This window comes from Mugil cephalus, chromosome 15 (assembly GCF_022458985.1).
Source record: "Mugil cephalus isolate CIBA_MC_2020 chromosome 15, CIBA_Mcephalus_1.1, whole genome shotgun sequence".
NCBI lineage: Eukaryota > Metazoa > Chordata > Actinopteri > Mugiliformes > Mugilidae > Mugil > Mugil cephalus.
Window position 1 is genome coordinate 23,697,620 of NC_061784.1, and position 138,425 is coordinate 23,836,044.

General features: G+C 41.1%; 2 protein-coding genes across 4 annotated transcripts; both read right to left on the bottom strand.

The window, feature by feature from the left end:
• Positions 1 to 46,187: 46,187 nt before the first annotated feature.
• nsg2 (neuronal vesicle trafficking associated 2) lies at positions 46,188 to 82,132 on the bottom strand. Its single transcript, XM_047607799.1, has 5 exons — positions 81,802 to 82,132; positions 81,271 to 81,487; positions 71,598 to 71,708; positions 51,619 to 51,729; positions 46,188 to 47,395 (listed from the first exon to the last, which is right to left on the bottom strand). Exons 2-5 carry the CDS (start codon positions 81,397 to 81,399, stop codon positions 47,204 to 47,206), a joined length of 543 nt encoding a protein of 180 aa, XP_047463755.1. The 5' UTR covers positions 81,400 to 81,487; positions 81,802 to 82,132; the 3' UTR covers positions 46,188 to 47,203.
• Positions 82,133 to 84,017: 1,885 nt separating this feature from the next.
• Positions 84,018 to 112,139, bottom strand: cpeb4b (cytoplasmic polyadenylation element binding protein 4b). Of its 3 annotated transcripts, XM_047606695.1 has the most exons (11): positions 111,610 to 112,139; positions 109,581 to 110,823; positions 100,927 to 101,017; positions 97,270 to 97,320; positions 94,663 to 94,686; positions 92,610 to 92,780; positions 92,409 to 92,498; positions 91,824 to 91,942; positions 91,622 to 91,736; positions 90,475 to 90,656; positions 84,018 to 88,633 (listed from the first exon to the last, which is right to left on the bottom strand). In XM_047606695.1, exons 2-11 carry the CDS (start codon positions 110,808 to 110,810, stop codon positions 88,406 to 88,408), a joined length of 2,301 nt encoding a protein of 766 aa, XP_047462651.1. In that variant the 5' UTR covers positions 110,811 to 110,823; positions 111,610 to 112,139; the 3' UTR covers positions 84,018 to 88,405. The 3 variants fall into 3 exon arrangements, with proteins under 3 accessions (XP_047462651.1, XP_047462652.1, XP_047462653.1); XM_047606696.1 differs by lacking the exon at positions 94,663 to 94,686; XM_047606697.1 differs by lacking the exons at positions 94,663 to 94,686; positions 97,270 to 97,320.
• Between the last annotated feature and the right edge of the window lie 26,286 nt (positions 112,140 to 138,425).

The following is a 138,425-nucleotide window of genomic DNA, read 5'->3' on the forward strand; positions in this document are numbered from 1 at the left end:
CTTCATTTTATCCCTTAACTCACTGGACAATTAGCGATTAGTCGTGATCCCTCAGTCCTCGAGTGCCACTTAAATCTAAATTTGCCTATAATTTCCCGGTGGCTGTGTTCTAATGCCACATCTGCCGGCTTGACCCACACCCGTTTGGTGAAGTGAGTGTTTGCCTATGGAGTAATGGCTGTCATTATAGTGAATTACTACTCTACCCAAACACAACTGATTCGCCCTGTCTCTATCTTCCTCTCGGTCCCGGTGCCTCGTTACAATCAATTAAGCTGATTACAAGCACTATCTTCACCACTTCAAAGGAGGGTCATTAAAGTGGGTGAGACCAACTGTCTCTTTACTCCCCTGCCCTCTAGTTTGTCTCAGAGCCTCAGATACTTCCAGCATTTGAGGTGCTGAAATCTGTTGATACAGAAACAAAACATTTTCTTCATGGCCAGATTAAAGGCTAAATGACATGAGCAGAGAGCTGGAGACGATCTGTTGAAGTTAAAGTCTGGCCCGTCGTCAGGTCAGACAACAGGTCGCACAATAAATGGAGGGACGCGGATGGAGAGAAGGAGCGAGACACCAAGTCTAGACGGCGCATTTAAGGACCCTCCCTGATTGCTTTGTTCTGCGCCATGTCCGCAGGTAATTACCTCGACAAAGTACCGGGAATCCTGTCAAATCTGAGACAAGTGACGGGTGAAATGCATGAAAAATAAATGAAGTAAGAGAATAAATTAATCAAAGCTTGTGTGTGTGTGTGTGTGTGTTGCCTGTCAGCGAGCTGTCACGCACGGATGTGTGTGAGAAACCCACTTCTAAAAATATCTGCAGCCATAAACACAAGAGGATGTACAGTAACATGTTACAGTGCAAAGCAACACATTTTATTTATGAACCATACGGAACCACGAATAAAACAAAAATATTTAGTAAAAATACAAACTAGAACTCTTATTAAAACTAGAGCATCAATCACTGTGTTTTCATGCACAGATTAATGGAGCTGTGGTTGAAATTCAACTTTCTGACTACAGTCCTTGTCCCAGTTTACATGCAAAGGAGAAAACTGAATTACTGACGGGAACACGTCCTCCTCCTCCTCCACACTAGGTGGCGATATGTGTCTTTTCAGTGGGCTAATACGGCCCCCTTTCTGTTTGACCTATTACATCATATAATAAACAAGAGTCGCTCATGTGTCAGACCAACATTTAAACAACAACCAGAAGATAATAGTTCAGCTCTTTTAATCTCATACATAATGTGGAGCTACATCTGGTGCAGATAGATGGCGCTATGCTTCTTGTACCGGCTCTGTTTACCTTCTTCTTCTTCTTCTTCTGCGACCGGCTTTCTTGGATGTTTTTGTTCCGGGTCACACACCAGTGCAGTGGATGTGGAGCATTCACACACACAGGTGTTTTCCGATTGTTGTCCGATTAAAATTAAATAAAGAGAACTCTGGTTTTAGTCAGAGTAACGTGTCCAGCTAGAGTCCGATTAAGGCAATAATTGTTTTTGTTTTTTTCACGTACATGTAAACGCACTGAATGTGTGCAACAGTCTGTTTTACTTAAATTGCACTGATTATTACATTAACTTTTTATCATTCCAGGACGCAGTCAAAGTAACTGAATGCTGTTGATGAACATCTGGGAGCTCATTCATGGTCTTGGTCTCTTCTGAAAGCCATGACTCTTGGAAGTTTCTATCACAAAAGTCAAAAAGACAACTGTAAGTGTTTTGTTCTTGAGGAATCAAAGTTTGCACAAAAATAAGAAGAAGTTGTTGGGTTCGCCTGAAAAAAAAAGTGTTGCTTGGATCCTATAATGACTTTTATCAATGAAACCAGAAAGAAATTACATATTGTATCATTCAAGATTGTTTTGTCCAAGAGTCTCAAGATAACAGAGAAAATAAATGTGACCAGACATAGACATAAGAAAACAAGTCAAGGAAAACAAAAATAGAATAAGATAAAAATAAAACAATCTTAAAAATAGTCTAAGAATGAGGTAGTGTAGTTACAAAACAATATACTGAAAAAATACTGAAAATCATGCAGCATTTACACAACTGGTGTCCAGAGCTCTGATTGGTTAAAAAAGACACTGCTGCCCCATAAACCACCAGAGGAACGATGAAGGGTTAAAGCTGCTCTAGAAATATATTGTGAATGCTTTAAAGTCCTGTGCATAATGATAAAAGACCATTGATTTGGTTTCTAAAGAACAGCGTTGCAGTTTTTTTCTTTCCGGCATCAGTGAAAATAGGAATAATTAGCGATATTATATTTTCAGACAAAAAGTCCAGATTTTTCCAGTGAAAAAAGTGAAAAGACGTGTCAGCAATTAGCTGCATCAACAGAACCAAAAATAACACGAGTACACCTGAGTTGCTGAGAACCTCTAACTGCATGCGGGCTTGTGTAAATACGTGCAACTCTTTTATGACACATTTGTCACACACCACTTACATTGTCAAGCACTCTCCAGACACTTCCGTTAATTTAAGTCATAGTTGACTCATCCCAACCTTGTTGTCGCCATTTGTTTTTCTCACCATTGTTGTGTTTGTTGTTCTGGCACACAAAGATCAGGATCCTTAATCCTTCTTGCAAAGCTCTGGTTTGGTTGTTTTTGTTGCGGTAAATGTCTGTCAATGAGAACCAGACCAGTACAAATCTCTTAATTATCCAAATACTAGACATACCGTATCACTATTGTGCTTTCTCTGACGACAATCATTACTGCGTTACAGGAATATTATTACAGTGGTGTTTATAGGACTACACCTTACTGACACGACTGACTTAACAGCTTTGTGTGGGATGATTAGTGTTGTATTACACATTAGTGTTGCCAGTCAACGCAGACCAGTCAGGTGTTACTGTAGTAGTAGAGAGTAGCAGAACAGATGATGGTTGATGTGGTTTTAGGATCTGAATAGTTCTTCTACAGTGGACACTTTCACTCTACATGATCACGTATAAATAACATTTCACACGCATTTTGTTTTAGCGTTTGAAGCTAAGGACGGGGTTGGGCGGCTGTTTTCTTTTTCTTTTTCAGGTGGCGGGGGTAACTTTTGAAGAGCTCTCTGTGTTTTGTACAGAAAGAAGGAGACGAGGAAAGTCCAAACTATTCTGTCTGACCCCACTCACTTCCTTTACCTCCCAATCTAGGCTTCTGCCTCTTGGTCGCTGGTGGCTTACGACAAACAGACGTAAAAGTTCTTTCGTGCCAACAAACCATTGGCCTCGTAAATAATCTGCTGTAATGACCTGTCCCTGAAACACTGTTTCTGTGTGTGTCTGTAAATCGAAGCAGAAGACTTCCTTTTTTAAACTGGCGTTTAATTACGACCGTCTTGTCTTTAGTTGTATTTTATTGTTCTTATCTTTTCTGTTTTATGTACTTCTGGCAGGCTTTCAATGCCCTGCAGCACTGGAGCACTTTCCCAATTCTGTTACTACGTATTGTTTTTATGTTTTTATGCATTGATTTTTATGTGTTATTTTATGACTTTGTTGTAAAGCAGCTTTTTGGTTATTGTAAAGGGCTACACAAATAAAAGTTGATTGTTTGATTGTCTGTATTTTTGTGTTGTTTCTCTACTGGCTGCAAAACAAATTGCCCCCCTGGGGGATTAGAAAGTGTTTGAGTAAATGCGCATTTGGTACTCTTCTATTGTTGGCATTGAATGTGTATTGAGATGAAAGAGCTAAGGTAGGCAGGTCAAGGCCTACACACCTGTGCTTGTAAAGCAGTGCCATCTTTAACTATGCAAAAACCGAACTTTAATCATATTTATTTCTGCTGTAAAGTTGTTGTTGTTGTTGTTTTTAACAGGGAGTTCTGTGGGGATCATCTTGTTTTGTGTATTTGAGGTCGACTGTTAGATCACACCAGCCCTGTCCTTTTCTCACCTCTCAGAAATTGCTGTGTTCACCCTATCATTCATACGGAAATCCCATTGGCCCGCGCATCTGTCATCGCTCGATGGTCAACGTGTGCACAAAGTGTAGAGAAACACACATCTGGAAATAACCTTGAATAAAACACTAGGCGCCAGTTGGTGTTTTATCTTAATTGCATGGAAAACAGCCATGCACCGTTTCATCCCATAACAATGGATTGATAACAGCAGGCTATCAGATCACTACAGACGAGCCATGAATATGACTTTGACTGTTGCCAGTGCAGTTAAGTCACTCATCCCAACACACACATAAAATCATGTTTAAGTAGATTTATTGATTGAAGTCGGTTGGGAGAAGTTACCTACACAAGGAACAGTCAGTCACACCTGGAAAGAGCTGATTTACTTTTATAGACCTCCCTTTCTTTGGGCCTCTCTAATTATATCTTTGCTCCATTCTTTCACACTTAGAGGGTGAACTTGTGTCATGTTCAAGTGTACTCTTCATGGCATGTGTACATCTAATGCTTATCCATTATGAGACTCGCTGTTCCGATTATAGAGGGCTTTCATCTAACCTAACATTTTCATCTGGTCCACTCTTGGGCAACAAATATGTGTTGCCAAGCTATGACAGTTTGTCAGATAAGATTTGCTGCTGTTTGTGTGACGTAGAAAATCATCCAACTATAACACAAACTCATCATCCTTAAACTGCCGGCTTTATTCTCTCTCTCAGAGTGACTTCCTACAAATCACTCACTCCCTTCAGAACTAGCCAAGTGTCGTGTCTCAACTTCAACCCCTCTTTGTTAAATTTGCAAAGATCCTGTCATTGCATCTCCGCGGGCACGTATTGAACACTTGACATAGTAAGGCCATAAATCAGCAAAGTTAATTAAAATCAAAGAGCATCAAACATTTTATCTTTATTTACCAGCTGATAAACATCTTGGAGTGTGTATCGTGGCTTGGCTAAATTCGCACTCGGTTAGTGTCTGGGCTTATGTTGAAGAAGAAAGTCAGTACCTACTTATCTAAAACCAAAGCTCAAAGCAAAAGGGGGAAGAAAAGGAGCAGTTTGATTCTCATTCTACCTTCAACAGTTTCTTTGTTTGAAAGAAAAGGGTTTAGTCTAACCCTAACCCTAGGGTTAAGCCCTAGGGCTAGGGTTAGATTTAGGCCCTAGGGTTAAGGCTAAATGACTCAATGCGCACTCAGTTATGTTGTAATGAATGTCAGTACCTACTTATGTAACTCCAAAACAAAGGGGCGAGAAATGTGCAGTTTTATCTTCTACCTTCAACAGTTTCCTTGTTTGAAAGAAAAGGGGTTAGTTTTAGTTTAACCCTAGTCCTAGGTTTAAGCCCTAGGGTTAGACCCTAGGGTTAGGGCTAGGTTTAAGCCCTAGGGTTTAGGCCCTAGGGTTAAGGTTAAATGGCTCAGAAAAATAGGCACTCGGTTATGTTGTAGAGAACGTCAGTACCTACTTATCTAAATCCAAAGCTCAAAGCAAAAGGGGGAAGAAAAGGAGCAGTTTGGTTCTTATTCTACCTTCAACAGTTTCTTTGTTTGAAAGAAAAGGGTTTAGTCTAACCCTAACCCTAGGTTTAAGCCCTAGGGCTAGGGCTAGATTTAGGCCCTAGGGTTAAGGCTAAATGACTCAATACGCACTCAGTTATGTTGTAATGAATGTCAGTACCTACTTATGTAACTCCAAAACAAAGGGGCGAGAAATGTGCAGTTTTATCTTCTACCTTCAACAGTTTCCTTGTTTGAAAGAAAAGGGGTTAGGTTTAGTTTAACCCTAGTCCTAGGTTTAAGCCCTAGGGTTAAGGCTAGGTTTAAGCCTTAGGGTTTAGGCCTTTGGGTTAAGGCTAAATGGCTCAGAAAAATAGGCACTTGGTGATGTTGTAGAGAAAGTCAGTACCTACTTATCTCAACCCAAAGATCCAAGCTTAAAGGGGAAAAAATGTGCAATTTTGTCCTCATTCTACTTTTAACATCTTCCTTGTTTGAGAGAAAACTGTTTAGGGTTAGGATAACCCTAGCTCTAGGGATAGGTCTAAACGGCTTGGCTAAATACACACTTGGTTGGAGTTGGGGCTTATGTTGTAGAGAATGTCACTACCTACTTATCTAAATCCAAAGCTCAAAGCAAAAGGGGAAGAAATGTGTAGTTTTGCACTCATTCTATCTTAAATAGTTTTCTGTTTAGAAGAGAAAGTTTTAGGGTTAAGCTAACGGCTAACCCTAGCCTAAACCTAACCCCAGGGTTAGGTTACCCTAGGTTTAGGCTAACCTTAACTAAATTCAAACTTTGCACCAAACTCTGTGACTTGTAGTAGCTCCTTCTGTCTCTCTCATTCGTTTTGCCGTGTTATAAACCCCAGTCACCACCGGTCTTTGCACGCACACTCACACAGAGCAATATTGCTTTGTCAGCCGACGTTTAGAAGATTAACCTCTAAATTGCCTGAGGGCATCCCAGCTCACTCTCTCCAACCCCCACTTCTCAGTGTTTCCCTCCCTGTAGCTCACTCTCTGTGAATGCTTGCGCAACAAGTGGCGCCGCTGTAGAGCCCCCTGGGTATTAGAGGGTTGAGTGGCGTCCCAGAGAGCCGTAATTACACCAACGCTCAGGTGATTTAAGAGTCCGGGAACATGCTGACCCATGCATGGCACCAAAATCCTACATTACACCGACACATACCCATGTTCTGTGTCTGGGGATGCATTATTTATCCTCCCAGCTCACACGTAATTATTTATCTGGAGTAATAACCCCCCTTTTTGACCCCTTTTTACTCCGCATGAATAAATCATTTCCCACATTTTGATGGAACTGAAGTCAGCCTTGCCCACAAACAGACGTCTGCAAACATTTCTTGTTTAGTGGAGACTAATAATCACACAGAGGCACTTGTCACAAGAACTTGGACTTGAGAGAAAAGGCTGATAATTGAGTTGACTCTCCGGCCCCTGCAGACATTGTGGTGACAACGGGGAATGTTTCTCTTTTAACGAGGTCTGGTCTAATAAAGCTTAATGGGAAGGGGATGTTCCTGTGCCCTGTACTCTTCAACTCTCACCTCTCTTATCTTCTCCGAGTTGCTGAGCAGACCCAGTGATGCATGGCTTTCTGTCCCAGGAATCGTTAAAGTTGCACCGACTCTCTGCATTTGATGAAGCTTTTATCAGCGTGCAGCTCGCACCACACTAAAAGTGGTCCCACATTTTTGCTTCACAAACATATTGACAAATCATCCTGAACTAAGTCACCTTTTGTGGATTATAAAACTCGAGCATTATAGGGAAACGTGTATGTTCTTATGCAGGAGACGGTAATTATTCCCTTCATTTCAGCATAAATCCTTGCCTCATAGTCTTATACACACGGCATTAGTAGGGGTGCTGCTTCATTTAAAGGGATATAAGGTGACTAAAAGAAGGAGATGGGGAGACAAAGCTTGAAAGACGAGCATTAGCACAAAGAGAGATTATAAATAGTTTCCCTTCACTCAAGGTTTTTTCTCAGCTTTAGCAAATTAGGTATTAAAGTTTCCTTTCTTCCTGTTAAGATTTTGTTTCTGACAGGACTGGTTAAAGAAATTGTGCCTTTTCACTTGTAATCCCTGCAATTAAGGCCTGTAGGTGCAGCTCCATTACCTCAGCAGGATTAGTAATGACCCAGGAGAGAATATAATTGCTTCTTAATTTGAAGTTGTGAAGTGCATGAAATACCTGAGGCTCAGTCTTACGTCTCAGCTGTGGTTGGTTCGTGGATTAGCTCCCCTCTTCTTTTTTTTTTTTCTTTTTTTTTTTACAAACCAGGAGCTTTATTAGCTTCGTCTTTTTATTACACAGTTTGAACGCGTCCTACGCAGAGAGACAGGTTATCCACGAAGACTAAAAAAGGTGATTATGGTAATCTGATTAGAGTTTTAGGGATTTGTCTTTTCCATTATTCTTTTTCTCCGATTATTATTTCTTTTAATAGTGTTGTCTGTAGGAGCAGCTGATAAGGGTGAACTCCCCGTAGTGTATGACTTATATAATGAATAATACTTTGTTTTTTACTTGTCTGGATTTGAGTTTTCTTAAAGGTGTACCCTTAATAATGAAATATGAGTAAATAAGTAATTGCCTACAGAATTACATCAGGTTATTGTTGTGTCCGTCTGCCAGGGAGACTCCAGTGTCTCCTCAGTCTGTTACAGAAGACAAAGCATGACAAACCTCTCTGTGTGCAGAAATGACACTGTGGCCGCTCAGGCCAGCAGTTGAAAAACTAACACCTTTCATTATTCCGGCCTGACATCTGTCCTGGCTGACTGGTAATATAATATAATTACAAGGCCTTTGACCAGGCATAATGGTCTTTTAAGTCCTGTCTTTTGTCCTCCCCAGTGAGACATTCCCCAAGTGTCCATTAGCAACAATAAAACAACCGCCAGCTCGGCACCAGCTCATTATTATTGTTATTATTAGCATTATTTTTATTATTATTACTGTCATTATTATTGTTATCATTGTTCATTGCCGTACACCGATCAGGCACAACATTATGACCACCTTCCTAATATTAGATCTCAGTTCAGAATGTGATTCATCAAAGAATGGACACAGGCCTCCTGAGGGTGTTGAATTTTGTCTGTGGGGCGTTGATACTTGATCAGTTTGGGATCTAGTGTATTTGGAGGCCAGGTCAAGACCTTGTGCTGTTATTTGAGGGTTTTTTGAGTTGTTTCTAAAGTATTTAAATTTTGTTTATTTTTATTTATCAATAATCAATAAGTTCAGAGTATATTTTATTAAACTCAGGACGAAGACAGGGTTCGCCTCAAACATTCACTTATTCCCTTATCAATTAAGCTCATTAATAAGCAGCTAGTGGAGGAGGAGGAACTGAAACAGAAGTGGCAAAGGAGGCCGCAGTGATTGTGTTTGTGGGATGAATGTGGTGTGTATCATGAGTTAACCTCTTGAGACCTGAGCTAGTTAGTTTTCTACACATTTTTAATTTCACCAAGGTATTTGGGCTTAGTAGGACCTAAGAAGTATAAAAACTAAGCATTGTCTTTCAACCGAAAGTACTAGTTTTTGAAAGAAAACAATGTCCTCATGTGTGGACACTGGGATTATTTCATTATTTATATTATAATAAAGTCACCAATGTGTGACAAAATATAAAACTGCTTATTTTAATACCTGAACTTGGCCGAGCAACGACAGACCAATTAAGTCTCAACGTCCTCAAACGAGTACTTGCTAATTAGCAATGTTGTAGCTTGTTGCTATTGATACAATTTGTTAAATTTGTGAGTCATATTGAAGTACAAAACGTTATAAGAATAAATTAATAAGTTTTAACCGTACAATTTGATGGGGTTTTGTTCCTTGTCCACTTTTGTCCCGTTATCATGTTCTTACCACTACAGGGCAGACTAAAGTGTCCACTAACGAGGACAATAGGTTCAAATGAAGCAAAATAAGCTGCAATAAAACCTAAAACTTAATGTCCCCATATGAGGACGCAGGGTCCCAGGAGGTTAAACTATGTCTCTATGTTCTCCACCAGCGTCCGTACGTTCTGCAGCAGCTCGTAGCCGATGGTGCAGGTTTCATCACTGTCATGCTTCACATAAACAATCTCGTTAAGTATCAGTGGCTCTGATTACTGTTCCCTATGATAACACGATATCAGGAGCTGGATTAAATTACTGCCGATGCAAACTGAACATTTCCTGCTGCCGCTGCCTCTGATTAACAACTTTGAACTTTACCAAAACACGTGGAGGCGATGGAGTCACGTGTTGTTGTGAATCAGCCACAGGAAGCGTAATGAATGTGTCGCTGCTAATTGTTCATTAAAACTGCATCAACAACACTTTCCTTTCTTTCGTTTAATAAACACGCAGAGAGTTTTACCAACTCACTTTATTTTAACAAAGTGGCTCAAAAGCTTCTGTTTTATTAGCTCCGTATGCTTTGGCGACTGGAACTTTTAATTTAAAAAAATCACTGCGAAGCATAAAACCGAGAAGGACATCTGAGCAGATGTGTGTGGGAAGCAGAAGAAGGAACAATCTCTGTGCTTGTCTGGTGTTAGAGACTCGAACGAGGAAATAGATTTCAGGTCTGTCACAGCTGTTTATGTTCTGTGTCCTCAGTTCTTGGGAAGGTGCATGTCAGGCTGCTGCGTTCAGGCAGTAACTGTTGTTATAGATCATCATCGGTTTAAGTTAAAATAGAAGTTTTACCACCTTCTTTAGCTCAGATTCCCTCAAGCCAACTCCACAGTAGTGATGTGCGGATCGATACTGAAATATCGATACTTCCAATACCAGGTCTCTATGCTCTAAAGTCGATTCTCAAATCAAAATCGATACTTGCGATACTTCATAGGTACTAAGAGACAGAAGAGGAGAGCACAGTCAGAATTAAGATGCAAGATTTGATTTTATAGTAGTTCTTAATAGTTTTATTTTTATGGTCTTATTAATTATTTTTTTTTTAGTGTTTCAAACTAAATTTTCACATATTTTGTATGATTGTGTCTCTGTTTGATTTTTGTGTTGTCGTATTAACTCGGCTACATAGTAAATGAGGCCTCTACCTCAATATACTTAAAATAAGTAAATAAATTACTCCTAATGTGTTGTATTCGTTATGAAGCAATGATATGAAACACAGGTTTACCAGACACATTAGGGTGTATTTACACAAAGTATCGGTATCGGATCGGTATCGCCGATACCAGCCTGAATTTTACTTGTTATCGGATCAGAAAGGAAAACGGTGCCATTGAACATCTCTGCACAGTAGAGATTTCTAAATGTCTTTATATCATCTTTCTACCTGCAATCAACGACGTACTGATCGTCCTGTCCAGGTCACGTGACCGTCAAACCTTTTCCACTTCAGGTGCACAATAAAAACACAAAGATAAACATTTGCATTCAAAACACAACAGCGCAATTTTCCCAGGCGTTTCTTATCTGACTTCCATTGTTAGTGTGAGAATGAAGCACCAGTGTTCTGATTGGAGGAGCAGTAAAAAAAAAAAAAAAAAAAAAGAAAGAAAGAAAGAAAGAAAAGAGGCTGACAAGCAACAGGATGTCAATTACACGGCGGCAGTGAAATCCACACTTCATGTGGGCTTAAAGCTGTCAACTGTCAATAGAGAGGAATGCCAGACAGCCACGCTGGAGTCTGCTGGGGAGGCACTGTGTGCGTGAGTGTGTGTGTGTGTGTGTGTGTGTGTGCATGCCTACGAGTGCGTATGTGCAAATATACGCTTTGTAACTGTAATTGGAAACATTCATTCACCCATGGACAAGTGTGCTGCACAAACAAACTCTCTCGCGATCACACACGCACGCACGCACGGTCGACTTCTCTGACAGCAAATTAAAAGAATACGAAGTCGTGTTCACATTCGCCCAGATGCAATTATCACTGTAGTCATTTTCTCCTTATCCTGCCCTGTTTGCACGCTGGTGTGTGTTTGCATTCGCTCTGGGCAAAATTCTAAAAACTAAAAACATTAGCGGGGAATAATAAGGTGCTGCAGCTTGTCTAGGCTGAACTGATTCCCTTGTCAGTCCCGTCAGTCACATTAAGCTACAAAAAAAAACAGTTAGGAGGGTAGAATATGAGCCGACTGAGATATTTGTGGAGCTTTGCCTCAGATCTAAAGCTACTTAGTTGAACATTTAGTTTGTCAGATTGTCATATCACAACTATCATCGGTTTATTTTGGCAAACAGTATGTTTACCAACCCCGCCTCTCGTCCAGTGACACCTCACAGCCCTTCAGAGGAGAAGCAGTTTCAGAAAATGAATGAATGAAAGACGGAAATACTTATATAAATTAGATTTTCATCGTCTTTTTAAGATGTTGATAATTCTTTTAACTCTCGTAACCGTACTTGTTTCCCACTCTGCCTCGACTACATGTTTCTTTGCCGTCTACGCAGATGTCGATGATGTTGAGGAAAGAGAAGATGGAGGTTTTCACATGTTTAACATGCGTATTAACAAGTGGTCGGCCCTGAGAACATCTGGGAACAAAGTGTGTGACCAGATCTGTAAATCCTACATTGAGAACATCGTGCAAACGTCTGCTGTCTCAAACCAACACATTAACTTTACTTATGTTTTAGCTTAAACCTTTAACAGCTCTCTATTAAATAATACATGACACTTAATTACTTCTTTATTCTTTAAGCACCTTTTTTGCCACTGTCTCCTCTTGTAATTTATTATTATACATTATCTATGCCACATCTGCAATAACATATATATATAATCCCTGTAACTCCCGTCTGCACTTTATTCACACAGCCATGTTTACATCCGTCCAGGGGCGTTGCTAGGAATTCTGGGGCCCCTGAAACAATATGGGCGTGGGGCCCCTCTACCCCAGGATTTATCATTGCCACTTTTTCTTTTTTTTTTACAACTGTGTATTATTGTAGCTGCCTAATGTAATTTCTTTTCTTTTTTTAGGATTAATCATCCAACAAAGAGTATTATTATGTAAATTATGTATTATTCACATTTCTCTGATTGCTGCATGCTATAGTATCCATATCTGCTGGGTCAAACTCAGACAAAGCAGCCAGAGCATAAAGATATTATATATTTCATTTTATTAACAATAAATATTATGTTTCATGGAAAAGCTGATGAAGAACTAACCTAGTCTATCTTCTTTTTTTTTTGTATTTTGTATGTAATTGTACGAGCAACAATTGTACAAGGCTACATTTGAACATATCATGATAAAATAACTGACAAAGTAAATCAGAGTAATTTATTTATTTATTTTATTATTATAAGTCTGAAGTATATTGAGGTAGTGGCCTCATTTACTGAATAGCCAAGCTAATACAACAACAGAAAAACCAAACAGATGTTGTTTCAAACACTAAAAATAAATAGATAAAATAATAATTGTTATAGTACTATAAAATTAAGCCTTTCATCTTAATTAATTTCATATCATAAATGCCTCGTATTCTGTGTTTTTCTGTGTTCCTACATCACCTCCAATGACTGAAGTATCGAAAGTATTGATATTTTAATTTGAGAATTGATTTTAGGTCATAAAGACCCTGGTATCGGAAGTATCGATATTTCAGTATCAATCTGCACATCACTAGTCTCTGCTCTGCTGCTCCTACTCCTGGCCTCTTTCCTGGTGCCAGATATTTATGTTTTTTTTTCCAATAACCGAAAGATCCCTAGTCTGTACGTTGTGTCCTTGGGCAAGACACTTAACCCACCTTACTCTCAGTGTGAACTGGTGTATAATTGCGAGTGACTGATGTTTGGTGGTAGTTGTTGCCCCAGGGCAGCTGTAACTAGCGAGGTACCAGGGTGTGACTGTGTGAACGAATGAATAATGTATCCAATGCAAAACGTCTTTGAGTGTCTATGATGAAGCGCTAAATAAAGCTGATGCATTATTAACTCACGTCATGAGGAATAATGAACCGTGGACCAAACCATTTTTTAAGAAGGGGCTTTGTTTTAGCTCGGGTTCATTGGCATGAATACATATTAGTTAAATTTATGTGTAATAATTTAGTCATAGATGCTACTGGAGGCTGTGCGTGGGTCGTACATGATGGTGCTGCATCCCATATAGAAGATTTCACCGTTTTTGTACAAATCGTGTGTTGTTCTGTTTTTTGTTTCTTTAAAAGTGTCTTTTTTTTTCACGTCATGCTGCCCACATACGCCTGAAATAAATCAGGTTTTCTGAATCTGAATCTTCTCTTCCAGTGCTGCTACAAGTGCACAAATACAATACACAAATATGCACATGCAAATAATATAACACATGCAACCATGCACATATATCGCAGTGTATGCGCATGTGTAAACATAATATGCATAGTGGAATCCACTTAGGGCAGAAAACAGACGTTTATAGGTTAAGATTCTTGACTATCAGGTTCTAATTTTGTCGTCTTGCATTGAGGAGGTTTCATACTTTAATTAGAATTAGAAAAGCTTCATTTGTCCCACAGTGGGGAAATAGATTGGTGATCTAATAATCTAATGAGACAGTAGTGTTGTGCTCACTGCTTCATCAATTTTTATTTGAGTTTTTATTTGAAGTTCCTAATTTTCAAATATTTACACCAGTTGATTTCCCTTAAAATCAGGATATATGTGGGTTTGTGGCGACTGCTGCTCCTCTTCTCAATCAGCCGTCGATCCATCTGCCACTGCTTGCCAGTGTGTAATCAACAGCGAGCTGTTCTGATTAATGACGGAGGCCCGCTGGTCTCCACATGCTCTAATTAACTAACCTCAGTATGGTTTAAAGCTTCCCTCTGAGTTGACACCCAAAACCGGCGTAAAAAAAGGACGAATAAAGTAGCATAATGAGCGATTATCAGTACATTAAATTCAATTTAAGACCTTTATGGATGACTTGCTCGGACGATCGCGGCTTAAATCGCATCCACATGTCGCTGCTTTTTCACTGACAGTAACTTTGTTGTTTTTATGACCTTTCGCTGAAATCCCTTGAAACTGGACCCCGTAATGTGTCAAGCAAGTAAGGACACAAACACACCGAAGCGTAATTAAGTGGCGGAGAAAGTCGACCGTGATGGGACGCTGCTGTTGACCTCGTGTGTGTGTGTTTGTGTGCGTGGCCTCTGTGGTGTGTTTCCACTAAATTAAGAACTTATTAGGACTTAAGAACCCGATCCTATTTCACGCAGGGAACCAGGATTACTCTTCAAAGCCTGCGGTTTGGCTCTTTTTATGTTCCAACACTTTGTATTTTACGTCGGTGTGACAGTCGGAGCATTTAGGAGAGGTCACATGTCAAGGTTGGATGTTAACGCCGCATATATGGCCCTTGCCAGTAGCTAATTATATGTGTTATGGATTTAATAAATCCCAACAAAGAAGAAACACATTACTCCCGGAGCTGGAAAACATTTTTGATGTCTTCACCTTAAAAGGCATTCTGTTTGGGCATGCAGCGACAACATTTCTGCTTATTCTGTCAGTTTGAAATGGATAGACTCATTAGAGCTCATTCATTTTAAGTGGAGAATTAATATTCTAGTCAATTTAAACTTCATTCAAGTGTATAGAACAAGTTATTGTCTGCAGAAGTTTTGAGACCATTCCTCCTTTATTTCCCCTCCAGTAAATACATCTACACATAAAGCAGGGACGTGCTTCACATCAAAAAAAAAAAAAAAAAAAAACCTTCAGCACTTCAAGTCTATAACAATGAAAAGACCACAGCCATGATTAAACAGCCTTTCAGTAGTTCTAGGCACTGACAGTATTAAAAATGTTTACACATATGCCGTTAGAAGGAGGCTTGTAGTTAGAAAGTCATTCGACTGCAAAGATCGCAGTTAGATAAATATACACGTCTGTAATTACTGGTGAAGCTATTAGGCACATAATGAGACATGAAAGTGATGTACGTGGAGTAGAAATAGGAAATAAAGATGGGTAAATTAGCGCGCTGATGAAAGCCGCGCCACTTGATGAGAACAGATAACGTATGAATCATCGTGTTTTGCTTTCCTGCCGCGTCATGTTTTATTCAGTGGCCTCCTTTATTATGAGCGAACCTTTGTGGAAATGTGTCTCCACCTCGTTCCGTCCGTCATCGCGTTGCATTAGCTTTCTGGGGCTAAAAGCATCGAGGGAGGAGGATATCGGATGTCTTGCAGAGATGACACGGGAGGATGGACGGTGAATCAAAAAGAGACAAGGGACAGACCACTGGTGGAGACGGTCCTCATGTTCCTCTGCACAGCTGCTGCCAACAGCAGGCCGCTCCGCTCTCATTGTCTTATTTAGAAAGCTCTGACACAACAAGGAAACTCTAGCTGTCTCCATTATGATGGATCCCCTAATAAATGTCGTGGCTCGGGTTCAAACGGGAGAAGCCGTTTTGTGATTTTGTAAGCCTGTCACTTAGCCTGCTGACTACTTATCTCCATTAAAACCGTCTCCACGGGCAGAAACTGAGGAGGGTGTGTGTGTGTCCACTCATGTGACTGCGAGAACTGAAACCAACTATCATCTACATACTTTACGTGCAGCTGTTTTTCGTTTTTCTCTGTTCCCAAATAAGCAGTCTATGTAAAATCACTTTGTTTTCATTGTCTATATTTGTAGGTTTCTCTGTGTCAGAGGCATCGTAGCTGAAACCGAGTTAATATTTAATGCTCTGGAGCTTTTACATAGACAGTACAAGTTGATGGCAAACTGGGATCATTTCTTTCTTTCTTTCTTTTTTTATTTATGTCAGATATGTCAGAGAGCTCTAAAAATACCCGGGGCCAGCAGCTTTTAACAGGACGTCTTCTGTCATGACAGGCCTCGGGCAGTATGTGAGTTATAAATGAGAATTTTCACGGATTCTTTTCCTTATTCATAAATCGCTTGTTTATTTTCATCCCGTGAGAAACACACACCAGTAAATAATAAATGAACAGTTTGAAGGAACCCTCTCATATCTTTGCTGGATCTGGTGTCAACTGTTAGAAAAACTCAGCTGTATCCAGTGTAGGTACCAGATCGGCTCAGGTGAGGATTTGGCGCTTTCAGATGACGTCACGTAGCCGTTGGGGTAGAAGCGGAAGTGGAAGGGAGGTTAGCCGTATTAGCGGTTAGCGGTGGTTGTCGAAGCAGAGCAGTTTACGGTTTTGTTTTGTCCTTTTATTCTTTGGATATATTGATAAAAGCTGTATTTTTATTTAATCTTTTTCAGGATAAAACTTCTTAAATCCTTTTGTGCCTACTATACAAATTAATGGATTGAACTCGAATTATTTTGTCATTTTATTACTTTTTTTTTATGAATAATGTCCTGTCATCATATTTTTTTTGTGTGTTTTGTGAAAAATTATGTAGAAAAAAATTTATCGGGCCATTTCTACCAAACATATCGTGAAACACAATTTAAACTCGCAGTCGGAGCCGAATGGAGCCGAATATATAGATGACGTCATCTAAAAGCCGAATGTAGCCGAATGTAATCATACGATTTACTCACTCCTGATCAATGTTTCCTCTTATTATTATTATTATTATTTATATTGTTTTCATCGAGTATAATCTGCAGGGTCCTCGTCAGCTTCATATCTTGTTATATTTAATAATGAAGTTATTTAAATAAGAATGCTTGTTCTCAATTATCTTCATGTTCACTCATATACATGCTCTCACGTGTCTATAACATGGTAGTTTACTAGTTAGGCCAGTTAAACCAACCTGTTGCATACCTGTTATATACCACACTATTTATGCTACGTGCACTTCCTGCTCATTGCTGCTCTGGTTAGATAATAAACTGCATTTCGTTGCTCGGTACCTGCACGTGTGGAATGACAATCCAGTAAAGATTAATCCAAACCACAAATATGTGAATAAAACATCTTAAATATTTACACACACACACACAGACACACACACATACACACACACATATATATATATATATATATATATATATATATATATATATATATATATATACATACATATTATATACACACATAATATAATATAATAAATATATACACATATATATATATATATATATATATATATATATATATATATATATACTTATTAGTAGGACCCATAAAACAAGAATAGGAACTATAAAATCTAAGCATCACCTCTGAACAGGAAGTAGATTTTGGAGGAAAAAAGTGATAATTTCATTCAATACTGTTATTTCTCATGTCTGAATGTTGCTGTACAAAGACAAAACTGCAAATAATGATGATAATAATCCTCAAACGAGTACTTGCTAATTAGTGAAGTTACAGCTTCTTACTATTGATAAAAGTTGTGTCATATTAAACTAGAAAAGTAAATAATCATAAATAAACAAGTTTCAAATGTAAAATTTAAAGAGATTTTGTATCTTGTTCACTTTTGTTACGTGATCATCTGTAGAATGAATCATCTGAAATGACGCTGTCGTGTTTTTATCTAGTGAAGAGGATAAAAGTTTAAATGAAGCAGAATAAACTGAACAAACCTACAACTTAACGTCCCCGTACGAGGACGCAGGGTCTCGGGAGGTTAAACAGTTCATGTGCCACCTGTGTTAGTCACACCCCTGTACGCTATACGCTTATGAAACACTGAACTGTCGTTTGCACTCACTTGTCAAAACATTAGGTACACGAGTGCAAACAAAGACATTCTAATAAAAGAGTCCTGCTCTAAATCCTCCTTCACCAACATCAATGTTCAGTTTGTACTGAAAAGTTGAGCACAGACTCTGTGGTTTTATTAAACCGGGTTAAATTAAAAGATGAATAATAGAAAGAGGGAAACAGAATTCAGTGACGCTACAAAGCACTGCCTCCAAAATTAAAACACAGTCGAATCAACTTTTATTTTAGTCAAGTCAAAGTTTATTTCTAAAGCACTTATTTAAAAACAACCTCGGTTCAGTACAGAAGTACAAAATAATGACACATACACTGCAATGAATAAAAGAGTAAAAACAAAGAAAAAAGATGGATTTTAAACTAATGCTGCGCAACATAACCTTCAAGAAGCAAAGATTTAGTGCAGGACTGATGCTGAAGTAGTGAGTGTGTTGTTCTGTGCGTGAGCGCCCTCTTGTGACAATATCAGGTCATTACAACAACAATCAGAATCAGAATCAGCTTTAGATGATAGATAGATTGATAATAAATAATATAAATAAGCATAAAAATAAAAGTATTAAAGCTTAAAAAAGAAACAACATAAATTATACTATCACAATAAAGAATTTAGAGAAAATGAAACCTTTATTCCTGAGTGAAGAGTCTTTTTTTATAAGAAAACAAAACTTTATTCTCAAAATGGAACCATATGGTTGAAAGAAATGATTTCAATATTCACATCATATTGACACAAACATGCTCCACATTTGGAGAAAGAAAAAGAAAAGCAAAAGAGCTAAATATTCAGAAAGTGATGAAAATGAGAGAACTAGGTGGATGTACATGACCTCACAGGACTTGTTTCCTGAAACATAAGTGTTAAAATCTAAAAATGTTTTCTTCCACCCAGTGTGTTTTCCTTCAAAGGCTTGACGGCCAGTGGCTCAGAGGTAATCTGATGGGATTTTTGTTATCAGATTGAATCAACTTCTTGAAAATGTGTTGTTCAAAGGGGAAATAAGGAATCTGAAATCGGATTAGATCACGTAATCCAATCCTAGTTTTAATCTGGATCAAACCTTCAGTTTGTGTTGTTCAAAACTTTTCAGCTGGATTTGGAAAACTTTGATCCAAACAAAACAGGATTATCCTGATTCCAACGGGGACTTCAAGGTGGATTCCAGCGAGAAAATGTAGTAAAACTTATAAACTGGTCAAATAACATTTGTATCATTTAGTGTTTATACTTTTATTCATGTTCTGCACTAGACTCGTTTAACTGTTACAGTGATAAAGTAGATAAAGTAAACATAGGCTACATAGGCTACCAATTAAGCCTTTGGGGACTTAACATTATTAGGTATTGGATATTTAGCCTTTAAAAAAATAAATAAATAAGACGTGAATGTTTTAGTTGATGTACATTTGTTGTTTTTTATTTGTTGTGGCTCAGCTGAGGGGTCATAAAATAGATCATTTTAATTCAGATTTAATTTTTTCAAACAACTGCACATCGTTATAAAATAATAATAATAAATAATCATTCATTCATAAAGGAACGAGAGGATGTGTTGTTGTTGCTCTTAGGAGCCAGCAGGAGTCACTGTGCGTCCTCTGAAAATAACTAGAGCGGGAGAGAGAGAGAGTTCTGACTCATGCTACTAAACTGACATCACTCTTTATCCTTACAAACATCTATATTTAAAGGGGAGACTGTCTGCAAACAGGAACTAAATCTCCTGGTTATTATCTTCACTAGAATTTTATATTTCTGTATGTATACTTTTAAAATTAGAAGCATGAATAGTCTTGGTGTGTTAGCAGATTCCCAGTTTATTAGCTTCAGTTATTCAGGGATGTTTTGATTCATTTATTTTTTCTACGTTGTGAGATGTGCTGCAGACGTCTGTGAACCACTGCACCAGAGCCGCGGCCTCCGTACAGTCCAGTGGTTATTCACACCCCGACCACGTACGCCAGCGTTTCCTCCTCTGGCTGCACAATGCGCCCGTGTTCCTCCTGTGATAATTGCTGCAGATGCTCGGTGGAACATTACAGCGGCGTGTATGACCAAACTAACACGGGAACAGAACGACTGATCCGTCCCTGCTGGAATAAAACACGTGTTTTATCCCTCAGCAAGTCTGCACCGTGCATCACAAAGAAAAGGATCATCTGGTAGATTGTGGGAGTGACGCTTTGGTACAAAGCCTGTATTGATTTAACTCTCTCTTAATACCTTTGCTGATTCCCTCAACAACTATTAGTGTGAAACATACGGTAGCATTTTGTGGTCGATGCAGATCTGTGCTCCTGCAGAACTTCAGCCCAATGCACAAAGTATCTATCTGTTCCATTAGTGTAGGTCAGCGTAGGCCTACCTTAAGTCAGCCTAGATGGATGTTAAAATGTGCAGTGAAGTGTGAGAGTCATTTTCCAGACGCAGGCACGGTCCAAGTTGCCCGAGCTTGTTTATCAGGACTGAGGTTGCCATGCACGCCTGTCAGAGCTGTCAGCTGCTGTTTGGAGATGAGCCGTCACCGCGCGCACTGCAGATGCTTTTCAAGTGGTCTGAAGACTTCCAGCTAATTGGCTGCTTGATGAAGAAGTGCGCAGGAGTGTGCGCTGGTGTTTTCTCACCCTTTGGCTCAACAGTGGCTCCAGCATCGATCGGGAGTTTAAGCCCTGAAGGAGGATTAATTGTTGTTTGTTTGCTTCTCCTGAATCAGACTTTTAATGCCTTTCAAATATTTGGGACATTAAGGCAGCGGCCTCTTTCACAGAAACACATTTTTACAGGAAAACACTTTAAGTAATGAGCATCGATGGCGGCTCTGCTCTGGTGTCAGCCGGCAGGCACAACATTAGGAGCCTGAAACTGAGGCAGATAAATGGAAGTGGTTAATTTAATAACTCGTGCTTCGTGGCTGTGTCATGTCGAAGCTCTGCAAACGCTGCTTTCACGCCACTCTGCAGGATTTTCACGGGTGTGGATGTAGAGATTTCTTCAAGAAGGTCCCACTGGATTCAAAGGTCAGGAGTAGGTGTACAGATCCACAGCACAAAGCACACGCTGCTGGTCGAAGAGCAACGTTTATGCTAAACTCACATGGAAGCGGTGAAATGTAAACTGTCCTCAATCAGGAGGTAAAAGCAGCTGAGGTGGACGTATGATGTGGAGGCGTGAGGCTCCAGCAGGAACAGGATAAACTGCATGAGTTCAGTCTCATGTCATGTGTTGCTCCAGTTCTAGAAGGTGATACCAGGAGAACTGCTCGTTGGATTAATTGCAGTAAATTAATTCATTAATATGCATCGATCAGCCACAACATTAAGGACCCAGACCGATGGAGAGAATCAGCAGGAACCTCCTACCTGCTACATGTGTTCTATATTAAACTCTACTAGTGCTATTTATAGATATACATCATTATTTTGCATTTAAATATCAAACTATTCAAATAACATATAGGTTCAAATATTTTTAATTTTTTTTATTGCAAACATGTGTAACAGTAAAGTGGCCGTGTAACCGCTGGAAACACAAACACCTGGAGACTGAATAGAGTGCAGCCTCCTGATTGGCTCAGCAGCGACGGGGGCGGGGCCTACGGTGTGCAGGAGGCTTTGATTGACAGGTCTAGTGTGGTGTCACACTGTGTGTGAAACTGAGCTTCTGTATCTCTGAATGAATGAAGTGGTGACTGAAAGACAACGTCCTCTGCTTCCATTTATCCCTTCACTAAAATATGTTGGACTCATGTTAATGTGAATTTAATATATATATGAAAAAAATGTCTAATCAACCAAAGACCATAAGCACCTGTTGAAGACCTATGGTCTAGATAGATGACAAATTGAAATTGTGAAACTTTGATTTTGCTGTTTTTGGTTTGTGTGACTGAAAATAAATCACATGATATCAGTCAGTGTTCTGCTGGGAAACGTTTGGACCTGGATGTTACCTGGACACGTAGCAGTGACCCGTGTCTCTGTTTCAGCCCTGCGATAGACTGGAGTCCTGTCCAGGGTCTCCTGTAAAAAGCCGGGTTATTCTCCAGCCTCACATTTAAGACGCTGAGCTGAAAAGACGTGGAAACTTTTGTCGATGCTCATGTTACGCGGCCGTTTGTCAGTAGCCATTTGATCCCTGTTGAAGCTGTTACTAGTGCAGAGCAGCTCTTTCCATTTCCCCTTCTTGTTGTTGCCATGGTGATTACAATATGAAGCGAGTGCCGAGGACTGTGTTTCATAATTCTTTTTTTTTTTTTTATTCATCACTCCTTTGCCCTCTCCTTCTGTCTCCCTCATCCCTCTCACCATCTATCTTTCGGGATGAAAGGCAGAGTATCAGCCTCTCCTCCAAAGCCAGTCGGCTGCAGACCCAAGCAGCGAGAGGGATTATCCCTCTATTTCTATTAGTCACACAGTCATAAGCCATGTATCACTCTGAAGCTTTGTGTCAGCAACTCCACATCCAGAGTGGAGAGACTTCTCATTATGGGCGGATTGAGAGGTTTTTTAGCTCATAGGCAGAGAGGCAGAAATATTCTGGACGTGGTGTTTGAAGCTTTCCACAGATTACCACACGGCGTAATATGTTCTAACGTTCCCTGCTGCTGCCGCGCCTCTTTAATTGGTCTATTAGTTAAGACTTGGAGAGTGGCCCTACTGGAAATGTTCCTTAATTGGACGCATTAGGAGCGAGATGTTGGAAAGGCCTTTGGAAAGCGTGTTGTCGTGCACGCATTGGTTCCGTGTGGTTTTATTGGCACATCAGTCATGGTGCTGTTTGGTACAGTTAGCGGAGGGGAGGTGGCGTATTGACGAGCTGATGGTCTGATCGGTCATTCGTCCACAGCCCTGTTTAAAACCACCAGCCATTCTTCTTCTTCTCCTGTGGTTTCCCTCATCACTCAGTCACACCGGACACTTCACCTTGACTGAGGACAAATCCTCTCGCAGGACATTTTCTTTATCCTGTCACATGGATCCGCTCCATGGACACCGATGAGCCACAACATTGCAACAGTCCAATATAATATATCAGCGATATAACAGAGAAAATAATCACAATACAGTTTTTAAATTCTTAATATTAATTATTAATTAGGCCCCAATAGTCTTCCATGGAGTATCAGTGGTACAAAGGTCTACTTTATTCTCCACATGGTGTTTTGACTTTTTCCTGTAAATTTTGACTTTTTTCTCCAAATTCAATTTTTTTCCCGGAAATTTTTACTTTTTTTTTCCTGGAGATTTTAGCTTTTTTCTAGAAATTGTAGTAGAATGTTTTCTGGAAATTTCGACCTTTTTCTTGAAATTTAAATTTTTTATGGAAATTTTGACTTTTTTGGACTTTTTTACTTTTTTCCTGGAAATTTCTGTTTTTTTTTTTCTCGACCTTTTGACCTTTTTCTCAAAATTTCAATTGTATTCTGGAAATTTTTACTTTTTTTCTGGGAATTCTGACTTTTTTCGGGAAATTTTGACATTTTTCTCAAAAATTTGACTTTTTCTGGAAACTGTATTTAGACTTTTCTCTCAAAATGCATGACGGAAAAAAATCTACCTCTTTTCATGTTTTTTTTAATCTCATGAGTCCTAATACTCTTCTGTAAGATGTTACTTAGACATGTATCCTACCTAGACCAGACCAGGGACCCCCAGTAGGATGCAGTCTGACGCAGACACACAAAAACCCTTTAGGAACAACTCATGAAAAAACATGAACAAATTCACTAGATCCCACCTGAGTTCCCTCCCCTTAAAGGCCCCCACTAACAACATTCAACACCCACAGAAGGCCCATATCCATTCTCTGATGAGTCACCTGCTCATGTAGTAGAGTTCTGTTTTGTTCTGAAAACACATCTGTGGCCAAAGCAAATGCATATTACACCCTAGCAACCGTCCAGAATCACCATGGCAACTACAACAACCAGAGAGGACCATAGTCAAGTGCATCATCCAGTTCACCTGTTTGGTTCTGAGTCTAAAACTATTAGCTAACTTATTATGATAAGAAGCCAACTATATATTTAGTGGTTTTAAATAGGTCTCTGTCCCTGAAGAGGTATTATTATTATTATTATTGTTCCCTCTCTTTATATTTATATTTATGAGTATTATTTCCTGTGTTTACAGTAGACATCTGCTCAGAGATGTGATAATTAGATGTTGATGATGCCCTACTTATACACACACACTGAAAACCTCTTCCTACGTCCTTTTGTCTCAAACGTCTCCTCTGTGCGTCAGATTTTAAAGCAGTCAGGAGATGGTGATGACAGACAGTTTGGGCAATAGAGTGTGAAAGAAGCAGAGGATGGTTTGATATGTAAAGGATAAACAGGAAGTCATTGTAGCCTGCTGGGAAGAATCATCTTCACGATGCTTCAGGCTCAGTTTTTAGAGTGTGTTAAAAGCTAATCTTTATTATCTTCTTTATCTTTGGTTTCATTTAATCCGCTCCGTCTTTGTGGTGCATTTGACATGTGTGTTAATCTTAAGCCTCTTTAAGCAGGAGCAGTATCTTCGCATTGATTTAGTCAGCTGCAAATATTTTAGCATCATGTCAGCGTCCAGCTCTAACCGGCACAGTCCTGGGCATAGAAACGTCCTGCGAGTGTTTTCCTGTTTTCAGCCGGGTATCAGTGATGTGACATGACATTCTGCAGCGTAATATCTACTGAAGTCTTTTGGAAGGAAAGGAAAAATTCCTTCAAATTACTAACAATAGTAACAATAGTAATAGCAGCAGAGAGTTTTCATTCAATATATACACGTGTGCATGTAGTCAGAGGTTTCAGAGTTCAGAGTGTTATTAATTGTTTGGTCACAGTAGCTCAGTTGCAAATAAACATAAATTGATAAAATAAATAAATAAATGTCATAAAACAGCATAAGTAACATGTACACATTTGCAAATCTTGTAGATTTTGCTTCTAATGTCCCTGTAAGACAGGACAGTGTGACAGTCATCATAAATAACTTGTTTTTCTGCCTCACAACATCTGGATAGATTCACTAAACCCTTTAAACCGTGTCAGCTGTGTCAGATGGAGACAGGTCAAGCTTCAGGATGAGCGGTGAGACAGAGACGTCTTCGAGAAACAGGTCCTGTTGTTCTTTGTTTAGGCTTTGATTTAGAAAAACAGGGAGGACGAGAGGAAAGGACGGGGATATCAGTCAGTCTGACTCCATTAGCTGAAGTCTAATAGAGTCCGGTGTATTCAGTTTCCTGATGTCCTTCCTTCCTCAGCTCACTGGCCCTTGATCTAGGACGACAAACCGAGCACACTCATGTCTCCCATGTCCCAGCTGCATGCATGTCTCAGAAGGTCCATGTCCATCTCTGATGAGACACCACAAGGGAGACCTGTACAATATTATTATTAAGGTGGTCATAATGTTATGGCTGATGGATGTAAATACTCAGGCACATGACGCAGCTCATTTTTGATTCTGCTTGCATCTTATTTTCTTTCTTTCTTTTTAATTAATGGGATCAAAACTGTTTCCATGCTCCGCTGAGCGTGTATGAGGCTTCAGGTTTAGACCCTTTACTTTCTGCCACCTAACGTCAGTCTCTTCCTCAATAACAGACTGGATTTAATTAGAGTAATCAGTCTAGACGTAGACCACCGTCCTGGATATGGACCCACCACAGTGTCCTTTCAGTCTGACCACAGTCCAGATTCCTCCTCCTCCTCCTCCTCTGTGGGTTTATTTATATATATATATATAAATCTTGAAGATTCTCTTTTTGTGTTGAGGAATCTGTGTGTTGAGGAGTCATTATCTCAGAGTCTCTGGGTCAGACTGGATCTGTCCTGCTGTGTGGTCGGCAGGAAGCAGGTATCAAACAGTACGACATGGAAACCCACTGTGTACGTGATCAGTATCGAGTGTGAAATAGAGGTCACGCCTTCATCTGAAACACAGAAACCACCTCATATTCACTGCACAGACTGAGAGGGGAAAAAATTCTCCACCTGATTTAAATACTCAAATAGTCCAGAGGTGGATCATTAGTTCAACAAGTTATTCAAGACCAACTGATGCAATGAGGAGCTTCTCGTTTCCTCCACATCCCGTGGTGGTGGAGAAGATGTTAGTCTGGTGGAGGAGATGTTAGTCTGGTGGAGGAGGAGATGTTAGTCTGGTGGAGGAGGAGATGTTAGTCTGGAGGAGGAGGAGATGTTAGTCTGGAGGAGGAGATGTTAGTCTGGTGGAGGAGGAGATGTTAGTCTGGTGGAGGAGGAGATGTTAGTCTGGTGGAGGAGATGTTAGTCTGGAGGAGAAGGTAAAATCATTGGCTGCATCAAGCAGAGGAAACATCTAGAAACTACTGAAACTGGCTTAAGACCTTTATTCAGACTGGAAGGATAGTGAGAACCATGTTCTACCAGAAGAATAAATCTGATTGATGGAGAAACGTTTGGAAGAAAAGCAGCAGTAGAACTCAGGGTGTGTTTATAGTGGAAGGAAGACATTTCACACAGGGACAATGTGAAGGGAACTCAAGGACTGACAGAAAACCACTGATCAGGGAGGACAACCGGGAAAAAAGGCTCCAGTCTGATAGGGAGCAGCACAAAGACTCTGGAGACATGGGGGGAGGTCATGAGGTCTGAGGAGTCCAGACTGGACCTGGTCCAGAGTGATGGGGCATCAGGGAAAGAGGTCAGCTGATTATCTGAATACACTGAATGAGCAAGTTCTTCCATACGTGGAGTTTTTTTTCCATATTCCAAGATGATAACACCAGGATTCATGGGGCTCAGATAGTGAAAAAGTGGTTCAGTGGTTCAGGAAGCATGAGACCAGATCATTTCAGACCCCACAGAGAATCTTACAGATGAGCTGGAGAAGACTTTGTGGACTGGTCACACTCTAACATCATCAATACAAGTAATAATGGAAATAAATCTGATGACATTGCAGAATCAAAACAATGAATTCTGCTGGAATCAAAAGTAAAGACGTCCAACTAAATATTAGATATTAAATACAACAGCATCCTGATTCTGTGCTGCGTCTCTGTTGCATCTTCCCGTCGGACCAGGGAGTCGGAAATATCGTCTGGGATTGAGACAGAGCGGCGGATGATACGTCATTTAGAAGATAGACTGCAGAGGAGCATCGTGCATCACGCCCTTCACAAATCTGACACAGCGCTGCTCCCACCCAGAGCACAGACTGTGAAGAATCTCAGTCGCTGACCCTCCTCAGACTGAAACGACGTGAAGACCCCAGGATGAGTCTGAGTCTGCAGGTGGTCGGATCATTCTCTATGTGACGTGATGATGCAGCAACATTCTAGATTCTGGAGTCCACTTTACGCTGTATCACTGTGCATGTTAAAATATGCAGTATTCAGGACACACATACAGGGACACATTCACCGATCAGCCACAACATTATGACCACTGACAGGAGAAGTAAATAACATCGATCATCTTGTGACAAGTCAGTGTTCTGCTGGGAAACGTTTGGACCTGGTGATCATTCATGTGCACCCACCTACACCAGAACAGGCAACATCAGGAAGGCGGTCATAATGTTATGCCTGAGTGGTGTATATTTGAAATGTAGATTATATTAAGTTTCATAATTAATGGTGCACATCCTGACTGTGAGTGACTGTTTGAACAGCTATGCATCCATTTTTGTTCTTTAGTAATGAAGACTGTCTGTGATGTTTTAAATTCTTTGGTCTTCTGTTCTTGTTATCAGTGTTTTTATTTATCCTCTCAGCTGCAATGACCTCATATTCCAGGAGTCATTAAAGTTGCATCTTCTTATCCCCGCTAATCTCCTCTCGGTGAGTCAGATAAAACGCAAAACGAAGGTTAAATTCGGTCCACGTCATCTGATCGTAATCAAAGAGCGAGAAGAACATCAGCCTCAGGAGTACAAAGACAGAAAACACGGCGTCAGGGAATGAAAGCGCGTCCTTTTATTTGGGAATTTTCATCACTTCTTTCATGTCTGTTTGTCATACTGATGAGAGTTACTGTTTTTATACATCTGGCTCCAGCAGAGTGGTAATTACTGAGGGAGGAGAGGCAGGCGAAGTTGGAGGATGAGGATGAGGAAGAGGAGACGTGAGGGAAGTGAAGAGAGAGGAACAAAAAGTTAGGAAGAGAGGGATGGAGGGAGGTGTCCTTGAAGGTTTTTAATGTGTGGCTTTGGTATGAAACAGCAGGAATGTAACAGGCAATTTAAGCTGTTGTCCATGTTCGGTAAGAGTCTCGGTTCGGCAGCTTGTAATTATCACACCCACACTTTTCACAAATAAAATAGCAGCGCTGGGTGTCTCCGAGGGCACGTTGCAATCCAGTAAAACACTGCTCATGGCTCCATAAATTGCTCCGAAGCCTCACACACTAAAATACCCTGGAAAATAAGTGTTTTCTACAGTGATGAACACGTCTTAAACTCCCGTCCCGATCGATACGTCCGTTCCAAAACTGGTCTCGGAGGTTTCTTTTATATCTTTTCACAGACTGTTAAAAAAAGTTTTATGAGAAGAGTAAATTGTCGGCTTTCAAAGTGAGGCTGCGACTGCATATACGTAACAAACACATGCCTCCTCTCCCAGAGGACGACCTCAGCGACCTCCTGTGAACAAAAAGAAATTAAGTGGAGTCGCAATTTGGAGCATTTTTTTTTTTTTTTTTTTTTTTGGTTTTCTCTTAATTAGGACGAGATCAAACGAGCTAAACGTGCCCTGATGTGCTGCTCACTCTCTCACGGCTGAGCCGGTGCAGAGAAGTCAGAAGTTTAATGGAACATTAGAGACATAGAGGGCAAACGGAGGTTAAGTCCACCCTGTAGCACAGATGTCACAGAGCAGTGTGTGTTATTATATGAAACACGTTCCATTTAAACTCAGTTTCCAGTCCATTAGGTAGAGGCAGCTGATACTGATACAGGCTAATACCTGCGATAAAAGCTACCTTCATAATGGTTATAGCTTTTATTAAAAAAGGGTCTGTCCTGACAAGAAGGGAATATATACTTCCTGCAAATGCATAAATACTACATCCCATTCAGTAATAATAACCAAAGTCCCTGTAACTTCTTGTGTGTGCATTGTGTTATTATTATGTGGAAGTCTAACGTCCATTTAGTAAAATGTTAAATGACACCTTGTACTCCAGCCTCCAAAATGACCAGAGAACTGAATCCTCATTGACAATGTGAAATCATGTATTTTATTTCATATCAGCCACTGAGGTCCAAGACTAAAACGAAACATCCTCCAGACACATCATAAAAAAAACAAAGGTGACCAAGAACTGGTCAAAAGATGACGTATGTGCTGCGCGCTAACATGCTACTAATATTTCTTCTTTAATCCAAATTACAGAAGAATTTTACTGCCGTCACTGAGCAAAGGTGACATCATCTGTGTTTTGAACAAACTGCAAACACTGCAGCCCAAAATGCATGAATGGAAAGAGCACTCCATGCCAGCAGGTGGCAGTAGTCTGAAGTTCTCTCTTAAAGGGATACGCCACCCCGATGTGAAATTTAGTCGTTCATTGTTTTCCTCAGGGTTGGATGAGTGAGAAAATTTTTTTTTTAAATCGATTGAGACATTGTCCTAATCTGACAACGCAGCTGTTAGCGTTAGCTTAGCATAGGCGCTCTAATGTAGTGTTGCCAATTGGCCAGTCGTTTGCAAAAGTGATAAATAAACACAAGACTTTTCCTAATTATTTCTTGTGACTTGTACATTCACATCGAGTACAAACATCAATGCAATTAACACGAAAGGTCAACGACCGGTTAATTGGCAATGCTACATTACAGCACCTATGCTAAGCTAAAGCTAACAGGTGTGCTGCCGGAGGAAAACACCTTTTCTCACTTATCCAACTCTGGAGAATACGGTGAGTGGCTACGTTTCACCTTTAAAAAGAGGCCCTGGATTAGCTACTGCTAGCTAGGGAAGTAGCCAGGAAGAGCTAAAAACTCTTCTGTAGTTTTTTCATTCATTTAGGATCCCTGGTAAATTCTTGGTGTATTTGAATGTTCAGACTAGATGTCGACGTTGTGCGTCCACGTCACGTCCATCACATCTGAAAAAACTGAGCAGCAAACTGAACAAATTCATCACAGTGACCGTCTCGTTTCAACAAACTGAAGTTATTTTTGTGCTTTGGGTAAAAATACAAAACAAAACGTGTATTCCTACAATAAACCCGTGTCTGTGTGTCCTGACATTAGTGGAAGGTTTCAGGACTCTGCTGGAGGATCTACATGGACGGGGGGCAAAGTCAGGGGACAACAAACAGATCGAACAAGAGTCTCTGCTGGTACGAAAAGTACGTTTTTCAACTCACTTTGACATCATGTTTAAAAGTAAATTAACTTTACTTCCAGAATTAATGTCATACCAATCAACATGGCAACATATCACGATACTTGTCTTCCAATATGAAGCAGTGGAAGAAGGACAGAAGAGACTTGACAAAGCTGATGTTTGGAGGAAGAAGGAATTAAAAGCTGGACAAAGAGTACGTAGTCTGAAAACTGTGTTTTGACATTTAAGTGGCAAGAAACCAAAGAAACCCACTTTTTCTAAACAAGTGAATAAAATGGATAATTTGAATTAATATTGTTTTTTGACACAATGTGTCCAGTGAATTATCTCTGTCATCTGATGTACAAATATACAACTTACATTTTAAACTGCATTTAAAAAAGTGGAATATATTGCACATATACATGGACACATATATGATGAAACACAGCTCAGAAACAGAATGTCTCAATCCTGGACTATAGATATAAACCACAGATTCATCTCATGAACTTGTGACCAATAGATTTCCACTCTGCACATTATAACAGTAAGTTATTAACGTTTGTGCCTCTGATAAAAGTCAGGACTTAGTTTTTGTCTGAGAGAGAAGCTGGGAGGTTTTCACCACTTCACCCTAATTACGTCTTTTTACAACTGCAGCTTTAGATAATTACACTGTGTTCGTGTGGTGACACGGAGTCGCTGCTTCTTCCATCACTGACCTTCCACCACCTTCATCAGATCTGAGGAGCTCAAGTCAAACTCCAGAAGAAACGTTGACCTTTCTCACAGCTTTATTAGCGCATTAATAAAAACATGTTTACTCCTCCTGAAATTAAACGTCAGGAACATTTGTCACATGGTGAAGGAATATTTAAAATCGTGATTATATATATGAGACAGAAGTAAAGAAGTGCAGCGCCAGGACGGAGCTGCTTTGTGTTTCAGGTCCCGGCTTCAAACGACGCTGATCAATGACTCGCTGATAAATTGCTGTCAGGCTCAATCCTGCAAAGTTCTCTGACGACGGTTATTGAATGTGTGATGAGTTCTACTTCCCGTCGGCGTGACTCTGCACCACATCACAGACAAGAAAGAGACTCGACGGGTCTCTGTGGACTCGGTGTCTGGACGGGCTTTACTGTATGTGACAGGCTGCATTTATTAAAGCCTATTAAACACACACTCTCTGCTCGGTAACACAGAATTTAAATGGCTTCACGTTTATTTGTTGTTTAGCCTCTCGTTTACCTCAGAGTCTGACGTGTGTTGGTGATTGGTGACAACATCAATTCAGTTTAAAATATTCTTGGCACAGAAAAATAAAAGTAGAAGCTCTGGCTATGAAGTTCTGAATGTTATCAGCCTTTCAAATGTATAGATATAGTATATTATTAGTATATTATAGTAATATATATATATATATATATATATATATATATATATAGTATAGTATATAAGTATGTGACCAATCTAAACAATAAGAATCACATAGACTTTATTGATTCACAAGGTTAAGTTATATATGCTTAGTTGCATATATAATAATAATAATAATAATAATAGTAATAATAATTCCAAAAAATACATCATAAGATAAATAAGAAGAAAATAGATGTATGAGAGTTAAAAAATAATTTGAATAAAATAAAACTAATAAAACAACAATCATCATATAATTAATAATATTAACTGTTGTTATTATTATTATTATAATGATAGTAAAAAGAAAAATAGGTGTATGATGATTAAAAATAAATTTAATAAAATAAAAATAAAATAATAAAAAATAAAAAGAAACAATAAAACAATAATCATATAATTAATAATATCAACTGCTGTCGTTTATGATTATTATTATAAATAATACAATAATTGAATAAAATAAAATAATACAAATCCATAATCATATTTATAATATAACTGTGTGTTATTTATTATTATTATTATCATTATGGTGTTGATGCTCATATAATAATATTTGTTAATATTGTTTTTGTTGTTATTATTAGTAGTAGTTGTATGAATAAATAGATAAATACATTAATTATTGCATAAAATAAAGTACAGATGCAGAAACAAAATTTGCAAATGTACACATCTACATATAGTAATCTACAGTATACAAATATATACAGTATATATACACACACAGTACACAGCATGATGTTTTTTTGTTTTCAGACAGAAGCTATATGCATGAACATGAACTGAGAACATCACATCCAGCCTCCACAGTCTGTGTTATCAGACTCTGTATTTCCTCTCTGCAAACAGTGAGCAGTGCGCGGTGCAGTGATCGTATCTTCGTGTGGGAAACTCCCAGATGAGCAGATGAGTCACACACTTGATCCTGTTGCCTGGTCGACTTCCTGAAGGTCTGTTCACATCCACCCGTTATTCTTCTATTCTTCTCCCATCGTTTCCACCTCATACGTTACCTCACACCTCTGCTTCTCCCCGTAACCAAAGAGCTCTCAAACACCTCGCTGCACCGTTCACCTCCCCCTTACGTCCATTTCCTCACCCTCTGTGTGTGAGTCTTTCACTGTGGGTTTGTATAATTTCCTCTTTCATGTGGTAATTATTCATGTGGCCATTGTTCAGGAGAATTGTTTTGACGTATAGAAGCAGGCAGACCTGATATGATGCCTCCTCTGAATATAAACCCCTAGAGATTCACAGCTAATACGTAGACCTGCGTTCTCTAATAAAGGATAATTCAACATTTTCTGAAGATTAACTTTCATCTTTTATCCGTCCAAACATTAGATAAAGACAATATGAGCTTCACAGCACAGATGGACAATGACGATATTAAGGATGAACATTATATTTATCATTATTTAGAGTAATTTGTCCCAACACTTCTTGAAGCCTTTACCTCCAAATGAATGATTGAATGAATAAAATGTAATTAAAGCTGAGAGTCTGCACTTTAACCCAAACGTATGCACCGATCAGCCACAACATTATGACCACCAACAGGAGAAGTGAATAACATTAAAAATCGTCTTCAGTTCAGTTTTCTGCAGGGAAACTTTAGGACGTGGCACTTATTTATGTGGATGTTACTTAGATATAATGCATTTCCTTATATTTATTCATATATTCAGTATGTATCCGTTTTATTTAAATGTTTGAATGATGTATCACGAGCAAACTAACGTTGATTTCTCCTCACTACCTTCACACCGTCACCTCAAAGACAGCTCCTCAGATTCCTATTGTCACATTCAGCTCGGTTGTTCAAGGCAGATTAGGTTCATCAGCGGCACAATTACGGTTCCTGAAAAGAGCCTTTAAATGTTGACGTGAGAGACAATGCTTCGTGTCCTTCTCCTCCAGAAGAGTAAACAGATTAGAGGGATTTAAAAATAAAAAAAGAAGCTCTTCTCTGCTCCTTGGCACAGAGACGTGACATAATCACTGCGCTCTAATGTATTGTCTGGAGATGTGCCACCGTGTCTCACTCATTTCTGAGTTTTTAAGCTGAATTCCTGACAGGTTGGTGAATGGAGGCTGCGGCTGTGGACGGGTGAAGTGTTGCAAAGCGCTGGATAACTCGGCCCGTTGGAAACCAGCAGCAGCACTTTGATACGTGGCAGCGAGCCTGGAGCTGAACTCAATAACTCCACCACAACATTAATTATTATTGCACAAGGTCCCTGGAAAATAATACTCAGTTTAATTGAGAAAGTCAATATTAATTCATGGATATTTATTGGCTGGCGTTTGCAGAGGGAGTCTGCAGCCTTTCTCTCCGTAGATGTTCCTCTTGTTCATTATTTAATCAGCTCTCGCTATATTATTCCTTACAAATTCCTTGTATTCCGTGTGTGCGCATACAGGGAAAGTCTAACATCCTTTAATGTATTAAACCTTGGGCTGCAGCCTCCAGAGAACTGAATCCCATTAACAACGTTTTTATTTGAAATGTGGAGCAGAGGTCAGAGACTAAAGAGAAACCTCTCTGAGATACAGCGTAAAAGAAGAAGAAGAAGAAGAAACACAAAAAACTGGTCTAAAGATGACGTGGGGTGGATACTATGTACCAGATATCATGATAATATTTATTCTATTAAACCAGTTAGTTAGTTGTATGTTTATTTCATTTCATGGAAACGTAATTTTTCTCTTTTTGTATCTATTTTTATTGTATTTTTTTGTTTGTTGTCTCGTCTGTCCTTGTGGTGCATCTCCAGTGGGCGTGTCCTCCCGTCCCCAGAGCAGATCCCCTGCAGCTGATTGGTACAAAAAGTCCTCTTCTTGTTGTATTTCTTTACTGAAGGCCCATTTCTGTTATCATACACATCGTCTTTTAGATAAATATGCATCTTTATCGCCATCTTTCCATCAGATTGTGTGTGTGTTACTTCCCTTTACCTGTAACGAGCTGGGGTTTGTAATAGTTTGCGTTATCTATATATCTATGAATGGAAATACCACCCCACACCAGCAGGTGGCGGTAGTCTGACTTTACAGATAGTCTGAACCAGGCTAAGTCTTTAGACTCACGTTCTACGGTCAGTGAACGCCACAAGGTGCAAACATGCTGATCTTAAAAAAGAACCATTCAAAAATATTCTGAAATAAGTAGAATTCATTGTTTTTACCAGAGAAACGTGAACATCTCAGGTTTTACGTGCGTGTGTGTGTATCTTCCAGTTTCTTGACATTTTCAGAGGAATGAAAAGAGATTTTCCTCTAGTTTCACAAGGAGTGATAGAAAGTATTCGTTTCTAAAAATGTCTCGACCTCTGTGAGATTCTGTCCTCAATTCTGTGACATTTCATGTAACAAGAAAAAAGGGCCCACGTAGCATTTGTGGACGGGTGATATTTGTGCAGAGCACTGCGGGCATGTGTTTATGTGTTTGTGTGTTTATGAAACCAGAATCAGGATTAATCCCTCACTAAACGAAGCAGAATAATTCATTAAACTGTCCTCAGACGCAGTCATCCAGCCAGTCACGTCACACCGAGTGTCCCTGTGTGTGCGCTCGGTGCACAGATCAGAACGTGTCTATGCTGCTTGTTGTTGTGTTTGCAGAACGTTGCAGATCTTGACTCATTTGAGGAAGAACCACCACACGTCTCTTATGTCTGGATCCACATCTGGTGGCAGATTGATGCTGAAATATCGATACTTTACCAGGACTTCATGCTCAAATCTAAGTATCGACACTTTCAATACTTCAGTCACTGCAATGTAGGAACACAGTGGAAAAAAAACTATTGAGTTGTGGCAACACAAGAGACCTTATGAAACACCTCAGGTTAAACCACAACCTCTTGTTCCTGAAGAGTTTGTGTGTCTGTGTCAGGCTGCATCCATCAAGGAGTGGGGGGGTCATAATGTTGTGGCTGATTGTTGTGTGCCATGATATTACACTTGAAACCAAAAATGAACAATAAAAGGCCTCTGTTATAACATAGAGAACTAATTATGTGTGTATATCAGTTATGATATGTATTTAATGTTATTCATGTCTCCTGTCAGTGGTCATAATGTTGTGGCTGATCGGTGCACAGAGTTTCTACACGCTGATAAATAATCATTTAATTCCAACTTTTCCAGTTGAGTTGACGCTGACATTTGCGACGCTGCGCAGACCTTTTCAAATAAACACACTTGGTTTAGACTTTAACAAACAGCAAATAGAAGAAACTAATAAATAAATAAAGCAGAAACAAAGCTCCCAGAGGCAGATGTGATTAAATGTCACAAGTTTCTTTAATACGTTACGAAACGCTCAGAACAACAGCAGCCGCAGCAGCAGCAGGAGAAACGTTTGTCGCTGATTCGAATCATTTCCACAAAGATAAAAACAAACTGAAAGTCTGAGAATAATAGTTGTAGTAAAGAATAAGAACCATCACGTCTAGACGTGTTCTCTGGTTTAGTTCTAGTTGTTTTACAGTGCAGACACACTCCAGTGCATTCAGGAGGTTAATTATGCGTCGGCTCCATCATTTGTCTTAATTCTCTGCACAAAGTGTCTTTGCAAAAATCTTCTAAAGTTACAAAGTTTTTTGTGTTTAAACTATTTTTTAACAAAGCAGAAATGGACACATACTGCACCACAGTGTAAAATATATGGGAAGGACGTATGAAATAGGACATTTCAGGGTCCAACACACAACAACAATGACATAGACATCTATTCATTTAACAATTAATCACAGAATTAATACATTTCAACAAGTAAATAAAGAATACGATCAGTTAAAATTAAAATACTCTTAGATTTACTGCAGGCTTGTTTGCATTAAACGTTGTTTTAGCTTTTTCTGTGTTCGTGTTCTTTACGTTAAGTGTTTCTGTTCTCGGTATCGGTCGGTCATTAAATATAACCCCTTAGTCCAGACTGAGCCTGGTTTAAATGCCACATAATAATAATAATGCACCATGTCACAAAGCTCATATCATCTCAAACTGGTTTCTGGAACATGACGATGAGTTCACTGTTCTCCAATGGCCTCCACAGTCACCAGATCTCAGTCCAATATTTCACCTTTGGGATGTGGTGGAACGGGAGATTCTCATCATAGATGTGATCAGATATAAACTGTGTGATGTTATCATGTCAACATGGACCAAAACCTCTGAGGAATGTTTCCAACACCTTGTTGAAAGTATTAAGGCATCATTTGGTGAGAGATGTACAATAAAACCTGCTGTTCTCTGTGATATAAAACATTGATTAAAGTAACTGTTAGATTCACACAGTCACATGTTTAGTTCAAACACTCCAACACATTCTCAGTCCTCAGGGACAGATGCACTTTCACACGTTTATCCTCATCATTAAGTGAAGCCATCTCCTGTTTCCTTTTCCGTGGTTAGAACCAGAGCATCTTCACACTTTTTAATTATTCCCCTTTCGGTTCCGTGTCTGTGACTCACCAGCGTCTCCTCCTGTAGCTGGTTTTACTCCTCGTTTCTTCTGGAATCGTCTTTTTAACTGAATTCAGCTCCTGTGTTCAACAGTGGGAGGAGAAATGACGGGAGTCTGGTCCCCCCCAAGTTCTCGATGCAGAATCCGTCGTATTTTTTGCAACAAAAGAAAGTTAAATCTGAGCAAATTGGACGGGGAAGAGATAGCAGGCATTTCTCTGGCGCTCACACTCTGGTGATTAGGTTTCATTGCCAGGTGACGATGTGATGAGGCTGATATGTTGGTGAGTAAAGACCCAATTTCAGGATAATTAGGGACGGAAGCGCAGAGAAAGAAGAAGAAGAAGAGGAGGAGGAGGGATGTTCACGTTCTGCTCATTCTGACTTTTAATGAGACGCCAGCCTGAAGCTACAGTTTATTAACATGTTTCATCATTAAAACCAGGAGACGGCAGCTTTGTTTGGAGCCGCGTAAGAAATGAAGCAGAGGCAAAGGTTAGGTTTTAATTTTTTAAGAATGAGTCCAGTGAAGTCAGAGTAGAATCAGAGGGAATGAAATAAGAAATTCATTCTCTGACAGTGGCAGTTTTCTGGGGATTAGGTTTATTTTCATGATGCAAAAAGATGCGTTTTCCTTTCACTTCATTTATTCATGCAGCACTTTTAAAAGACGAAGGTTTCGTTAGATAAAAGAAGCACCGAGAACTAATGAAAACACAATGAAGGAGAAAACAATGAACAGACGAAACATGAAAGAGCAATAAAACGTCTCATAAATCCACAAACTGGTGATCGATACGAGCACGTTAATCCAAGAGAAGTCACAACGTTATTAGTGATGGTGCAAAGGCACCGTCACCTTCAGTTTCATAATTAGAGTGGGGATTTGAAAGAAGGCCACGACGAGAAGGTGGGAAGGAGCGGAGCCAACGAGTTCCAGTAAATGATCCGAATGTAGACGGATGTAGAGAAACAGTGAACAAACAGACGCTGCTGCTGCGCATTAATATAAAAACTGTGCAAAAACAAATAGTTGTGCAAAATAAAGTCGGTCTCAGTTGAAAGCAGCTTGTGCACATGTGTTGATGTTCCACCTTCTTTCTGAAATCTCGTCATAAACTCTTTTTCCCGCTGAGACTTAATTCAGTCCTAGTTTTCTAAAGAGTTGCTGCTGCACAAAGCACAGAGTGTATGTTTCTAATCTGCTCCACTGAGTAGATACTTTCTGCTGGAATGTGAGAGCCGTGAATCAAAGTGCTTTAGCTCCATTACAACAATTAAACAGCGTCTCACACAGGAAAATTAGCACATTTGTAGACAGCGAGTGCACATGAAATGCATCCAGCCTCGGTATTTAACATCATCTCTGGGTAATCCCTGCTCTCTGTCTCTTTCTCTTGTGGAGCACAGTTTGCTGCCTGCAGCTCGCAGTGTGTTGGCATCCGTTTTCTCAATATGACTGACATCTGACCAGGGATTATCCCATCGCCCCAGTTTCACCGGGACAGACGAGCACAGAGTGTTGTGTTGTGTTGTGAATAAGCTGCACAGGCTGCACAAAGATCAGCGTGGAAGTCTAAATCAATTCAGATTTTATTTTGTGTGTTTGTGTGTCTGCACTCAAGGATTCAAGGATTTTTATTTGTCATTCGCAGCCACAAAGAAGCATGAGATGGAACGAAATTCTGCTCCCAGGTCCTGGCTTATTACCCACAGTGACTATAATATGTAAAGCAGATAAATAAAAACAGTATTGAGGCCAAAATAGTTTTGTACCAGGTTGTAAACACGTTTAATATGCTGTAAAGTTTGGCTTTTTAACATGGAGGTTTATGGGGATTTGCAGTCGTATATTAGAGAGAGTCTGTCCAACTCTAATCATGGCGCCATGTTTGCTACATCAGAGGTTAGATTCTACAGTGTAACTCTATGTTGAAATAAATGTCTTATTTCCACCATTAACGTTCCTATAAATGTTATTGTCACTTAAATATCCCAGTGTCTACTTCCTTTAAATATCTTAAATGAGCTGTAAAATGCTTTGTAGCTTAATCACCTCATCAGTCATGGAGCTGTGTTTACCTTCTCCTCAGTCTCCGTGTTCATCCATCACCGTTAAAAGATTCAAATTACTCAGAAAAGTTAGAAATACTATTAAACTAGTCTCACTGTTATTTAGTGTTAGCATTATAGCATTAGCATGCTAGCCATAATAACTTAGCAGTAACTGAGGTAAAGCTACGTGTCAGTTAAATGTGTTTATCTACATGGACATAAATTACATGAACACATGGGTTTCACAGTATATATGACGCTAGCTGCTATTTTTCTAAGCCTTTAGTCTAGATAACTAGCTAGCATAAGGTTAGCATAATCAAATTCTCTCTAACATACGACTCTGGGGCCTTTTGGAGCCTCTAGTGGCCACTTGATGAACTGCATTTTTTTGTATTTCCACATTCATGGCTCAGACCTGGAGGTTATTGGTCCACAATCACCTCCTTCATCTTCACGTTGATGCAAAGGTTGTTTTCTCTGCATGAAAGGTTGTTGTGTTTTTTCTTATGATTTCATACGTTATATATATTTATATATGACCTAATAAGTTCCTTAATAATATGTAAGCAACTAAAATGCAGGGTGTGAACAGCCATAAATTCTGTTTTGTGCATTACCATCGTGTACAGACCCAGACATTATTATGCTTCGTCTGTAGCTGCTCCCTGAGGGAGAGTCGAGTCCTACATCCTTTAACCCAGACGTTTCTGTCTAAATAATTGAACCACGCTCAGTATTTTGAATATTATATGTAGTAAGCTCTGCAGGAGCTCCCCAGCGACAGCAGGAGAGTTCATGACATCCTTCTGAATCAGGGGGAGGAATCTAGGCTGGAACAAAGTGCTCCAACACACACACACACGAGGGCACAAATGTAAATGCATTGGTTTAATTTCACTCCTCACGCTTTTATTGCAACAACAACACATGGCTCAGCCACCACACGGTCACTACTCGGCTTTTTCTTCTTTTTTTTCAGGATTAAGAGAGAAAGCAGGAGACTGAAGGATAATTTAGAAAGCCCCCTGAATCCTGTAATGTGTTAAAATGAGGCATGATTTTGTAATGTGTAATTTACTAAATGGCTCCTCTGAGACTTTGTGTACTTTAAAACACATTATTAATACATCCGTGTTAGTGCGTGTGCTGCTGTTTGGTTAAACTCCACATTTATGATGGAAGATGCAAAGTACGGAAAATGGAAAATCTCGTATCTGGCTTCCTCTTCAGAACATAAGAACATACGTCTTTTATTTCTAAACTAAACTAAACCTCTCACTAACGTCTGTGGTTCTGCTTAGAGAGATCGATCAGGCATAACATTATGACCACCTTCCTAATACTGTGCAGGTGACTCATCAGAGAATGGACATGGGTTTTCTGAGATGTGTTGGATGTTGTTAGTGGGGGGGTCTTTGAGGGGAGGGGCCTCTGTGGATCATCCCATAGATACTTGATCAGTTTGGGATCTAGTGAATTTAGAGACCAGGTCAACACCTCGTGCTGTTCTTCATGTTTTTTTTGTTTGAGTTGTTCCTAAAGCGTTTGTGTGTGAGTATCAGTGTCATTGCTATGACTTACTTTTTTTGTTTTCACATGATTTTGACAGTAAAAGTCAAATATCTGCTCATCATAAGATAAATAATATTGACCATCCAACGCCTGTGATTCTGCATGAAAAGGTTTGGTCCTGCCTCCGGACGCAGGCACAAGCAGCTGCCCATTAGCAACAGGAAATCTGGTTTTAAATAAAAGTTAAGAGAGAAAGAGGACAACTGACAACACTGTCCTCCTAACTTGTCCCCTCTTGGTCTCCTGAATGACATAAAGACGCAGCTGCAAAGCATTTTTGGAGAAGTCTGCAAAGCTTTATGCATATTTTGTACATTTTCTGTGACTGTCACCAGGGGGAGAGAGCTCAGAATTCCTGACAGCGCCCCGTCCCATCATGCATCTCTCTCCAAACGCTTAACCATCAGAGAGAGGTGCATGATGGGTATCCAAGATGCCGTTTTCTGTATTTTCATTCGTCTGAAGAAGGACCTGCTGGTCCTAAACGTCATGACAACAGAAGTCTAAATGGGAGCTTCTGCAGGAGTGTGGATTCTTTCTACAGTTTTTCATTAAAAAACTTGTTTTAAAAATGACTATGGGGTCTGGTCTGGTCTAGGTGGGTGCTACATATCCAAGTAACATCCACATGAATGAATGCCAGTACAACACTGAACTGTCACGAGATGGTTTTTAATATTAGTTACGTCTCCTGTCAGTGGTCATAATATTGTGGCTGATCGGTGTAGCTGGACAACACCCAGCACAGATCAGAGAAATAAAAAGAAGATACTGAAGGACAGAGCTGATGGACGTCTCCTAACTCTCGTCCAGCTCGTCTGGAAAATGTCGAACACAAAACAAAGATAAATTCAGCACAAAGTTATTTTCAACATTTCTCTTCGTTGCAGGAGCAGATCAATGTTTCTGTTGTAGAAAACGATCAGCAACACAGAACAATGAAGCCCATAATTATACTACAGCTAAACCAAAAAGAATTTGATTTCATTGGTCTGGAAAATGGGCGAATGTTTTCCTTCATGATACTTTAATGATTTATAACTTTACTATTTAGAACTTTTCTCAACAAGGAAACACGTCTGTTAGCTGCTGTTACAGCCCAGGATCATCTCTGTGTGGTGTCTACGGATCCTACAAAGACAAACTGATGGCTTTTGTGTTTCCCGTCAGAAGATCAGATGAAACAGACGTCACAGAATCAAACAGTCGATTAATATCAAAGCCGACGTGGAATCAAACAGAACAGTTTGTAATTCAAACTAATGGATTTTGAACATTAAAGTCAGATATTTGTCTCAGAGCGACACCTTCTCTGTGTCAGATCCTCAAAGCTGTGGAAGTAGCAGAGTCTCCAAGAATGAAACATAATTCATTTGTTTATCTCATGTGTTCATTTAATTTCATGTGACATGCAAAAAATAAATAATTAAAAAAAGAAAGGATTGCAGCTCTGTGTTCTGCAGCTCCACCACCGTTCACCAGACAGATGCACATATATTTATATATGTGTGTGTTTAGGAAATTAATTTTAAGGTAAAACTATATTTTAAAACAAGTTGATGCATAACAGAGAATCTCAGGAGGTAAATAAGTGCAGCTGAGAAAATAAAGTCATATTATATTAACGTCTAATAATCCCAGAAGTGATCCTCTATTTAATATGTATTTTACCTCATATCCACCTCTTCATCTTTATTGTTTTATCTGCACATTTATTACAGATAGAGGTGAAAATACCAGAGGAAATAATTGGATGTGGAGGATCTGACTGGTCTGAACTTAAACTGGTGACAACAATTAAACCACTTTAGTTGGAAGGTGTAGATTATGTTTTAAACAACAGGCAGGATAAACCATCAGAGATTAAAATCTAATTTAATATTTATTCAGTCTGGTTCCAACTTAAATATGGACGCTGAATAAAATAATCATGACATATAAACGCCCCAAACAATTAATCAAAACTAAAACATGCAAACTCTGAACAGAAAGGTCCCACATGACCGAGAACCTTCTGCTTCTAAATGTTACTGCCCTCGTTGTCAGGTAGGGAGGGTGGTAGTGAGAACACAGGGGCAACACAATTCATGAGGCACAATTAGCAAAAGGCAGGAAAACACAAAAACCAAAAGAATCACAGCATAGAAACGAGGAACGTGAGAAACATAAGAGACGCGACCAGGAACAAAGCGAAGGCCGGGATATAAATACACAAGAGGGCTGATGAGACACAGGTGAGACGCATGAGGACAATTAAACCAGGTGAAACCAATTAACAATCAAGAGACACACGAGGAAACACAGACAGGAAACTAAGAAACTTAACAAAATAAAACAGGAAACACAGACATGACAAAACCACAAGGAGACACGACAGAAACTAAGAAACTTAATAAAACCGTGAACTTCAAAACACGACCCACAAAATAAAAGACAGATACAGACCAAGACACTGCAACTCAACTCATCAAACATGCATCAGAAAGAAGTTTACTGAGGTTATGACCAGTGTCCATGTAAACGTATCCAGCTTCACAAATGAGGAGCTCAGTCATCTAGTAAAAGGCTTCGTCCGTGTCCACGTCTCTCAGAGACAGACGTCCTTAAACCGGTGGACAAATCTGTGGCCATTTACTTCCTCCTCTATCAGGACCTCAGGTGTATTTGGTCCAATTCCCTCCAATTATCTGCACATGTTCACAAAAAATGAGACCTTCCAATTACCAGAGCAGTCAGTCCCAGCAGGACGGACGTATATATTTATATATATATATATCTGTTCATTTCCAGATGTCAGGTTTAATTTCCCTCAGTGCCAGTCAACACAAAGTCTTCCTCCACCTCTTTACTCACCTCCTCCAACGTTCCTCCCTCCGGTGCGAGAAAAACACCGATGACCTGTCTGCAACAATCAGCGCTTCTTCACATCAGACATCTCACGTCCTGCACAGGAGGGAGTTTAGCATGAATTACACCACTGGAAGCTATTTGCTGTTATAATTGTAGAGACGGAGAAGCAGGTCTCATCCTACATCTGATTGTCCTTTCGTAAGTGATCGGGGGCCGAGAGGTCTGTTAAATGAACGGTGTAATGAGCTCGGTGACGGAGTTTTTTCTGCAGTGTGAAGAGAAATGGATGGAAGCGTCTTCCAACCGTTTCCTTCTCTGTTTGTCTTTTATCTTCACTTATGATCTGAAATCATTTATTTCCCCGTTGCATCCAGCCGTCGTCGTCCTCTCCAGGAAACAGAAGCCGCCGCCTCCTTTTTGCACATGTGAACTCACCAGCTGTTCCACTTCACCTGACCCCTCAACATGTCAGGCTTGTGTTAGCGTTGTGTTAGCGTTGTGTAAGCGCTGCATAAGCAGCCATCTGTCCGGTTTGTGCGGCGTCTGAGTCAGGCCTGTTGTGCAAGTCCGTGTGGGAGTATTTATTTTATTTTTTATAAAGAGCAAACATGAGGACGACCAACCTTCACGATCGCACATGTCACAGGTTCCTGTTTTGTGTTTTCAACATTTTCGTCGACCTTTTTGTGTAATTAAGCGTAACTCAGAAGAGACTCGGAGGTTTAAACGTCCTAATTTGTTTTATTTCTAACTTAAAAAATGATGCGTTATTTGACTTACAAATAATGTTTGTGCAAAACACGTTGGAGAGATTAGTTCAGAATATGTTTGAATCGATAAATACTGTAGTGTTTCTTTTAATGCGTGTCCTCAAGGTCAGTGAAGCCAGTTTATGGTGGATTTTGTGTGGTGAATATTTCTCTGCGCCCGTATTCATCATTTAGACCATGTTTCATTAAGTGCATTGCTTGTGTTTCCCTGTAAAAGTCGAACGCCGCGCGCCGTGATTAAGGATTTAATCACTCACACTCGGACACGAGGTTAATGCTGGGACAGAAAAACAAGCCGATCCAGGAGGAGACGAGGGGGAAACGTTTGGTGGAGCTAATACAGAAGAACGTGGAGCTGATAAACTGTGATGAGGACGAAGCAGCTTCTGAGAGACAGTTACACAACGAAAGGAGTCGGGAAGATAACGAACACTGTGGGTTTTTATGTCAGATCTGACATGAACGGAACTTTAACGTCTGTTCTGTCTGGTTACGTTCATCAACATGTTCAACAGGAACGTTTTAGTTTAGTTTAGACGACACACTCTAAATATGTAACACACACACACCAACGTATTCACTGACATGTTCATGTTGTTGGATAAATATAATATGTATTAAATATGCGTCAGGGGAAGTTTATTAATTCATTTATTTATTTTCCATTTATCTAGTGTGTATTGGTGTGTTTCAGTGTGTTTTAGTGCATGTTAGTGTGTATTGATGCGTATTTTGGTGTGTTTTAGTGTGTGTTGGTGTGTTTTGGTGTGTGTGTGTTGGTGTGTGTTGGTGTGTTTTAGTGCATGTTAGTGTGTGTTGATGCATATTTTGGCGTGTGTGTGTGTGTGTTGGTGTGTTTTAGTGTGTGTTGGTGTGTATTAGCATGTTTTAGTGTGTGTTTGCATGTTTTGGTGTGTGTGTGTTGGTGTGTTTTAGTGTGTGTTGGTGTGTATTAGCATGTTTTAGTGTGTGTTTGCATGTTTTGGTGTGTGTGTGTTGATGTGTTTTAGTGTGCGTTGGTGTGTACTGGCGTATGTGTTCGCGAGTTTTGTTCTAGTTTGTGTTCGTCTGTGTTGATGTATGTGTTAGTGCGTGTTGGTGTGTTTGTAGTGGTGTGTGTTTGTGTGTATTGGTGTGTTTTAGTGTGCGTTAGTGTGTTTTAGTGTCTGTTTGTGTGTATTGTTGTGTGTTTTGTTGTGTTGTAGTGCATGTTTGTGTGTATTGTTGTGTGTTTTGGTGTGTAATAGCATGTTCTAGTGTGTGTTCGTCTGTGTTGATGTATGTGTTAGTGCGTGTTGGTGTGTGTGTGTAGTGGTGTGTGTATTGGTGTGTTTTAGTGCATGTTTTGGTGTGTGTGGCTGCGTTTCAGTGTTTTTGGTGTGTGTTGGTGTGTTCTAGTGTAAGTTTGTGTGTATTTCTGTGTGTGTTGGTGTGTTTTGGTGTGTATTTGTGTGTGTAATGGTGTCTTTTAGTGTTTTTGGTGTGTGTTGCTGTGTACTGGTGTGTGTTGGTGTGTTTTGATGTTTGTTTCACATGGACACATGGACGACTGATGTGTTGCGATGCACATCCAGTGTAGTGTGAGCTTGAGCACACACACAGACACACACAGACACACACAGCACAGGTCACAGCTTCTTTTTATTTGGATCTAAACCCAGAGAAGAGGGACGGGGATGCACACTGATCAATTACACCAGGTATCGCTACATATCGACTAACGACGTCACAACATCTCATTAAAGCGTTCTCGACAACAGATCCAACGCATCATTAAAAAACAAATAAATAAATAAATAAAAAGAGGTGAATGAAATAAGAACAGGAACACGAGCCCATCTATAAACATATAGAGGACGTTATCATCTAGAAACGGAACCATACGCCGCGGGAAATAGAAGAGTTTTGGCAAGAGACGGCGACGTGCACCACGTCTCCTCTCCAGTCTGTGTCACTGCGTTTAATGAAGCTACGAGACAGGCTGCAGAAGCTTTATGCAAGTAGTTCACATGAAGGAGTAAAAACTAAGGAAAGCTACTACGATGCATACACACAAAACTAGCCTGGATGCACATCTGTATGTACAGCTTCGGTCACTGGGGGAGGGGGTCAGGGTTTAAAACGTATGGCACAGCACGTTGAGAATGTCATCGTGTACGAGCTCAGAAAGAGCAGCTGAAAGGTTGTTTTTCTTTTTTTTCTTTTTTTTTTACAACTTTGTTACAGCGTTAAAAGGTCTGAGTAAGAAGAAGTTTTCTGTGTGTGTTTGCAGAACAGAAAATAGGGCGAGAATGAAGATCAGTAACGACGGCACACACACAGAAGATGATCTGAATCGTGTCTTTGTACAAAGAGAGGCCTGGTAATCACATACAAAACATCCTTAACATCACAGTAGAAAATAAATAGATCGTGACAGTCGGGTGAATAATAAACCAGAGGAAAAGGGGGGAGTAACCGTGGTGATGATGAGTGAGGAGATAATAATCAGATAATCATGAGCTAGTATGTGTGTGTTTTAATGTCTCCATGCACGTTTTCACTCTATGTGTCGTTTATTTCTAAATTGCCGCCTACATTTGTCTGTATATGTGTGTGTGTGTCTGTGTGTGTGTGTTTACATCCTGTTAAGGGTTAACTCAGTGGCCTTCGCCGCTCGGGGGTTTGGTGTCGTGGCCGCCCGCCCCTCCAGGCAGCCAGGGGGAGACAGAGTGCGAGGTGGTCTGCTTGGCCATGCTGTAGTGGCTGATCACTGTGTAGAAACGGCCCCTGGAGTTGGCGTCCTGGGCGGCGTAGTAGGCCTCCAGAGAGGCTGGGATGCAACGCTTGTGCTGTGAGGACGCAGGAAGAACGGGTTCATTATAAGGCTGAGACAAAACAAAACAACAACTCAGAGCATTGTGGATACAAATCTATGGAATAGGTTCAGGGTTTCCAGACAGAAAGTACAACAAAATACACAGAGAAAGTGCAAACATTTCATTTTCATTTACATTTTGATTGTCGTGGTCTGTATCTGTCTTTTATTTTGTTATCATATTTTGTGTTTCCTGTTTTATTTTGTTAAGTTCTGGATTTCCTGTCTGTTTCCTTGCTGTCCCTTGATTGTTAATTGGTCTCACCTGGTTTGATTTCCCTCATGAGTTTCACCTGTGTCTTGTCAACCCTCATGTGTATTTATGGCCCTGACTTCCCTTTGTTCCTGGTCGCGTCCTTAATGTCTTTTCCATGTTGCCACGTTCCTAGATTCTATGCTATGTCGATGATTCTGTTTTGTATTTTTGGTTTCCTGCTTTTTGTTAGTTATCAGATACTTTTTGTTTGAACTCCCTGCCTCATTGTTGGTCCTGCATTTGGGTCCTGACTTCAACATCCTCTACTTAACATTGATACTTTCCAAGTTTGGGATCAAAAAACATCAAACACTGTCACGGTCCTTTACTGCTTCAACTTTGTTCGTTTTGTTTTGTTTTTCTTTCACATACGTGCAGCAATCCTTACAAAACATGACAACATTTTTGTTAAATATGTCACAGCGTTAAACTTTCTATTCTTCATTTCGCTGTCGATTTTCTCAACAACCACTGCATTTAGTTTAACTTTATTTTTAACTTTACTGCTTAGTTTGCTCCCTCCTCTTTTTTTTTTTTACCATCTATGCTCTCTGCTCTTGCCCCAAGTCGATTCGTTCTTTGTGTTTTCTGTCAGACACTGTTCATTTCCATGGTTTCTTGTACTGGTTGCACTGCAGACTGTAGCGTGTAGCATTACTACAGTGTTCATGGGAGATGTTGGAAGTAATGCCAGGGGGGAGAAATGACCAAGAACAGTAGAGCAGCTCTGACTGATATGATGCATCGTGCATCTCCAGCCAAACTGGCTAGTAAATTTTTATTAACACCCACCAAAATTAATTTTAATCAGAGTTTGGCCGGTTGGTGGGTGTTAATTTAGAATGGATATATATCCGCCAACCAAAAATACGTCCAGAAAAAAACAGAAGAAGTCAACCGTGCATCTTTGTTCTTGGCTAACCCTGTCCATAATGTGGATGAACATGGCACCAGTTCATGAGCTATAAATGAAACTGATGGATGGAAACGTAGTGCAGGCATAAAAGAAGCTTTTAACCCTCTTTAAAATATGTAACTGCACAATTACTGCACTTTGCCAGCGTTGCTATTTCTTTATTTTTACTATGTGGGGCCTCTTACATATTTTATTTCATTTAAATTAGGGACAGAGCATATTAATAAATACATTTTCATCTGTTATCCCTAAGGCAGGTTGATATTGATGTTCATGAAAACATGAGGAGGAACAAAAAAATGGACTCAACAATAAATACTATGGACGACAAAAAGTGACCACTTCCTTGCATTAGCCAAACTGACGCAATTTTCCCGAGGATACAGGTGGCGGCGTCTTCTGACTTTGGACTTTGGACCAGTATGGTCTGAGAGTGATGATGTCACATCCTGTTTCTACGCCATCAAACGACGAACTAAAACCAAACGAATGTGACGTGCACTTCAGGGTTTTTCGTTCAGCTTATGACCTATACTGCAGCCAGACACCAGGGGGCGCTCCACTAGCACTGGCTTCACACTCGTCACATCTTTATCTACAGTCAAGAATCACTCAACTGAGAAGTTAATGTCAGGACCAGAAAAACAAGCAATTCAGGGGGGAAAGAGTGAAAGAGAAACCGTTTGTGGAGCTATTATAAACCAATTACTGAAGAACACGGGCGAGGACACGTCGTTCTAAAACCAGCTGTTTGTCTAAATGTCAGAATGTCGTGTACGTGAACATGAAATAAGTCTTTTTTTATATTCACACGCTAGCAGTCAAAAGTTTGGACACACGTTCTCATTAAACTGAATGAGAAGTTGTGTTTTGACAGGTAGCGAATTAAGATAATAATAAACTGCCGGTGTTTGATTTAAACTGACAGCACCTAATTAGATGGTTTTAAATTGAGTTAATATTGACGACAGCTTTTAAGTCTCTCACGCTTCAACAGGAGAAAACATCTGTCCATCAGAAACCTTTGTTAAGGCGAAGACGTATCCTGAGATATGTCTGCAGCTCCCAAAAAAAAAAAAAAGACAAACCGTCTCTACTGCTTAAGAACGAGTAAGAAGAACCCGTTTACGGTTCTGAAGCTGAAACCACAGCATGTGAGCAAGTGTGTTTTTGTACAACAATTTGACACCTTGTGCACGTGCACGTGTGCTACTTCTAATAATACCTCTGCAGGCCAGAGGCAGCCAGGGCCCCTGCAGAGGCCGTGGGCCTGCAACCACATTTATTCCAGCGTAAAGGCCGGAGATTTGTCCAGAGACGTCCAAGGTGACCCCCTCACAACTCAACCCTGAGTTAAGAGGAAAGAGGAGGAGAAGCTGCGTTCGTCCTGACAATGTAAAACCTGAAGCTGTTTGCGCAGATAAGAATCACTGCGAGGGACATTTTCTTTTTACGGCCTCGATCATAATGTGGCAGTTACTGCGAGATGGAGTCTAATTTTCATTTAACAGTCGACACATCTAATAACACAATCTCACGTGTTATGGGCTCAGCGGAGCTTCTTCCTCTTTGGTGAAGAGCAGGAGCTTAATATTACACGGAAATTAATAAAATCACCGACTGATGTTTGCTCATTGGATGAGTCTCAATCCTGAAACGTTGGGAATTATCTATTTATTTTATTTTGTTACTTTATTTATTTATTTTCCTGTTGCTGTTTGAGTTTGTCTCCTGTAGTGTTTTATTATTTATTCCATTAAATTTCTGAGTTTGAAATAAAAATAGCTTTAAACTGAAAATCTTTTGGATTTCTGCTCCAGTTAAATGATAATGATGATGATAAATGTGACGGTGGTGCCTCATATTTTGTCTGTTATTGTGTATTTAACCACCTTATTCCTTGTTTAAATTATGGGTGTGACTTTAAAATATTCTTCTCAATGTGTCTATGCAAGTTCCCAAACAAATATTAACATTAAATCTGGAATAAACATGATTAACACACACACTGTCACAACTTGAAGGAAAATCTTTTCATTTTGCACAAAGTTAATTATGAAGATTATTAAGACGTTTATGTCTGTACGGCCAGAAACAGGAAGCAGGCTGTAAGAATCTAAGTTAGCTTAGCATTAGCGAGATAATGTGCGGCTTGTCTTTATGTAGTCTTTAGAGACGGACACGGTCCTGTTCCACCTCATTCAATATAATAAACTCGGCTTAATTACCGAGGAGGCGCTGATAAGCCGCAGAGCTTGTATGATTTTTTTTTTTTTTTTTTTTTCATCTCTCTGTGGCGTGATCTCGTTATCCCGTTTGAGGTGTGACGAACTGTGTTCCCACACCATTTATTCTGCCTATAATCTAAAATAGATTCACTGACTCCGAGGGAAAAGGACTTAGGAGACAATTCAAACCAGGTGATAAGAAAGAAATGAGAAAAAAAAAAATAATATGACAATTAAATGAGTCAGTAGATCTAAAAATAACTTAACTGTTAACCACCTGAAAAAAAAATGCCTATTTGTACGGGGGACCAGCTCTGACATAAATAATGGCATATATATTTAGCTATTTGTGTAATTATTTATGTGTTTATTATTATGTGTATTATTTTAAGTAATTTATTTTAATAATGGCAGAGTTGGTCCTCCATAATTCAGGACATGCCCAAAGTTAATTGAATGATGTTGATGAATATGTTGGAGCTCATTCATGGTCTTTGTCTCTTTTTAAAGACAAGACTCTGAAGTTTCTATCACAAAAGTCAGAATCTCTCTAAGTGGTTTAATTCTGGAGGAATCAGAGTTGGAACACAGTTAAAAAAATAAGAAGTTGTTGGGTTTGCCTGAAAAAAAAAAGTGTTGTTTGAATCCTATAATGACTTTTATCAATGAAACTACTCAAACATAACTCGTGTCCAGGGCTCTGATTGGTTCAGAGATGCTGCTGTCCTATAAACTACCCCCAGAGGAACGATAAAGGGTTAAAAGGCTGTGACATTAAATACCGCTCATGGTCGTACCTTGTAAATGAATCCATCTGGGCAGGCGTGGTCGTAGGTGAAGGCTTTATAAACCACCAGGAACACGATGCAGGCGAGGAAGGCCAAGGCCAGGATGATCAGGATGGTCACCTGAGGGAGGAGGGAGGGAGGGGGGAGGAGGGGGGAGGACAGAGGCTGGTCAGGACATGTGAGCCAGACAGTGAGACAGATGGACGATGTGTCCCGCTGTGTGTGGTCATAATAAATGGTAAGAAGCTGCTGACTGAGGTCAACGCCTCCTGGAGACGACATGTTCCTCTTGACTTGTGTGATGAATGACTCAAGTTGTGACGTTGCTAAAAAAAAAAAAAACTACCTCGTTTCCACGGACACGATGACGCCTTCGTTCGGATGAATCTCGTGTGTCTGAGAGGGCGACGTAAATCATTTACGTCACTTCTCCGCTTCTTTCTTTCATTCTTTTATTTTGTAATTTAATTTAATTTATTTTTTGACATTTGCCTCTAGTACACGTTGTTCCTCTGCAGACATTTTGACACACATACACCAAGCAAACACACCAGTACAGGATAAAATGAAATTAAAGTCAAAATGAAACTCTGATACAATGATCAGGCAAAAAATTATGACCAAATATTGTGTAGGTCTCATTGTGGTGACTCGGCGGTGAATGTTGTTAGATCGGGAAGGAGAGGATCATCCCACAGATACTTGATAAATTTGGGATCTAGTGAATTTGGAGGCCAGGTCAACACCTTCATGATTTTGTGTGTGTGCCTGTGTCAAGCTGCAGTGGTCATAATGTTGTAGCCGACTTCTAATTGCAAATTTATAATCGTCAAAGTTCAAGTGACCTGCAAAACTGGATGGACAAAGCTCACAAAAGACATCATCATAACGAACTGTAATAACTAATTTATTTGAGCCCAGGAAAAGCTTGAATCCAGAATTCTCTGACGTCCTTCGTACAAATGAAACGTAGGAAATCAGGTCAGTCGCTGGTGTCATAGAGAAGCTTCCTGGAACATTTGCAAGTTGTACGCAGTCGTTTATTTATAGATACTACATAAATACCTATGTTTGTTTCCATTAATGTTGAGCTTTAAGTGGGATAAATAATTCAGATCCACTTAAAACCATTAAAGCTGAATCACATTAAATCATAAATGGCAGAAGAAATAGAAATGGAACAAATAACATATTTCCCACCAAGGATTTAGTCCAGAAAGAAAACTGATTTTAAAATAAATGAGGAGGAAATAACGACCTGTACTGATAAAAAAGTTTGTCATAGGAATTTTCCTCGACTTAAAAAAAGCTTTCGACACCACAGACAATAAAATAATTATAACATTATTTAAGAAAAGAGAAGGAAATTAGGAACCATACATCCAAGAAATCAAATGTGGAGTACCCCAAGGATCAATATTAGGCCCGATACTGTTTGTAATAATTGTCAAAATTCATGAAATTTATCATTTTTTTTGCTGACGATACAACTATTATTTGCTCTGGAGAGAGTTTACCGCAGCTTATGGAAGAATCCTTGGTCGTACAAAATATAATTTAAAAGGAAACTTTAACCTACAGCAACAAACCGCTCTGAGGAGTCCTTAAAAAGTAAAACAGAAAAGCTCTGTTACTTCCATCCCCATTTCAAAGCGATGTGGTTGTTTTTGTTTGTTACGCCCTCGTCTGTTTAGTTTGAAATAAACTAGTTGAACTGAACTAATTAATCACATTATAATAATAATTAGGTGTTCTTTGGACACAGTTTTACTTTAGCATTCATCATCACGTTTGTTTCAACTTAATAGATTTTCTTTGGTGGACTTCTTGTGGTTTCACACAAATCAATCAAGATCCTTCCTGCACAAAAAAAAATTAAGTGAAATAAAATAAAAAGATTTCCCGTCCTCCCATGTCAGTAAGAGAAATCAATTAAGCTTTCATCCATTTTCTCAAAGTCTCCAGGAGTTTTTCTTTTGGCCAAAAAGCAGAAGACATAAAAACGTTCTCACGGTAAATAAGGAAGTAAACAGGGTGAGGGATTATATTTTCTGCAAGCAGCTCTGCAAAAAAAAATAATAATAAATAAATAAATAAAAAGACAAACTGAAATGTTCTGGTCACTTTTCACAACAAGGAGCTATGAAATATCATCAGCGCTCGCTTGGATGAGCATTTGTACGGAATCAGGAAATGATTACGCGCTGTGGAAAGGGCCTAATATCAGCCCAAAGCAGAGCTAATCTGAAATGATGGAAATAACACGTTTATTTCTGTGTAGCTGCTGCTGCCAACGGTGCAGATTGAGGTGTGAAATATTCATGTCGCTGGCAGGCGAGACAACACTCGCAGTTAAGTAGATTAACATATAAAAGGATTTTATGTTTCCTCCTATTTTCTACTTGACACTGTGATTGGGCGCCTCTGAGTGAGCATTTAATTAGAATTATTCAAATCAAGAGCAAAGGATAGCTGTAGGTGTACAGCCGCCCCCCCTCCCTCCCCTTCCTTCCCCATGTGCTCCAGAATAAAACGCTGACATTAAAATGTCTCATTTATCCCGGTGAGCGAGTGGAGACAAATAATCTTCCTACTTCCTGTTTCCATTTTAAGACCTGTCCTCATTTACCGCCCCCTATACGATCCGTCTCAGTGAGACGTCAGACCGGTTCCACACGGGTGTGATCATCAGTCTCCATCAGCGCTATATGGGGGGGAGGGAGGTGTCCAGGAACATGCAAGCTAAGAGATGAAGTGTTTGGTTGGAGTCAACTGGGGGACACAACCTCGCGCTCTGTCGTAAATCACACCTCCCTCATTATACGTACGCGGCGAGGACGCACGGACCCGAAGCTTTTGTTTGCTCTGCATTTTTAATCTCTCCAAGGATTATTAGGACCTAAGAAGAAATATTATGTCCTCATATGTGGACATGGGGATTATTTCACTGTATATTAAAATAAAACAGCCAATATGTAACAAATTATAAAGGTGAACGTGGCTGCGCAAAGACGAAGCAAATCATGAACGAACGTTTGCTAATCGTTGGTGCTATTAAACTAGAAAAGTTGCATTTTTTTTGTTTTTGTGTCTTATGGCCTGAATTTCTGCAGGAACTCTTCTCTTCAGTTTAATTTTTGAAATCTAGTGTCTTTTACTCTCACATGTCATTTACACTCTCGTCGTGATGCACTTTATGTTCATTGTTACAGTATTTACATTTTCCCTGTACATATTTGTTACTTGTTTTTTTTAACCGTTATTTAAATGTTCGTGTATCTACGTGTGGGATGTTCTCATAATAACAATAAAGACTTTTGATTCTTGATTCCTCTCGACCCTTCGCGGTAAAAATGTGCTGTAAAATTCTCCTACATCAGTATTTTTTCCACTTTATTTCTCATAAAAAACTTCAGATCTGCTCAAAACTACCAAAATTTCAGTACTTGATTTTTATCCTTTAAATGCCAGTTTGAAAATATGAAATATTCTATACAGTAAATAAACAGTAGGTGGTAATTTGAGTCATAAATATGTCAAAGAATAAATTGATTTGATTGCATTAGTATTTTTTATGTAGTGTCGGAAAACTTGCCCCATTGACTTCCACTCAAACCATATTTTTTAATCTGGCTGTTGTTAGCGTTTCATTTAGAAGAAAACTAGTGATGTTTGACATTTTTACTGTATTTGATCAGATTCAACTAATGTCCCATGATTTTCTTGTAAATTTCCCATCTATATAATGGGTTTCAACCATTTTCCCATTAGAGGACCAAACTATGAGAAGGTCTCGGGAGGTTAAAGCCTTCAGATGTGGAATGACAGATTTTTCTTGAACTGTGATGAACATGAAACGTCTCATTAGGAGGAGGGATTACTGTAAATCTCCTCATATCATATCACAGAGGACGCAGTAAAGAGGGATTCATGCATGTGGACACTTTGAAACAGAAAATTAAGAAGTCGCTAATGACTGAGGAGATTTGGACATCGCGTGTTTGTCTAAAACTGTCACTCTGGCAGATTATTTACCGAAAGAAACGCGCTTTTTCTTACAGAACACATTGATAACACCGTTCACTCTTTAATGGGTCCTAAAATTAGGTCATGACACGGCGCATACATGGAAGAAGATTAGAGGGATTAACCCTGAAACGCAGACGCTGTTAACGTTCAATTAGACTTTAATTGTAGATGCACCACAGAGGCAGCAGCTTCGGGCGAGAACAGACCGAACACAAACGGCCGCTTTAAAAATCCCTGTGGAGGCCGACGTCGACCGCGGCCATGTGGCGCGTAAATCCATGAAATATAAAATAAAATCTATCTGAACTCATTATTCATAATCTGGAGGAGGTCGTCTGGTCTGGTTTAGGTGGGGGCTACATGTTTTACCTAATTTCCCCTCGGGGATGAATAAAGTAATCTATCGAAGTAACGTCTACATGAATGAAAAACAGAGCACTGAACTGTCACAAGATGGTTTTAATGTTATTCACTTCTCCTTTCGGTGGTCATAATGTTGTGGCTGATCGGTGTATGTCCTATAAAAGCATGTGTCCTTAACAAGTATCAGATCTGTAACTAAAGGTTGGACTGACTGACTGAAAGTTGTTATATTTAGAAGAAATTCATCCTGTGGGTTCACACTGTTTTCATACATGGAAATAACAACAACAAAACCAAACCAGAAGAAAATGAGGTGAAAATGAGGTTATAATTAAGCTTTTATTAATTTAGTCTATTCAAAGTAACTCAAATGTGTAAAAGAAATTGAGTTCTTTGACATGTTTTAATTCTACTGCTTCATCCTTTGTCACAATAACACAATGAACAATTCACTTATATCATTTTAAATGTATTTTATTGGTTTTTAAAGCTCTAAATGACCTGGTCTCCTCCTTATATGTGCATTTTAAAGGGTCTTATGCTAAACAGATAAATAAATATTATTATTATTATTACTATTATATACAGTGTGATATAAAGATCGTATCCCGGAAACAAGCAGCAGTTGAATAGAGTTTATTTGCGTTGGATTAGAGGATTAATACCACTGAGCTTCTATCCAGGGACCAGTTGCTAGGTAACCAGCGCAGACTCCAGGAAGCCACTGGTCCAGGCCAAGAAATAGTCTGATGCGTAAACACTTTTTGGTTACTGTTCAGATTCAGTAATTAATATGAGGATTGAGATGTCAGGGAGACTTTGACTTCAGCCTCCATTTCTTGTCTTGTCAGTGAGTTTTTAATTAATCGTTTAAGATACGATACGTGTGGAGATACAAACATCTCCTCTTAGAGCTGTGACAACTTTGCTGTTAAAGTCAAACAAAGTCAGAAAAATGGTATAACGTTGTTGTAAATTATGAGAAACGCCCAGAACAGTGACACGGTTTTCCAGCTTGAAGGCTTCATAAAACTCATTTCAGAGCGGATCTAATTAACCGTAAAAGCCCTCGACATGGTGGACTCGCTAATTAGCATTCACTCACTCATTAGCACAAACGAGAAGCTGGAATCTGTTGCTTTTTTTAATTTAATTTTTTGCTCAAAATGAACTGAAACCAACGACTGATTGACAATGAATGATTTTAATATTTGCAGCTAAGTTTAAAAATGGAAAAAAAACAACAAATCAAGATGGCGACGGCCGATCGCTGAGCGCTGGGCTTCAAAACAGTCGCCCACAAACCAGGAGGTCGAGAGGTGACGACATCTTATAAATGACCCTCTCACAACACACAAACACACACACACACACACACACTCACTCTGCTTGTTTATCTCCAACTTTGTATCTCGTCTGTTGGAAGCGAGCGACTGTGTGAGTGTGAGTTTCCCTTTAATTATTTACAGATGCAGGTTCCTCCCAAGTTCAAAGGTTTTTTTCCTTCACAGCCTGTTCCTGCATCGCTGATGTCCACATATTATTATTATTATTTTATTTATTTAGCGTGTTAGGATGCAACACAGCACCCACACACACACACTTTGTGCTGTGAGTTGACAGGACATATGGAGGAACAGACACGTCCTCAGAGTCAGTGCAGGAACAGAGGAGAATATGTTAGTGTGTTAGTGTGTGTTAGTGTGTGCTGTTGTGTGCCAGGAAGGTGGGCGTAGGATGGAGGGGGGAGGGGAGGGGGGGGGCACGATGGAGAAAAACTGATAACAGATCTGAGCAAAGCGAGAAATAAAGGAAAAGACGAGGAAGCGGCGAATGATGGAGATCCAGGTGCAGACGGAGGAAAAGCAGCAAAAACAAAACACAAACACAAAACACGACGATGCGTGAAAACGTTGCAGCGATCAGGCATAACATTATGACCACCTTCCTAATGTTTAGAGCTAGTAACCGAAAGAAAGCATAAACTACGCCTCATTATCCTGTGATTTCTCTGAATAAAACAGAATAAAGGGAAAGAAATGGAAAAAATAAGGTTGTGTATCTCGTTGTGTCTTTAGATGTTCGGTTACAATATATACGGTAGCAGCTTCTAGTAAAACTGATTTCAGTATGAACACACCTACATTTACAGTATGTCTGTCACATCTATGAGCCGAAACCGCCGTCATTATATTGTTCTGTTGTTAGCGTTAGCCTAGCCTAGCTTAGTCACTGTGCCATTCTACACTATGGAGGACAAACTCTGCCATAATTAAAATTAATAAAATTTATGGCATAAATTTAGGTATTTATTTATTTATTTATGCCATATAGATTACAACTACCTGAAAAACACCGATATAGTTTGGAGGACTAAAAATAAATAAAATAATAAAGTAAATATTCCACATTATGGAGGATCAACTCTGCCATATTTAAAAAATAAATAAAGGAATAAATAAACAAATAAATAAATATGTAGCATTTATGGTATATATGTATAGGTATTTATTTATTTAATTATTTAGGGCATATATATTCAGATATTAAGTGATTTATTTATTTATTTTTAATTATGGCAGAGTTGGTTGTCCATATTTACATCACCTTCTACTGGACGTGTAAATGAGCTGCACTGAAGATCTAATGAGAATGCAAAATCCATATTTAAGTAAAGACCAGTAATATTATAATGTAACTTATTACTTTAAAATGAGAGTAACAATAATAAATAATAAACTACGTTTTTGGAGTAACTTGCCCAACGCTGGTTGTGTCCATGATTCTGAGCCCACATACTGTATATGTTTATATACTGTATATATATGTGTCTATATATACGTACAGTAGATGTACTCACATGTATAAGCGTTTAAGTCGGGGATAATCCAGCTACAGAGAAATGTAAATGAAATACTCTCTCATCCTCTCCCGGCCGCTCTCTGAGCATGAAGTTAATGACACCTGCTTAAAGACTAGAGCTGATAACTGAAAGGTCGAGGGTTTTATTTTCCACGTGTCCTTGGAGCAAAATACAAACTCGGTCACTGTGGATGGAATATAACTGTGCAGATTCTCTAAATGAGGCCAGAGACGTCATCACTTCAAGGCTTTACAGTAAACGCTGCTTTTATGATGCATGTGGTTATGGTGTATTTGAGAAGACAGACGACAGAATTAACAGCACACGTCTGCCGTGGATTTGCTTCCGATTTGCATTCGGTAACTTCTCTCCAGCTTCTGTCTTCCTCCTTCAGTCAGTGGCATAAAAGGACAAGTCTTAAAAGCGGACGCTGTTTTGTGGAGAGGAGTTTCTGAGCCGGGGCAGAGGGAAGTCAAGGAGACTGCGTCGGGGGGGTTTGGTCTCTGGGGAGCAGGTTATCCGGCTGAGACGAGCGCGGCTGCAGCAGTCGTGAGGCAACAAAGTGCAAACACTCTGCGCTGTCGTGATGCATCGCGTCACCGGCCGGAAACGCAACCTGTTAAAATGCCAAACTTGAGAAAAACAGCGTGCAAGCGAGGTTCTGAAACTATGCGAGTTATTTGTGCAGCGCTCATGCAGTTTTTTTTTTTTTTGTGAGCGTGAGGAGTTTTTATAATTGAGCCACCATTTCGTGGAAAAAGGTCACTGTGCAGCGCAATCAAGAAAACAGCTCGTTCAGTGGAGCCACACACACGAGGACGGAGACGGATTAACGGAGATGCACGAGCTAAAAAAGCACGTTGCACTTGAACGTCCTCTGCAGCCTCCACAGTCAGAGCTGCACAATGTTTCCCTTCATCCAAACCAGCTACGGCAACAACACGGCGTCCAAACCTCACACGGAAAATAAGAACGTTTAGATGCAGGAAACACTTTTAAATCAGCTCATTTATCTCCTTAAAAATCACATGCAACATTTTCACATAAGTAACTGTTATTAGTTATCACAGTTCTTTATGATAAAGTCTTTTGTGAGCTTTGTCCATCCAGTTTTGAAGGACACTGGAAATTTGATGATTATAAATTTCACAGTTGCAATTGGAAGACAGCCACAACATTATGACCACTGACAGGAGAAGTGAAGGTCAATGTTCATTCGTGTGGATGTCAGACATGTAGCACCCAGACCAGACCAGACCAGACCAGACCAGACCGTCTATTTTTATCTATTTAACCAGGTTAGTCCCACTGAGATCAATGGTTGTTTTTAAAAAGGAGACCTGGCCGAGACAGTCGCACAACGTTACAATGTTACAATGAATAGACAGGACATAAAAACCAAAACATGAAACGTAAACATGTGAAACTATAAGATTTTACCGGTTAAAACCTGGAAGCATCGACTCAGTCAACATTGTGTTAATAAGACCTTTGAACTCAGGTGGAGGGAGTTTATATTCTGAAGTGTAGAGTAGCTTTCTCAGTTCAGATTTTGAGATGTTCAGGTAAAGAAGTAAACACATTTCGTTCCGTTCACCCAGAACGTCTCTGTGAGGGATGTAACTGTTTCATGATAAACTGTGGTAAGATTCCAGACGGTTCGTTATTACCGTCCAGATTTTTATTATCATTAAACCTGTGTCTTGTTACCGCGCGGAATAATTCACAGTGATGCAGCTCATTTCTGGAGAGAAGCTGAACTCAGTCCCTGAGACGCTGCCGTGCATGAAACAGGTAACACTTCTAATACACAGCGACTACAAGGTTAATTTATCTTTCACATTCTCCACTGTTTCTACTTGGACTTAGGAACAGACGAGAACGTCCTGGTTTGTTATAGTTTGTCGACAAAAGAAACTGAAGTTTTAATTGTTACCCAACGTTACTTCTGTAAAGATACATGTCATTGACACGTAGCAGCAGAGCAACATGTTTCTGCTTTGTACCAACGCTGCCACTTAATTATGAATGTTTGGTCTGTTTCTGCTCCGCTTCCAATATGAACCTGTATATTAGAGAATATTATATTTATATCCTTAAAATTAACGATAAAGAAACAGGAAGTCCGACACAGATCCGGTGAATTTTGAGAAGAAAACGTTCAGTGTTAAAAACAAATCGTAAAGGAAACAGTGAGACGTGTTTTATTTTTGAAGCAGTAACGTCAGATAATAATGATAATAATAATAATAATATGAATGAGTGAACGTGCAGCAGATAAACCCAGCGATGCTATAGCTGCTACATCCTCACGTTATATTTCATTTGTTTTATAATTTGGTTAAATGATGTCAGTGTGTGTTTAAGTACTATTTGAACTAATAATAATAACCGTGATCATTTTGGTCACAGAAATCGTGATATGATATTTCTAGTCTGAGCCCTGGAGCAAACACGACCTCAGGAACCTTAGGAACAGCTCAGCCGGCCTCCAAATTCACTAGATCCCAAACTGATCAACATTCAGCGGGAAGGTGGTCGTAATGTTCTGCCTGGTCGGTGTAAATTTGTGTAAATTTAAACACATGAGTCTAAATGCGGCTGTGATAATCTGGAGACGCGCTCAGACAGGCGGCGTAACGAGTCTCAGGGGAGAAGCTAAACATCTGGATTAGATCAGCTAATCAGCTGCTTCTTCACTAAACGAGACGAGACGTTATTAACGAGAGGAGCAGGAAAACCCTCTGTTTACATCCCGGGACAAGGCTCATTACTCCGACGCCCCCCCAGCTCCAGGTCTCCTGGGTCCTTAACGTTTCTGCATAGACTCAGACGCATGAAGTCAATAAAATCTGGTTCATCTCTGATCATCGACGCCGATGGTCAGAGGAGAAACGTGAGGAATAAAAGTGGACGGGACGGATGGGGAGGATTTGTGTCCTTACAGAGGAGATGGAGAGATTTCAGAGAGGGAAGAGTGGAGGAGAAGAGCTCCAGGTAAAATAGATGATGAAAACTACGTCTTCACCTTGAGCTCAACGTGACCTGAGTCAAGATACTGAGAGAAAAGGAGAAAACGCTCGTATCAGACAAACTCGTCTTATATTGTCATAAAAAACTCTAGAGACGAGAAATTTGTGCTTATTTTACGTTATTTTTGTCAAACAAAAAAAAGCTTAACCCAGATTTGATTTGACTTCTTTCTAGTGATGCTGCTTTCGCAGTGAAGATACTGGACTCTAAAAAATATTTCAACAAGACTTTTCTAGTTATGTTAGTTAAACTAACTCAGTTTAGTAGAAGGATGATTGGCCTTGTCCTCTACACGTGTATTTAAGTTAAACAAACTTCATTTAACATGTTAAAACAATAATAATAATAATAATAATAATGCATTGGCTTTTGAAAATTGTTACCATAGTTTTATTTTTCACATTTTTTTTGTACAATAACTTGTTGATCTAAGTTGGAATAAACTTTAAGTTGTGCAAACTGAATATAACTTTATGTTGAATAAAGGAAGAAATATCTGTGTGTGTATATATATAATATACTTTGTTTAAAGTTATCAACTCATTATAATTTATACACATGAACTTAATTTTTTAATGAAGAACCAGCTCTTGATTTTGAGCGATACTTAGTAACTAGTGATGCGCTGATCGATAATGAAATACCGATGCTAGCTCGACTACACAGTGAATGAGGCCTCAAGATACTTCAGAGTTTAGAATAAATAAATAAATAAATAGTCTTATATTCTGTATGATTTTTCTTTTTTAGGTTCACCAGACACATTAGGGAGAATTTACACAAGGTATCGGATTGGTATCGCTGATATCGGTCTGAGTTTTATCGGTATCAGAAAGGAAATCGTGGTATCAGACATCACTCGTGTGAATGTAACGTGTAGATGAGTCTAAACCGTTTTCAGAACCACAAACACGTTAGAGCTTTAACACTTGTCTATGATAAAGCCGCAAAAAAATATTAGAAAGTTTGTGGTTTAAACAAAATATATTAACGAGGAAACTCAAACTAATCAATTTACTTCATCACTCAGCACCAACACAATCATCTGTAATTATTATAATTAAAGAATATTTATCTTTACTCATGCATATCAATAAATTAGACGTGTACTTTAAAAAAATGGATTTTTACTCTTATTTTGAACTTTATTTGAATATAAACACTGGAAGCTTCAGGTTGTCACTCAAACACTGACCGCGGTTCATGTTGGAGCCGTTGTTGTTGTTGTTGCTGTTGTTAAGTGTTTGGTAGGAACATGTGTGTGTTGATGTGTTGTGTCATATGTGATGTGGAGCTGCAGCCGAGCAGGAAGACGGACTCTAACACATGCAGCGTTTAGTGTGGGAGGAGGAGGACAGACGTTAAAGTGACAGGAGACGTGGAGGGTCAGACTCATGTCCACCGTCCGTCTCCCTCCTAATAGCTCCCATGGCTCAGCTTGTCAAACTGAAGGACTCTGGCTCTGAGGACGGGGAAGCACAGCGGCCGCTCGATTCCTCTCTTCACTTCATCATTTCAAACATCTTTTTTTTTTTCTTGTTTTTTTTACGTCTCAGTTTTTATCTGTCAGGTCTGTGCGGCTGCAGAGCGAGTGGGTCGTGAACCTGAGAGACGCAGCAGAACTGTCTCTGAGTCCTGAGTTTATATTCAGGAGGAATTATCTTTAGATAAATCAATGTCACCGAAACAAAAGCCTTCGGTTTAAATAGCTACGTGGTTAATTGTAGCTAAACTGCATAAGAAATGTTTTCTTCCTCTTAAGTTCTGATGAATAAAATTCATCTTTACCAGTGAAGGAAATTTCACTGGAGGAGAATAAAACAGAAGCTTTATTATTACTGGTGAGACGTGATCCACAGAGGACCAGGGAGCTGTGGCCTGAAACAGGACGTCAGCAGGATCGAATAAAACTGGTTCAAAAGTCCAAACTCGTTATTAGGAAAGAGTTGGAGACATGAGGGGACGGGAGGACACTGGAAAACTGCTGGACAATCCATCAGTAAAGAGGGTCAGTTCTGATCCAGCTCCACTATGGTTATTATTAATGTTATTAATGTTAATACAGAACTGCACTTTATTCCTTCCTATGTACATAATATATATTTACTTCTGTCACTATTTTTTGTACATTTTTTTGCATACACTATTTTATTCTATTTGACTTCATTTTTATTTTATTTTGAATATAGAATTATTTTATTTTATAATGTTTTATTTTATTTGACTTATTTTTTATTTTTTTTCAATGTATTTTTATTTTATTTTTAAATATTTTATTTTAACATTTATATTTTTTATTTAATTTTAACATTTTAATTATTTTATTTAAAAAATATTATTTTATTTGACTTAATTTTAAGTTTAAATATATTTGATTTCATTTTTATTTTATTTTAAGTTTTAAATTATTTTATTTGACTTAATTTTATTTTCAAGTTTTAATTATTTTATCAAATAAAATCTTATTTAATTTAAATTAATTTTTATTCTTATTTTAGTTAAAACTTTTGGTCACTTTATCCAAAAATCTTTTTTATTTGACATAATTTTTTTAATTTTATTTATTTATAACTATCTTACACATATTTCTCTTTTTACTCATTGTTTTAAACAGTATTTTTTTTTTCTTTGAGCTACTGCAACCAAGTAATTTCCCTTGTGGATCAATAACGTCCATCTAAGTCTAAATCTACATCTAAATCTATCTTGCAGATTATTTCCTGGACCTAATGCTCGTTCAGAGGACAAACAAAAGACGTGGATGATGATCAATCAACCAACGCTGCCTCAACAAACCTGAGTATTAATTAGTGACATGAAAAATTACGGAGCGGTAACGGACCATTGAGGTGACATCGTGTCATCAGGTCAGAATGTGAGATTCGATAGAGTCAAACCCTCAGGAACCTTTTTAAGTCTGCGAGTTATTAAATCCAGGAGCAGAGTTCGGATGCAGCCGCCTCCGTGTCCTCGTCTGAAAACGTGAGATGGATTCAGGATTCGTTCTGTGTGATCGCAAATTGGATTTTTTCTCTTCGCCTTGACCTTTGAGACAGAACCAGGACATGTGATCAGAATTTTATTCGGAGGTTCCTGGTGAGTGTGCGATATCTAAAGAGTGAGACTGAGGGTTTCATGGACACGTATTCACATCAGCTGAAACCGAGACTGAAGTAAAACGTCCTCAGAGGTTTGACTTCACACGGGATCTGAAACAGGAAGTAGAGCATCTGTCTCTGTCTCTGTCTCTGTCTTTGTCTCTGTCTGAGAGTTTGACTTTGAGGCTGTTGGGTTTGTGCAGATCGACTTTTCCAGGACTGTGTTTGTGTTTCAAGTCTCACATAGACTTAGATGGACCTGACTGATCCACAGGGGAAATTACTTGGTCACTGTGGCTCAGTTGCACAAAAAAAATAATAATAATAATAATAAATAATAACACTAAAAAGAAAAACGCTAGAAAACCACTAGTAAGAAACAAAAAATACTAAAAATTAAAAATTAAAAAAAATTCAATAATGTAAGACAGTTAAGAAAGCATAATAATAAATAAAATAAAATATTTTGAATATTATGAATTAAATTAAATAAGAAAAAAATATGTATATTTTTTACTTGACTTCCTTTTTTATTCATATGTCATAATAATAATAGATAAAATACTAATAAATCAAATAAAATAATAATAAACTAAATAAAAAATATTAAAATAATATGAAAAATCATATAAAACCATTAGATTAAATTAAATATACATTATATACTATGCATGGAGGAGGTTTAACATTATTACAGCCCCATTACTTGTGCAGCATCTCCTTCCTCTCTGACTTTCTCACAAAGCCGACACAACCGTCCATCCAGCCGATGTCTAAACTGAACCAGTCATATTCTACAGACGTTCTGCAGCCCAGAGCTTCACTACGTCTGTGAAGTTCATTTTATCAGGAGCCAGTTTTCTGAACAATGAGACGTGTGTGAGTCTCTGCCAGCGGGCGCTGGCGCAGGTAGAAACGTGGGCGTGTTTGTGTTGGAAGAGGCGTAAAAAAACGGAAAGAGTCTGATGAGAGAGCGAGAGAACGATGCTGCCAAAGGGTCGACTTGTTGGGACACGATGGAGGATGAAGACAGGAAGCAGGTGAAAGGGGGAGAAGTCTTAAAAAAACAGAGGACGATGAGGAGCTGGTGTGGGAACCACTGAGCAGGTTAACACCTCGGTCACCGGTTACGTCTGTTAGAAGCCTCATGGTGAAAGAACAGGATCAGATCATAGTCGGAGTAATTCCAGTGGATTATTATGTTTAAATCAGATCAGATGAAGGTAGAAAACCTGGAGGCATAAATACATTCACCTGATACAGTGGGAACATAACATTATGACCACCTCCCTGATACTGTGCAGGTGACTCATCAGAGAATGGACATGAGGGGGATGAATGTTGTTAATGGGGGGGGGTCTTAGAGGGGAGGGGCCTCTGTGGATCCGCCCACAGATACTGGATCAGTTTGGGATCTAGTGAATCAGGTCAACACCTGCTGTTTTTTATGTTGTTGAGTTGTTCCTAAATCATTTCTGTGTCTCCATCCTGCTGGAGATGGATGCTGGTCTGGTCCTAGTCCTGGTCTGGTCTGGTCTGGTCTGGTCCAGGTAGGTGCTACATATCTAAGTAACATCCACACCAGTGAAGGTCCAAAAGTTTCCTGGTCATATTCCATGTATATTATTATTTCATTTGACTTCATTTTTATTTATTTTTTTTTTTTTTTAATTATTTTATTTTACTTCATTTTTATTTGATTTTTAATTATTTTATTTTTAAAAAATCTCATTTTATTTGACTCCATTTTTATTTAATTTTTAATTATTTTATTTTTAAAAAATCTTATTTTATTTGACTCCATTTTTATTTTATTTTATTTAAAAAAATATTATTTTGTTTTAATAAAACTAATTTATTTGGCTCCTTTCCTTTTTTATTTTATTTCTATTTATTATTTATTTATTTATTCATCTTACACCTATTTGTCTTTTATTTATTCAACATGCAAATGAGCTACTTTTAGCTACTAAGTAATTTTCTTTGCGGATCATTAATGTCCATCTAAACCTAAATCTACATATAAATCTATCCTGCAGGAATTAATAACTATTTTCTATTGGTCTGAACCTGGATGAAAACCAACCAACCAACCAACGTTCACCCTTAGAGCAGAGGAGCAGAGGAGAAATAAAGACGTGTCCTCCTCCCTCAGATGCTCAGACTCGACGTTGAGTCCGGCCGACTCTTCCCTCTATTGTTCACCTGGATCTGAGTGTGGGCGTGAGTCAGTGTGAGGGCTTTAAAACAAAGGCTGTGAACACTCCCTACAATCAGTGAACTATTAGTCATCCACAACAATGCGAGGAGGAGGAGGAGGAGGAGGAGGAGGAGGAGGAGGAGGAGGAGGAGGAGGAGGAGGAGGAGGAGGAGGAGGAGGAGGAAGGCTTCAACCCACAGCAGTAATTACCTGATGAAGTTGCCTCTGTGTAGGTGGGCGACTGCAGCTTTTATCTGGAGGTAATAATGGGATAATTGTTTTGGATGCCCCCCCCCCCCCCCCCCCCCCCCCCTCCTGCTCAGCCCGACTAACCTCCTCTGGCTCCGGCCGTGATGCTGTTGGCGCCGTCGTGCAGCTCCGGGTTTGTGAGCGTGGGGTTTTTTTTTGTTTTTTTTTAAAGGGAGGTGAAATGGAGCCAAATGCACTGTGTTTCCCAAACAACGAGCCAGAAACGAAGCAGGACAAAACGCAAACGCAATCATCAATCTGTGCACCTGCATGTCCCACTGCGCCAGACTAATCCCCCCCCCTCTCTTCAGGATTCACTTCTTTTTTATTTTTTTATTTTTTTTTTCCAGAGACACTCTTCCTTTTATGAGAGCGGCTGCAGCTGTGTGATGGATTAGATGTTTTACGGCAAAGTCATGCAGCCTGCTGACTTCAGACGTTTGGTTTCTGTGCTTTCATCGTGATTTAGAGCGAGTACTGAAGAGGTCCTCTGTCTGGGGGGGGGGGGAATTAGGCAGGATACATTAGTGCTGCATTAACGGATTAAGTTCAAACACTTTTATCGTTTGTATTTTGAAATTTCCCACCTCAACCTAACACATGCGCTTCATCACACTTTAATTCTGATGCACTGATGCTTTTTATCCAGAATATCTGCATCACTCCTTGTCTCCTCCTCCGTCCTCTGTAGGTTCGGTGACGTTTTACTGAGCTAATGAGACGGGAAACGTTCCTTCGTGGAACAAAACAACCGCTGCAGCCGGAGTCTTCGGGGAGTAATTAGGATGACAGAGGAAAAGAGAGAGGGAGGGAGGGAGGAGGAGGAGTGTACACGACAGACGGTGTGCGATGGAAAAAGAGGAGGAAGGTGGAGAAGTGATGACACGTGGATTTGATCTAGAGGGAGAATTTTTCAGGAACCACATATACTGTATCACCTGTTACTGACGTGAACCTCCTGAGACCCTGCGTCCTCATATGGGGACGTTAAGTTTTTAGGTTTTATTGCAGCTTATTCTACTTCGTTTAAACCCCATTGTCCTCGTTAGTGGACGCTTTACTTATTTACCTCATTTATTTAATGTTTGTTAACACTTCTAGTTTGATATAATGTGCAAAATTGACACATTTTATCAAAGGCAACAAGCTACAATGTCGCTAATTAGCAAGTACTCATTTGAGGACGTTGGGACTTCATTGTTCTGTCTCTGCTTAGGTATTAGTCTCTGTTCAGGTTTTAAAATAAACAGTATTTTTTGACAATTACTACTTCCTGTTCAAAGAAGATGCTTAGGTTTCATACTTCTTTGGTCCTACTGATCCCAAATACCTTGGAGAAATTAAAACTGCACATCAAATAAAAGCCTGGGTCTCAGGAGGTTAAGTTAAAGAGAATTTTCTTTTATTTGAACTCCTCCTCGCTCCTGTTTTTCTTCTTTCCTTGCAGAAAGCAAGGACTCTGGCCTTTTATACCACGGTGGACGGGACCTGCAGCTAAATATGTGAAAATGTAACATTTATAAATAATAATAAAGCTGCATTGCATAAAAAAAAATAAATAAATTTGCTCTGCAAGCAGAAACATTTAAGGAGAGGAGAGAAAGGAGCAGGAGGTGCTGGAGAGCAGTGGCAGGAACAACAAGGCAGATTAGAGAGCGTTTTAACACCCTGAGCTCTTCATCCATCAACACAATCTGCAACGCTTTGAAGAGAGGAGAGAGGTGCAAGCTTTTCATCCAGAAATGTTTGCTCTGCACTGCTCAGCGTGCAGCACCGTGTGTGTGTGTGTGTGTGTGTCTGAGTGTGTGTGTGTGTCTGATTGTGTGTGTGTGCGTCTGCAGAATCAGCTCCGTCAGTCGAGCAACGAAAACGAGTGAAAAACGTTTCAGCCTAAACTAACTGAAGCTGACGTGGTGTCGCCAGGTCAGAGAGGACGGAGGACAGTAACAGACGTCTGACGAGCAACAATCTTCAAAAATGTTGACTCGACAAACAGCGACGATCAGCCACAACATTATGACCACCTTCCTGATATCGTGTATAGCCTGTGCACCTTTATAAAGCGTAGAACGATACTAGAAGGTCGCCTTCAAGAACATACTGATGCCCATGCATTCAATATACAGAGATCAGGCATAACATTATGACCACCTTCCTAATATTGTGTAGGTGACTGGTCTAGGTGTGTGCTACAAGTAAGAGTAGGCCAGGATCAAAAGTTTCCCAGCAGAACATTAAACTGTCACTATATGGTTTAAATGTTATTTACTTCTCGTGTCACTGGTCATAATGTTGTGGCTGATCAGTGCACATATGCAATTCTCCCAAAAAACAGGTCCGGCAAATCATACAGTAAAAAGCTTAACAGTGAGCCAGAGGAGTCTGCAGCTTTTCTCAGAGCTGCTTTAGAACAGCCAGCGCAGCGCTTCGTGCTAAATGCTATTAAATGCTACGCTGTCATTGTTAAAACCGACCCACAGACACATCCATGAACCCACTGGGGCTTAAAATCCAACAAAACCAAAAAGACAAGCTCTTTCAAATATGCAACACGACACATGTTCCCGATTAATTCTGCATTAAAGCTCCACCGTGGAGGGTTTAGTGGCATCTAGTGGCGAAGTCGAGGACTGCAACCAACTGAAATCCCCACCTTAAATCCACCGCTTCAGTTTGTGTGTGATATGTGTGAGACTCTCTCTCTGGACTGTTCTGGGCTACAAACTAGATCATTTCTATGCGGATGAGACTCTTTAATATAAGATTCTCTATCCGCGCTGCAAGGACACCGGGTTCATCTCACGGTTTCTGAAATACCGCAGAGGCACAGTTTGCTACTTAACCTTGGCAGCAGTTGCTTCGGCGTAACAGATTGTGAATATGTATGCCTCAACCTGACAGATTTCAGCGGCCTACTTCTGCATCCCGGTGTCTTAATTCTCCTCCATGTCCTGCTCTTAAGGCAGCGTTCAGGATGAGCACTTCGCTGCCTGTGCACTTTTCCTCCTTCCCCGGCTCTCTCTCTGGCTGGGGTTGCCATGGAGGGAGGTTTTCTTTGCTGCCATGACAACCACTGGGTCTCTTTGGTCCCTGCTAACGGCTGGAGAACGAAACAAGACTGTGGCTGCGGATTTGCTCAAGTCACCTGTTCTAGACACAGTCTGCATTAAGTCATTGCTTTTTCCTCCAAAAGGTCCCGAAAGGCCGTGAGACTTCACACATGTCTGTGTGCACGACGAGTTAAATTGAGTTTACCATAAAAGAAGTAAGTGGATTAAGAATGTATTTGTTATTCATCCACAAACCAGTTTTTGTAGATTAAACTAGAAAGTGGTAAAGTTTGCATCCTGTGTTTAACCTCCTGAGACCTGAGCTTTAGTTTTCTATGCGTTTTTAATTTCTCCATGGTATTTGGGACCTAAGAAGCATAAAAACTAAGCATCATCTTTAAACAGGAAGTAGTAGTTTTTGAAAAAAAAACTACGTCCTCATATGTGGACACTGGGATTATTTCATTATTTATATGATAATAAAGTCAGAAATGTGTGACAAAATGTTTATTTTAATACCTAAACACAGCCAAGCAACGACAGAACAATGAAGTCCCAGCGTCCTCAAACGAGTACTTGCTAATTAGTGACGTTGTAGCTCATTGCTCAAACTAGAAACATTAATAAATAGCATAAATAAATAAGTTGTTCCTCGTCTGCTTGTGTCCTGTGATCGTCTGTAGAACAAATCCAATGAAACTCATGTTTTCACCGTCTATTGTATTGACCCGTTGCTTCCACTAGATGGCTGACTGAAGCGTCCACTAACGAGGACAACGGGTTTAAATGAAGCAGAATAAGCAGCAATGAGGACGCAGGGTTTATATGTGCACCCTACAATAGATGTTCATACATCCCAGTCGTCATCAACACAAGCTGCTGAACTTTCATCGTATAATTATAATATTAATTGAATGTTTTTTTTTTTTTTATATCTGTCTAACATGCAGGAGCTGAGTAGTTTCCATCCCCAGTGGTTTTAAACTTAAAGGGTAAAGCCTCGACTAAGCGTCACTAAATACATCTGAAGGAGAATCATTGAACAAAGTTCTGCCTCTATATTATCTTCTAATCTTTCAGTGCAGTATGAGGTCGTTCTTTACCTTCAGTCTCTCAGAAACCCCGTCAGTAAAGCTGATGGTGAACTCCTCCACCTTGGGAACCTTCAGCCTCTTCTTCTCTGTCTGGTACTCCGTACGAGTTTTCACCACCACCTTAACGAGGAGAGGAAGTTAAAGTTAGAGGCGGTAAAAACTCACGGGACGGTGGGCTGAAATAAACAGTGAATGGATGAGTATTACTGGTCAAACCTTATTTAAGATGGAACGAGACGGGACACAATAAAGTACAATACAATAAGATACTACACGATACAATACAGCACAATATGATTAGACGCAATGTGATGCAATGTAATAAACTACGATAATATTATACAATTAGATACGACACAATATGAAACCACACTATACAATAAACTATGACCAGAATAAAATAAGATACGATTAAGTACGATTTGATCTGATATGATACGATAAAGTACAATACGATACGATATGATACTATAAAATAACATGAAAATGATACAAAAATGTCTTAATAATAAACGTGTGATATCTTATTATATCTAAGGGCTCTATGAATATTTTTGGTCACCTGTGACACAAACACCAGTGAGATTGATACAAAAGAAGATTCACCTGGAAAAAATATACATTTCTGTTCTCGCCTAAAAAATACCAAAACATATTATTTAGAGTAAAAACCACCTCTGATATGTGGGTTAGTGGCCCAGTAAAATCTGACGAGTAACTGTGCAAAAGTAGATGGTAAAAAGGTGAATCTGAACAATTTTTGAGACGTTTTAGCCCATTTATGTCCAGACGGAATCACAAATTATGGCTTTTTGTCACATTTTTGACCTTTCTCAGGCACCAGTCTGAAAAACTAATTTAGTTCCACTGACACATCAGTGAAAAGGAGGAACTCAAAGGAGAATATCTCGACAACCAACTGGTCAATTTTAATGATTGACACCTTTATTCACCAATCAGAGTCTAGAGAATTGAACGCTATGCTCAAATTTACCGTAACAACCACCAATGACGATCTGAGTCATAGGAGAAGCTATTAGCAGCGTTTTTTTGGAGCTGGGATATAAATTTTAATCACAAAACTTTATGATTTTGTGTATGTTATTTTCGCGGCTCTTTGGCTTCTAGCTCTCTGAGTTTTTGTTACACAGAAAATCATCAGCAGCATCTCTGCTTTCATATGACACCTGGGTTGTGTGTCTGTCTTGAAGTGGTGAGGTTAGTAGAAGAACTAAATGAAATGTTTGCTGTATTTGTGTTTTTATCACATTCTCATATAATTGCTTGGGGTTTTATTTGTGTATTTGTTGTATTACATGTTCATAATGGTGCATGTTATTATGCGTTTAGACCGAGAAGGAGATTAAATAAATCCAATACAAATACAAAAAGAGCAAATTAAAATCAGAAAGTTCCCTGAAGGAAACATTCATGTGAAATACATGCTAATACAGTGTGTTTTAATAAGGTGTGCAGTCCACAGTTAAAGGTCCCGAATCTAAAAGGTGCTTTAAAATAAAATAAAATAAAAAAAAAAACAAATATCAGGGGAAGCACAGTCCTGACCCAGTACTGTCAAGCTAACGCTCCTCAGGCGAAAACAGGTTCAGAGCTGCAGTGGTAGAAATCTCATCAAGTATCATTGTTCCTGGATTTCCTCCCAACATTAGCGCCGCATTAGCACAATCTCCACTTCACTCATTTCTGTTTTTTCCTTCCTGCTTTGACCGGATTTTTTTTTTTATTACAAAGACAAACTGTCCCTACTGCTCTGCACATTGAACATGCACCGATGCACCGGGGGACGGGGAGGACGGGGGAGGACGGGGGGAGGACGGGGGGAGGACAGGGAGGACGGTGTATGAATGACAAAGCGTAGGAGAGGGTGAATGGAGAGGAAAAAGAACAACAACAACGTCTCTGTGTCCTTGGGTCTAATTGCGTTGCCTCTAAGCGACTCTGTCACTTTGAGACAAAGCCACAATCTGCTGCGCACACAAACTGCTCCGTGCTATCGGAATAACAAAGCTATCAGTCGGCCGAGGAAGCCTCTTATCTGAAGGCTGCAGTCGCTCCTGAACGTGCTGCATCTGATTGGACCCCAGAGGATCCAGAAACACCAGAGTGTCTCAGTTTTGGCTCAACTTTCTCATTCTCTGCCTCATTTCCCGATAAGATGCTCGGGGGGGGGGGCTCCAGGTTTCCGTGGCCTCATTACGTTTTCCCCCTCATCCACCTCTCGCTCCTTCATTTCATATCACCTAATGAAGTGGTCGTCAATCACCGGGCGGCTCGTTAATGCTGCGCCTCCAGCGACGAGCGGCTCGTAGAAACATGAACAACACAACGTTTCACGTCTAAGAACTGATGGAAACACATGACACGTCCTCAGTATTTAACATATTTAACCGAAGTCGCCTTTGATTGGTCCTTTTGATCCAAGTGGCTGATTCGTGCATCAACATTTATCAGCCTCTGACTTTTCCTCCAGTAAAAACTCTGAGGCTGAATTACAACCTCCACTTCCTTCCTTTCATCCTTCCTTCCTTCCTTGCTCCACTACCTCCACTTCCTTCCTTCCTAGCTCCACCTTCCTTCTTTCCTTCCTTCCCTCGTTCCATCCCTCCTTCCTTTACATCCACTTCCTTTTGTCATTCCTTCCATCCTTCCATCCTTCCTTGCTCCACTTCCTTCCTTCCTCCGCTACCTACACTTCCTTCCTTCTTTCCTTCCTTCCTTCCTCCACTACCTCCACTTCCATCCTTCCTTCCTTCCTTCCTCCACTACCTCCACTTCCATCCCTCCTTCCTTCCTTCCTCCACTACCTCCACTTCCATCCTTCCTTCCTTCCTTCCTCCACTACCTCCACTTCCATCCTTCCTTCCTTCCTTCCTCCACTACCTCCACTTCCTACCTTCCTTCCTTCCTTCCTTCCTTCCTCCACTACCTCCACTTCCATCCTTCCTTCCTCCACTACCTCCACTTCCTTCCTTCCTTCCTCCTTCCTTCCTTCCTAGCTCCACTTCCTTCTCCACCTTCCTCCCCTTCCTCCTACTCCATCCTCCTACCTCCTTCCTCTTCCTCTCCCTTCCTTCCTCTCCTTCCTTCCTACTCCCTTCCTCTCCTCCTCCTTCCTTCCTTCCTTCCTTCCTTCCTTCCTTCCTTCCTTCCTTCCTTCCATCCTTCCTCCCTCCCTTCCTATCTCCACTTCCTCCCTCCCTCCCTTCCTTCCTTCCTCCCCTCCTTCCTCCCTCCCTCCCTTGACTCTGTTCTGGCTGTTGAATCAAACTGAGCCGTTAATCGTGGAAACTGAGTAACACAAGCTCTGAATACAAAGTTGACAATCTGTGTTTTGTTGTTATGCGAGCGGTTACCTGGTTACACATTATGGAGACGGAGCAGCGCAGCGACTCGACTCTTTAGCCACCGGCTGAATGACAAACATCCACTCTGCCTCTAACAGGGTCATAGGAAGGAAGGGAACCAGCCTTGTTGCTTTCTTTGTGCGTCGGCTGTTTGATTCCAGTTGTTGAGTTTTTTAGTTTCACACTAAACAGCAGCAGCGGCTGCATCTACGAGACACAACCTACGCCTCCTACACACAACGAGATTCACACTGATCATAGCTGCAAAACAATGAATAATCTCATGAAATCAAACCTTTAGCACCTGGTTGTGTTGTGTTGTGTTATCATCCAGGTGAGTATGAGAGCAGGTATTTAAGGTTCAGAGTATTAACACTTATTTCCTCCTCGGGCATTTTTCAGGCGTCTTCTCTTTAGACAAATCTTTGAAGTCCAGTGCACACACAGAAAAAACTGCCATAAAATCCTCATACATCTATATTTTTTCCCATGAATCACGTAAACATAAAAAATACTAATGCAATCAAATCAGTTTTATTAATAATCTTTGAGATCCAAGACTCAACCGACTGTTTATTTTATGGAAAATAATTCAGGTTTTGTCTTTTTTTGTAAAAAACATTTCAAACTTGGCATTTAAAGGCTTAAAATCCTGAAAATTACTGAAGTTTTGTTCGTTTTGAACAGGTCTGAAGTTATTAAAGTGATTCATGGAATAAAAAATACAAAAAAATACTGATGTACGAGGATTTTATGGCAGTTTTTTGCACGTGTACATTTTTGCCACAAACATGCGGCAAAATTTTAAATCTGACACTAAAAACGAATGCAATGCATCAATTTTATTAATAATCTTTGACATATCCAAGACCCTAATAACCACCAGAGCTCCATCATCCTGCTGTTTATTATATGGAAAATAATTTAAATTTTGTGTTTTTTGTTTTTTTTGTAAAACATAATTAAATACTTTGAATCATTTAAGGTTAAAATCTGATCAGGTCTGACGTCGTTTAAGTGATTTATGTGAAAAAGAACTAGAATAAAATCCTGATGAATGAGGATTTTATGGCTGTCTCTTTATGCGTGGACATTTTTGCCTAAGGGTAAATCTGAGGAGGGCATGAGGGTTAAACATCTGCACAAAAGGCACAAAATAAATCTTCTGTTCCCTAATTCACCAAAGTCACTCATCATTTTTAACTCCACTTTATAAACACGACTCAGGTTAATTAATCTATTAGTAAATCACTATTTTTCCTGCTACAGTCTCATGTGCCGGTGACGGGAATATGTTCTGAGTTTCCAGTCATTGATAAAATACTTGCTAATGCTAATTATGTCGCTGTGATCCGTCCGTTTGTCTCCTTGAATCGCAGCTTCTCTGATCTACTGTGTGAAACGTGGAAAGAGCTGATTTATAATTCATGGCGTTTTTGTTAAATTAAACCTTGACGATGCACGAGAGCATCAATCAGCGACTTATTACAGACCGGACCGGACCGGAGGAGCCCCCGCTGGCAGGAATTCCTCCTTAATTGATCCGGATGGGAAGTCACGGCCGTAAAGAACGAGCGCCACTTAAAAGCTACTCGTGAGAGACGTGTTGGACAAGATAAGAGAATGATTGTTGGGTCTGTTATTGGCTCCGAGGCGAAAACCATTGTGTCTCTGCTTCGCTCTCGGAGAAAAGACAAACAGAAAAACAATCTGTGTGTGTGTGAGTCACTTTATTTCTATCCCTCTCCACCCGCCTCTGCTCGCTCTTATTGTTGCAATCCAATCAGGACCCCGGTGACCCAGCGGTGGCTGCGACGCGTCTTTACCCAGATGGAATCACGTCTAATTCCTCTGTAATGCCTCCGACTATGACGGCCGCTGCAGCTTTGTTGTGTTTGTGGATGAACTTTTCCTGCAAAAACCCCCCGACTGTTATGTTGATGAAAGTCGCTGATGACGTCGCTAATAAAAGCACAGCGGAAAGTAATGAAATCTAGATTATTGACCTGAATACGTATCGCTGAGAGCAGATGTGCTACATACTGAGAGGTGCAGATATGTACAGACTGTATAAAAACAGGCTGCAACTCAGCATCGGGGGGCGGCGACATAAATTAGCATTAGCATGGACAAAATTACATCATTTTAAGAAGTTTAACTTTCTTTCATGGTAGAGTAACTTGTCTTTAGCCATCTAGGCTACATAAAAAGTAGCTTGGTCTAGGTCACTAGTCACCTAATGATGAAATCAGAACACTGCCCCCCTGTGGTGGAGTGGTGGCTTTGCAAAAACACCACTTATTATTGGATTCTCTTGTAAGCTAACAGGCAGACAGTGTGAGGACTTTAAAATAATGTGAGTTCTCCTTCTGGTCTGAGTGAGAACTGCAGCTCGTACATCATATTCTTGAGTAGTTAAACTAGTTATAATAAGCGTGTTTCCAAAACCACTACAGACAAAGTTAGCAACTCGCTATGTGAGCACATAGCTCCTTTCACCTTTCACTCAAACGTTTTCTCATAAATCTCTTACTTAAATCGTCATGAAAAGCTTTTACCAAAATGTCGTCATCGTAGATGTAATCAGGAACGATTTTCTGATTAACTTAATTATCATGCACCGCGTTTATGAATTCACCTGAATCCTGATTGTAATTTGGAAATGCACCTGGAATATTTATCTGCAAAAAGGTTGCTCACACTTTAAAACTCTGCAGAAAAGGACACGACGAAGGCTGGAGGACCAGCGTTGAGTCCGTCTCTGCAGAGTTTTAGACGAAGAAGAAACAGGCTGCGGTTTTTCTGTTTTCATTTAGAAAAAAAGATTCATTTCCTGATAAAAACTGATCTAAACGGCTGAAAAAACAGGCACCGGTTTGTTTGCTAGCGACTTCTCCAGATACGGTCTGAAAGGTGATGGTTTGTTTTCTGTCCACAGCTGCTGCCCCCTACTGTTCAAAATAGTATTGCAGGGCACACACACACACACACACACACACACACACACACACACACCTCAAGCAAACTGTGCTATCGTCATCAACCCCCCCAACACCCCCCCGATATCTAATTACAGATTCCATTATTTCCTGGCGCTGCTCATGCATCACTTATTCTCACAGCTCCAGACAAGTTCAAAGATTCAGCAGTAAATTGACCTTTAAAACTCCCACACTGTCCCAAACAAGCACCAACAGTCACCACCTGCATTTACACACGATGTTTATAAAAGAGCCTTAACGTCTGTTAGTGCGGTCGACTTAACTCCGGCCCTGCAGCCTCGACTAACAACTAACAAACATGTTTTTTAGGTCTGTGAGCGAAGAGTCGGCGTACACAACAAAATAAAAATAAAAATCAGCATCAGCTGCCAGCGAGTTTATCCAGAAGCAGAAAGAAAGAAAAACGTTTGTGGACGTAAAATACATTACTCACTTCTCCTGTCAGTGGTCATAATGTTATGGCAGCTTTTACTTACACGACAGAGGGACGTGTTTTTGAGTGGGACTGATGTCTAACAGTTAACAGCTACTGGTGTTTATTGAACAATTTGAACAATAAAACTACCTGAATGAGACATTACGTCGAAAAATAAAAGAACATCAACATCAACAACCACTTTTTAAAAACCACGTTGGCGACGTTGACATAAATCAGACCAGTAGCCCAATCAGGGTAAAAGCACCAGATTAAACACGTCGGTCGGATTAGACACAGGGTGGGCTTTGATAAACAGTTCAAAAAGGAGAATATAAGCTCCTTATAACCGAACCTTAGAACGAATACATTATTCCATGTGTATGTTTGGCCCACGCTGGGTGAACATCAGGTGAAGAGGAACTCAGCGTTTAACTTCTTCAGTTAAATCATTCAGCAAACATCAGCACTACATGGGTCAATCTATCACTGAGGGACTTTTGGAGTCCTTGGGATGTATCTAGCACACATTTCTGTTAAAACTAAATGTTTTTTATGTTCATTGTGATCACGTCTTTACAAAATCCACAGTTATTTATTATGGAAACAATAATTTATTAATAAAAATGACTGGATATAATTAAAATAGATAACAACCACCTTCTAATTAATTCGAATTATAATAGATATTTGTTTTTGGCAACATATCAAATTCTATATGGAAAATAACAAATTGTATCTGAGAAATTGCTTTCATTACAAATGTGTGACATTCCTCCATCCACCCAATAAATAACTTTAAATTTACTCAGTTGTATATAAAATATTTGGGAGAATCTTTCCGTAAAACTGAAAAAATTTGGTTACAGGCGGCCATGTTGATTTTTGCAGTAAAATGTGACCAACTATGACGACACAATAATATATTGACCCTCGTAACGTCCATGTTCTATTTATTAGCCTGTGATTGGCGACATATTGGGACAACAGCAGCTATAGAAGCACCTTCATTCATCAGTAAATATCAAATATAGATGCTTTTAAAAGAGAATAAAAACTTGGTTTAGTTTAAAACGCTAACAATGATCTTAATTTAAACGTTCAAATCAGTTGGAGAAGGTCAACAGGACGCGACGAGAGTAGAACAGTGGATTCATAACGTCACCGGCCCACAGCTGTTTCCTGGGAGAGCGACAAAACCCTGCAACACAACAACAAAGCTTCCACATGAGCCAGGAGGAAACAGCGACCAGCCTCCAACCGGACATAAAACCACTTCGGATGTTTTAAAGTCGACTAATACGTAGCGAAAGTCAGCACCAAGAGGCTCTGCCACGGTGCATTCACTGACATCAAGGACAAAAAAACACGCTCTGCACCCACAGCAACAACGTCAGCTAATAGAACACAACATAACATAAACATGTGAGCTTTCTGTGCTAGATATGTAGCGTAGCGTTTAGTAGCTCTTCACAGCCGAGATATACAATGAAATTCACCAACACACAGTTGACGTGAAGCTTCTCTCTGTTAAATGACTCACTGAGAGGAGTTGGACTGTTCCTCTGTTAGCATTAGCCTGTTAGCCTGTTAGCATTAGTCTGTTAGCCTATTAGCCTGTTAGCCATCTGAGATGAGTGCGACTTACAGTAACACATTTATTTTACTGACACGTCTCAGTAGAACGGAGCTTAATCTTTACTGAAACATTATGACTCACTGCATGGATCCCTGCTACACACCGACACACAAACATAAGTCAGACAAAACACACTAAACACACTAAACACACCGATACGCCAAAAGACACACCGATATGCAGCAAAACCCACTAACACACACCAAAAGACACCGAAACAAACCAAAACACACCACAACACATCAAAACACATTAAACACATCAATATGCACCAACACACACTGAAACATGCGAAAACACACAAATACGCACCAAAGCACATTGAAATACGCCACAACATGGCAACACACTCCAACCCACACTGAGACACACTGAAAAACACCAACACACACCGACCCACACCATCACACGCCAAGACACACTAAGACACCAAAAGACACTGAAACACATCAAAACAAACTAAACACACTAATATGCACCAACACACACTAAAACATGTGAAAACACACAAATACGCACCAAAACACATTGAAAAACGCCAACCCACACCAACACGCACCAACACCCACTGAGACACATTGAAAAACACCAACACACACCAAAACCCACCAAAAACACACACCACAACACATCAAAACACAGTAAACACACCAATACGCACCAACACACACCAAAAGACATTGAAATACACAAACACACCACCAAAAAAACACTCCACAACACACCAAAACATACCAATACACACTGAAACACACACCAAAACCCACTAACACACATTAATACATGCTAAAAACCCACTTATACACACCAATACACACTAAAACACACACCAAAACCCACTAAAACACACCAAAAACACACATCAGCACACATCAAAACACACCGACGTTCACCAAAAACTCATCAACACATACAAATACACTCACACACACCAAAATACAATAACATACACCAAACCATACCGACACACACGCATCAGAACACACTAACACACACTAAAACACACACACACTAAAACACACACCCGCCGCCACCATGGAAACTGGATTAAGGAGCGTTGGACGTCAGGATGATGGATGAGAGTCAGTCTGTTAATCTGCAGGAGACACAGCTGTGACCGATGAACACGTGAATGAAGGGGACGTAGTGTGTGTTTCAGGACGGGGGGGGGGGGGGGGGGGCTAATAACAGTGGATGCAGATGTGATGAGTGTGATGATGTGATGCGTGTGATGAGTGTGATGTGTGTGAGAGTCCCTCACCTTGTCAGGTGCTTGGCTCTGGAGGCTGCCCACGTCCAGCGGAGTGATGAGGGGCACGTTCTGGAAACCGTCCTCCACGCTCGCAGCTTTGGCCCCTTTGTCCTGAAGATTACTCCCCAGCTTCACCATCTTCAGCCTCTTTTATATATTTATACGTGGATAAATAAATATATATAGAGAGATAATCCCTTGTTTCCTCCAGAAAAAAAAAACGCTCCTGAAAAGGAGGAGGTGAAGGAAAATGAGCCGAGAGACGACGAGCTGAATCATTTATGACTGATTCTAATGTGGCAGCATTAAAGTTTTTAAAACTGTCACAATAAAGACTATTTCTGACTCATTGCACCTAAAATTTATCATTTATTAATGTGACCTGTCCCTGACAGATAAAACAATAAATAATAAAGACATTTTGTTTATTGTAGAGACATTAAATTCATATATTTGGGGGCATGTGCAAATGAATATATTCTGGATGTTATATGAAACTAGTGAATAAATGAACACCTTCATCCAGGAGATGCTACTCACAGCTGGTCGCCCTTGTCCGTCCGGTCCCTGTGCGCTGCGGCGGGTCGGTGTCTGGGCTGGAGGCTGGAGGCTGGAGCAGGTGGAGGCTGGAGCAGGTGGAGCAGGATGAAGATGATATCTGCGGGAAAGCAACGCTGAACCACCCGGGACAAAGTGGATGTGCGGCGGCAGGTTTTCTGAACCAGCCCAACCCCCTAATCCAAACACAGCCTCCTCCTCTTCTTCCTCTTCCTCTTCCTCCTCTTCTTCTTCTTCTTCTTCTGCTCCTCCGCCGCTGCTACAACAACACCACCAACCACCGGAGCTCCGCTAGGGCTGGGGGGGTGTAGGGGGTGGTGGGTGTAGGGGGGGTGGATGGATGGGAGGATGCTTCTTTTTTATTTCTCCTCCTCCTCCTCCGTTTCGGGAGTCCCGTTTGTTTGGAGCGAGGCGAATTAGCGTTGCCTTCCAGGTCCCCTCGGAAACTCCACCACCCGAGCTGCGCGTCAGTTAAATACTGTGGGTCCATATTTTTATTAATGTTAATTAACTAATCATCGGGTTCTTTTAAATAAACTACACGTGTCAACAAATCACATGTTTTATTCCTGAACAGATCCCAGACCACGAAGTGTTCATCATTTCCGACGGTCATTGAAAGCAGCAGAAGACGCTGTGTTTATTGTTAATTAATCCGACAGCGACACCTGGTGGTTTACACTGCACAGACACACACCAACACACTACAGAAAGATAGATATACACACAATAACACACACAGACACACACCAACTCACACACACTATGGACAGATAGATATACACACACTAACACACACAAATACACACTAACACACACCATAGACAGATAGACACACACCAACTCACACACACTATGGATCGATAGACACACAGTAACACACACCATAGATAGGCACACAATAACACACACAAATAGACACTTACACACACGAATACACACCAACACACTACTACTTATCAACACTTACAACACACACAGATACACACTAAAAAAAAAAACTAAAAAAAAACACACTAATATACACACAGACACACACTAACACACACTACCATACAGTAACACACAATAACACACACTCACACACACTGTACACACAGACAGATGTGTAACATCTGGCTAGTTTCAAACTGAATCTAATTAATTAATTATTAATGATCGTTTCTATAAAACCTGTTTCTGATCCACGAGCTTCTCTGACGTGTTGTCTTTCTTTCTTCACACGCACACGCACACGCACACACACACACACACACACACACACACACACACACACACACACACACGCACACGCACACGCACACGCACACACACACACACACACACACACCCCTCCCAGTTTGAAATATTCCTCTGATGACAACTAAAGCTCTTTTTTAATTTAAAGGATGAGCTGGAAGTTATAAATCTAAAATAATAAAGTGGATCAGAGGAGGAGCGACGCAGTGACAGATGCAGCCAGATGGCGGCGCCACTGAGCTGTGAGTGGGTCTGAGCTGTCAGTCATCTGATCTGTTTAGTGTGTGTGTGTGTGTGTGTGTAATTATAGATCCAGGAAGTGACCTGTATGTGGTCTGAGCACAAGAATACGATGTGAAAGATGAATGTGTTGTTTCTATTGGACCAGGAGTCAGTTTATCTCATCTACTCGGTCACAAATGTCACAAATAAACAACCACACAACCACATTCCTGAATTTGTGTTCCTGACACTTAATGGAACCGAACCCTCGTTAACACACCTGATATTTGTGGTCGTGTCCGAGTATCTGAGTTTGTGAAGATGTAGCTCATTAAACAACCTGTCACAGGTAAGTTTATAGTTAAAGCTGCAACATTTGTTGCACGTTTTTGCAAAAGAAAAGCAATTTTTGATACATTTTGCAAATGTTTCCTTTCAAAGGTGTTTTAATTAACGAGCTGTAACTCTCGTTAAATGTCACATGACCAACCCCCAATCATCATCATCATCACAAAATGACAAAAAAAAGTGTTTCCACTGCACTTTTACAATAAACTTTCACATCAATACGTCTGAAAAACCACCTCATGAGTAGAAATGTTTTAGCTTTAGATATTTGAGAGTTTTTTTAGAAATGTTTCCGTTACCAGTTGATTATTGTGACATTTCTGGGCTCCAGATGTGGACAGAGGTTCAGTTTGTCTCTGAAAAACAAAAAGGACGTGAAGGAACGGAGATTTCATCACAGTTAAGATTTATTTCATTCAACATTTCACATTACAAATATTTAAAAATTATGCATACTGTTATAAATAGTTGGCTGCAAACAATTAAATAACATTAGATTTTTCTTTTTCGTTTCACTAGCACTTCTACAGACCAACTCCTAGAAATATGGACATATCCGTATTACATAACTTAATTAGAAAGGAAAATACAAAAATAGGAACTTATAAAGTGAAATGACAATAAAAATTAAGGTGATATCTTAAGTAAAAAAATGCTATTAATAAATACAACAACCTTCCCATACACTGTTAAAAACTATTGAAATCTTGCCATTAAGTAACATCATTAACAGACAAATATTTAAATATTTATTTTCCTTCAGAAAATGTGAACCATATATTGTGGAGCACAATATAGCAATTAGTAAAAACTAGACACTTTAACATATTAAAAGCTTCACCTCAAAAATATAACAAAAATCTGATCAAAATTATAAAAATCAATTATACATTCCAATTAAAAATATACCAATAAACAGCTAAATACATTGTTGACCTAATAATTACAATGCAATCAATCACAGTAGCTTAAAATAAACAAAATAAGCAAATGAGCACAAAACCTTTAATGTTTTAAAAATAACTTCAATTATTTATATTAGTACAAATAGTTTGATTTCTTTTTCTTTTTTACAAACACCAGCATGAAAAGGATTACAATAACAGTAGAAAATGACTGTGAAAAACATATTAACATCTTCTTTAATTAAATGTCTGCAATTAAAAATGGCATTAAAGAATTACATTGCAAAGAGTCTTTATCTGGAAAAAGGTTCAAAAGAAGTATTGCACATAACAACTTGAAGTTAACTTGCAACATTTACCACATTCAAGTCTTTAAGCTCCCCTTCCTTCCTCCAGACAGGTCTAGGTAAGATCACCTCCACGCGCACACACACACACACACACACACACACACACCACACACACACACACACACACACACACAGCGGGGACCACTCCTCAAGTCTTTTAAACAGTGTTCGATACGGATGCTCAAAGTCCTGCCTCAAAAAAAGCCAAATCCAGATTCTGTTATCGCTCTGTCGTGTGCATCCTGCAGAGGTCTGCGAATGGTGGGGGTGGGTGGGTGGGGGAGGAGGGTGAGGAGGAGGAGGAGGAGGAGGGGGTGTCAGGGGGAGTTGTCCTGAACAACTTAATAGTTGAGAAACATTTGGTGCACACCACAACAATTAATTTTAATAGCTAATTCCTGTACTTGTCATTTTCTCGTCTTTTTTTTTTTTCGTCATGCATGCTAAGGATTACAATAGGTGCTAGTTGGCAAGTTCAAGAATATATATTTATATATATTTATATATATATATGTGTGTTTTTATTTTTTTTTCAAATATTAAAATATCTAATAACACCAAACATCCATTCTTGTGATACGATGGTTCAGCGTCGAACCAAAATTTTTGCATTCTCCTTTATAATAAGTTAAGCTCCATCTACGGAGAGGAAACCAAGACAGAAGAAGAAGAAGTTACCATTTCCAACTAGTGTAGCCATGTTTAGAGACATCAACATCGATTTCTAATTCTCTTTCTTTTCTTTTTTTTAATTCCTCGCCGTCTGTTAATGAGCAGATTGACTGGAAACGTGTGGAAAGCTCAGACCAAAGCGAGCGTCTCCTCTGCAGATCTCAAGTCGCACCAACACAAGTTGCGCACTTTAGTTGTAAAGATTCCTCAGCACTGAAATGTATAAAAAGCATAATTGAAAATAATATATATTGAAATCACTTTTTTTTTTTTTTTCCTTAAAATGAACATTTCCATATATGCAGATCTCTCAGTAACAAAAGTACAAAAGCTACCTTTCACAATGTGAAAAATTGAGGTATTGCAAAAAGGAGTTTCCCCATTTGTGAAAAATGTGCCTAAAATGACTGTTGGAAAAAGAAAAACTATTTAGAAAAAGTAGTGCATAATAAATGTTTATATGTGCATGACAAAATAATTTAGCTAGAAAACACTGTACCAAAAAATCAGCAGGCCATGTATAAAATAATCTTTTTTTTTTTTTATCATCTCATTTTAACAGCAAATTCTTCACAAAGTGTTTTAACTTCTAAAATGCTCACCCACCGACAGCCACGAAAAAACTGGTGCAACGACGCCGCGTCCACATGAGGCTTCTCACTAGTGTGTACGATCGAGTTTGTGAACGTGCTCCCTGACGTTTTACGCGCTTCGAACCGAGTCGCTCCAAACTTTTTAGCTTTTTCCTGTCGCCGCGTGGGAACGTGCACTAATCTTCCCCACGACGCAAACTTTTTTAGATTTAGATTTTATCCGGATAAAAGAAAGGAAGAGCGTTGTGAGTCTGTCAGCCCTGCTGGTTTTCCACTGGTGTTCTCATGGTTTTGACTGCACAGGATGTATAAACATATATAAACACACACATATATATATATATATATGATATACATAGTGTGTCGGTCGGGTCGAAGGCCAATCTTTGGTTTTGCTGGAGTCCATCAGGGCTGGACAAGTTTAGCCAAAACTGGGCAGAAGTGACAGACGTAAGAAAATATATATGAAAAAAAAAAAATAAAAAATATATATATATGAGAAATTAAAACTAATAAAAACCTGGTCAAGAAATGAGCTACAGTATGACCCACTACTCCACAGCCATCTTTGGTTCCCAGCAGCCTCTGGGATCTCAAGAGCAAACTGCACGTGGGTCACGAGTGTGTAGTAGTAGTAGTAGTAGTAGTAGTAGTAGTAGTAGAAGTAGTGGTGGTGGTGGTGGTGGTGGAGGTGGTAGTAGTAGAGCACACTGCAGAGACTATCTTCATTTATGCTTGAAAAACACTGGAGGCTGAGTGTGAGCGGCTCAGGAAGGAAAACGGGTGGAAGCTGCTGCTGCTTTCGTTCAACGTCGCCGGCTCTCGGATGCAAAAGGTTTTCGTTAAAGACTCGGGAGAGAATTGCACAAATGCATTAAAAAAAATAATAATAATAATAATAATTAAAAAAAAAGAAGAAGCTAACAAACAGGCCGTTCCCTGTAAAAAAAAAAAAAAAAAAAAACTGCAATAAATCCGTCTCTGTGGAGGAGTTTTTCCTCCAGCCTCAGTCCTGAAAAGCTCTGGATCCCAGCAACGAGCGCTAACCCTCCGTTAGCTGCTAGCGTTAGCAGCAGGAGGCCCGAGGCAGACACGGGGGGGGAGGGAGGGAGGGAGGGGGGAGGGAGGGGAGATGGGGAGAGGGGGGGGAGAAAGAGAGGGTCAGCCCCGTCTCTGCTGGAGCCTCTGAGTGCCATACATTCCCATGAACACGGCGAAAATACGACGCTCAACCCTGGGTTTGATTACAAAAATAAGGAGGTGATGAAGCAAGTGAGTACAAAACTGTGCCGGTGACTTCGCCCTCTGCCTGTTGCATCACTTCCCTCTGATTATAGCTCTAAGGGAAGGAGAACACCAGAGAGCGAGCGCGTCTTCCTTCTTCTTGCTTTCTTTTTCTTTTTTTACTGTATTCGGCACATTTAGCAGCTGAGTTTGAGGTATTAGTTTTTGCATGGAGATCGAAACCCAAATCATTTTTTTTCTAAGTTGTGATATATATATTTGTTTTTTTTTATCTTCAAGTAACATCAAAATATGGGTGTGGTGTGTGTGGTCTGTTAAAAAGAGAGGTGGGAACATTTTGGACGTGGGAGGGGGAAAGAACGGCTCTGCAGTGGAACCTCTCTGCTCCGGATTCAGATTCAGCTTTGGTTAAACTACCGAGCGTCTCACATGCTGCGTCTCACAGCTGGAAATAAGTGCACTCTTCTTTAGCAACACCTTTTTTTTTCTTTCTTTTTGTTTCGTTAAAGTCCCATTTGCTCGGGAGCCTCTCGTATCAACGGCTCATCTTTCAGAAATAATTATAATAATAAAAAAATAAAAAAAACAGCCAATCACATGCTCTTCTGATCTCGATATATAAAAGAAAAAGTAAAAACTCTGCTACAAAAGAAGAGGAGGTTTTGTTTTGGGGATAAATAAATAAATAAAAGAATTTTTAGAAAAATATGCCAATTGAAAAGCAGAGTATCTTATCACACCACAAACTTCCCTTCTTAAAAAAAAAATATCAAAAGCTTAAATAATATTATGGTACATGTCTTTTTTTTTTTAAATCTTCAAAATATTATTAAATTATATTAAAAAAAAAAAAAAAAAGTTTGGTGAAATTAGAGCAAAAAGGAACCAGCAACAGAAAAGTGCATTTATTTGTACAATGATTTGCGACTCCTGCACTACCTGCTCCTCCTCTGCTCCTCCTCTGCTCCTCTGCTGCCCCCCCGCCCTCCTCCTCCTCCTCCTCCTCCTCCGCTCAGTTCCAGCGGAAGGAGATGTGACGGGGCCGGTCGCCGCCCTCCTTCACCAGGGGCTTGTGAAACTCGCGGCCGGCCCTCGAGTGGATGGCGGCCCAGCAGTACTCGCAGTAATACTGCAGGCAGGTGACGTTGGCGCAGAAGAACGGAGCAAACTTCCCCCCACAGCGAGTTCCCTGGCACTCGTCACACAGCTGGTCGTCCAGCACGTATGGCTTCACTTCCACCTGCAAACACACGGGAAAAAAGGTTTGTTTAAACTTCTGTTTTCTTTCATATTAAATTAGTACAGTCCCTGTGTCCTCATATGGGGACATTAAGTTTTCACTATGAGTCATAGATCAGAGAGAGTCTGATCTGTCCCTCTAAGCTGATTGGTTCTGAGCTGGTCACGTGTTTCATGGGCGCCATGTTGGATCCATCTAACCAATATTCACCCATAGAGAAGTGACAATAACAGAGAGTAAAGTTGGATTAAAAGTTAAAATATGCCACAGTGCTCAGCCTACGGCTCCAGCACAGGATCAGGAAAACACGGAGGAAACTCCACCGTTTCCCCAGTGAACAAAATCAGAGAAAGTTATGGAGCAGAAGATTAAAAGGAAGAACTGGACGTCAGCTGGTTTCTCTCTATTATGTGATGAGGTAAATGTCAATGTCTCTGTTTGATGTTTGTTAAGATTTTATATAGAAAAATAAAGTCACACCATCATTAATGTGAACCTTGAATGAATGAATTAAGTTTGAAGCTAACCTAGCCTTATGCTATCCTTATGCTAGCATTATGCTAGCTAGTTATCTAGACTAAAGGCTTAGAAAAATAGCAGCTAGCGTCATATATACTGTGAAACCCATGTGTTCATGTAATTTATGTCCATGTAGATAAACACATTTAACTGACACGTAACTTTACCTCAGTTACTACTAAGTTATTATGGCTAGCATGCTAATGCTATAATGCTAACACTAAATAACAGTGGGACTAGTTTAATAGTTTTTCTAATTTCTCTGAGTAATTTGAACCTTTTAACGGTGATGGATGAACACGGAGACTGAGGAGAAGGTAAACACAGCTCCATGACTGATGAGGTGATTGGGCTACAAAGCTTTTTACAGCTCATTTAACATATTTACAGGAAGTAGACACTGGGATATTTAAGTGACAACATTTATAGGAACGTTAATGGTGAAAAACAACAAACATGGCGCCATGATTAGAGTTCGACTATTATAAAAATAGTTTTATCATTTGTGACACACTGGTGACTTTATTGTATTGTACAGTGAAATAATCCATATAATCTACTTTCCTACTGCTGACGACCTTTATTTATTTATTTATTTTGTTTTATCTTTGAGGCTTTTTCTGTCTAATCAGAGAAAAATGACAACAAACACCACGTGTAGGGACCTTTAAACGTTTAAACTGTTTTTCTCTCTGGGCCACGTTTCATTGTGAAACCTCTCTCACTTCCTTTCAGCCTGTTACCAGGAGGATGTCACAGATCTCAGTGTTTTATTCAGCGTTATGTTCAATCACAGGTTTGTGTTACTTACAAACGTTCGCTGGGTGAGTTTAATAAAGACTAAACTAACTGCAGCGTTTTAACTTTTACTTTTACAAGTAGAACAAGTTGCACAGTGGGAAGCAGGATTTCATGCTTCCCTGGTTCGTTTCTCGAAGTAAAACGTCTTTCACTGCTCCCACAGAAGATGATGCATGAGTCACAGTTGCACGAGTGCGTCTACATCTTGACTCAGCATCAAACTCTCCCGGTGCAACCGTTACTTAAAAATGAGCAACAGCAGCTTCACACAACGTCTCCGATTTAAAAGAACAACCTTTTGTAGTAAACAGTGAAGTTTTGTTTACGTTGCACTTGGTCTGAATCCGATGAATAACGTTCATGTCGCCGCTTTTTTTTTTTTTTTTTTAAACGTGGGTGCAGCATTTTCTACTGCAACAGGAACCGTTTTCTCTCCTTTGCACAACCTCGGAGAGAGATGCAGCAGAGGCGAGAAGAGGTGGGGGCAGAAAAACACTGAGCTCTCTTTTCTCTGCACTCACCCGTTTATCGATTTCTCCGTGCTGCAGCTGCACAAAGCGAGCGCTGATAGCAGCTATGTAGCTCTGCTGATTAGAGAAGGCGACCCGCCCTGCTCCCTTGGGGTACTTCAGCTCGGGGTCCGTGTCGATGCCGGCGTAGCAGACGCCGCCGTACAGACGGTCCATGATCATCGCCAGCTCCACTGCAGAGGAGACACGACGCACAGGAATGTTAACAGACGCACAACAACAAGCGCTCGTGTACAAAGTCAGCAGTTGTGTGCATGCACATGCAGGTTTAATACACAAACACGCTGAGTTTAAACCATCAACACAGATGCATTAACCCCTTCATGCACAGTGGTAAAGATCAAGATGGCCGACAGAGCCAGAAAATTATGCTTAAATACTATTTTGGGCTCCAACAAACAAGTAGCATCTAAGAATTAATGTAAATGTTAAAGTTTCTATTTGTTTTATACTAGGAGACATTTTGTAACTTTTGTAATTTTGTAACTTTGTGACAAAAATTGAGTTGCATCATTTTTTCATCACGGCTGAAGAGGAATAAAAATACACACAGGTTCTCATGACGCATGAAAGGGTTAAAGTCCTGCAGAGTTTGATGAAGCAAATGTGAGCGCAACAGCTGCAATAAAACCGCAACAAGTTCATGCAATTCATGCTTCAATTCATGTAAATGTGTGAATGTGGACGTGGTCAATGCAGAGGGTCATAAATTATTTAACGTCCTGCAGGACTTTATGACCTCGGTCACTGCAACAACAGCAGAGCTGAGCTGTACAACATGACCCCAGCACAGACGCTGCTATCGCAAACTAAATAAATAATAAATAGATAAAAAAGAATGAATATTATGCTCGGCCCAGTGTCACTTCCTGGTGTAACCGGGTCAGTTCCTCTTTAGCTCGACGCTCGTTTTACTCTGATCACAGTTCAGCCTGTAGCAGCTGATGCTACGTTGTTAAAATATTCAACAATCTATTAAAAATATAACTGAACATGAGGAAAAAAATGACTAAATACAGGAAGTAACGAGCAGCAACGACTCAAGGTTCGACCGTACTCACTTCAGACCTGAGTGTTTCTATTACAAACACTCGTGTTGTGTACAACACACACACATATAAAAACAAGCGAAGGATACCTGCGCGCAGTGGACGCGGGACTCCGCCCACAAAGATGGTTTTCCTCGGGTCCAGAGGCTGAGAACCGTCCATCACGAAGTCGCTGTCGTTGAGGTTCCAGGGGCGAATCTGGACCTGGAAGCAACAAACGGTTCAGTTCACAGTGAAGATGAGCTGTGTTTTTACATGTGTGTGTGTTTGTGTGTGTGTGTTTTCACTGACCGGCTTGTCTTTGATGGTGGGGCTGGACACACACAGGTACAACTTGCCGTCCTCCTCGATGCAGGCGTCGATCAGAGCCTGGACCGAGCTCTCGTCCTGGAACAGCAGGAACGCGTAGCCTGCGCAAAATAAAGCAGCGTGAAGCAGATTAATAAAGTAAAGATTAAAGAAACGACGAGGAATCGCTTTGGAAACCACAGCAGGAAGGAAGAAGCTTTTATAAACAGATAAACAGTGAAGACCGGTGAGGCCACGCCCCCTCACGGGTCAAAACAAAGTCGCTACGTTTTCTATCGTTCTTCAAACAATTAAAAGATAAGATAACAGCTTTTCTTTGCTTCCCTCAACAGAGAAGGACAAGACTAAAATATGTTAATAATAATAATAATAATAATAATACATTTTATTTATTCATCTCAGAGGTTAAGAAGAAAATATCTCATTTAGGGGAAAGAGAAATAAAAAGAAGATTATTTAAACTATGATGCTAACGTTGGCTAATGTGAGTCATAATTCAGGAAGGAAGGAAGGAAATGATGAATTTACACACATTATTTTAATTTGTTGGCTGTGGTGGTAACTCACCTTTGGGGGGGAAGTAGGATTTGCTCTCAGCTTTGTGAGGCCAGTCCACAAACAGGTGACCAAAGCGACGGAAACTGGCCGTTATCTCATCTGTGAATACGAAAAGGAGAATAAAAACGGTTAAAACGTCACGGGAAAGGACTCGTTTAGGTGAATTTGGAGGAGTTTAAATGCGCTGAGCCCAGGATTTCGGGGTCGTACCTTCGTCTATATCCGGGGGGAGTCCTCCCACAAACACCTTGCGTGAGTAGCGTTCGACGCGTTCTCCGTTCTGATGCGGGAAACAGTGAGGAGAACCGAGGCCGGCGAGACCCTGATCCCCACGCTCATCGTCCGGGAAACCGTCCTCCATGGGGAAGAGAGAGGAGTGGCCTGAGAGAGGAGGAGGAGGAGGAGGAGGAGGAGGAGGAGGAGGAGGAGGACAGACAGTTAGACTTTTACGCTGTAAGACATGGACGTGTCTCGGTAATGACGCGGGTTCCTGGACGCCTGACTTGCCAGTTCATTAGGCACAGCAGCAAAAACCAATGTGATCTAAACGTCCTCAATGTTTAAGCTCCTGAGACCCGGCGTCCTCATATGGGGACGTTATGTTTCAGGTTTGCTGCAGCTCATTCTGCTTCATTTAGACCTCTTGTCCTCGTAAGGGGACAGTTTGTCTGTCATGTCCTGGTAGTGAAGCGTCAGGACACGTGTTTATTCATGTTTATTAACTTTTATAGTTTGATGAGACGTAAAAATGTAATAAATTCACAAGCACTCGTTTGAGGACGTTGGGATTTCATCATTTCCAATTCTGCTTTTGCAACGGTTACTTCATTGGTGACTTAAACTGTAATATACAGAGAAATAATCCGTGTCCACATATTTTTTTACTTCCAGTTCAAAGAGGAAACTTATTTTTTCATATTAATCCCAAATACATAAAGATTTTAATCTTATCTTAAAGAAACTAAGATACATGTAAAACAAATATTTGGGTCTGTAGAGGTTAAAATAACAGATGTTCCTATTTATCTACTGTATCTAGTGTTTTGTGTTTAATAATTAGAGTTTAACAGCAGAATGAGCTACATCCTGCAAAACGACCTGACAGAGGAGGAGGATTTATGCTTCGTTCTGAATTTCCGAGTTCCTAAGTTGGAAGATTGAACTGAAAGTTAGATTTCATACTCAAAAAGTCCTGAGATGAGTTTCCAAGATGGCCGCCCAGTGTGTAACTAGAAGCTCCTGTAATATTCTGTTTATCAGCTCCTCAGATAAGTTTTAGTCGCATTAAATGTGTTCTATAAACTTCTGCCTCGTGTGGTTTTGTAGATTTCATCACTTCCTCACAAATAATTCTAGTAATAAACTCATGAGCTGGTTCAAGTTATCTGTTATATTCACCATTAGTGCAGCTTATATAGACTAAATTTAGTTTAACAAGACTTTAATTTCACTCTGCGCCCAAAAGATGTAAATACTGAACAGACCAAGTTATATTCAGTCAAGGCACGAGCGTTCATGGAGGCGGCCATCTTGTTTTCTGACTTCTGAAAGCACCTTTAGTTTAAGTTGCAGGAGAATGCATTGGTTTTTATTCGTGTACCTAATGAATTGACAAGCGTGTGGACTTTTCACTGCTTCAAACAAACAAACAAACAAAGAAACAAACAAAAGAAGAATCATTTCCTTTTAGACGTCTCATGCTCTAAAAACACATTTTCTGTTTATCTGAGCTTTCATGCGCTTGTGATGACAATGAAATGTTGAACATGTGTAAAAGCCACAGAAAAACACACAAGCAGGTAAATGTAAAGTAAATAGATTTAGGATCGAGTGTCGTCGCTGTTTGAACAAGTCGTGTTACGTGTCCTTCTCTTCTACGTCGCTTCGCTCTGAATGAACACATGCAGGTTTTTTCATCCAGACACAAAGCGTATAGCGTGTACAGTTCGACGTAAGCTGCTCGATGAGGACGCGTTATGTAAATCGTGCTCCGCGCCTCATTAACTTTCAGCTAAACTCGCGTCGTCTGAATTAATCCTGCAGCAAAATGAGGAGAAAGCTGAGGGGATGATACGATCACTGCACAGGCGTCTAACAAGGCTCCACACTTAAAACACAATCATGCAGGCAAACATGTCACGTCACTGTGTACAAAAGCAGAACAATCACCCCCCCCCCTCCTCACCCCCCCCTCACCCCCCCTCACCCACTATAACACCAACAACAAGTGGAAATGGATCTGACGTCACCGTCCGTGCTTTACCTCGTCTCCTGCTATAATTCCTGGCTGCATGTGGAATGAGGACAAATCAAAAGGCGAGTTCATAAAACTCAACACAACAAAGCGTTTTGTGTAAGTGCCAGGTGGCTGAGGACAACAGCCCGCGACGCCTTTTTATTCTGCTAATCAGGGAGGAATCGCAATCAGCCGCTCGGTGCCGTCCTCAGAAAACAGCAGGATGAAGCGTGAATGCGTTTTAATGGAGGAGAAATACGTCGTTTGATGGTTTGAGCTTTTACCAACAAACACAAAGTATTACACAACGTGAAAAGCGCAGTAGAACTTCTCCAACCAAGAAGGAAACTTACAAACTAAAAGTTTCATGTCGGATGTGTCAATCAGAATTAGAAAAAAGCTGAAATGTCCCGGGTTCCCTGAAGGCAGCTTAATGTGCAGATTGTGAAGCGCCTGCAGAGGAAACACTGCACAGAAACCGAGCTCAGGGACGAGGACATTTGAATTTAATTCACAGATATGATTAGAGGCTCGACACAAACCCAACGGCTGCACGGCTTAGTTCACCCGTCACTGAAGTAACGCGACGCATCGACCTCTAATTATGTCCCAGAATCACACACAGAGAGAAAAGACAAGAACAAGAACGAGAAACGAACCCAAGAGTCAAAGGCAGCGTCACGTTAAAGGTCAAGTTAAACCGACCTGACGAGTATCGGATCATGTGTCAGGTTGGTTTGTGTTGCACTAAAACAAAGAGAGAAACTAGGGCTCAATAATTTAACCCAGGACGGAAAGAAATATTCTTTAAAAAAATGCATTTTTAATGCAGTTTGTCATAGAAATGTACAACAGTCTGTTAATAGGAGATTAACACAAGATAGGATTTTAATTTATTTAAAATACGAGATATGATCTGTGGACCCATAAACACTCCTAAGGCCAGGAAGGAAGGAAGGAAGGAAGTAAGGAAGTAAGGAAGGAAGGAAGGAAGGAAGGAAGGGATCTGGTTGTCGTCTGTTGCTGACACCAGGACTAAACGCTGCACAGAGCCGACGTGAAAGAATTAAAATAATGTGTCCAGTCACTGTCGGAGCCCAGAGAGGATGAAGAAGAGTCTAGAACACAGGAGCAGGAATCCTGGTCTGAACGAGGGACGAGGGACTCGAACAAGAAGCCAGGAAAGGAGAGAAGGAAGGAGGAGAGCAGAGACAGAGCTACATAAGAATATAATGAATGTGTTTTATAGATATAGATAGAGACAGAGAGGACACAGAGAGAACCTCTATCCACTGGCACCATCTGTCTCTGGGCCTGATGGCAGCTCAGGGTCATGTGACCTCAGGGTCATGTGACCTCACCATGTGACCCGGCTAGCTTTAAAAGGAACTAGCAGCCAAACCGCTAAAACAGACCAGCTACTGGAAACAACAGCTAAACCAACCTGCTCTGGTCCTGGATGTTCACAGGAGTTAATAAAGCTAAAGAAAAACCTGCTCACGTCCGTTATTTACCACCGACTCCAGCAGCTGTTCTTCACCGTGAGCTTTCTGCTTTCTGCAGTCAGAGGGAACAATGTCCTCAAAATGCAAAAAAACAAGAAACGGGAGCAAAACATTCTGGATTTATTAAAACTGAAACAGGCTGTTCATTCATCAGCTGATCAGACGTTTAAGAGCTGGTTACGGTTAAAGAACGGTGGAGCTTTCATTTCTGTTTTTTTTTTTAGCTTTGGTCTTAAATTTTTGATCAGCTGATGAATGAACCGTCTATTCTGAACCTCCTTCATCCTCCTCCTCTTCCTCCTCCTTCTCGTTAAAGGCTCAACTGGGTTAGTTGATAGAAAAATCTCCTAAACTACGTCTTCTTCACGACGTAGAGACTGACGTTAAACAAAGACGGAGGAGACGTCCTCATTTAAAAAGCAGATTTTTTATTTTGGTGTTTAAATGTTCTGTTTGCTTCATGTCCTGTTTAAGTAAAAGACCGAGTACGAGGGTATGTTTTTTAAGCATTCAAGGGAAAGATGTTAAAAAATAAAGTTAAACAAAGGGAACAAACATTAATGAACGTATTTAAAAGCCAAAGAGTGAGAGTGTGAGAGCATCTGTTGAACCCTTTTATCACCACAGACCGTTTCCTACCTCATCCCTTCTGTCCGTCCGTCCACTTATTTCCTGGCATCAAAAAGCACCACACTTTGTCTCTCTTTCATTCGGGAACAAAGGCGTATGAAAGGTCAAAATGAAAGGGAAGGACGCCACAGAAGTTACAAAACTACATGAAAGGTTGCAACCGAGCGGCAACGGCCACAGAGCCAGAAACAACTGGAAGCTCAGCGCGAAGACAAACAGTCGCTGGTCGAAAACTAACTGGCAGCTGAGGAAGTAAAAAATGTTTCATGTTTTACAAACCGACAAAAGACAAATGAACCCAAACTTCATTCTAGTTTCGGTTCCATCGGCCGAACGTTAACTGGTTATTTAGACGTTTTATCAAACTGCGTTTTAAGGAAAAATCCCAAAATAACAATATGTGATGAGGCTGGTTTTAGTTGTGAGTTTGTCCTGCTGAGGGACACTGGGGGACACTGGGGGACACTGGGGGACACTGTGTGTGGGGAAGCATACGTACCGTTGAGGGGGAGAGGGTTGTCCCCTCCTGGGTGAGGGAACCCGAGACGACCTACACAGGGAGACACAGAGGAGACACGTTTACGCTGTTTCATGTCCTGAAACTTTCTGACGGTGTAAATATGAAACGAGTCATTTAGACGAGGTGGTTCTGATTATTAAGTCGTAGAAGTTGATTTACGCCTCATATTACCTTTAGATTTACTAACACGTTTTATCCTCAGGGTCAATTTAAACCTCCCCAGATTATTCGCCAGGTAATTTATTTGTTTGTTAAATAGCTCTTTAAATATCTCACCACACATCCACAATAACCGTTACACAACTATGGAAACATGCAAATCACCATGAATGTTACGGCATAAAATCTCACTGATTGACCTTAAATCCAATATTTCTTTCTTTCTTTCTTTATTGAAACGCAGCAGTTTAATGTCTCATTCTGCTCTGAAATAAAAGCACAGACCAAATAAACAAAGTCAAGTTTAAAAATAACACGGAATCAATATCTAACCCAGAATCTATTCTAAACTTTGGACTCGTTCCAGTGACCAACCAACCATCTTTATCTGATTAAAACATGTGCACACAAACACAAACATCTTTCTGTCTGAAATGGAAATCAAATCTTTTCCAGAGGGTTCTTTACTTTCACTCTTCGTGTCCGGTTCATGACAAACCAGCTTCGTAAGGGGGTTAAAGTCTAGAGACCGGGTCCTGGTCCTGGTCCTGCCCGTGGTTTTTATCCTGAGGTGGTTCTGGTGGAGTTTCCTCCCTCCTTCTCTCTCTGAGCTTAATGTCATTTACTTTTCACAATGACCCACATTGCGTCCGCACAGCGAAACACACCCGCACACACCAGCGTGTTGTGATGCCAAACAAGCCCCGGAGTTATGCGAGGCCCCGCCGGCTGCAGAGGGATAACCACATGAAAGAGCTGAAATAGTGCGGCCATTGTTGCGCCGGCGCGGTGCCGCCTTGTGATTGGTTTTCATTCCCGACGCTTCGGTCACATGGTCACACGTCTGGTGGCCCCCCCCCTCATACCTCGCCCCTACTACAGACTTTTTACACATCCGCAATCTCGGTTTTTACAAGGCTTTTAAAAAACGTAAGGTCAGTTTAATCAAAAATAAAATCTGGACCAGATTACACAGACGAGCTCTCGATCCTCCGGGCTACGCTCACACATTTATCTCCCTCTGTAATTTAGCTGAGTAATACGTGTGCCGATAGCTGCGCCGCCCCCAAAAAATCAAAACCCATCCGAGCAACAACTTGTCGTATTGGATTTTAAAAAGCATTTAATGGTCTCTGAGGAGCGAATGTGCAGGCATGCAGCTCACCATAGGCATGTGTGAGTGTGTTGTGGCCGAACAGAGGGATTCATTCTGTCAGTCAGAACAATGCTGGAAGCCATTCAAAGCCACTTCTGCTGCAGACATTTTCGTCTCGCCCCCCTTCGTTCCCCGGCTTCACTGCTTTCTTTCGCTTTGTTCCAATACGTTCACCCAGAACGAGGAGGAGATGTTGTTGCTCCTCTCGCGTCGCGTACGTTAAATGTGCAGTTGCGTGTTTATTATGTCGGGAAACGGGGTTTGGGGCCTGGAGAGGAGTCAGCGCTCAGTCAACGGAGGATGTGCTGTGATTATGTTTTTTAACTTTGCTGTGAGGGGGAAAAAGACAAGAAGTAGCTGAAGTCACGGCACAGCATGACAAGCCCGGGCAATAATTATTAAAACGTATAAATAGGATGAGATTTTAGAGCAGGCGGACGAGATAAGGAGCGAGGAGTGAGCTACTCGATAAGAACAGATCGAGAATGAAAAGCAGGTCAGATGAGAGGATTGGGAGGAAAGATTAACATGTTGTGCAGCATTATTGCTGGACCCAGAATAGAAGAGCTGCAGAGGTAGAAGACAAATATTTTTCCTTGAAGATTTGCTTTGGGGCTGTTATTACATGAAGCTGGTGTCAAAAATGTCTTTTAGCTGCAAGTAATTTCATCATATTTTCACAAAAGCCCTGTGTGGTTTGGTTCCTAATGAAGCAAAAGCTTAAGGGGTTTTCAATTTAGATGAAAAAGTGCTGCTGGTGCCAAGCGGTTGGAACGGCCGTAGGAATCCGTGCCAGCGTGGCTGGAGCTAAAATAGCGAAAGGCGGCTAATGAGGACGGCTTCCAGTCCTCGTCTCTGAACACTGAGGGACGATTCACCGCGGCCTGACAGCAGGACGTTAGGTCACAGCTGGATGTGGCTGAGCCTCTGGAATAAGCCCGAGGTGATTGTGAAGTGTCTTCGGGTCAGATCGTGTCCGTTTTTCTGTGGTATTATTCATTTTATAGATGTGCGGTTGAACAGATGATTTATTTACAGGCGAGGACGAGTGGTGGCATCGAGGAACGACACTTTGTCACTTCGGTTTGAGATTATTTATCCTGCAGCTCCGACATCCGAGTTAATGGATTTCATTTAATTGATAAAAGTAAAGAACATGTAGTTGTTGGTGGATTGAGCCTTGGGATCTATCTGGACTACAAACAATATGGTGGATGGCAGAGGACTCATGATACGATACATTACTGCGATATATTGCAATATTCTACATAGTTCACTGAGAAATTATAAGTGCAGCTTAAAGTACAAGCTGTTTATATGTAAATCAGATGACAGTGATAATTAATTGAGTCAAAAAACAATGTTTATCCAAATGATCCATTTCCAAAAGCAATATATTGTCATATGGATGGAGAACTGGCTTTAAACCCTGCGCTGAGGCCAATAACCAGGACTGGAAACAGTCTTTTCTGTCATCCAGTTGATCTCTGCTACTATCTGCTGTGAGTTGGACCCTTTAAAACAATAAAAAACGCTGGCAAACCAGGCTCCAGTCCTCATTTCTGGGTGATCACTGACCAATAACTGGTTACGACTGGTAATTAATAACCAAAAATGGATTATTCTCCTATTCCAGCTACAGGTGTGAGCTCCTACTTGTGGAGGGTTTTTTATACGAAGCAGCAGCTATAACTTCACTGAGCTCTTTGGACAGAAATAAAATCGTGCACCAGTGTTTATTAGAAACTAACGATGGCCGACGACTTCATTTTAAATCCGACGTTAAACACAAAGGCTAAACCGACTTCGTTCTCTCTGCATCGCCTTCGCAAAACTCACGAGAAACTGAGGTCGCACTCATCGCACCGCGCTCACTCACACCTAAACGATCTCTATAAAAACCTTGTTCGTGGTATTTTTTTTTTAATTCAGTGGGAAGGAGCGAGAAATAGACGTGAGCTAACAGCTTAGCAGACTGACCTTTTCTCATTGTTGATTATAACACACGGAGAAGACATAGCTTCTAGATGTCAGGTCTGTGGAGGAAGTGGAACTTCTCGGCTAAAAACTGAGGCGTTAAGTTGTGAATAAGTGTTTGTGCGCCGCGCTTAGCGTTTGTTTGTTTTTTTTTATTTCGCTGCACTTCGTACGAAAATGAAGGTAATTACTAAATGCCAGCATCATTTATATACACACTGCATGTGGCCTTAAAACACTGTTCCAACTCATAGGGCTTCAGATTTATTTGCAGGCATTTAAAAATGTTTGAAACATCCTCCTGAAGCTGAAGCTCGTCTCCTGAACGTTTCATGGGCTCTTACCTTTCAGGGTGTCCTGCTCGGCCCTCATGATGTCAATCAGGGAGCTCTCCAGAGTGTTCATGTTGAAGCTGTCGAACGACCTGGTGCGTTCCTAAAGACGAGATAGGACAAAAAAACTTTACCTCAAATGAGTTCATGAGCATGATCTCTAAATAAGAAAAATAACTGAAGCACTCAAATACAAAGACATTTAGTGCAAACGAACAATGTAACATAGGACAAAACATGCCCCCATTAATTAATCATACAACAACAATCCAGCTTTTTTTTTCCAGGAGCTCAACAGCGCCCCCCCTACCATCAACGTATCACAATGGTATTCTCTGGTCAGGAGTGGTACTGCACCAAATTGGCCTCACATTGTGCAGCCAGGTATTAGACCAACACAAGGACTTCTGTAGGACACTTCTCTGTTTTCTTTTCTTTGTTTTGGTGAGATCTTGTATATAACCCTCTTTTTTGTGCACTTTAACTGCTCTGTTCTTTGTAAAGTTAACTAAATATGTAGTGATTCAACGAGGAGTCGAGCAGAAGGTCGGAGAATTCCTTGGCCGACGGTTTTTGTGGCTTCGTCACCCAAAAAAAAACAAGAGCATCCTTTGCATACCGGCCACGCTGGATGTGTTTGTGTGCACGCACACATGCGCACGCAGACACACAAACACACAAACACACTCCAAGTGCTAAGCTGATAAGGTTTCAGTCTCGACTCCACCTCAGACAGATAAAATATGCGGCCTATGACAACAACTCGTCAACAAACCTCTGGTTTCCCTCTGCCCACAACGACCGACGCTGAGCTAAGAAATACACGTATTTATTCTTTCCATTCGTCTCATCCTCACTGCAGTTCCTCATCTCATTCCTTCCTTCCACATTTTTTTCTGTCTCCAAATGAGTGCTACCTTAAAAGCAGAAATACATTTAAAAAGGTTCAAACTCCTCGTGAGTGCGTCAGAGATTTCACACGCGGCAGAACCACCAACTCTTCAAGTTGTATGACTAAAAACATGAAGTCTATTTTCTCCTGAATGTCTAGTCATGACTGAAATAAACTTTTTTCCTACTTCATGCATCATACACGCTACTGTATGAAGGAACGGGGGATTGTTTCAAAGTACAGCAACGAAAACACACCATCAAAATGATGCAAGATTATTAAGATTCCCCAATGAAAGGGGAAGGAGAGGTTGAATTAAAATACAAATACATGATTCGTGTGAGGACGTTTAAAGACCAGGCTTTAAGTTTTAAAAGAGAAAGCAACAACATTTTTCTTGCTTCTAAAATCAATCTGGTGCTTAGTTTTTGGGGAAATGAGAACAGCAAACGTGTCTTTTTCGTAACTTTGAAAAAGAAAACTAGAAGAGCGGAGTCTGCAAAGCGAGCGGTGCACTCATCCGATCAGGTGTAGCGACGGTTTCTTAAAGTCTGACTGAAACAGAGAACAGCCACGTCTGTCTGTCGTCCTGCATGCGTCTGTCTCTTAAGACAAATAAAAAGTGGACGCACATCATGCAAAAACACATTATTTAAAGGTTGCAGGAAAAGCCAAAAAAAAAACACACAAAAATGCAGTAGTGAAGTGAGTCTGAAACACATCCTGACAACATCAGCCCTGCCCTCAACGTGACTGATAATGGACCAGCCTCGCACAAAAAGAGTTAGAAAAAAAGAGACACGGCAGGAACCTGTATTGTCAGTTACTATTTTTATTCTCTGCACTATAACTATAGCTCTATTCGCACAGGATTAGTTTAACCTGTGACGTCCTGTAGCTCAGATATTATCCCTCTAACGTCTGAGCTCTTTGATACGATTTATCCTGGGGAGGAAACGGCCAACGAGCCTGGACGTATTTAAACCAGATGAACAACATTAATGGTTGATTTAACGGTGTCATCTGGCAGAACGGGTGAACAGCTCAGCAATATCTCCACATTACATCCTTCTCATTCATTATTACACAGGATGAGATGTTACAATCCCTTGTGCCAGCAGCTAACTAGCGTAGCCAACGAGGAGACAGTAGGTAAGAGGTGATGAGACATGCAACTACATGTCAACCAGCACTTCCTCCCTCTGCAAAAACACGAGGCGAAACACATTTAGAAACAACTTCTGTCCAAAGTCCAGAACTCTTAAGAGACAAGAGGCAGAAAAAAGCTGCAGATTAAACAAGAGTCTGGATTAGTTTTATGAGAGGATAAAACTCTGTGTTACGAGACTAACAGTTCAGGTAATTCGTGGTGTAATTTCCACAGATCAGGGACATGGGCCGTCTTCCGTGATTATTCGATAATCATCAGAGGTCCATAGTCCATTAACATTGAGCCAAAAACAATATAAGGCTTCCACATTAACTCTGCTGCATCTAGGTCAAATCCCCTCGACGCGCTGTAGGCGACGTCAGTAAAGAAATGTGAAAAACCCTGAACTCCACCGGGGTCAGATGCTACAGGGTTCAGGAAAAACAGAGCTGAGCCGGGGAAGCGTATGACTAAGAGGTCCACACCGAAAAAACTCAACAGCTACTCGAATGACGTGACCAGCCCAGGATTGTGGTTAGATATCTGGCACAGCCGGCCGGGATAACAGCATTTTTTTCTTTTAACCATGCATTTAGGCTGCTGTGAGTTTCCCACACTGTGTCTAAGAGGCTGAACAGAAATGACATGGTGGAAGGACACACCCAGCTCACGCCCTCTCCCTGCCTCAAAACAAACACCAACACAGGGATACATACGCCAGGATAAGTCTAGTATTTTCTCATATCCGCCTCGGTATCATATGTGGACTCAGGCTTTTGCTTCAGGTAAAATAAACTAAACATATATATCCTAATGTGTGATAAACGCATTCAGACACAGAGAAGCTACTGTTTCTGGGTTTATCTAGTCTGTATGATACCAGCGTCATGTACCACCTTCTTTGCATAGAGCGCTATCACGGCCTAATTCTGTTATATTGTTCCTGGATTACAGGAATTCAGTTTGCGGTTGAAGAGTATGGAGGAGGACCTTAGGCCGGGGCTGGTGCTTTTAAGTTTCTAACCATTAGCCTGGAGACGAGCCTGGACGCTCATTAATCAACAGATTTCTGCATCCATCTCCCTCAACTACTGGCAAAGTGCTTAAAGCCAAACAGACAAGCAACAAGCAGGACTCGCACAATTTATAGGGTGGTCCATGACATGTGTCTCTGCGAAAGGTTTCCCAAAATAGCTCGAGGCTATAGGTGCAAATATAAATAAACAGTTGCAAAAAGGGGAGCAGTTAAAACCTAATGCATGTAAAATATGAGGCACAACCTTTTGTTTAAAATAAATACGCAACAAATCAAAACCTGATTGACGGACTACCAACGACACAATGAGGAAATGGCATTTTTTGATGCATGTAGAGCACAAACCTAACCACAGCCCTCTAACCCTGCAGCCCTCTAACCCTGCAGCCCTCTAACCCTGCAGCCCTCTAACCCTGCAGCCCTCTAACCCTAACCCACGTCATACTGGAGCACACGGTTTGTTTTTGCGAAGATGCCGAGGGAAAAGCTCTTGCGTGCTCCGTGTTGAACTAACCAGCATCACGTCAAATGAATGTCCGATGTCTCTGAGACCCGGGAGCTGCACCGAGCCAGCTTCCTTATTTCACACACTCTAAATTCAACCAAAAACAGCTGCAAAATCGAGCCCGTTCGTCAAAGCGCAAAGACATAAAAAAAAAAAAAAAAGGTCCCATACGTCCCATAGGTGCAACGTCAAACATATTTTCATGTCATGTAGAGCAGCGAGGGGATGATTAAATACAGCAACGCTGTGGGTGAACGCCGCCGACATCAATCACCAGCGTCACCCGCCTGTTAATGAAAAATGGTGGCGGAGTAGGAGGGTGGAGAAAGTAATAGGGTAAAAGCACACGAGAATGCATGGACACCGTGCAATTTTCTTTTTTGTTTTGGTTATTTTTTTCTCGTCACATCCAGAGGGAGGAAACTCGAAGGTGGAAAGAAGAAAGGCGACGATGGGATGGAGGAAGGAAGGAAGGAAGGAAGGAAGGAAGGAAGGAACGAACGAATGAAGGAACAGGGGAAGCAGATTGAGCTTTTGATGCTTGCGATTATCTTTCTTCCTGGTCAAGCATTTCAAAGACCTGCTACAACATTAAACACCCTCAGCTGTCAAAAAACAACCAATTACTCAGTTCAGGCTGAATGACTCGATAGAATGAGTTTGTTTGTATGAAACAAGCAGGAGAACGATTAGACTGAACTGACTCCTGCATTGTTTGCATGGAGCTAGTTAGCAGCTAAACTCTGCTTCGTCTTCTCCCTTTGCCAAGACACACATGTTGAAGACGTAGGCCCAGGGACTAATTAGGGACGACGCACACATGAGCACACGCATAAACACACAAACGCTCGCTCTTCCTGTTTCAGAGCATCTGTGAAGGGCGTGAGAAGGGCACGGAAAGGGCTGGATGAGCATCAGCTCATGTGTTTGCCAGAGCAGCTCGGAGCCAATCACTGCTCTGTGAAAACATTTCTCTTCCCTGAACACGACTGTCGCGAAGGAGCCCGAGATAACAGCCACAACCTTGAAGTGTCATACGTAAGAAAAATCCCCAACAATCGCGATAAACGTGATAAACGCGAGCCGATGACGCAGCCGTGGTTCACCTGTGGCTAACGGCTGAACCAGGTTCCTCGTGAATAATGTGGAAGTGGTTCCTGTATCAGATGGTGGACGTGCAACAAATTTGCCCCATATGCAAAGATAATACCTGAGGATAACAACACAACAAATGTATCCCACCACCTGAGCTACAACCACACACAAGCAGTCACATCCTTCGGTAAATTAGGGTGGAAAGTCCCCCTGTCTCCCTGTCCTGTGGCTAAAGCTGTCCCTGAAAATGTCCAAGGTTTTAGCTTTTTATGAATGAAAAAAGAAAAATGTTGCACGCAGACTACAGTTATTACGGTAGCAGGTCGTGCTGCTATTGACATCAGAGACGTAGCAGTTTAAATATGAATAAATATGTCAAAATAAATGAAAGCGTAACTGTCCCGGTCCCTTAAATCCGTAGTAAGCAGCTTATTTGACTACAACTGGTCAGTATCTGTCAGCTCTCAAGAGAGAATGTAGAGACAGACTGAGTCTAAAACATGGATTGGAATTAGAATATTTTTCTTTATTTTTATTTATCGTTATCGGCCGAATGATAAAAATTTATCGGGATATGTTTTTAGCCCATATCAGCAGCAAAATGCTGCACTGTGCATGAAGTCACACAACTACCACAATGACCAACGGCCTCGACTGTTACACAACAATAACTGCAAGTACGGTAAAAAAAAACAAAAAAAACAAGTAAACGGATGCATGTTTTGTTTTGTGTTTTTTGTAAAAGCAGCACTGAGGAGGAAGTTTATTAATGCACCTTGAGATAATAGCACCATATAAAGCTGCGATATATCAAAGCTACACAAACAGTGAGAGGCGAAGCGTAACCCTGCAGTTACCCAGGTGGCTTCACTGAGACAATATCCTGTCCTGGCTCATTCTCCTTCAGGCCCTGCAAGTCCTGACCTGGTCTCCGGCCAAATCAGCACAAATCTGCACCTGACACAACAGCACGAGTCTCACCTTGAGAGTCACAGGTGATGAATTAGAGATAATAAAAAAATTTTTTAAAAAAAACAGGAGAAAAATGAAGGATTTCCTGATGTTTCAATAGGACAAACATGTGCTCGTAAAGCTAGTTGCTAGCTGAACCGTGCATGAGTCGCTAGCAGCAGTGTCCCTGGACCAGAGCCCATCCTGAATACTAAAGCTGCTCTAATACAGCAGTGCACCCCCACCCCCCCATCCCCACCCCCACCCCCAACCACAACCACCACCACCACCACCACCTCCACCCCCCCTGCTGCAGCAACAGTACTACTCTCAAACCGCATCTTCATCTGATCAGCTCAAAAGAATCACCAGATACGACGGATCTTTGCCATCAAACCTTCGGTGAGACGTTCACCTTGTGCCTGTAAAGTGCTAGTGTCACATCCAAACCAAAAACTGCACAAAGGAGCAAACTGGGTGATGAAATGGAAGTTATTTTATCGACCGGAGACAGACAGAACAATGCCAACGCTAACAAGGGCCCTCATTTGTCATGCAAATGCTAAAATGGAAACTATGATGGAGAAGGCAGAACATGGGAGAGTGTTACAAGAGGTCTTTGTTTGTGCGCTTTAGTTCAGAGTAACACAAACTACAGTATTTCACATTGGCCAACCTGAGGGGGGGGGGGGGCGGCTCCAGGCATCGTGTGTGATCAGTCATCTGATCTGAGAGAGGCCATTTTGAGAGTTTTTTTTTAAAAAAAGACAGAGTAAGATGCTATTTGTGTGATATTTTAGTGAGAGTGATTTTTCAGCAGAGGTGATAAAATGGGAGCGGCGTGAAAAAAAGGAAAATGGCCGAAGCAAAACTGGTCGGACGGACGCGGCGATTTTATCACGTCACGTGTTCGTTTTAAGCTCGGACGCTGAAAGTCGGACAAACCAAATGCTGGAGAGGATGCGTCTGAGAAATGAACCTGACACTCGGTCGACTGTGAAACCTGTGGTTTCTACAGAGACGGGTTTCAACGCTGCAACATGATCTGCACCGATCTGGCATTACATTATGACCACCTTCCTACTCATATAGTGTGGTGACTGGTCAGAGAGTGGACGGTGGATGCATGATGCGTTTTGGGATCTAGTGAATTTGGAAGCCAGGTTCTTTATGTTTGTTTTGGCTTCATTGCTCTGGTCTGGTCTGGTCTGGTCTGGTCTGGTCTAGGTGGGGGCTACATGTCTAAATAACATCAACACCAATGAATAAATGCCAGATCCAAAAGCTTTACCAGCAGAACATGCAACTGTCAAAACATGGTGAGTTTAATTTACTACTTTCACCAGTCGGCTTTTAAAAATAAACCAGAGTTTTCAAAAAACATCAAATCTTGTTTTCTTGCAGTTGCAAAGCCAACGTGAGACTTAACCCACAAAGAAAGGCTGAAACTAACCTAAATATGGTTGTATGTCTGTGCATTATGTACTGAGTAATTTGTAATTCATCTTCATATTTTGTTCTGATCTCAACCTATAGAGTCAGTTCCTCACACAACCATAACCCTCTAACTGCCACTGAATATCAAGAGGATAAATCTGATTCAGCATATATATATTTATATATCCAGCTAACTACAGTAACTCTGACTCTTAAAATGGACGCACAGGTTCGGTGGCATTCGTCACATTCACTATTTACCGGTTTACCTGCATCGGATCCTCGGCCAAAGCTAAACGTATTCAGAGTGACACCCTAATGATCCGGATCAGGTCAGACGTGAACCCAACCTGCTGCAGATATACAGGAAACACGTAGTTTCTCCTGCTCAGCTACTTATTCAGCATAAAATGGTCAAGACAAGCCGAGGCTCGTCAGCGTCAATGTCTTCACAGTTTTGCATGTGGAGCAGTGTGAGTCACTAATTGTCAATAGAGATGATGATGCACTTGGAAAGGTCATTGATTTTAATTTTCAAATTAGGTTTTATTTCTTCGGAAACGTGTAATTCGTTGGGAGAGACACTGTCGGGTGAAACCAACCTCCTTGGAAATGAAGAAGGCCACTGCTAAAAAAACCTCTCAGGCCATTTAGTGACGCTGTTGGGTTATTGGGTTATTGGCAAACAGCTGGAACAAAGGCATTCGAGCAAATCTGTTCCATTTTCGTAGGAACGGATGGAAAGTACCGAGTAGATAAGGATGATCCACAGTTAATTAGTCCGAGCTAGTTCATGGAGGAACATTGTCCAGAGATGTACGGTGCTTAAGGAACCCAACCTCCCCCCTCTTCACCCCCGTCTCCCTGTAACGAGCGACTCAATCAATCACGAGCTGGATCAATAAAATTAATTCCCCTCTCAATGCTCACGGTTCCTTTCCTTTCGTCCTGAATGTGACAGTTATTCTAGTGTCACCGTTATCAGCTCCTGGTTATCAGAACCATACGAACAGGCTGCTATTGTCTGTCAATGACTGTCTCGACATTAATAAAACGCTATGTGAAAGGAGGAGTAAAAGCACAGACTTATTACCTTTCTGGTTCGTTTCTGACTGGAAACAAATAAATCTGCATTTAAATGTTTCAGCCTCCGTTGTCAATTGCTGCGATTGTTCTCCCGCTAACCTTCCTCGTGTCTAACCTCCATCTCCCATTTCCATTTCACCCCATCTTCTTCTCTCCTCTCCCTCCCTCCCTCCCTCCCCCACTCCCCCACTCCCCCCTTCCAACCACCCAACTCATATACGTGGCACACACACACTGCTGCAGCGACAGAGCCACATTAGTCATCATAAGGGACATACAGCTGCGGAAGTGGAGTCCAATGACAGATTGGACGGAGTAACAAATGCATCGTGCATGTCCTCCACCCCCCCTCCCTCCTCTACATGTCTATAAATAGCAGCTATACCGCACGCTACAATAATATTAATAGCTAAACATAAATGACACGTTTGTGTCTAATAACTGAGATGACGAGCGTCTGAAAAATATTCACACGATATTAACCATCCGATGAAACCGTCGCAGGACGACCAACCTGAAACGGGAAGATGTTGTCGCTGCGTCCGACGCCGTCGTCCATCCAGGACTTGGGGTTGAAGCCCGCGGGGCTGTTTCGCGGGTACTTCTGCGACGCCACGTGGTTGTTGGGGAAGGTCTTCTTCAGCGGGGAGATGGAGTTGATGGGGGTCATGCCGCCGTTGAGCCCGCGGCGATAATCTCTGCCTTGCGATCCTCCCCAGCCGCCGCCGCCGCCTCCGCCGCCGCCGCCGCTGCCGTAGCCTCCTCCGGGGCTCCAGGAGGTGGAGGAGCCGGGGGATGGAGAGGGGCTCTGGTAGCTGGCCGGGCCCCAGGGGGACGGGGGCTTGTTCAGGCTGTTGGACAAATGCGGCAACTGGCTGAACGCCGGATTCCTGTGTGTGAAGGGCGGCGGAGGGTGGGGGGAGGCCGGGGAGCGTCGGTGCTGCTGGTGCTGGCTGTGCGGGTGCTGGAAGTGGGGGTGCGGCGGCGGAGCCGGGTGGTGCTGGGACAAGGCCGCCGCCGGTCCGATCTGGGGGGAGAAGTTGCCGCCGAATCCCGGGCTGACGTGGTGCGAGAAGTTCTGGAACAGCAGAGGCCCGTTGTTGGCGGACGCCGGGTTGAAGAAGCTGACGTCCTCGTTGATGATTGTTGACGGCGCCGGGGGGATGGCGGCCGACCAGTTGTTGAAGCCGGTGAGCGACGACGAGGTCGTGCTGGACTGCACCGGGCCGGTGCCCCCGAGGCCGGATGTCTCCTGGTAATCGAAGCCCGTCAGGACGGGCGACTCGAGGCGGAGCTGCTTCTCCTTCCCGTTGCCGCCCTCGGACGTGCCGTTCTCCGTCTTGGCCTCCTCCGACCGGGCTTTCTCCAGCTCCGAAATCATCCCTCCGCTTCCAGCCTCCTGGTGGCTCCCGGGAGACAACTGCTGCTGTTTTTCTTGCGTTTCTTGCATTTCCTGTTGTTGCTGCTGCTGCTGCTGCTGCTGCTGCTGCGCTTTGGGCTTCTCTGGGCCCCCCAGGATTTCGTCTTGCACGCCGCCGTGGGCGGCGGAGGCCGGGAAGAGCCAGGGGGAGCCTCCTGTGGTGCCATTCCCCGCGGCTGTGGTGCTGTTTATGAAAGCGGCGGGGCTCTGCGACACATTTTGGTGGTGGTGAGGGGGCTGCAGATGCGGGTGGATTCGGACCGGGAATGCAGACTTGTTGCCAGTGTTGTTTTGAACTAGGACTCCAAACCCGTAATCCCCCATTTGATAGTTGGTCCTATTGAGAGAAGAGCACACAGGATGGCACCGAGTTAGGAGTCAGCCGCTCTCATTCCCCCATAGATGAAGGGATTTAGAATACAAAAAAATAAAAAAATAGGTGGTGAACACAGTTGCATTAAGAGGTTTCCCTGCTGCCTGCACATATAATAATTAATCTCTACCACCACTAAAAGAACCCATTCGTGCACTGAACAGCCTGGCCCTGTTACTCTAACCCTTAACCAGTTAACATTACATCTTTGACTAATTATAACCCCGTGACGTTGCCAGCTTTCAGGTCCACAGCTGAGTCCGTCCGGCCACATATTCTGCATTTTGACACGTTTTACCAACGCGAACCCACGGATACACGGTTAATTTAGCCGGCACACGCGAACAGACACCGATATCAATCAGAAAACATTAACGAACTGTCAAAAAAAAAAATAACGATAAACCGTCGTAACGTTCAAGGAATGAAAAAAAAAAAAAAAAAAAAAAAAAAAAAACTCGACCTTGTTTGACAGCTGTCAGCTTTCCACAGAGTCCAGCCCGAAAATTACCCCGTTTTTCACCAACATTTAACGATTATTACAACGAATTATTATCCTTACGTGTAAATCGCGGTAGAAATCGCCGTTTAAGTGTCGAGCCGTTTAAAATTTACACGACTTTTACCATCCGTTGCTAGCGTTAGCCACCTAGCTGCTAGCGCTAGCACGGACGCTAAGGTAGCTGGCTAGCTGGAAAAAAGGCTGGATTCAGTGCGAACGGAAATTCGAAAAATAATAGGAATCGTCACCTTCTTATCACCACCTTCGACCTCGACGATGTGTCTTTATTTTTTTATATTTCGTCGAGATCTTTCCTCCGGGCTGAGAGCGAAGTGGTGTCCTTGAAACAATGAGTAGGGTTCGGCAAAGCTTCTTCTTCTTCTTCTTCTTTTTTTTTTTGAGGCGATTTAATAGCTGACTCGTACAGTGCAGTCGGTCAGCTCTCTTTTTTCTCTTCTCCCTTCTCCTGACGTGTCCTGCCTGCTCAATGACACAGCTCTCTATCTCCTTCTAACCTGGACTTGTGTATCATCTATGAGCTAACGTGGCTAATGTGTAAGATATATGTGTATTATATATATATATTTATATATATGTATATTTTTTTTTCAGCCGCGGTTCTGTCCCCAAAGCCTTATTGGATCGGTTTCATTGTTCGCGAGGATTTCGGTGTCTTTTTCCTGCCTTTTTTCCTCCTCAGCCAGCCGATCCCTGTGCGCTTCTTGGCTGCCCCCTCTCTCCTGGAACCGACCGTGGCCGAATGACAGCGAGAGATCAGCCGAGACACACTTCCGCTTCAGGCCCCGCCCACGGCGTGGTGGCCACGCCCCCCGCAGAGCCACACCTCGGTTCGTGATTGGCTGAGCCACCGGCAACCTCTCCCCGTGTTATTCCTCACCATAGCGATGGGAGTCTCGGCTCTTTTTGAGAGTCGACTCCTTTACCACGGCTCCAAAAAAGAGGAGTCGACTCTTACAACTTTTTATTTAATATCGTTATCGTTATAGTATTTTTTTTAGTTATTTTAGTTATTCAATCACAAAAGCAATCTTTTAATTCGTTCAATTTGACCAATGTGTATCATTACATAAGTCAATCTTTGCACTACATCGCAGTTTGTTTTTTCATGTATTTAAAATGTATTCCAATTGTAATTTCCCATGTCATTATTGTAACTGAGCCTTTCCATCAGTCTTATATCATTGTTGCCTCTGTGTGATCATAATTGTCCCCTGGAGACAAATAAAGTTTTTCTGAATCTGAATTCTTACTTTTGTTTAACAGAACCAAACTCAGTAAAAAAAAAAAAATAGCAGATACAAAGATACAGATACATACAACTGCACAATTATGGTGATTATAGATGACATACATTTAACATTACACATTTGTATAGTACCTTTAATACAAGCTCAGCTTTAACTCAAAGCATAAGAAATGATAAACAAGATAAAATGACATACAATACATAAAAAGGTAAAAATAGAATGATTAAAAAGTAAAAATAAAATGTATTTATGGGTTATAGCCGTTGACTTTCAGGAGAATTTTCCTCATATTCGGAGCTACTCTCCAAATCCACGTTGGCGGCCATATTGGATTTGTTTACTAAATGTGGCCACTTTCTTAAAACGTTCTAAACAAACTAGTTTTAAACTCAGTACAAACCTTTTATTTAAGTACAAAGTAGGTAGACAACAGATGACAAAGACCAGCTCACCTTATGACCTAGGCCACTGTCTCCTGTCTTATTCATTCTGACTCCGCTTTCACATAATGATGATTGTGTGTCCTGCACGTGACTGGACACATGGCGTGTCCATCAAAACAAAGTTCTGTCCCTTTCCGCACACGAGCAAAGATGGACGAGCAAAAGGACAAAAAAAAAAAAAAAATGATAGGGAATCGACTCTCAGTCGCTGGGAATCGGCTCTTCTGATTCACTACCAAACATCGGTTCTTAGAGCTGGTTCTTTTGTGCGTGACACATCACTAGTGCACCAATAATACACCCTATGCCACATGCAAAAAAAAAAAAAAAAAAAAAAAGCTCCTCCTTTGCACGGTCCTGTCCTTTCACGACGCAGCCGGTACCAGGTCGTGAGAAAAACGAGTAACCCACCCCCCACCCTCCTCGAAAGGATGCCAAATCCGTGAAAAAAAAAGAGCATCCTTGTATCCTCGTGTCCTTGTATACGTGGAAATGGAGCAGGGATCATTTCATTCAGCAGCTGCCTTTTTGTTGGTTTGCTGGTTCAAGACATCCTCCCTTTGTCTCTGGTAACCGAATTTAAGGCTCATTTTCTTCACACTCTCTGATCTCTGCACCGTCTTTTTGCCGTGTTTCCAGATTTTTGCAATGATGTATATAAAAAGAATACGGGTCATAATGTTTTAAATAAAATGAACTTATTATACTTACCCATCAGTCTCCACATAAGCACTCTATCTTATAATAGTATTTAATTCTTATCTATAGGAATCTATCCAAGAAACACCTTAAATGCATCTAGCTTAGCTAAAGCAAGCAGCAGCAAATATAGCTACAACCAGAAAAGACATAAAACGATAGATAGATAGATAGATAGATAGATAGATAGATAGATAGATAGATAGATAGATAGATAGATAGATAGATGGATGCGAGGTTGCTAGGCAACCAGAAATCGATGGACTATAAGATGATAAACGTTAGAGATGCTTTCAAGTGTTTGTTTTCAGTTGTTTTACTTTCAGTGGCCGTTATGCTAAGCTAACTTAGCATATGGCTGCTAGCTCCAGCTTTGCATTGACATCTTCTTCTTATCTGAATCAGAGCAGGAAAGAAAATGTGGATTTAAAGAAAGATGCTTTATTTTGCCCAACAAGCTCATGCAGCGCGTTCTGTCCGTTCTCACCCAGCTCCTCTTCTCGTATTGCGTCTTATCTCTGAGACGTGTCCGCCCACCCGCCCTCACCGTTCCCCTCTCCTCTTTATCTGCCTCCCCCCCCCCCGTCCTCCCCCCTCTCTCTCTGCGTCCTCCCTTTTCGCTGCGGGGTCATTATCAGGGGGAGGGTCATCGAACGGCGTTGACTCTGTCGGCCGCGCTGACTGACCCTCACCTGGCGCCGTTTACATGCAGCTGCAAATAGCTTCCTAATAAATCTGTCACTTCAAGTCCAGCTGGGGGGGGGGTGATAAATCAGAGAATCTGTGACGCTCTGCATTATTAAATATGTATAGGAAGGATGAGCAGGCGGTTTGATGAGGGGGGAGGCAGGTATTGGCCGGGTGATGGAGTGAACGGATTAAAATAAGCCGATTTAAATAAATAAATAAATAAATAAATACAGATGTCTGATAATAAAACGATTGACACTCATCATGCAGATATTGCTCAGTTCTCTGGAGTGATATATGTTTGAACTTCTTCACCAAACAGCAGCTCCAGTCCGACCCTGCATCATGCATTTATTCCATATTCTGCTTTTGACCTTCATTTCCTCCGTTCGCTTCCCCCAAACAAAAGGGTTTTGAGTGAAATCTTATTCACACACTGGAGGGTGAGAAGCAGCAGGAGGAAGGGCTAATGTTTGATGGTCCTAATTGTGCCCTGGCTGTATTTTTGTGCGCGGGGCGAAGTCTTCCTCTCCCAGTAGGGTGGATGATTATGGAGAGTGCTCGGCTCTGTAAATGGATTTCTAGGACGGAATAACCGGTCTTACTGGCTCCGCTCGCGAGACAACACCCTCTCTTCCCTCGGTCTGTCCTCGGTGCCCAGAGCTACTCAGCTATTTACGACGTTATTTAAAGAATCTACGGGATATTTCTCCACAGTGTGGAGATAATTTATCTCCTATAGCTGCCTTTTCACCGTCTGTATCTGGCCGCGGCGTTTCTGTGTGTTCCCCGCCACATCCAAAGCCTGGATAGGTGCTATGAATAAAACATTGAATCCATTAAAAAATTAATCGCCTCTACCTTAGGCATAATTATGGCTCGATTCCTTCCCCGAGTGCACGAGTGTGTTTGTGTGCACAGACGCCCCCACGAGCAAAAATGCGCACGTGCAGAAAAGAAAGCAAACGCTGCTACTGATGATTTATACCTTAAAGCATCATTCGGCAAAAAAAATAAGGGTTTGACGTTTTTGCCATGAGAGCCGTGGTGAATTATGTAGATGTGTGTGTGTGTGTGTGTGTGTAACAAAGCCTCGTGACGAGTCGTGTTCGTGTCCTATAAAATATTCAGAGGTGGTTTGTGGAGCCAACACCTGGACGGGGGACGGCACCAGGTAGACTGGACTTCACAGCATGAAACACGGCAGGTTAGAAAGATCCTGAAACAGCCCAGACGTCCTCTCTCTGCTAACGTGCTAACGTGCTAATGAACTCTGATTTATTAGGAACCATGAAGAAGAACAAGTGTCCTAATGTTTCTAAGGTGATGATGTTGACAAGAGTCTGAATCAGCTCTGACGTGACAGATAAGACATTATATATTTTCCCACGTATGGAAAATTCCTTGTCACAATGCGCAGAATTAGACAAAAACATATAGAAGAAACAGAAAAAAAACTGTATCAACACAGCTGCACTAGTGTAAATGCATATATATTTATACAAAAGCTACTTTTAAGTTTAAAGCACAATCCTTTATTTTTCTGTTTTTACTGTTGTTGTTTTACGACCTCGCTGCAGATACTAACATATATTTCTCTGTGCATTGTAGCATCTTATCTTATCTTGGTGTGGCTGTCGTCCTGGGCAGCATTGAGATGCAAAGGAGCAGTGGGTATGGGGGGTAGGAGACCCGGGGGGGGGGCCTTATTGATCCGTGTTGATCCGTCATCGGTAAAGACTGAAAACACAATTTAAAAACATAAAGAGAAAAAACACCAAACTTCCTTCTTGTTTCATATTCCAGAGCAGTTAATCTCCACGTGTTTTGCTTTCCCTGGAGGGGGGGGGGGCTGCTGCACTAATTAAGTCAAAGAGGGTCTTTGTGGGTAGTGACTGTTTGAAAAAGATGCCTGGTTGGTGTGTGTTTGTGCACACGCATGAGTGTGTGTTACAAAGGCCGGGCTGATTTCATGACTCCACCGGGTACAGGAGGGATGATAAATTACAACAGGGAAGCAGCTGGAGGTAAATATGTGTGTGTGTGTGTGTGTGTGTGTGTGTGTGTGTGCGTGTGTGTGCGTGGGTTCTCTCCTGGTTCCTGGTTCTCTCCTGGTTCCTGGTTCCTCCCTCAAAATGTTCAGATACCTGCTCATTAGGTTTCTCATGTGATTCTAAATTGGCCCCGTGACCCTTCAGAGGACGAGAGGCTGCAGAAAATGAATGAATGAATGAATGAATGAATGAATGAATGAATGAAATACGTCAGACGACGAATGGGAAATGCAAGAAAATATTAATTTATGCAAAAGGACAAAACATTTACAGTGAAATGCTATAAAAAATCAATACCGGCGTTTTATTGCGCACAAACGTTTTATGAAGAAACACATAATAGGTCCTTTAAACATGCAGAGATTATAAGGACTGAATATTGTGTCTTGAATTTTCAAAAAAACTCCCTTGATCCTTTCGCTCGTCATGAAACTGGGTCAAGGATAAACGGGCGATAATAGTGTTTTTTTTTTGTATCTTTCAGTAAAAATCCGCGTTAGGGCGACGACTGGTTCCTGTGCGATATATATACGTGGCAGGTCTGCAGCAGCAGCACGTGTGTGCGTGCATGTGTGTGTGTGTGTGTGTGCGTGTGAATTTGTTGTTGCCATGGCGATGCCAAATTTGAGTTCATTCATCCACTTTTCCGCCGCATATAAAAAGGAGATTCTAATTCTCCTCATACTTCCCCCCGTGTGCATCAATGGAGGAGAAAAACGCTCGGAAACAGGTATCGACGTGTCACAAAGTGTGCGAATGTGTAATAAGAGAACGTGCACGATGTGTGTGTGTGTGTGTGTGTGTTGCCTTGAAAGCTGGAGTGGTTTCATTTACCTTCTGGGCATCTCTCCATGGCTGATGAGTCTGGCTGGGCAACAGTCACTGGAAGGATTCAACAGGCAGCGTCTAGTAAATAAAAACCCACCGTTTCTTTTTTTTTTTTCCAGCTTATTTTTAATGTTGTGATTTTAAAGACATCAAATCTATCACAGCTGATGTTATACAGTATTTACAGTGGTTTCCCACAGAAAGCATGTCACACTATAGAGCTATTACACTTTAAATGAGTGATCTTTGGAGAAGATTAGCTCCCGACCCAAACCTTCCTCCCGTATATGTCCCCATACAGGTGCTGGTCTAAAAGCTCATTAAAGTCTGGACCAGTTCTTTGTAGCTGGTTGGGTTAATGAATGCTAACAGCAGTGGGGGGGGTGTACCTCATAATGTAGGGGGACCAGACGTCCCAGATTTCTGGGACGGTCCCTGTTTTGGATGACCTGTCCCCCGGCTAAAGCTGTCCCCAAAAATGTCCCGGATATCAGCAGCTGATGAATGAGAAAACCACAGTTATTACGGAAGCCGGTCGCGCTGCTATTGACATTACGGACACAGAATGTGTCTGTAAATGCCCTGAATTCTGGTCACCTTTTCATAACGGCAAAGGTAAGACGTACCTATAATGTTAGCATTGTAGCTATGCATTAGCTAGCTGCATTAGCTAGCAGCTGCAGCCATAACATAATGTGCTATGGCTGCAGCTGCTAGCTTATCTATAACCAGTCCTCTGAAGGGCTAGCTAGCTGTAAATGCTTTAGCTTGTTTCCCTGACTACACAGTCTAACCAGCTAGCTAGCATTTTGTCGTGCTACAGCTATCAGCTAATACAGTGTCTGTAATTCCAGGTCCATCACAGTCTCAGGCTCGGTCTTCGACCCAACTGAAACCACGAGTGTCTTTGAAGAACACACCAAATGTCCTCACGTATAAAGCATCTGCTCGTTTTAAATTTGACGTCCACTGTTGTTCCGCCGTCCATCATGGCGTCCACATATATCGCTCAGTGGAGAGGGGTCAATAACCCGCTTCATTTTAAACTGCTGCCATTATCATGTCCACGTTTCACTTTGTGCAGTATTGTTTTATGACCACATACTTGTAAACTAATGACATTTCCATCTTGTACAACAGCTGCTTCGGTTCCTGCAGGAGTGACAGAGGTGAATCCTCATAAAAAACCACATCATTTTAACTGTATAAAGGATTAAATGTCTGTAACAGACAGAGCAGCCATAACATTATGATCACTGACAGGAGAGGTAAATAATCTTGTATCATCTTTTTTTTTTATCAAACTGTAGCTGACATTAAATAAAAACACACACAACGTTCTACAACGTGTAAAACAGCGCCCTCTAAATGTCATGTGGCCAAATGTGGTATTGCACTGTTCTCCGAAGGGAAGCCAGGCAGAGTCTGTGAAGAATAATTAACCAATCAGGTCATGACACTATGTCACATGACCTGTGACTCGCCAACATAAAAACTACCTCTGCAACCAAGACTGAGACAACAATGCAAGTGAAAATATCTACAGCTTGGGAACATTTCACCCTAAAAAACCCGTCAAAGATGTCGATAACGTGCTCGATTTGCAAAGCGGACTTTTCTTTTAGTGGCTGTACGTCTGCGATGTGGGAGCATTTAAAGTGGAGGTTATGTTGGACACCTGGAGGATGCAGACTCCGACCCTCCTCGCTTGTTTCCTAGTTTGCTAACAACAAAGAGACGGAGTTGCATGAAAAAATAGCTTTAAGTTTAAACTACAAACACCCTCATAAGGCCGAGGAGTCACGACAGGGGTGGTCATAATATTATGGCTGGTCAGTGTTTATAGTCCACGTTGTCTTGTATTGATGCAAACGTTTTCTGTTATAAGTTCAATCCTTCAGTTCGGAGAAAACGTGACGTTTCTGCAAAAAAACAGATCAGAAAACTAAAAGTCTGCAGCAGCACGAGGTTTTTTTCTTTGTGTGCGTCTGAACAGATTAAAAACACACACTGTGCTGACGGAAGCTAAAATAAAGAGCAATGGACAGAGGAATGCTGAGTCAAGCAGACCTGAGCCTCCCCCGTCCTCCCCCCCGTCCGTCCATCCGTCCATCCGTCCATCCGTCCCGGTAAAGGTGCACGTGGCCTCATCAATAATGCAGCGCTGAGAGTCACAGCGACGACGTCGCGTTCGTCGTCTCTGGGTCACGTTTGCATCTTTTATCAGTCGTGTCAAGTCAACGTTACACGTTAACATCATAGTATTTCCACATCACTTTCACTTGAAGGTGGAGTCTCTTATCAGCCGACGCAGACGTACCTCGGAGGGGACGTGTCACCGGTTCGGATGATGTGGTCGATGAGCTACATGCTCTGTAATCCATGTGTCAGGCTGCATCCTGCTGGGGGGGTGGGGGGTCTGGTCTGGTCTGGTTTGGTCTGATCTGGTTTAGGTGGGGGCTACATGTCTAAGTAACATCCACATGAACAAAATCCTGGATAAGTCTGAAATTGTTTCATCTGGTCTCAATAATTTAACTCATCCACTTGATGAGAGCGATACGCAGCGTTAGAAAAGTCATTTGATAAAACTTAAAGAAAATGTGATTGGAATCAGATGTAAGTCACTAGTGCCACATGATCGGTGGAAATGAATTATATTATTAATAATTAAACTAGAAAATTAATTAGGAGCCGCTGCATCAACGTTTCAATAACAATTCAGATGTTTTAGCTTCACTAACCACAAGCTCCTCCTTCACTTTAACTTTAGTCTATAAAAACTGCCAGTGTTTTTCATGGTCTCTCTGTTTGGTGCCAAAAACACGACAATAATTCACCATTTTCCACCATTTCCTTCAGTCTGAGTTTAACTTGGAGACTTCTAGATCAATGATGCACCGTGAAAACCCTCCATTCTCTTTCTTAGCATTTCAAACCAGTATTTTGTACGATTCTATCCACTGTTTGAGGTCACTACCTCAGTATACTTCCAGATTTAAAATAAATAAATCGTTTAGATCGTTTTTATTGTCTGATGAACAGTCTCTGTCTCCGAACAGATGTTTTTGCATTTAGACGAGAAAAGGAAAAGGTTTCGTCTCGTTTACAAATGATCCTGGATTTTCTTACCGACTCGACCAGATCTTCATGCTCTAAAATCGATTCTCAAATCAAAACATCGAGGCGTTTATGACGAGGAGGAACGAAGAGAAAAGCACAGTGTCAGGATTTTTACTGTATTTCCTAATAATTAAACAATAGTTTATCTTAATGCTTTTATTATTTCACCTTTGGAGGGTTTTCTTGGCGCGTCATCAGTCTGGAAGCCTCCGTGTCGGGAAACAAAGCTGAAGGAGAAATAGTGGAAAATGGTGAATTATTGACGTGTTTTTGGCACCGACCAGAGAAACCATGAAAAACACTGATAGTTTTATAGACTGAAGGTGTGAGAGGAAGCTTGTGGTTAGTGAAACTAAAACATCTGAATTAGTTTGGTCCATTTCTTGACAGGTTATTGAAATGTTGATGCAGTTTTCTAGTGTAATAATAATAATAATAATAATAATATAATTCACATCTTTACTGTCATTGCAGCAGGTTTCATCCAGTCTGGTTCATCCTTTAGATAAAGTAATAATATTATTATTACTTCACGCCTGAGAAAAGTCTATTTAATGTCGGGAGAAAACCTGAAACACATAATAAAAACACGGAGCTCGTTTTTGGCACTAACTTCAGTTAATTTAGGCTTTTTTTAGATTCTTTTATCTAACGAGTTGTGGGTGGTTTACAATCCAGGGTCGGGTTATTCTTCTGCCTCTTATTTGTTATTTTATAAATAAAGCTTTGTCCATTAATAAAACTTAAAGAAAATGTGATTGGAATCAGATGTAAGTCACTAGTGCCACATGGTCGGTGGATATGAATTATATTATTATTAATAATTACACTAGAAAATTAATTAGGAGCCGCTGCATCAACATTTCAATAACAATTCAGATGTTTTAGCTTCACTAACCACAAGCTCCTCCTTCACTTTAACTTTAGTCTATAAAATTACAGATGTTTTTCACGGTCTGTTTGTTTGGTGCCAAAAACACGACAATAATTCACCATTTTCCACCATTTCCTTCAGTCTGAGTTTAACATGGAGACGTCTAGATCAATGATGCACCGTGAAAACCCTCCATTCTCTTTCTTAGCATTTGAAACCAATATTTTATTTTATTACGATTCTATCCACAGGTTTAAAATAAATGAATTACTCTGACTTTGTTTGTAGGTTTACCAGACACATTAAGGTGTATTTACACAAAATATCGGCATCAAATCTGTATCGGATCATAAAGGATATCGGTGATATCGAACATCACTAGTGTGTAATTAGTGGAGACCGGAGGCTGGATCTGAACCACCAGCGTCCTGCAGGTCCTGGGGGGGGGGGGTGGACTTGAGGCGTTTGGGTGGAGCGGGGGTTTGGATCAATCCCCCTCCGACTTGTACTGGAAAGGTCACAAAGTCCATGTGTTTGATAATAACGCTAACGCAGCTAACGCAGCTAACGCAGCTTTCATCGCCCACCCACACATCAAACAGGATTAATGAAATCCTCTAAACTCCCGTGACCTCGTGTGGATCCGTGACCTTCCCTTCGACTGTAGCCGCTGTGTCTTCAGACGCTTTCTGAGGTCAGCGTTTTGAAGAAAGGAACATTGAGTAATCGCCACGTGACGCATCCTGTTATGCAACGGCGTCTTTTTTAATAAATGCGCAAACTGGGGAAAAATAGGAGCGAGTTCGACCCCGTGTGATGCAAAGATGGACGCCCAGCATCCAGTCAGCTCGTAACCTCGAGGTACAGCTACTAACTCACTAGAGTCTGACTCAGGGACTCAGCTTCTGGCTGCGGAGGAAAAACGGCGAAGACGAAAACACCTGGAACAGTAATTAAGATGAAAAACAATCTGGACTCACGTTATAAATCTTTGATGGGGAGGGATCACTCCTTCCCTCCACTGGTTCCTAAAAATAGAACAACATCCCAAATGAACCCTGATTTTCTCAGCAGGACTGTAACATACACACTGATCAGCCACAACATTATGACCACTGACAGGACTGGGGGAACGTTTGGATCTGGAATTCGTTCATGTGACTGAATCAGACATTTAGATTAGTCAAATCTTTCTTCTTCCTAAAAACTACTAACCAGTGAAGCTACCACCGAGTCTTCTGACTCCGTTCTAGCTCGTCTGTTGGATCAGAACCACACGGGTCAGACTTCTCAATGATCCTTAACCATCCACGACTCTGACTCTGGTTCTTTTCCTTCTTTAAAACCACTTCTGGTAGATTCACTGACAACTCCAGACCAGGAGGAGATGCTATTGTGGACCGGGTTGAACCAGCTAAGCGTCCCCAAGATGGCTGCCCCCCTTAGGCCAGACCATGTCCATTCTCTGAAAAGTCTCAACAGAGCCCTTCACAGCTTGTAAACAGTGTGACATATTTTTTAAGGGCGGGGCTTAGCTGGAGGCAAATCATCTCAAACATGCTAGCTTGTAAACGCCAATTAGCATATTTCAATGGACTGTTTTTGGCGAGAACACGCAAGGAAAACATATTTTTTAGAGAATATACTAATACACTCACTCTCCAAGACCATGAGTGTTATTTTACTACTGGATGGACGATTTGTCTGGACTGTCCACCGTGGACACTTACATGAACTTAACTGAGACACCGACAATCGAACATAAAACTGAAGGCAAACAAATCTTTACAGGGAACCACTGTGGAGCGTAACGTAGCAAATACAACCTCTGCTAGGACAACAATGTTTAATCAGCTAGCAGTTAGCAGTTAGCATTAGCATGTAACATGGATCCTCCAAATAATGATAAACTTAATGTTATTTCAGTCACATTTTATTCTAACCCGTAACGTTATCCAGACTAAATGATGACGTATTAGATATTAAAGCTTAACTGATATGAAGTAAAAACTCAATTCCAGTCTTTTCTTTTAATCGTCTTCGAGTGGCTGGTATGTGATAAAACTTTTGGTGGTTTTTCATGGTTGACAGTGGCAGCGTTCGCCTCAGGCTAACGTTGTGACGTCACAGCTAGCATAGGCCAGTGATTCTCAAACGGGGGTTCATGTTCGCCGAGTGGTCCATAGTGTAATTGCAAGGGGTCCATGAACTGACTGAGACCTTTATCTACCTAAACTACAGAAGGTAACAGGACTTTTTTCTCTAATTACATCTATTTCACAAGTAGAATTTACTGTATTTTATGAAGAGATCTGGTTCCCGGTTGCTTTGTTCAAAGTTTCTACATGACGCTGTTAAAACAAACATAACACAATCTGCATCCATTTCAAATTATGAGGCCGCTACTGTTTCACTTATTACCAATGCTCTTATTGTGAAACATCTGCAGGAAGGTGTTAACTTGCATGTTCATGTTCGGGACTTGAAATTAAGCTAATGTGGGACGTGGGGGTTGATCAGAAACGTGCACAGACCCCAAAAAGGTTGAGAACCATTGACGTAGACCAGGGAGGCCGGTATTTGTTTGGAGGTTTTTTGGGTTTATTCCCAGAAATGATGCAAAATTAAACAAAAACGTGTTTTTTACTTCCCTCCTGTCAGATCCTTGTTTATTCATGTATTAGTTTATGGTTAAATATCATTAAATGCCTTTCAAACGTTACAGCCACATCATCCTACATCTTAATCCACTAAGCGCCACTTGAACACTAATCACAGATTCAAAGAGGAGTCGTGTGTGCTCCTCCTCCTCCTCCTCCTCCTCCTTTGTCCTAAATCCTGCTAACACGTTAGCATTATTTGTATTTTAGCATTGAATCTGCGTCTGCAGCTCTCTGCGTAGCCGTGGACAGATGGTGAAATCAAACCCCATCAAACATTTACAGCCTCACCAACACATCTCTGTCCTGGACACCCCACCCCCACCTCCACCCCCACCTCCACCCTCCACCCTCCACCTCCACCTCCACCTCCACCCACATGCTCACTCACACACATCTGCACCGGCTGCATGATCTGGATTAGTCTGAGTTTGACACATCAGGTCTGATTGGCTCCGTATCTCTGGACGTTTTCCTCGTCCCTCTGCTCTGCTGGACTTCGGGTTTACGACGACGTGCCCCCCCCCCCCGTACGGAGACGAACTCCTGGTCAAGGACGTTCACCGGGGACACGCTGAATCCATCAGACTTGTTTTACTGCAGCCTTGAGTCCCCGGGGTCCTGTATCTCAAACAAACGGAGAAGGACGTTAGGGAGGACAAGGATGATGAGTCAAGGGAAAGAGTGAGAGGAGGAGGAGGAGGAGGAGGAGGAGGAGGAGGAGGGGAACAGAGAAGCACAGATGATTAGCAGGCGGGGGAGAAAGAGGTGGAGGTTGGAAATAAAATGGACATCTGCACCGCTGTCGTGTTACAGCGTCTTTCCAGCCGACTGGATGACGACACCGACGAGCAAAGAGGCTCATTCTCTACCATCACGTCAGTCAGCTGGTCCACGGCGAGATTCACTTCATCCGTTCATCCACACACACACACACACACACACACACACACACACACACACACACACACACACACAGGCCTGAAAAACAAACAATAATCTGCCCCGACACACACGCGGACAAACAGATGCAAAAAGATGATAATCGCCGGCCCGTTTCTATCCCAACAACCCCTCAGAGACTCGGTTGCCAAGTCAACCACGGCCACCGCGATGACAAGCGGGCGGCCGTCAGCTCGACTCCCATTCAACTGAATCACGCTCGTCTCTTCAAGATTTCGCTGCCGCGCGAAGAAAAATAAGTGAAACGCGATCGTTTTTTTTAAGCTCTGAGTTTTTTTAATGATTAAACCTTAGAGCTGCTCCGAGTTCAGGCTGAATTTCTTTTACAGGATTGATGAGAATCTGGAAGCATTTCACATAAAAACATCAACTAAACAGCTTTAGATGGTTCATAAAAGTCGACTGAATGGTAAAACCGATCAGCCACAACATTATGACCACCGACAGGAGAAGTGAATGACATTTAAACCGTCTCGTGACAGTTCAGTGTTTCTGCTGGGAAACGTTTTGACCTGACATTCATTGGAGTGGATGTTACTTAGACATGTAGCCCCCACCTAGACCAGACCAGGCACTCCACCCCCCCCACCCACCCATAGTAATGACAAGAAGGAAGCAGGAACACAAAAACGCTTTAGGAACAGGAACAACAACAAAACATGAACAACACATGAACAGAACAGCACAAGGTGTTGACCTGAAGATACCAAACTGATGAAGTATCTGTGGGATGATCCAAGGAGACCCCCCCCCCCCCCCCCCCTCAACCTAAAGGACAAAGCCGACACACCAGTGCACAAGCATCAGCGCTCACAGTGATACAAGCTACTCGTGCAGACTGGAGCTGATGCAGATGCAGTAACCAGGATATCATCCAAAAGGATTTTGTGTTGTGTGTCTCACTCTCAGGTTACATGATGCAGGAGTATGGAAACGTTGGGTTTTATTATAAAATTTAAAGCTGTAACAAACAGGAACACCACCTTGAAACTTCTCTTATAATAAGTTGAGTAAAAATGAACCTACGGTGAGAAAGAGTGGGAGCGTTTGCGCTAAAAATCCAGCACGGAGCAGCTTTTATTAACAGAAAATTTATTGCACCGGAGCCTATAATGGTTTACCCTTAAGGAGATAAAAGCTCCTCCGCTGGGAGCGACTGGGAGCACTGCTGAACACACACACTCCATGATTTAGAACCCAAGCAGAGACATAATGTGGATGCACGACGGGGCTGTGATGCAGATGATGCTGTCAGGGCTGGAAAAACATGGACAAACTACACGTGTATTTTTCATGTGTTTTTATGTGCATCAACCCCACACATTCGCTGTCACAGCTGCAGCTCGTGATGCCACCTTTTTGCAGACAGGTCACCCAGACATGAAGCTCAGACATGCACAGAGGTCACGTTATCTTTATGTCACTCTGACACATAAACGTCCTCTGACCTGACGGGAAATGCTGCAGATTAACCCCCCAAATAACATCTCGCTCGTCTCATACTGAAACGCGGCAGCGGCCGAGGCTGAACGCCCTCCCGGTGTCGACAGCTCTCGACTCATTCTGCAGTCGGTGCGCCTGCAGTCATTGAGATGCATAGCGAGGTCTAAATGGAGCTCTGCCAAGTTGTGGGCAGCCATTTAACCACCAACAACACAACAACACACACAGACGCAAAAGGCAGGGTGTTAACGCTGAGACCAGGATCGTGTCAGCAGATCATTAACTAGGTGCTTCTGACGTGTAAATTCTGCAAATATTTGCTGTGTTGACATTTGTATTTATAAATCAAAAATAAATCTGCAGAATATGGCGAGCAAGAAGGAAGATACAGGATGCTAGCAGGGCTAAGGCTGCCCTTAGCATTGTGTTTGGGCTAAATGCTAATATGCTCAGCTAAGGTTTAGCAGATGTAACACCTTCCAGTGCTCGTCCTTCAAGTTTCTAATCTGCAAAGCTGCATGATAGTGGTAACTTCATTCTCCTGAGACCCTGAACCCTCGTTAAGTTTTAGGTTTTATTGCAGCTTCTTCTGCTTCATTTAAACTTTTACCCTCTTAACTAGATACTAGTTGGTGTAAAAACACGACGGAATCATTTCAGTGGATTCATCCTGCAGCCGATCACGTAACAAAAGTGCAAAAATGTGCAAAATTTCACAGTTTAAACTTCTTTTGTTTATGCTTATTAACCTGTCTGGTGGAATATGATGCAAGTGCTCGATTGAGGACGTTGGGACTTCATTATTTGCAACTCTGCTTTTGCACAGCACTGTTCAGACATGAGAATGAACATATTTTGTTACATATTGGTGACTTTGTTACAATATTGAGTGAAATAATCCCTATGTCCATGCATGAGGACCTCATTTGTTTTTCCAAAAACTACTTCCTGTTCAAAGATGAAGCTTAGTTTGTATAGTTCTTAGTTCCTATTAATCCCAAATAAAGGGAAATGGAGAAATTAAAAATGCAAAGCGAACCAAAGTGCAGGTCTCAGGAGGTTCAGAGAGCACAATTATCCCACGTAGCTCGCTCCACATGTTAATTATCGCGTGTTGCTTCGCCAACTTCCTTTATTTAAAGACTTAATGTGACAAAATCCAAATATATAAAGTCATCCGACCCGAAGGAAAACAAAATCCTTTGGGGACAGAAATGCAGACGGATGCAGCTGCTCAGGTGGCATCATCCCATCATCCCATGATTCCACATTTCCGCTGCAGTGAATTAATAAAATAAACGTTTGCAGCATAAAGCAACATTCTGGAGCAGTTTTTCTTCACCTGCTGCCGTGAAAAGGCGAAAGCTGTTGCAGGAAGAGAATCACTTGTGTTGAAGAATGATGAAACGATGCAGAAATAGTTCAGCGTGTTTCCATAAACGTGGATGCATGGAGGTGATGTTTGTGCACGTGTGCAGACGCTACATCCTGCTCCATCCCGTCCTCTTGACTCCTTCATTCGTTTCGTCTCCTTTCCCTCCCTTTAACCTGGTCAAATAAACTTCTTTGTATATTCCAAGGTCTTGTTATTGAAAATCCAGCTTGAAGGGAAGCAGAGGGATCCCAGGACCAATAGTTTGTCACAGAACCAGAACTGATGGCATTTAGTCGACTGATTCTCCATCTGCTCCAGAGCAGCATCGCACAATAAAATAAATAAATAAATCAATAAGACGCTATGAGCTGACATTTGTGGTCCCCAGAGGATTTATTCCAACCATTTCTCTCCATTGCAATCACATTTATACCCCTGAGCAACATGCTCCCTAAACGCTGACCTCTCGACCTTTGACCTTTTTTCTCCCGGAGCCCGAAAGCTTCCGACAAATAAAAAATACTCGAAGCATCGACCTCAGGACTCAGGATCTTAAAAAACGTACGGTTTGATTAAGTCTCTGGAAACTGTGTCACATCAGAATAATTAATTAATTCATCATGTTATAAATGACACTTTCTGGGATGTGTTTTTTTGAGGAGGGATCATTTACATTTTGTGGAAATGAGATGAGGATATTAGATGATCCCCATTCAAATCCTACAGCTACATTCATTCATTCGATCCTCGGAAACACTGAGTTTGTTGCTCTGGTCTCTTTTCCTTTCATTACTATTCATTTTATATCCTGCAGCTGAATAGACGTCTGAATCTCCTTTTTCTTTTTTTTTTTTAATAACAGAGAAATTATTATGAGCCGATGCTGCTGTTATAATTGGGGTCAAGGAGAACTCATCATTTATAAAGAAATATCCCCCTCTCGCGTCCCCTGTCTCCACCTCTTCCTCTTCATTTTATCATCTTCCAGCGGAGGAAAACGTGACCTTGCTGTTACACTCCACTTCATTTCCATTTATGTGTGTGTGCGTTTCTAAAAAGCTCCCACAGGAGTTTTATTTATTTATTTAAGGCACCTGACAGAGATTTCTCAAAAACTCCAAACCCAAAGAAAGAAGAGGACAGAATCAGAGCGAGGACTGAACTCTCAGTATTAGGTTTCTTAGAAAGAGCTTCACGAATTCAAAGAGAAACTGCATCGTCACTCTGAGTCACATCCAGACGCCATTTTGTGCCTGATAACAGGGAATAAAGTTGGATTAAAAGTTAAAATGTGCCACAGTGCTCAGCCTACGGCTCCAGCACAGGATCAGGAAAACACGGAGGAAACTCCACCGTTTCCCCAGTGAACAAAAACAGAGAAAGTTATGGAGCAGAAGATTAAAAGGAAGAACTGGACGTCAGCTGGTTTCTCTCTATTATGTGATGAGGTAAATGTCAATGTCTCTGTTTGATGTTTGTTAAGATTTTATATAGAAAAATAAAGTCACACCATCATTAATGTGAACCTTGAATGAGTGAATGAAGTTTGAAGTTAGCATAGCCTTATGCTAGCCTTATGCTAACCTTATGCTAACCTTATGCTAGCTAGTTATCTAGACTAAAGGCTTAGAAAAATAGCAGCTAGCCTCATATATACTGTGAAACCCATGTGTTCATGTAATTTATGTCCGTGTAGACAGACACATTTAATTAACACGTAACTTTACCTCAGTTACTACTAAGTTATTATAGCTAGCATGCTAATGCTACAATGCTAATACTAAATAACAGTAAGACTAGTTTAATAGCATTTCTAGTTTTTCTGAGTAATTTGAACCTTTTAACGGTGATGGATGAACACGGAGACTGAGGAGAAGGTAAACACAGCTCCATGACTGATGAGGTGATTGGGCTACGAAGCATTTTACAGCTCATTTAAGATATTTAAAGGAAGTAGACGCTGGGATATTTAAGTGACAATAACATTTATAGGAACGTTAATGGTGGAAATAAGACATTTATTTCAACATAGAGTTACACTGTAGAATCTAACCTCTGATGTAGCAAACATGGCGGCTCGTGTCATGTCAGTGGTCATAATGTTGTGGCTGATGGGTGTTTTACATCTTTTATTTCCTCCGTCACGTCCACTCTGGCTCTTTTTTTTTTTATTTTTCCTGCTGTTCTCTGATGCTGCCTGTGAAAACTAAAGATGAGATCGCCATGACAACGTGAGGTAGTGACACGGGGGTTACGTCTGAGATGAACCCAGGTGACACTGATGAATCATCACGAGGAATGAAAAGACGACCAGTTTCCTCCTCCTCCTCCTCCTCCTCTTATCGAGTCGACATCATCAAAATTTAGTTTTCTGGAGTTTAATTCCTCCTCCCGACTCGCTCCCTTTTCACCTGTCCTCCTCTTTTCTTAACCTCCCGCTGTGAAAGTCTCATTTTGCTTTTGTGTCCCTCATCTCTCATCTTTTTTTTGCTTTTTCGTCGTAGCAACAGAAGAAGTGGCTGCACATCAAGAAGAGACAGAGGGAGAGAGGAGACGGGGATGGAGGGGGGGTGGACAGTCGCTTTGTTATCAGGAAAGATAAGTAGGTCAGTCCTAATCTGGGGGTTGAGTTCAGCACATACATAAATAATGAAGCCAGCTTCTGCAGCATCGAGGTGAAAACATGATGCTGCGCTGCACCGCGGCCTCTAAACGCGAAATAATCTCCAGCTCCATCTCGCTTTAGTTTAGTTTTTTTTGTCCGAACTGCATCGATGCTGCGTTCGCTATCACCTCCACCGTCGGTACCAGGAGGCATCACAGACAGACAGACAGACAGGTAGTGACGCAGGAAGATGTCGGGCAGCAGATACCGGGGAGGTAATCGGAGGTAAAATTATTGTCACGGCTTCAGAGGACGCCAGGATGTGGCCGGGTGGACGTCTCTGCTGGGAGACGGGAGGCGCATTAGACAGATGGGGCGTGTGATAGGTCACATCTGGCGGAGGGAGGAGGAAGGAAACGACGCAGCAGCACAAACTGAAAGTTAAAAAATTATAGTACAGTATATAAACCTGCACCTAAAATCACCTCTTATGGTGTGTATGAACTTGTATTTATGTTTATACACACATATTTATTTATGTATGTATGTGCATGTGTTTGCATATAAACGTGTCCACACTGTCTCTTCTGCATATATATCTGTATATTAATATTACACTTGTTTTCTATGAATATTACTGTATACATAGTATTTTGTACATTTGTCAACTGTTCATTGTGAATGTGCAATATAATATTTATCTTACCTGTATTGTATAATTATTTATTGTATATTTGTGACAATAATAACTTGTTTTTTGCGTATAACTATCTTATTCCTTTTTCTTTTTACTAGTGTTACTGAGGCCAAACTATTTCCCTTGTGGATCAATTTACTGTAGTTTATTATTTTAAGAAAACTCATATATTTCTCAGCTTGTCACTGTTGTACAAACATATTTTGGTTCTAATTGTTTTTATTGTTTCATGTCTTGTTTTATTTTTCCTCATTTATGAATAAAGTTTGATTCATTTACCAAAAAGAGTTTGATCTCTCGTCTCTTGGTGAACGTCCAGTTATTTCCTCCAGGACATGATTCCCGTCCTGAATGCACCTTGGACCCAGGAACAGCTCCTTCCCTCCCATGTTCATATCTGGGCCACCGCTGTGCAGCCCGACACGCGTCTTTATCACCATCAGCTGCTGTTGATTGAATCTATTTTCCTCTGCCTCTGTGAGCGGTCGTCATAAAGAACCACCTTCCTCTTTTCATTCATTTCCCTGTGAGCCCCTCTCCCCCCCACCACCACCACCTCCCCATCATTATTCTCCAGCTCCCTCATCTGACCTCAGTCATCTTAGTTAACCTCGTTCTCACCGACGCCGACGTCTCCGGGGACGAATAAATCACCACATGCACACGTGTGTCGCTAATGTAACCGAGAAGTCACCTGGAACCTGAGGGAAGAGCTTTTGCCGAAGTGTGTGGATGCAATTAGATGCAATTAAACATTTAGATTTAGAAACGGGAACGTGTCATATTGAGTTAATTCATATTTTGGCAGGTATCAGACTTTATTATTATCACAAATGCACACAACAAGTCGAAGGTTTGGAGTCAGCTTCTCATTGAACTGGTTGTGTATCCTCTGACAATCATCAACCTCTAATTGAGTTTTCACAAAACCCCGCCCCCAAATGGTCATTATCCAATCATACATCCTAGCAACCGTTACTATGTAAACAACCTCCGACAAGCTAAATGATGAAGCGGTGTGTCTATGGCCTGTGGAGGTAGGACACTAGGGACTAACTTTAGTTAAAGTTATTTAACTTAATGCTAGTTAGCTAGCTAGCTATCGAGTTCATGTTAGCTAGCTAAGTTTAGCTGTTGCGTTGGGTCTCAATGCTGGGAGCTCCCTCTAATGTTATGTTTTGTCATAACGCTTTCAAGAAAAATAAACAACCATACATATCTGCTCCAAGCTAAGGCTAAAATGGGTAATGCTATAGTGGCAGCTAGCTAGCTAGCTAACATCGAGCTAACAAGCCGCTCATATAAACAAAACTGTATATCTAAGTTATGGTTAATATTGGAAAATATTAGTAATATTAGAGCCTAACTGACGTTAGTTAACTTAATGTTAGCTAGTTAGCCAGTGAGTTTACACTAGCTAGCTAATTTTAGCTGTTGTGTTGGGTCTCGGTGCTGGATGTTCAAATAGTAATAAACGTATTTTCATCTTTCATGAAGCATTTTGTGAATGGACAGTATCTGAACCCTGCACTTTCCGACTTAAAGTCACCCAAGAAACAGAAGATAAATATATTTTAGCAATACTCGGCTAACATAAGAGAACTTACCCAGCAGCGCAGGAGCACGACTGTTTGCCATTGACCGGGATGCTTTTGCCTCGATAAACTTATTTTCCCCTTTGTTGCATATTTTAAATATTGGATTGGATTTTTAATATTTGGGATAAATCTCTCCACTTTTACGTCAGTGTGGAGGATATGCGCAGAATCACTAACACACATCGGTTTACTTCTCCCCGCCATGACACTCAACAGGCTAGCAACAGTAACCAGGGGCGGGGCTAGAAACAGTAACTAAGGGAGGCGGGGCTTTTGTGAGTCGGATCAGTTTTTCCTGCAGCTGCAGGGAGAGGCCGCGAACGACTCCTGATGTCATAGAAATCCTGATTGAATTACGACTCCTTTCAGAAACATGATGGATAAGTTACTTGGTTAAACAACAGCATGAAATGATCTCGGTAAACTTTAACCATGTGGAAAGAGATTTACGATTCACTACCTGATACACAGTGGGATAGCGAGAAATGTTTTTCTATGTATGTCTGGTGCATGCGAAGAAACTGACAATGAAGCTGACTTTTTTTTTTTTTTTTGTTGCTTCCCATGACCTCTTCTATTCCCTCGTCCTTCTTCTTTTCTTTTTTCTCTCCTGTCGTGTCTTTTCCAGGCTTCTTATTCTTGTAATTCTTACTTCATGCATGTGCCCACATTTATTGCCAGCAGCAGCGTTATTACAATGAACCAAGTTATATTTTTCCCCAACAAAAAAAAATCTGGCCAAAGCTCCACATGCTATTCAAGCAGCTCCCAGTTCATTCATCAAAGCAACGATATGGTCTCGTTCTTTGACCTTTGTTGAAGTTAAAGCCAGAACCTGCTCATAAATATCCGCTATCAGACTAAAAATCACCCCATCACTCTGGCAATTTGGACACTGGAGATAAAAAGAAACCTCTGGTCTTCTTAGCTCGCACGATCGTGGTCTTGATCATTGCATGGTGGCAGATTTTAGCTTGGTTCATTAAGTTCATAAAATGTAAAGCTCTGCATTGGTTGCATTTATTATTGTCTCAGATATGATAAAGAGCTGAAGAGAAATAGAACAAACGTGCAGAAACATGCATAAAAAATCCAGGTCGAGGCACTGAAGTGGGTTTGGAAAAGTAAAAGATCTTCTTCAAGGTGCAGAGACACAGTAAAACAGAGTGATTGTAGTTGTGCAGCATTGGAACATGCATGACGAGGTCAAAGTCCTCGGTGAGACCAGGACGGCTGGTGAATTTGTCCCCCGGCCTCAGAATTTATAACTTCAATCCCTGACACTTTTAGGGTTGAATCTCTTCCACTCTGAGCTTCTAGGAAGTGTTTGGTCATGGGACAGTTTCCAAGTTTCCATCTCTGTGCCCGGCTACGCTGTTAGCGCCCTAAACATGAGATGGGTGGTTATACAATTTATGAAAAACAAAACATTCTCACAATACGTGCATTAACAACAGCCAAGCGTCAGGTTTAGAAGCAGGAAGTAACTCCTGACTAAAGAAATATCTCTCTTAATGACATTGTGGTTTTTCTTTATGACGTGTTTCTGTTTTTGCTCTTGTTTAGGTTTAGGGCTGAGCTGTTTTCTCCTCTATAGTGAGTCTGACTGAGAATCTGGGATGGAAATCCTCTCTGTTTATCTATAGATTGTACTTAGAGATGCTGATCAGAATCATACATCTTAGTCTCAGTTCGCTATGAAGAACGGAAACTGTCTGCATGTCATTCTTTGATATATTCTGGTCCAGAAAATTCAGACTCCACTGAAGATTTTCGTTCAAACACAGAGCTTTTTATCTGAGTCTGAAAAAAACAACATCATATGATCAGTTTTCTCTTTAAATACTGTAAAAAAATGTGTCGTTCCTCCCATAGTTCCAAAAACGTGCCTCCATCTCTGTCCCACTTTCTTGTTTATATAGTTTGTCTTGAAATAAGAAAACACAGTTTTTTCAGTGTCTGTAAGTTGCACAACAAAGTCACTAGGAGGCATCAGCCATAATGCTAACGGTGCTAATGCTAACATTAGTAACCAGTCAGATCTGGGTGCTTCATTTGGTGCCAGTGAGTTTCTTATTAGCTTAGCATCCTTAGCTCTATTGCTGCAGTTTTTACCTGCATGGATGTCAAACGTTTGTCTAAAGTTTGTCTGGACTTCACCTCTAAAGATGCAACCTGCAAAGTTGTGTTAGTTCTTCTTAAAATACAGTTTTTGGACAAAGTTTGTATGTTTTCATTCTTTAAGCATCGGCACCGTTTCAAAAGTATCAGATAAAACCACTGTTGTGTATTTATGCTACTTTATGTAGCATGTGAGTGCTGTATTAAATGCAGTAACGGTTTCATGAAGTAATCAACAAATTTGGAGGCAGGTTCTGTTGATAAACGGTCGAGGTCCAGGTGAGTTTTTGTGGACTTTTGGGAGCATGTAGAAAGAAGGAACATACAGTAGTTGTAGAAACATTAAATAGAACCTGTAAATAAACTGAAATGGAATCAAATGGAGTGAATAATTGCATCAAACCGACTCCCACAGCTTTGATTGTAACCTGGGGTCTGACCGGGCACAGCTGCTGTTTATGATCTGCTGTTATTATTCCTGAGCCATTAGGACACAACACGGAGCAGCTGACTGCAACAGAGGCAAACGCACGCACACACACACACACACACACACACACACATCTGTGCAGCTCTGATTGGTTCTGAAACCTGGCGTCCACACAGCGCCTCATAAACGAGCTGTAGTGATGTATTGATATGAAGCTTTAGATTTATCCCTGAACTCATCGATATCACAGTTACTGTACGTACGTACGTACGTAGGCCTGTTCATTTACATTAAAACTTGGTATTTTCTGGCATTTAAAGGGTTAAAAACCTGAAAATGATTGAAATGTTGGTAGATTTGCAGCATGATTTATAGAAAAAGTAGAAAAAGATACTGATGTATGAGGATTTTATGGCCGTTTCTTTATACGTGGACATTTTTGCTTTAAAGGTGCAGATGGAGATTAATCTGAGGACATTAGGGTTAAACTCTGATCGGACTGATTTTCCCAGTTCATTTGAATTCAAACATTAATACACATGGTAAAACCCATGTGACCTCTTCTTCCACTCGCTCCCTCTCACATGCATGAAATAATAAATCTACTCACACCGTTAAAATGAGCTAACTCAGCAAGAACAGCTGATAGCGAGGGTAGCGTCGTCGTGGAAACAAGCCACATGATCACCTGACCTCCAAACGCTACTGGAAGAGCTGATTATCATCCTCCTCCACCACTGTGGAATATTTCAGCCACAACATTATGACCAGGGACAAAAGAAGTAAATATGCTCTTAGACGTGTAGCGCCCCCTAGACCAGGACATTCAGATGATCATTTTGAAAAACGGTTGCTTTGTTCCAGCTTGTAATCTGTCTGCTGCACAGGAAAGCGTTCGGTTGATAAGGCCACACCATAATACCACGGTGACATGGTGATATTTTGACAACGGTGCCATTAAATCACGGTGACAATGAAGTAATGAGACCACGTTCACTGACATTTGTAATAATGCAAATTACAAAAGGAAGAAAATAAAAAATCTGGGCTGATCAGGAGGAACACGGACACGTTTAAGCAAACGTTATTAGTGGCTGAACAGTTTCACTTAACACTCAACACACTAAAAAATGTTTTAGGACGGAGGAGGCACATTGAAGATGCTCAGAGAACCAAACTAGTTTGTGCATATTATTGCATCGTTTACATTTCTCTGTAAATAATTTCCTTTTATTTGTTAAATTTGTGTGTCCGTGTATTTTATCTTCTCATAAAGACTCTTGATTCTTCTTGATTTATTTTGAGAAATGTTAAATGAGACAATGTGGCTCAAACTTGCAAGTACACCGATCCGCCATAACATTATGCCCATTATGATCCTAGTATTGTGCAGGTGCCTCATCAGAGAGTGGACATGGGCCTTCTGAGGGTGATGTTAGTGGTGGGGGGGCTTTCAGAGGGGAGGGGTGTCATTGCTATGAGGTGGGGGCTGCATGTCTACGTAACATCCACATGAATAATGAGCACCAGGTCCAAAAGTTTCCTCAAAAGATGGTTTTAATGGTTTGGATTCACATCTCCCATCTCTGGTCATAATGTTGTGGCTGATTGTCCCGGAGCAGAAGCAGCGAGTGCGGACGCTGTGATTTGTGTTGCACATGCCGGCGTATTAGTATCTCACCAGAGGGGACGGGGGGATGTGGAAGGATGAGGGGGGATCTGCTGAAAGGACGGAAGGGGAAAGGAAGTGAGCAAAGACAGTCGGCGTGGACGAGGACACGCCAGCAGCCGGCTGCAGCGTCCCGGTCAGCACGACCTAATTGATTGAGACAGCTAACTTCCAGTAATTCAGCTGATGAAGCTTTTCACTCCCAGGACTGCTGGCTGGACACAAACAAACCGAGGGCAGCAGAGGAGCAGAGAGAGAGAGGGGGGATGCACAGTGTTTTGTTAACTCGTCGACCCACACATCCACATTCACCACCACCACCTCCACCACCGCCGCCGCCACGACTGCGACAGCTGAGCGGAGACAAAGTGCTGATGGGGCTGTTCCTGCTCCAGGGTCGGTGAAGGCTCACGCATGGCTGGCTGAAGCTGTGAAGATAATACGGGATGCGAGGCGGTAGCTTCGCTGGTGCTGCAGAGGAATGTTCCCTGAACCCGTCTAGACCGTCTAGACGTTCTCCAGGACGGGCTACGTTCAAGCATCGGCAGCTTCTGTGCAAGATCGCAGCTTTTATGCATTGGAAGGCAACCCCTCTTCCTCCCCCCTGTTCCTCCCCCCTCTTCCTCCCCCCTCCCTCCCCCCCAGGGCTCTCACGGTTCGTGCTTCATGCTGCTGCTGCTGCATGTGCATATGAGCCATAAATAGAAACACAGCGGCTGCACAGGGAGATTACACCTGCTACTGTAGGTTAGCATGCAACAATGCTCCCATGTGCTGGATTATAGGAAACAGAACGGAAAGGGAAAAAGGAGTAAAGGAGAAAGGAAAAGAAATGGAATGAGAAAGGAAATGAAATGAAAGGAGGGAAATAAGAAAGGAAATGACAGGAAATGAATAAAGCAGGATACGAAGGAAGGAAGGGAGGAAGGAAGCAGAAAGAAGGAAGGATTATAAACGCTCCATCACTGCATCGAGGCTCCTCTGTCGATATTACGCTGATATTTCATCACTCCGCAGTAGATTAGATTTTCTGTCCTTAAATCCTTTCCCATACGTGAGCGTGAAACGTCTCCGGTATTAGTTGGAAACCAATAATCCTCCTCAGAGTGAAAGAGCCACATCGGACGGAGGATTCAGGATGATTTATGAAACGCTCCCACCATTAACCAGACGTAGGCCGAGTTTAAACGTCAGAGATTCACAACGGGGTGAAAGGTTGCACCTGAAATGTGTTGGAAAGGAAAGGAAAGGAAAGGAAAGGAAAGGAAAGGAAAGGAAAGGAAATGAGCCCGTTAGCATCTTTTATTTAACTGTATTTGTCATAACTGAACTGAATTTAACCTGAGGCTAATCCACTACTCTACTACTCTAGTCTGCATTAGCTTCTTTCCCCCCAGCTAGCTTTGATTAGCTGTGTGAGCAGCAGCGACACCGGAAACATGAAACCATCAAGAGGAAGTAGAAAAGACACATATCGCCCCCTAGTGAGCAGGAGGAGGAGGAGCACATGCTTCCGCTAGTTAT

Coding starts and splice junctions, on each gene's coding strand:
- nsg2 (XM_047607799.1), bottom strand. CDS start 81,399: ATGGTGAAGCTGGGGAGTAATCTTCAGGACAAAGGGGCCAAAGCTGCG. Junction 51,730..71,597: donor GGGTTTCTGAGAGACTGAAG/GTAAAGAACGAC, acceptor CTCCTCCCTCAG/GTGACCATCCTGATCATCCT. Junction 47,396..51,618: donor CAGATGGATTCATTTACAAG/GTACGACCATGA, acceptor GCGTCCTCACAG/CACAAGCGTTGCATCCCAGC.
- cpeb4b (XM_047606695.1), bottom strand. CDS start 110,810: ATGGGGGATTACGGGTTTGGAGTCCTAGTTCAAAACAACACTGGCAAC. Junction 92,781..94,662: donor GAATTATAGCAGGAGACGAG/GTAAAGCACGGA, acceptor CTCCTCTCTCAG/GCCACTCCTCTCTCTTCCCC. Junction 92,499..92,609: donor CCCCCCGGATATAGACGAAG/GTACGACCCCGA, acceptor TCGTATTCACAG/ATGAGATAACGGCCAGTTTC.